The 121,896-nt window shown below is 38.0% G+C and overlaps 3 protein-coding genes across 16 annotated transcripts; all 3 read left to right on the forward strand.

Annotated features, from left to right (window-relative positions):
- The first annotated feature begins 8,238 nt into the window (after positions 1–8,238).
- Positions 8,239–64,082, forward strand: vps13c (vacuolar protein sorting 13 homolog C). 12 transcript variants are annotated; one of them, XM_056744165.1, is made up of 86 exons: positions 8,239–8,446; positions 9,620–9,663; positions 10,065–10,107; positions 11,030–11,125; positions 12,975–13,076; positions 13,216–13,278; positions 13,559–13,627; positions 13,790–13,899; positions 15,975–16,034; positions 16,125–16,184; positions 16,279–16,359; positions 19,932–19,989; positions 20,437–20,564; positions 20,702–20,808; positions 20,891–21,062; positions 21,868–21,930; positions 22,008–22,143; positions 22,244–22,338; positions 22,479–22,621; positions 23,963–24,155; positions 24,397–24,511; positions 24,619–24,755; positions 24,836–24,968; positions 25,140–25,257; positions 25,356–25,491; positions 26,251–26,332; positions 26,424–26,524; positions 26,728–26,881; positions 27,361–27,440; positions 27,581–27,640; positions 28,180–28,330; positions 28,421–28,537; positions 30,515–30,618; positions 30,702–30,869; positions 31,172–31,207; positions 34,804–35,108; positions 35,204–35,351; positions 35,535–35,643; positions 35,714–35,850; positions 35,933–36,089; positions 36,180–36,259; positions 38,187–38,246; positions 38,366–38,546; positions 38,740–38,859; positions 38,939–39,042; positions 39,955–40,122; positions 40,212–40,516; positions 41,561–41,708; positions 41,906–42,041; positions 42,144–42,271; positions 42,525–42,685; positions 43,141–43,394; positions 43,530–43,753; positions 43,866–43,958; positions 44,521–44,886; positions 44,956–45,045; positions 45,184–45,339; positions 45,694–45,952; positions 46,856–47,016; positions 47,112–47,233; positions 47,427–47,724; positions 47,819–48,208; positions 48,472–48,576; positions 48,656–48,817; positions 48,903–49,028; positions 49,147–49,280; positions 49,966–50,092; positions 50,173–50,408; positions 50,521–50,665; positions 50,928–51,068; positions 51,166–51,247; positions 51,354–51,423; positions 51,570–51,681; positions 51,819–51,932; positions 53,549–53,682; positions 53,770–53,851; positions 53,969–54,082; positions 54,403–54,478; positions 54,553–54,716; positions 54,875–54,920; positions 55,524–55,647; positions 61,506–61,620; positions 62,729–62,820; positions 62,942–63,065; positions 63,186–63,269; positions 63,424–64,082. In XM_056744165.1, the coding sequence occupies exons 1-86, from the start codon at positions 8,347–8,349 to the stop codon at positions 63,520–63,522; spliced, it is 11,283 nt and encodes a 3,760-aa protein (XP_056600143.1). In that variant the 5' UTR covers positions 8,239–8,346; the 3' UTR covers positions 63,523–64,082. The 12 variants fall into 12 exon arrangements, with proteins under 12 accessions (XP_056600143.1, XP_056600153.1, XP_056600170.1 ...); XM_056744175.1 differs by having other exon boundaries at positions 43,536–43,753; XM_056744192.1 differs by having other exon boundaries at positions 38,366–38,519.
- Positions 64,083–67,299: 3,217 nt separating this feature from the next.
- Positions 67,300–113,152, forward strand: rorab (RAR-related orphan receptor A, paralog b). Of its 2 annotated transcripts, XM_056744270.1 has the most exons (11): positions 67,300–67,591; positions 91,484–91,513; positions 102,907–102,992; positions 103,157–103,298; positions 104,803–105,219; positions 106,279–106,400; positions 106,986–107,118; positions 107,233–107,340; positions 107,434–107,544; positions 110,159–110,271; positions 110,361–113,152. In XM_056744270.1, exons 1-11 carry the CDS (start codon positions 67,438–67,440, stop codon positions 110,523–110,525), a joined length of 1,581 nt encoding a protein of 526 aa, XP_056600248.1. In that variant the 5' UTR covers positions 67,300–67,437; the 3' UTR covers positions 110,526–113,152. The 2 variants fall into 2 exon arrangements, with proteins under 2 accessions (XP_056600248.1, XP_056600257.1); XM_056744279.1 differs by lacking the exons at positions 67,300–67,591; positions 91,484–91,513 and adding an exon at positions 98,469–98,661.
- Positions 113,153–114,824: 1,672 nt separating this feature from the next.
- On the forward strand, positions 114,825–120,542 carry anxa2b (annexin A2b). 2 transcript variants are annotated; one of them, XM_056749474.1, is made up of 14 exons: positions 114,825–115,009; positions 115,516–115,615; positions 116,096–116,190; positions 116,316–116,409; positions 117,889–117,983; positions 118,300–118,413; positions 118,623–118,713; positions 118,812–118,891; positions 119,039–119,098; positions 119,240–119,333; positions 119,408–119,503; positions 119,760–119,818; positions 119,976–120,098; positions 120,231–120,542. In XM_056749474.1, exons 3-14 carry the CDS (start codon positions 116,140–116,142, stop codon positions 120,288–120,290), a joined length of 1,017 nt encoding a protein of 338 aa, XP_056605452.1. In that variant the 5' UTR covers positions 114,825–115,009; positions 115,516–115,615; positions 116,096–116,139; the 3' UTR covers positions 120,291–120,542. The 2 variants fall into 2 exon arrangements, with proteins under 2 accessions (XP_056605452.1, XP_056605451.1); XM_056749473.1 differs by lacking the exons at positions 114,825–115,009; positions 115,516–115,615 and adding an exon at positions 115,887–116,003.
- The last annotated feature ends 1,354 nt before the right edge of the window (positions 120,543–121,896 follow it).

Below are 121,896 nucleotides of genomic sequence, written 5' to 3' on the forward strand. Positions count from 1 at the left end.
AGTCCTATGTTAGTAGGACTGAATGCCACTTTCTCTGATTTAAATAATTTACCTAAACTAACCTAAAACAGATACTATTTGTTTGTAAAACTTTGTCAGGGCATTTTAACAACCCTTACAACCCTCTCTCTGCACATTTGCACAGCTGGATTGTTAATTAATGAAACAAATTGGAGATAAAACTGGTGGAAACCAGATGTCAGTATGTAAACTCATATTGTTAAGCAACAGTATGAACACTACATATTTATTAGACTTTATATGTTGACTTTACTTTCTCTATGTAGCCATATAACAAACAAAATACAAATTTGAGATTCAGGGTGCTCAGTTGATCGCTGGTCCCAGCTAAGTGGTCAGCTGAAGCATACAATTTTAATTCTTTGGGTCATAACCATCCTGACAATGGTCTGAGTGAGGGCCACACTAAGGGGTTCTCATTGCAGAGACATCTGCAAAAACATCTGCATATGGCCTACATAACCCCTGTCCGCCACTAATCGCACCGTCTTGGTACAGAAAAGGAAAAAAATTATATAGGGTTTCTTTGCCACAATCCAAGTGTTCTGTATTGTTCCATATACACTTTACCTTCCTTAAGCACTGACAGAACAGATTCATACACAGAGCCAGGCCAGTTGACATCCACGCTTGTGATCATACATTTTTACAAATCATTTGTATTATTAAATGTACAGTTGGTCATTATCAACATTACTATTCTTTACATTTTAAAATCAAAGCTGATGACACTGAAAAGACAGCTCACATGCACAATAGACCTAGTGTCACAGTTTTCCTTAGTTTTGATTGTTCTGTTTTGGTTTTGTCTTCTGTGACTGATTTCTTTATTAGTTAATAAGTCCCTCAACTTAATTCTATTTTAACTGATTATGTTCCTCTATGTATTTAAGCCTGTCTGTTCGTTTAGTTCATAGTCCGGTATTGTTCTTACATGTTTATGGATGTTTGTATATGTCTGCTCCTGGTTAATCCTTGTTCAATAATTTATTAAGTATCTTTGGAAATCTACTTCGTCATGCACTTGGATTATACAGCTTCCGTGACAATAAGAGACTTTCTTTTCACAAAACCAGAGCTGATTGCAGCATACATGCAGAATATTGCTCTTATGACTTTATGACCCTAATGCTTCCAAAGGATAACAGCGGAAAAAAAAAATATTATTGATCATTTTAATGTGTACTGTATTGTATGATACATTATTTAGTGAAACCTTCTTTTCTCTAAGTGAAACTTTCTTTTTTCTAAGTGAAATCTACCTTTTAGAGCAAAATGAATATAAAGGTTTATAATAGCAGCGTTAAAAGGGAGTCAATTTAATGTCACCTGTCAATTTATTTCTAATGTATTTTTTTAAACAAAAAATAGAACAATGTCCAGGAGACACAATGAAACTGTGAATGTAGCCTCACAAGACACCTTGATATATGACAGCATGCAAGACTGTACCAAGTAGCCTACTGCACACAAGTTTATTATGTTCTTTGTAGTAATACGTTTTTAGTATTAAAACCATGGGCACAACAACCTGGCCATATCTTGCGCATAGTAATCACAGTAACTATTATAATAACCATATTTTAACCACTTATAGATTGTAGATTCTGAATTTCTAAAAAGCCTTTTGTGTGTGTATTTTCTTAGAAATTATAAAATTCTGACTTGAGAGTACTGACAGGTGCTGAGATAAGTGGACATGGTTCAGAATACCTGACTTCAAGGTTGGAGTTGAAATGATGACCTGAAATGGGCTGTATACAGCAAAAACTCTGAGTCAGTATCTTAGCTCTAAAGTAACCACTGTGATTTGATTTTGAAACTCGTAAAGAACACTGAGTTTGAAAGATCTACGTCTATAATAGGATGTTTTCTTAATATGGCCCTTGTGGAGTATCTTGGTTGAACCCTACATAGTTGTAAATTAAACTCCACCTTTGAAAGTTTACATTGTTTTAAAAAAAGAAAATTAATTACAATGGTCTGTATCATAAATTTGAAGAACCACTATCTGTACACTTTCTATGAATTTTTTTTTGTGTTTTTAATGTTCGAAAACTGAAGTGTGGTAAATGGGGTTACAGTCAGAATGTTTACTAAAGTGCAAAATGGGCTTTTTATCTTAATAAACATAACTTTCACTAATAAATAACTACACAATAAAAGGAGAAATAAACAGGAGGACTTTTAATAATGGAAGCATGTGGTCTATCAGAGGCAGGCAACACCGCAGTTTTGCAGAAATGGTTTAACCCAATTCTTAGGCAGCCAATGATATTGACCTGTTTAAACTGGAAACTGGCGTCTGAATCACGCGTTATTTACGTGTATTTTACGTGAACACGCAATTACACATCAAATTTTCACACGTAAACAACACGTTAAATACACGTTGAGTACGTGTGAACTACACGTTGTTGACGTGTACTTAACCTATTAAAATTCACGTATATTTGACCCACTTGGCTTTCCATAGATTAAAGGGATATTCCGACCAAAAAGTGTGTCTTCATTTACTCACGCTAAAGTTGTTACAAATCCAATCGCGTATCAATTTCTTTTGATGTCAAGATATTTGGAAAAATGTTAGCAACTGATATTTCTGGAACATCGTAGATTTGTTTTGTTTTGTTAAACACAAAATGAGATATTTAAAAACAATGTAGGAAAGCAAACTGTTCCAGAGCACATAGTAATACATATAAGTATTAAGTATTACTATGACAAAGTATATCTGTGTCATTGTAAAAGTGGTAAAATGTGTTCCTTTTTTAAAAATAAAATTTTGCTTGAACGAATGAATGAGGCATTTATATATCGCTTTACAATCATATGAAGGGGATCTCTCCTAACCCACAACCAGTGTGCACCACTTGGATGATGCGACTGCAGCCACAACACAACGGCGCCAGTGCGCTCACCACAAACTAGCGGAGAGGTGAGATAAGCCAATTCAGAGGGTGGGGAATATTAGAAGGCCATGATTGGAGGGAATCTTGCCAGGACACCGGGCTTACATGGGATTTTTAATGACCACAGGGAGGCAGGACCTCGGTTTAACGTCTCATCCGCTTTTTTTGAGTATAGTGTCCCCATCACAAGATTGAGGCATTTCCTACACAGACTATAGGTTGAGCGCCCCCTGCTGGCCTCATTAACACCTCTTCCAGCAGCTACCTATCTTTCCATCCAGGTAATGACCAGGCTCAGCCCTCCTTAGCTTCTGTCGGCAACCGGTCTTGGGCTACAGGGTGCTGGCTAATTTGTTTTTTAGTTTTGCGGATTTGCAAAGACACAGTGTGTGAACCAAACAGGATGTAAGTTGTTGCTTAACAATGCTATAAAACTTGTTGATTGTCATCATGGCCTGAGAGTATCTGACCTGTTTGAGAACAGCAACTGGTCATAAAAATGCATGTTTGCTTAACGCTGCCAAAATCATACCTTTTATATTTCATAGAGGGTAGTTGTTTCCAGTATCCTTATGCCAAATTGTATTTTTAAATAACAATTTATTTCATTGTATTTTAAAAAATATTGGCGTTTTTTGCATATTGGACCAAATTACGGGTCCAAATGGTGGACATGAAAGGACAACAGCTCACCCTCTGGTCAGCAAGGCCTACATAAAATCCCAGCAAACACAGAACATTCCCCTAACGTTCTAAGAACGTTGCAGGCTGTTTTTTTTAATAACCAGAAAATAACGTCCCTTATGGTAATTTTGGGGTTATTGTTTTCCAACCAGAAAATAACCAGAAAGTAACGTTCCCTGTTTGTTAATTATTGGTTATTTTTGTGCAACCAGAAAATAACGTTCCCGGATGGTTATTACTAGCCCTATTATGGTAAAAATAGTCAAAACTGGTAAATGTCCGTGACATGAGCAATACGGAAATTATAAGATCACATTAACACATGTTATACTGACCAAATTAAATTAATAAATGTGCCCTTTAATGGCTAAAAATAATAAACTAGTTAAACTGAATGAAAATACAATCATTTATAAGCCTACCCATGTGTATTTCTTTAGTGTTGATGTCTGTTACTGTAGTTTTAGCGCTCGAGCACGTACATTCTCTGCTCTGCCGCGCACTCCATTCATTTAAAAATGAACGGTCATTTCGTTTTAGTCACGAATTTCGAATATTCGATTAGTTTTTTAACTATAGAATTTCGAATATTCGATTAGTTTTTTAATTATAGAATTTCGAATAGTGTGTGCGATCTTAAAAAATTCGCCGTGTTTTCACGCGTAACGTGTTCATGTAACCAAAGGGTGGCGCTGCCATTAACGACGCACCTTAAACCTAAAGGCTGTCAATCAAGGGACAGTAGAGGAAAACATTTTCCCACAAGAATTGTTAATTAAGTTACGCACACTGTACTCCCGCGTGGCTTAACGGATACGATAAATTGAGACGGCGTCAACAACTAGTTCTGTGTGGGGGTCTTTAATAAAATGAATGAGAATAAAGTGCAGTGCAAACTCTGCAATGCAAATCTGTCTTATCATGGATCAACAACTACGATGCATAATCATTTGGGAAAGCACCCAGCAGGTCCATCCACAGGTCAGCAATCAGTTTACTATTCCGTCTAGAAAAACGATCACTGCCAGACTGGAGAAACGTATGGCAATAGAAACCGAAGCCGTTTGAGCTATTAATTCATGAATGCCGTCATTCGGTTAATATGTTTTAACGCGTTTTAAGTCTGGTCTAAAATCTTTATGGCTTTATTTTATTTTCCTGATCAATCACACTGTTTTTGAGTTGGTATAAATGTGCATGCTTATATTTTACAAGGAAATGTTCTAGCATTATGAGCGGTTGATGCTGATCGACGTATGTTAATAAGTGCGGTCATTCGGTTGTTCATATATCAATATTTCAGCGCATTATCTTAATGTTTAGCTTGATGTAAGATTGCCTATTCCAAATACAGCAGTGTGTCGTCACGGATTTAAAGCGTAAATATTCTCTCTCTCTCTCCGTTTATATGTGCAGGCTAATACTGTAAATGCGGTCACGTGGGGGAGGGATGCGAATTTCGAATAATTTTCGAATAGTTCTCATCGATCTTCGAATATTATTTTTGCTTTAAATGACCATCCCTAATTAGTTTAGCGGTTTATTCATTTAATTATTGTAGTTAAAAACGTACAGATTTGATGATTTTCGATTGATTTGACACATCTTAATCAACAGATCATGACGTAAGGACTGAAACTCAGGGCTTTTCATTGTCTAAAGACGGATCCGCGCTATAACGTTACTTCTGTGGTGAGACAAGAATATTGTAAGCCTGAAGATTATTGAATATTTATTCTTCTGTCAATAAACATCTGCTTTAATTATTGTGTTGAAGTCATTGGTTATTTTATTTCAATATTTATAATGTCTGATGTTGAGTTAACGTTAGGCCTACACACAGTGTGGTTTATTAGAAATGATATATGTTAGCCTACTGTGCTGTGAGGCCAAACGGACTCGAGAAAAATATTTAGGCTAACGTTCTGGGAACGTTCCCCTAACCTTAGTTTTCTGGTTCCCACAAAGTTTTTTTAAAGGTTTGTTTTTGCTTCTCTTTACGGAAATAAAACGTTAGTTTCATGGGTTCTATAACGTTAAGGCAACGTTCTCCAAACGTTCTAGAAAACTTTTTTTTACTGGAGAACCAAAAACGAACCTTAGAAAATAACGTTCTGGGAACCAAAATCTGACGTTAAAGGAACGTTCTGGGAACCACACATTTTTAGCTGGGATGTTACTGCACTGAAGTTATTTTCAGACAGCCTAAACTTGTTTACAAATGCAAATAGCATCCGTTTCTTGTTCACTGTCTAAAATAATTGTTGTTCTATGTAAACTCCATTTAACCCAGAAACTGTGTTAACATCAAACGGACTTGAACATGTTTAAATGAATGCAAATGAGCTGTTTAAAAAGCAGTGACTTGGGGCTACACTGCACGCCACTGATGCACTTAATAATAATTAAACATATTAAAATAAAATGAATGAAAACACAAAAAAACGTACTAATTAATGAACTTACTAAATAAATAGATAAAAATTAAATGTGTGTACCTGAAGTTCCTTTCTGATTTTTACGATTTACTGTATAGACTTCTTTCGCTTTTGGTAGCGTTTGAACTATCTGACGAAAATAAACGAGGAGCACTTGCAGGATTCTGCCTGTAGATGGGGTGGTTGCATTGATTTATCACATCAGTCTTTACAACCTCGTCTGTCAATGACAAAACAACCACACTAACATTTATGTGTTACAATCAGCCTGTGCCTATATTTTATATTTGGTCACAGACGTTCTGCGTATGTGTGCATGTATAAATTAGTTTGAAAGTGACAGCTATGCAATATGTGGTCCTCCCAAGATTTCAACCTAATCTAATAAGAAACAGGAACTGTTGCTTCTAGAATTTAAATGAACTGTTTTAATTGTGAATATAATTGTTATAACTGCAATTAAATTTAACTGAATTGAAGTAAACGTCTAATTTTTATGTTCTAATGACTTTGTTTTAATGTTCCTTCTATTGTCCATGCTGAGAGGATTTTGATGAATGTCCCAGTGACAATGTTGATACTGGACATCGATACTTATATTTTAGGATTAGGACACCATGTTTTGACATAAAACATCAGCGTAAAAACACGTAACATCTGTTTATGGAAACATCATTTATGATCGCCTTTCAACCAGATTCCACTTGGAATAAACTATTAAAATGTTTTACAGGAAATTCACAGATGTAACCATACAATACTGATAGAACAGATAGAATATGATGAATGAATGGGGAATGTCATCACAGCCCTTTTTTTATATTAATCTTTGGTTATTACATACGGTAATACTGATATTCGATTGCATTCCGATTCAGGTAAAATATCAGTTCTGGTATTACTAGATTTCAATGCTGCCTTTGACTAGGTAGATCACACCACATTCCTACATAGTCTGGAAAACTGTGTGGGGCTTCCTGGGTTGGTACTTTAATGGTTTGGGTCACATCTTAAAGGGAGAGGTCACTGTGTGAACATAGGCAACCATACATCTGATTGGACTCCCATGACTTGTGGTTCTTAATTCTTGCTCCGCTCATCATTTATGACACAATAGGCCTGTATTGTGTCAAAACACAAAGTAAGGAAAAAAATCTGGTGTCGTTTTACAGTCTGACCTTAGTTTTAGCAATCATGTCAGAGCAATAAGCAAATCACCTTACTACCATTTTAGCAACATAGCCAGAATCAGATGTTTTGTCTCAAACCAAGATTTAGAGTAACTCATGCTTTCATCACCAGCAGGGTGGATTAATGTCATTTATTCCTTACAGGCCTTCCCAAAAAGACCATCAGACAGCTGCAGCTCATACAGGACGCTACTCCAAGGACTCTGACCAGAACCAAAAAATATGAGCCTATCACTCCAATCCTCAGGTCCTTACACTGGTTCCCTGTTACTTTAGAATCAACTTCAAAGTATTATCATTGTCATCACTCGGTCTTGGACCTAAATACATTTCTGATATGCTTATTGAATATAAACCAAACAGACTTCTCAGATCAGGATCAAGTCAGTTAGAGATAACAAGGGTTCACTCAAAACAGGGCGAGTCAGCAACACACTTGCTGAAAAAACACACTTGTTTAGCTGTGCATTTACAACCTGAGCACTGTGCTGGTTTACAACAACTACACTTCTATTTCTTGTTCTTTTGTTTTTATTATTTTTATATATGCACTCACATTTTTATCAGTTTTATTGCTGTTTTATTGTTTCTTGAAATCCAAAGTTGTATTTGTGATCTTAAATCATTTGCATTTTAAAGATACGTCTTATTTCTCTTTGTCAATCATTTTATGTACAGCACGTTTAATTGTCCTTGTGTATGAAATGTGCCATATAAATAAACTTGCCCTGCCTTGTCTAATAGTAAGCATAGCGTACTGTAAATTATAAAACACAACAATCCAAAGTATATAGTGCAATTTTAAAAAGGTACTATCGTGCAAATAACAAACAAACCTCTTTTCTCAACGTCTCTCATTTGATAACCATAAACTGAGCATCAGACACTAAACTTTAGTTTTACAATCCATGTTCTAGTGTCAACTAGCTAGCCTGTTTGTAATAGCACGATCGGGGGAGACTTCTTATTCGGACAGTGTGAGTTGATCACCGATTGAGTCGATATCGCTGTCATCCAGGGAGGGAAGTGACCTTATCAAATGCGTTTTGTGGCATTTTAGCGCGTTTCCTGTGGCAGGAACGCTGCTCTTTTTGAGTCATCATGGTGTTCGAATCTTTAGTCAGCGATCTTTTGAACAAATTTATTGGAGACTATGTGGAAAACCTGGACAAGTCGCAGCTGAAAATTGGCATATGGGGAGGTAAGCGCACTACAGCCTGTCAACATCAGCGCAAAGAAACGCTCGTTTCTCCTCTGGCTCATGTGAGAACGATCGGTTTGTTTTAACGATATGCAGCGCAGTCTGGGTGAAAATTTACAGCAGTGTCCAATAATGTCAATGGTTTCTGTTCTGTTAGATTGGTAATCTGTCTGTAAATTGCATATCCCCCCCCCACCCACACCACCATAAGTGTCATGTGGTTCCGAAGCAATGAAAACAATCATTATGCAGCGTGTTATTAATAAATCAGGTCTCCTCCCTTTCTGTGAAACATCTAAACATTTCCGCACATTATTTTGTTGCCCACTGTAAAGTGTATTTTTAACTAGATAAATTACAATCTTTAACTAGAGTTTTAGATGATACATGCTTACGTTACAGTCATTTTTCCAAATGCTACTGTTTGTACTTGTCCTAACGTACGTTGAAAGCTCAAGTTATAGACAGTGCATGTACCACACCTTTATATACAATAATGTGTTTAAATTGTGTTCATTTGCGTAAGACTTCATGTTGATTTTAAGTTATAGGGGGATTTATAGTGCCACATTGTGGTAAGAATAGAGAACAGATTCAATGTGTTTTTGTCTTAATATGACGATGAATAATGCATTATATGCGTAGACTACTATAACCTTTTGCGAAAGTGGTTCATCTTACTGTAGGTATAGCTTTACATCTGAGTTATGTCCCACACAATACTAATTGCCACTAGAAACTACATTCAAGGGTTAATAGTTTAGTTTACAGAACCTGTTAGAGTTGTTTGTATTTCATAACCTGTTCATAACTTGTTACAGTTGTTTGCTTTATATTACCATAAAAATGTAAAGCACATTAAGGTGTTTATGTTTTTCCCATTTGGTCTTTTCATGTTTTGCTTGGAAGGCGGTCATACTGTATAAGTATTGCCATGCTGCTGTGTCATTATAGTCACATTACTGGATTTGTTAAGGCAATAACAATCCCAGCTAGATTCTTTGAGATAAATTCCAGGCATAGTTTGATGCCACGTGCATTAGAATGAAGTAATTTGTAAATGTGTTTTGTTTATTAAATATGTTATAATTATCTTGTTTCTGCAATTTGTTCTTTGTCGTCATCAACAACAGTCAAGATAAGAAATAAACTTTATTTTTATCTTCTTTTTAGGAAATGTTGTTTTAGAAAATCTTCGGGTGAAAGAGAATGCTTTGGTAAGTGTGCTTGACAATGCCAAACCATGCTAACCATTCACCAAAATTAGTAAATTACGCTATATTATTATTATTTTATTTGATATATTTTAGTTATGTTACTGTTCATTTCATTTTGAGAAAACACATAAGCAAGCCATATTTATCATGACATGAATGTGTTTGTTGTAACACTTTGGTTAGTCTGTGGCTTCTGCTAAATCACAGGATGTGACAAAGCTTTTCCCTGACTTTTTGATCACTGGTACAGAACAAAATAATAATTTAACAATTTCTAATGTGCATTATCACAAAACGCATTGGACACATTAAAGATTAGAGTAATAGTAATAATAATAATTCTGTGTTATACAGGATAAAAGATCCGAAATTCACATTTACACCCATTTTTTGTGCTTTAGAGTGAATTTGATGTCCCCTTTAAAGTGAAGGCTGGTCAGATTGGTGAGTATCCAACAATATTTATTTATTGTAGTTGAGCTATTAGTATATTCCCCAAGTATCTGTAGGCTTTGGCCTTGTTAACCTGTAACCACTGAGACTGTACTGTTGTCAAAACCAAGTCTGTATGTGATGAATTGCACTGCCCATATTGTTTTGCTCATGCTTGATTATGGTGATTGAAGTATTTTTATTAATGTCAGACTAATTGTACCTTTTATTAAGATATTCTTGAAGCATTAAGATGTTCTGTTTTCGTGTATTAAATAGTGCACAACAAGGATATTTCAAACTGAGGTTCACTCTCTGCTTTTACAGTTCCTTTAACAGAATTGAAAGTTTCACATTCATTCATACATGACTAAACACTTTGGTACGTTTCCTGGACGTAAAAAAAACTGAATGGGCCTAGTGTGAAAAATTTGCAAAATGACACTGTAGTGAAGATTTAAAGACCTAAGAAATTCATTTCGGTATTGTATAAAGAAACGTCACAGCACTGTTGTCTTGGTAACAAGCAAAAGATTGTTAAAGAGGTCATCAGTTTGTAGTCACATGATGTGCTCAGATGACTTTGAACAGCGTGCCAAGATGACAGGTTGTTAAAAGTTATGAAGAATAACAAGAATGACATGATCGTCTAGGTAATATAATTCCTATAATTAGCAAACGTTTTCTTTCTTGTCAAACATTGTACACAATAGACATATTTGATGTTTTCTCCAAAAGAAAAAGTTGCTGACTCTACCCCCTGTGGCTACTAAGCAAAAAGCAATGCTTGTATTGTCTTTAAATAATGTTCTTTCTCACATTTTATCTGTGAGACACATGATACTTAGATTATCAGAATCCATTCTTTTAGTTAAATCACACAGTATCAGGTTTCGTTAAACTAGTTAAACTGAATTGAAAATTCCTGTTATAGGTAAACTGACTCTGAAGATCCCTTGGAAAAACCTTTACAATGAGGCAGTGGTGGCTACGTTAGATGGTTTATACCTTCTTGTGGTTCCCGGTGCAAGTGAGTGTGAATTTCACCGCCTTCAATTTTTCTTGTTATTCATTGTAGAATGTTCACAAAATAAAACCTATTGCACCATGTGCAACAATAGGAACAGGTAAGCACAAGGGTGGTACACAGACGCAGGTAACAACTTAATGCAAGGCACGCTCTAAACAATGACCGAGCGCAGGACAATGAAACATGAGGATTATTTAAAGGGGAGCAAATCAAGAGGGAACAGGTGTGTGGCATTAACTAATTAACAATCAGACTAAAGAAAGGGCTGGAACAGAGATGGGACCAGAGAGAGAGTATGGCGGTCCATAAGATCTAAAATTGTCTCTCTCCACATAAAAAAAGGGATTCTGCCATGATACTGCCACAAGAACAAGAAAGACATGACTTGATGAGGCAGAATCACGACAGCTGTAAGTTCATATACTGTAAATTAAATGCTCCCATACTTTCTTATCGCTGTTCCACATTTAAGATCGAAATGGGTAATCATAACATTTAAATTTTACATTCTTTATTTGAGAGGATTTGATACCTCGTGGACAGTTTCCCAATCAGGTGCATTAAACTTGAATTCTTGTTAACAATTTTAAGTGTGATTTTGTTATGTTGGACAGAACTGTCCTATTTCTGGGCTCTGGTTTATCCTATTATCCTTGGAATGAAGACAGTCAACCTCCACATGCCTTATAACTTTTAATTACCTTTTCTAAATTATACTCAAGCTTTTAAATTTTCCTGTGAAAACATACATATCAGCTACATGCTCTAAACCAGCGGTTCTCAACCCTGGTCCTCGCCAACTCGAATTTGTGCAACACTACTGCCTGCAGCGTCTTCACACAGAAAAAACCTATTACGGAAGATTGAAGGGTTATTTAACCGTAATCTTGAGATTTGCGCAACATTATGCCCATTTCGAACTGGAATTATGGCAGAATATCTAGTGATGTTTACTTCGCAGGGTTCTTACGGGCGTATTGAACAAACCTCTGAAGCGGTAGGAGAAGCATACAAAATATGCAGAGCGGGGGGACGCGAGGACCAGGATTGAGAACCGCTGCTCTTAACAATCTAAAAGAGTTGAATGGCTTCAGAACAAGATAGCATGAATGTATTCAGTCTTTAATGGAAAAAAACGCCTCAGGAACGCCACAGAGCATTTTATTCTTCATAGAATAAACAACAACAGGAAAAAGAAATGGAAATTTCTTATCTTCCATTTTTTGTTAAGATGATTCCTCATAGGAATTATATAAAATAAACAGTGTCAGCACATACTAAAGCCAGAATTAGAGTTTTTCTTTCATAATGGTTTGCTTGAACCAGTGTTTTGTGTAAGAGCCTTAGGTGTTCCAGGTGGTTACTAGATTGGAGGAGGAAGCTGTTATGAAAAACTCAAGTCAACTTGACTTAACAGCATTAGAGTGCAGCAGTTTATAAGAGACTTGCCATCGGAGGAGTGCACAGGGAGAGACTTTTAATTACTGTTATTACAAAACATAACTGATGTAAAAACTTAGAATTTTTTTCATTCTTACAGTACATGTGTTTGTTCGAAGACTTGCCAGGTAGCTAGTCTTGTATAGCAAGATTGACTTTTGGCTTTGTTTGTTCCACATTTCAGACATTCTTTTTACCGCAAACTGCCACTTTCTTCCATCTAAATGCCTTGAATCAAACAAAACTCTGAAAATCATTCAAATGTGTACACAGTAAGCATTGGTGTTGGTGCCATTTTTAAGTCCAGTATGGATCACACTATCAGTGGGTGGTCTGTTGGGGTTTAATGCAAGATGGTGTAAATGACATGAATAACTTCTTGGTGGCTATGTTTGTTGTGTGTTTGAAGCGCTTAAGTATGATCCGGTTAAAGAAGAGCGATACCAGCAGGAGGCCAAGCAGAAGGAGCTGCAGCGCATTGAGGAAACTCTACAGCTGGTCGCACGCAGAGGTGAATTACCTGTCTTTACCTAGCATTGGCAATGTCCTCTTTTTAAGGTCTCTACCTTCTATCCGCACACCAAACCATCTATAGCTCTTTCTGTAACAATTGTGTGTGTTTGCTTTGTGCTGCATATGATGGACGGCAGGCTCTCACGCTGGAGAGTTTGTATTTAATCTGGAGAGTTATGTGTATAAGAATCCATCACAGGGTACGTACAGAACCCACTGCAGTGGAAGAGCAATCAAATGTCCATCTTCTGTTTCAAGAAGCATGCATTTATTGAGAGTTTGTATTGAGGGCTCATGTAAAGAACTTGTTTTTCTTGGTGTGCTTCTGTGCATTTTTGTACCAGCGTTTGCATGCGTGTGCATTTATATGAAAAATTCTCATGTCCTGTCTCAGTCACGTGTGAATCTTTATTGATGTTTCCTTTATTTCTTTTCTACCTGACCAACTGTTCTCTTTCTCCCAATGCTGCGGTTTGTAAGAAAAGGGACGTAAGCTTAAAAAGCATAAAAAATCCTTTAGGAGATCTAAAAAGCATGAACATAAAACAGGTGGGTGGCTGCGACTGACTGTGATCGACTCAGTGGAGCCCCAAACATTAGCAAATATTGTTTGAAACTCTATTTTGTTTGTTGAGATCATGTGCTTAAAGAGGTTTTGTTGATTTGGTGGAGGAGGCAATTACAGTACCTGTTTGTTTTTATTTATTTCAGAGAAGCGACAGGAAGAAAAGAAAGACACGTTCCCTGAGAAACTGGCGACACAAGTTATCAAAAATCTCCAAGTAAAAATCACCAGCATTCACATCAGATATGAGGATGATGTGAGTATTGACTGTAAAATGCATGTGCACATTCACACCTGATGTCATGAGGGTTGTTGACATCTGGTAACATTCTTTCTGTATCCTGAGGCCCATCTCTTAAATTTTGGTACAAGTCTTGTGAATTTAAACGATGGCCTTTGCAGGGCCGGATTATCCAATGGCCGTTATGGGCCCAGGGGCCCATGCATGCCTGGGGTCCAAGCAAGGGGAAGAAAATTTTACACAACAGTGTTTCTGCTAAATTCATTCTGCCGTGCGCTTCTCAGAACTGACAATAGAAACTGAAAATGTCAATGAGAACAGCTTTATTGCTGTAACCTAAATAATCTATGAGTTATAATACCCGCACGATTGTCTGAGATATCAGGTGAGAGTTTTTTTACATGTATTTGGTGGTGTTACATTCTGTCCGTGCCAATTATGAATTTATATATCGATATTATGATGATCAGGTGCCATACATTGCAACATGTACATACACACAAATATTACGAAGTCGTAATAAATAGGGTAAAAATGTATAGGCTCTGTCACTTGTAATATTCGTTAATGCCGTTTAACACATTACTCGCTTACATAAGACCATTAGTCATGAGGTTCTTGTTGCACAAATAAAGTTTAACAAATGGACAAATTACTCTGAAAGGAGCCAGTCTGTGCTGTTTTTGAGGCTTTGATTTTGTTTCTTGGGTGTTTAACAATGGATGTTCATGTTTCTATAAAAAAAACGCTTTGTTTCACATATCTCTAGTCTATTGATCATCGATGTCCCTCTTTTAACAAAACGACTGGATTTCTTCCGGTCTATATATAGTGCCTCCTTCCAAAACGCTCTGATTGGTAAAGCTGACCCGGTCTGACATGATTAGTTCCCCGGTTAGAGTGTGTGAAGATGTCCCACCCATACCATATCAGCTAGCTTCCACTTCTCAGGGTGTTTTGATTGGTCGGTGCCCCTCTCAGAGCACGTGTATTCACAATTTTTGGATTTGAGCAATAATAAGTAACAATGGCGTCAACTTCGACTTATCATTTAAAATCATGCGGATCCATCAAAGTGTAACTGAGATCTTCTAGTGCATGTGCAAACGTCAATCGTTGTTAGAGATCAAAATTTTTCCCCTACTATGGCAAGGGAAATGACACCGGACTGAATGGCGTCAGATCGGTTATATTAATTAGCACTAATAACAGAAGCGTTAGTTTTGCCTTTTATATTGGACCCGAGTTGGATAATAAAACAAGCAGATTGACCAGGAGACATTTGCAAGCAGGATATCAAAGGACATTTCATAAAAGTGTTTCTGAGGTAAGCCCACACACATACAATATCAGTGTATTACACAGAACAGCTTTCACAGCCGATGTTAAAGTCATGGAAGCTGTCATTTGACCGTTGGTTATCCGAATGTGTGTAGCTGAATTCTTATTACTAGCTGTAGGACTGTGATGAAAGTGAAAGTAATTTAGCGCGCAGCTCAGTTAAATGTTTTAACTGCCCTTTTATTCTTATGTTATTAGAAAATACTTTAGAATTGCACTTAAGAAAAATTTTAAGAGATTCCTATAATTTATCTTAAGAAAGTTATTATATATTTTCTCAAGAACAGTTTTGTGAATCTGCCATGTTTGTGTGTGAATTATGGAAGAATCTGATAGAACTGAATTGGTAGAGGTGAGGTAGTGTGTGCTTGCATATGCCAGTGAGTTGCAGTGTGTTGTAAAATGTCTTAATGTTGTTGTTGCTGGTCCAGGAAAGCATTGTTGTAAAATGAACACACAACAAAATTCCACAAATGTAAAAAAGTATTATACAATAAAATAATAATATCAATTAATATTAACATAATAAAATATAATTTGTTATATTATTAGACTCTAGCCAAATACAAACCGGAAGTTAACTGCGGGTCAAATGGTCTATAGGTTAATTCAAATCTTTATTGTGCGCACGTGTCTACAAGACACTTGTGCCCAGGGGCCTCTGAATTCTTAATCCCGGCCTGGCCCTGGGTTTTATAAATGCTGTGTGTGTTTTTAAACATGTGACGTGTGTTATTTGTGTGCCTTAGGTGTCGGACCCTCAGAGACCTCTCTCTATGGGCATGACTCTTTCAGAAATCAGTTTACAGGTAATCACTCCAAATAAGAATATAAGCCTTAGTAATAATAAAGTAATAATTTGTTGCAGTCCAATTATCACCATTTTCTTTGTCTTATAGACAACAGATGAGAACTGGAAGACATGTATTCTCAATGAAGCAGCTAAAATCATCTACAAGGTCTACTCTTTACACTTCTCTAATTTGTCTTTACGCTTTGTTTGATTTTAGTTTTAGATTAGGTTTCTAATGTCTTTGTGTGTGTGGATTAAAGCTGGGCCGCCTGGAGTGTTTTTGTGCTTATTGGAACGTCAACAGCCCAATCTTCTACAGAGGCTCCTGGGAGGAAATAGTGGTAATGTACACTTAGTATTTTTTGCTTATCTGTGGACCTGTCTGTGAAAACCAGCCTAAAGTCTCGTAATCTAATTATGAGATAACAAGCGTCAAAATTTGATTTCAACCATTAGTATCTTTCAATCGTTTACTTTGCCTCAATAATAAAGATATCAAGCTTATATTTTCACAAAATTTTACATTACAGAATGTAAGGATAGTTTATGTAGAAAGCTTAAAAAATGTTTTAACTGTGTTTTCACAAGCTGGCAGAGTATTTTTAACCAAAAAACCTGTTATGGACACACAGGAAACATGAGTTGCATTTGTGCATCCTGTCTAAGCCTCTCTAGGGCTTTTCACACTTGAAATCGATAAACCTGAGTTATTCTTAACCCCAAGTAAACAGTATCCTGGGTTACCTGTTTCACGTTTCACCCTGCTTATAATTTACCAGGGGTTAAGAGATAACCACCTGGGTATTCATAACCTGATGTTTCACACTGTACATCACTACACCCTGGGTTAACATTCTTATTTGCATGTGTGCGGTGTCAACAGTCATAATTGGATGAATACTGCAGCATCAAAATGAATTTGTGGTCCCTTTAAATAACCGAATACCTCGTTGTTCCGCATCATGGGAAAAATGACACCTCGCAAATCCTTTTTGGCTGTTTAAAGCCTCCCAAGACGTTACTTACTCAAATAAATAAAAAAACTCAAACGATTGTTTACACAGCGCACAGAGTTTCTGTGACCACGTTTACACGGACGTCAGTATTCAAATTATTTGCCCTAAACTTAGTAAGCTAATATTACGATTAAGGTGTTTACATGTGTTGCTTTAACAATATACCTTTCATGTTCTCGTTTTACATGTTACACTACATAGTTCAATTAATGGCATAGGTCATTACGTTTTCTCCATAATTTCATGTATCAACAAGCAATTTGTCTTCGCTATGGTACCACATATACAGATTTTGGTGTTTCATTTATTTTCTAGAATTGTTGGCATCTTTCTTGTTTCCCGTTCAGACTAAAAATTTGCTTTCTTGCTTGAAGCCATGTTGTTTGCCGTAAAACGAAACGGCTGTCCACTGCCGTGCGTGTGTGTGACGGGTCGCAACGCGAAAGTCCCTTTGCGCCAGTAATACTGCGATTAAGGTGTTTACATGTCTATACCACACTTCGATAATGCGACTAAAATAGGAGTACTCCACCCATCTAAATCCACTGCACGTTCTGTGCATCTTGCCATTTCAAGGTGTTATATTTAACAAACTCCTCCTAGAGCCTTAATAAGGTGAACATCATATTTGGTAAGTCTCATGTGAAAAAATTGTGATGCTAAATGGTCTAGACCTTGACCTTAAATGTTCATATGCCAGTTTCACACATACATTTTTGTGTCTACGCATGCCTAGTGAATGAGACCATTGTCCACTCTGCTCCAAACGTAACCCGTTTAATTAGTGTCATGCCCCGAAAGATGCGTTAAATTTGTCAATATTAACCTACTATATTGCAACACGAACAGGCAGCAGGAAATCTGCTAAATATTGGACGGTTTTTCAATAATGTAACTCCCTGTATGCACGTTGCCGACCGTTAGCTTTTCCTGAGGCCGACGGGTGGTGGTGGCACAGGGTGGCGGTGCCACTTGCGCGAGGGCCCGCACATTGCTGCTTGCAGCTTTAATTTGATTTGTGTTCACTACGATATTGAGTTTAGACTGATTAAGCTTATCAAAAAGCTCTGTTTACATGGTCCATTCTCAATCAGAGTATTGTCTTAATCCTCTTAATATTCAGAATATTGTTGAATATTGCGGGGTTAACCCTGCAAAAGCGGTGCTAACCCTGCTTCAGAACAGGGTTTTGTAAAACCGGGTAAAATGCGAGAATAACCCCACTTTAAAGTTACATGTGTGAAACATTTGTTTACTCGGCGTTAAAAGCGTGGTTTAGAATGAAGATTACCTGGGATTAAGCGCAGTGTGAAAAAGTGTAAGGCAGAGCGTACGAAGTTCTTATAGTTGCACACAGACAGCTATTTCAACATATTCTTGGTTCACCAAAAGTGTCATTTGATAAGAGTCATTTGCTGGGTGCATATAATAATGATAAGAAACAATACTACATCCTGTTATACACAGAAATTATCTAGTAAAGCTCAAAGGTTAATTCATAATAAAAGATCAAAATCATCAGATATTTTATGGTTTGAGCGCTATATATGATTAAAAGAAACGGAGAAGAAACGCATACAATGTAGTTCACCTTTTATCTTCTGTAATAAATTGTATGATCTCAGTAGCTACAAGAAGGAAATTTCAGTATGTGTGGGGTTCACTATCTGAAGGTTTGTTTTTCTAAGCAGTGAAGCAGGCATCAGGGTGCAACAGTGTCTAATCGCTTTCTTCATCTCTTATCAAGGCTTGTGAGATTAAAAGTGATAGCGGTTGAGTTTGTTCTTAGTTCTCTTAGTCTCTTCCTCACACCGAAGCGAATGTCTTATCCCACTCACAGTGGTTTTCATAATCAACACAACAGAACAAACTGTCTCATCCAGATAACCCAGTTGCAGACTCACAGTTACAGTCGTATCAGGAGGTTAACACATACATCCACCTGTCCTGGCTGATATTCAGTGACAAACTTGTATACAACATCTGCTTCATTACTGTCAATGAAAAACTAATTATGGGAATTTTACATCTGCATTCTATGGATCTGTGTTCTATATTTCAAAGTAAAGTTTACGTAACATCACTCAGATAATCCTTTCTATAAATTGCCATGAGCTCATTCAGCTCTAGCAACCTATTCATGTATGTGCAAACTTCTTTATGAATATGTTATAATAGATGTTTTCCATGCATGAGACTAAATCTGCATCACTGAATAAGTATAAAACAAAGTATACAACTTGAGGATTGTTATTTAGAAAAAACTCAGGTGTTGTGCGCAAACTGGTGTCTCTCATCACTTATGCTTGTGTTTTCTGATGCAGTGTGTGTTTAAGGGTGTGTCGTGTATTAACTGTGGGGGGATGTTATGCTTAGTGTGGTCAAGTGGATTTACTTCTATTCATAAGAAGTCTTAGAACGTCCTGGTCTAATGTAACTTTTCTCTGAAGCACAGAGAAATAGTATTAACGGTTCTTTGTCATAAGATCATAAATGATTTGATATAATGTCCTGATACATACAGTATATTGTTTCATTCTGTATCTGTACAATGTGCAAAACGGTTTTTAGTTTTTTATTATATTTAAGGAGTAGTTAACCCAAAATGGAAAATTATATCATCAGTTACTCACTCTCAAGTTGTTCCAAACCTTAATAAATGTATTTGATCTGCTTGATGTAAAATGAGATGTATGGAAGAAATGCTCTTATTAAAATAACCCGTATAATACATTTAAACAGGTTTGAAACAACTTGAGGGTGAGTAACTGATGACAGATTTTCCATTTTGGGGGCGAACTATCCCTTTAGAGTTAGGATTTTAAGTTTTGTAAAACAAATATAAGACCATATTTTTTCATGACATTACATTGAATAATGTGTTTTTGTTTACTTAGAGCAAGCTTAAAGCAGGAATCAGCACAAGAAATGAGGAACTGCAAGGCTATCAGTACAGTATGTGTTTTCTATATTTCTTTTCTCAGTAATGAGCAGTAGTCTAGTTCTAGTTTTTGGTTAAGTAAAATTTTGGTTGTCATCCCCACTTTTACTGTTAATTGTTAATTCATGCAAGAGCTGATTTTGTTTTTGTTCACTTCATCTTCTAGTGTTTATGGTTTGTTTGTGGAGACATTAATAAAGGAGGTGTGGAGGTTAATAAAACCATGCACAAAAAACACACCCCTCTGAGTACACAAACTTCTCTTAATCATAATGTGCACTATTTTTACATAATTGCGATCATGTACCATAGCTAAGCCGCAACCATATGAATGAAATATATACTGTCAGTATACTATCACAATTGAAATGTACTGTACATGAAATACCTTGTGTACACATGGTGTAAGAACATTGTGAGGTAGTGTTATCAACCAATCATAATTCTGTCTCCTTCTTCAGTTTTCAAACCCATTTTTGCCTCTGCAAAGATGTGCATAAACCCAAATGCTGAAGTTGAGCTTAAATCACCTAAAGCAAACCTGCACCTGGAGGTTCAAAACATTGCTATTGAGATGACCAAACCTCAGGTATGAATTCATTGGCAGAACCTAGATAATAGATAGATAATACAATAGAGTAAAATGTAAAAAACTAAAACTAAAATCAGAGTGCTGTCTCGGGTAAGCAACATCTCCATAATGTTGTTTTTGGGTGATGTTTCTAGTACCTGTCTATGGTGGATCTTCTGGAGTCCATAGACTGTATGGTGAAGAACAGCCCTTACAGAAAGTTCAGGCCTGACGTTCCAGTCCACACAAACGCAAAGCAGTGGTAAGAACAGGTGATGACTAACTTGAATAAGGATGAAAGATTTTAAATGATCTGATTAATTTGGGCTCTTTGTGACTAACAGGTGGAGATATGGCATCAGCAGTATTCTGGAGTTGCATATACGACGCTTTAATAAGATGTGGAGCTGGAGCAACATAAAGAAGCACAGGGACACGCTTAAGGTTTACAAAGCTGCATACAAATGCAAACTCACACAAGGAAAGGTCAGAGAGGACACAGAGAAAGAGATCCAGGTAATACTATCCAGAAAATAATAGATAACATCAAAGGGATAGTTCACCTAAAAATGGAAATGCTGTCATTATTTAAGTAGCCTCAAATTGTTTCAAATCTGTGTAAATTGTAGTGTTGCAAGTAAAGGGATAGTTCACCCCAAAATTTTAATTAATCATTTACTCACTTTCAGATAGTTCCACACCTGTATAAATGTCTTTGTTCTGATAAACACAAAGAAAGATATTTGGAAGAATGTCAGTAACCAAACAGATCTAATCCCCTATTAACTCCCATAGTATTTATTTTCCTGACTATGGTTGGAAATGAGATAAATTAGACATTCTTCCAAATATTTTCCTTTGTGTTAAGCAGAACAAAGACATTTATACAGGCTTGGAACAGCCTAAGGGTGAGTAAGAGATTGACTGAGTTTTAATTTTAGGTGAACTGTCCCTTTAACACAAAAGAAGATATTTGGAAGATGGTTTGTCACCGAACAGTGCTGGGGTACTACTATGGTAGTCAATGGTGCCCCAGAACTGTTTGGTTGCCCAAATTCCTTGAAATCTCTTCTTTTGTGTTTAACAGAACTTTGAAAAGTGTACCTATTTGAAACAAAATTGTGGGTAAGTACATGACGACAGAATTTTCGTTTTTGGGTGAACTATCCCTTTAACCTGCAAAATTCCAGAGACAACCTTACAATGCACTTTTTTCAGGATATAATATCATTTCAAATGAAATTTGTAATAAGTTCAATTCAAATAATACATGTGTATTAGTACATATTTATTATATTGTCTGTCTTATTCCACATCTCAGGATCTAGAGAAAGTTCTGGATGTGTTCAACATTGTATTGGGCAGACAGCAGGCTCAGATGGAGGTATGAAAGCTTAATGCTACTGATGTTTTATGAATTGTAATGCAGTTTAGTAACCCTAGAGCACTCTCTCTTATCAGGTGGTTTGGTCAGGGCACAAGGTTGTGTCTAAAAAGGCTGCCACTCAGAAACAGAGCAGCGGAGGAGGCTTTTTCAGTGGCCTTTTTAGCAGGAAAGAAACAAAGAAAGAGGATGAAGAGGATAAAGAACCAGAAAGTGAGGGTTTTATCTCCAGTATATTTCCATATCTGCCTTTGACCAAACACAGATTTGCATTTGCAATAGATAAGCATTTTTATACTATGTGTGTTAACAGGTATAGATTCCCTCATGACCTCTGAAGAGAAAACCAAACTCTACACAGCGATTGGCTACAGTGGGAGCTCACATAACCTTGCCTTACCAAAGCATGTGAGTGGAAATTCACCCACAACAATGTTGACACTATGCTTTGTTGTTCATCTTAATTTTGACTAACGATGAGCATCATACATATATTCCCATCAGCCTAGGCAAATGCAAAAATATGTTTTTTATCCTCATTTGTGTAGTATGTAGCTGTAATCGTCACCTTTAAGCTTTTGAGCACCTCAGTAACGTTCAGGGAGGAGCCCGGCATTCCAGAGATCCTCAAAGTACAAATGATCGACCTCAGTACGACCATCTCACAGAGACCAGGAGCGCAAGCCATCAAGTATGTCTCATACTATACATATCCATAAAAAAACATTAGTATGCACTTGTTAAAGAAAAGGACAAATTGCTTAATACATTTCTTTATTCTGTTGTACACAAAAGAAGATATGTGTAGAATGTGGGAACGCAAACAGTTCTGCTGCACTTTTGACACCATTTTAACTTTTCCTACTATGGCAGTCAATGGTGGCCAAGAACGTTTTTGTTTCTCTTTCTCATTTTTCATCAGAATAACGAAATGTATTCAAGTTTGGTACAACTTTGGTACAACAAGAATGAGTAAATGATGACAGAATTCTGTCCACTATGAATATTTATGATTTTTGCATTAAAACATCCAAGAAATACTAGCTAACTGGTATATATTTTGTTCACTTGTGTACTTACAGTATCCCAAATGTTTAAACCAAAAAAATTGGTAGTTTTATTCAGGAACGTAATGCTTCTTCACTTCTTGGTGTTATAAGTTGCCCATGCATGCATTAGACACGTAAAATTGCAAAATTTAAAGTGTTGGAACAAAAGATGCATTCTATCTAAAAGCGAATGCTCACCCAGACCTGCCTGAAATGCCTCATGCAACCACACCCCAACAGATCCACGTCAGTTGGTGGTATGATTTGACTTAGTCTGCCCAAATGTATACGTAAGTAAGTACTGTCAGTATAATTGCTTTGGAACCTAATGTCCATCCACACTGAAGGAGGCAAAGCTGCAAGTTGTAAGTACCTGTATTTTTAAGTAAGACCCCAGGGTCCTATGGCAGCTTAAAACTAGATAAAATGTCACTGTGACACATTTGCCCGTTGCCCGACTATTAGAAAGCAATGTGGCTTGTAAACATGCGATGAGATTGTCCTGTGTGATGTTAATTTGAAAAAGCGATGCGTTTGTCTTGAGTATCTTCACTTCAGAAAATTGTGAGTATGGTTTATAAACATGCGAGCGGTTCACAGGCTCACAGCGCTGGCTCAGTTTTCTGCTGAAAAGGGGGCGGAGACTAGCAGCTGACTTGCACTTCAAGAGACACACACCAAAACAGCGCGTTTCTCTTCACATGCAAAATTGGGCATGTAGCGCATGGTGTTTTAAAGGATCTGTTGTGTTTTTTGAGCTGCAACTTCACATATTCATTATGTGGACCCTATGATTTATATTACACTTGTGCAAAACTAGAAAAAAATCACCCCATTAAATCGTGTATACACATTGCATTACATCTAAAACAAACGATATTATTCATTTTTGCAGTGTCATATGACTCAAACAGTGTATCTACAGTAAGTTGCGTGAAGTTGTTGTTTGTGTGTTAAAGTGAAAGTATTTGTGTTTTGTGTAGAGTGGAAACTAAGCTGGAGCACTGGTATGTGACTGGCCTGCAGCAGCAGGGGCAAGTGCCGTCTCTCATAGCATCACTGGGAGACTCAGATTCCTCTCTGCTCAGTGTCCTGTTTGAGCTCAACCCTGAAAACAGCACCGCTGACCAGCTCCTAAGAGTTCACTCACAGCCTGTGGAGATCATCTATGACGCTGTGAGCTGAGTGTTACTGTACTGTCATTATCATAACAGATTTCACACATCTTCACCATAAAATGGGTGTCAGACAAGTGAGGGGGTGGTGGGGTTTGCCAAACAACTTTCAGCCTCTTTTACAACACATTCCAAATGAACATTATGTCATGTATATACTTGTGCAAAAAGGTCAGTTATTATAAAGTAGAATGTCCAAAATGACAATATTTAATGGTAATAATGGTTTGTTTGTTTTATAGGTGACTGTCATCAGCATCACAGAATTCTTTAGGACAGGTAAAGGGGTCGACCTTGAGGTCATCACCTCAGCAACACTCAGCAAACTTGAGGAGATAAAGGAAAAGACTGCCAGTGGTAACTCTCTTCTCATTACCCATCATTCCCTACAGATATGATCACAATATTATCCCGCAAAAACGAGCTGTCAGAAATACTTTACCTTTCTCTTTTTCTGATCTCAGGTTTGTCTCACATCATTGAGACACGTAAGGTGCTGGACTTGAGGATTGATCTTAAACCCTCATACCTGCTCCTGCCCAAATCTGGCTTCTATGACAGCAATTCAGACCTTATGATCATTGATTTTGGTTACCTGCAGGTGAGGGAGGGAACTAAAAATGTACACATAACGTCATCTGATTGCATAATTGTATACAGTATGGTTATGTTTGTGTGTAGTTAAACAGCATAGATCAAGGCAGTCATCAGCAGGTATCAGCCAGTTTCTCATCTCTGGAGGAAATCATGGATCGAGCATATGAAAGATATTCATTAGAGCTTCGCAGTGTTCAGATACTCTACAGCAAATCAGGTGAACGCAGTACATCAGCAAAAAACTGAACCACTTGCACAAATTTAGTTTTTACCTTATGTTTTCATAAGAATCACAGCAATAGGGCAAGCATACATAAAATACACAAAACTCGAACAAAATAAGTAAAATGATGTTATGGTAAAATGTAATGATTTGTATATGTTAAAGGAGAGAAATGGAAGAATGCTCGTCTTCAGGGTTCCTCCCATCAGCACATCCTGCAGCCAATGGACTTCACTCTTCAGCTCGCCAAATGTATGGTGGACAAAGATTCCCGTATGCCCAGGTCAGTTCTCTCTCTCTCTCTCTCTCTCTCTCTCTCACACCTGCTCTCTACTCTTAATTCTTATACTGTATATACACCCAAATCTGTTTTTGTTACAGGTTCAAAGTATCTGGAGAGTTGCCGTTGCTTCATGTGAAGATCTCTGATCATAAGATCCAGGGTGTTCTGGGGCTTGTGGATAGTATTCCTCTCCCACAGACTTCCTCGAGTCCACCCACCACACCTACAGAAAAGGTCAGAGAAACACTTGAGTTAGAAACAAACAGCCGTACATTTATTCTGTATTGACATGCATCATCTTGCGCATTTAAATATATGGTCATATATGGTAATTTCCTCATAGAAAGCAACAGACATTTGATGCATGATATTGCAGTTGTTTGTTGAAAGCCATGAAAATGTAACGTCTCTGAAACGAAGCTGAACATGCAGCGTTTTAAGAATCATGTGCTAAGTGTGAAACAAAGAGCGTCCTGCTTTTATATTTAGCTTCTGCGAGTGTCACAAGGCAGTCTCAGTCTTGACACGTTACACAACTCAGGAAAGTCACTATCCACAATCAGCTACAGTGTCTCTCCAACCAATGAACTCTGTGATGTATCCTTTCTCTGGATTTGCTGCCTCAAAAGACAAGTACAAAAGCCCTTAGCAGTGTACTTCGAAAAATGATTAATGTTACTGATATTTGATCAATTTATACACAATTGAATATATATCATATCTACAACTACCTGTATATGTTGGAAAAATATGAGAAAGCTGTGGTACAAGTGATATTTGGAAAGCGTTTTCAAGGATACCTACCTCTTATGCATATTTTAGCCATGAACAACATCATTCACAAAGTGTGTCACCTTTTATAGCCATCTGTAGCACTTGCTAGCATTATGCGCATATACAGACAGTAAACTAAATAAGGAAATTTTGTTTTGGTCAGCTTTTTTTACAATTTGCTATTTTTTGGATAATAGTTATGATGATATTCTTCTGAAGGTTTTCGGGATGCCCCTGTCTGATGCCAGACCAAATATGTTGGGTTTAGACCCTGCAGTTCTGTCCTATGCTGTTGTGTCAGGTAAGAATCCATCTATCCTTGCTGACTAACTTCACAATGGATATGTGCATTGTTTACAATATTGTTTCTGATTGTGTATGTATGTGTTTAGACTCTGATGGTGACACTAGTGAGAGGTCTGTGGATGAAGACACTCTCAGATCAACTCTGGAGGAGCTCACGGAAGTGCAGTTTCAGTTTGAAGTCAAAGCGGTACATGCTGCTTCATCATTGCAACATTCTCTCTCTATCGCATTATCATCTGGCTTCTCGTTTCCTGAATGATGTCATTATAATATCAATTGTCATTCTATGAATTAATTCCCATTGTTTCGCGAATGATTCCCTTCTGTGTATGTGCAGCTCAGTGTGTGTTTTGGTGTGATGTATGTTTACGTGTGTTTTGGTGTGTGTAGGTGTTGTTGGAGCTAACAAGGCATGCCGCTCAGGAAGATGTCGTGTTGGCGTTGAACGTGTCTCAACTGGGTGCCGAGGGCAAGATACGAACTTTTGATCTGACAGTCACATCTTACCTCCGCAAGATCAGCCTTGACTACTGCGAGATTAGAGGTTTGCGCACGCACACACACACAAAAGTCTGAATTATTTAAGAGGTTGATGCAACTTCATTGAAACATCATAACACTGTTTAAGAGCGCTTTCCACCATAGCGCCGAACCGTTCTAAGCACAGTTTGAAACGGTTACAGTTGTGTTTCCAAGTAAGCCTTGTTCGATATGACACGATTACAAACTGTTCTCGGCTCATAATTTTCCGGGTTAGACAACCGTGCCGATTCGTGCTAAAGAATTCGTGCAGAGGTGTTATAGCTCAGTCTCTGGTGTTACCAGGGCAGCGCGTGACGCATTTGTTTACATTCTAAAAATTTCCGTCAACAGCCCTGCGGTGGAAAATGAAACCATTTACGGTCTGGCATGGATCGGCACAGAGTGGAAGGATTAGGCAATGAGAACAATATGGCGCGAGGGTGGAAAAGCACTGTTTTTTGCTGTTAAACGTTCTAATTCTTGCCTGTGTGTATGTTTTAGATGCACAAAATGAACCCCTCCATCTAATTACCTCTTCAGACAAGCATGGCTCCGATCTATTGAAAGTGGAGTTCATTAAGGTGAGCATAAACATCCCTGTGATCAAACCCTCTATGAAAGACTCTTGAATGTTTATTGTGCACCGAGTGGTTAAATTTGTGTGGCTGTTTGTACATGCTAATGAGTGATTGTGAATGATTGTCTCTTCTGTGACCCTTAGGCTGATGTGAATGGACCCAGCTTTAACTCCTCATTCAATAACACAGAACAAACACTGAAGGTATCTTTATGTTTATAGGAAAAATCTCATGACGCATCCTTTTTGTTTTTTAGAACAAATCATGATTTTCCAAAAACGTTCATACTAAAAAATTATTAAAATATATGAAACATATTGTTGCCATATTGTAAGGTTATTTCTGTAAATTTTTGTCAAAATTTAGTTATTCACAATAACTTATTTATATTATGTTTTTTTACGTTGTCTATATTTTGAAAAAAAAAGATTATTGCTAAACAAAAATCGCTTAAAAATTAAGTATGAGAAAGCTATTTGAGACCAGTTTCATTTTAAATATAATTTATACTGTAACAAACTGCTCAAATGTGTTTCCAAAAAACCTTTCCAGTGTTTTGAATTGATTACAATTTAATTGTAAAATTTGAAAGAATGTACTTATACTAAAATGTTTTTTTCAGAAATGTTATTTTATTGCATAGTTAAAACGAAACATTTTGTATATACATAATGAAATCAATGTCTTGTGTTTTATTGGTTTATTTTGTTGATTGACTGTATTGGTCTGGTTCATTTCACAGGTGGAGTTTTCTTCTTTGGATTTCCTGTTGCACACTAAAGCTTTGCTTTCCACCATCAACTACATGAACTCAGCCTTACCACAGGAGATCACAGCCTCTAAAGAGAGAGAAACCAAGAGACAGACTGAGAGAGTAGTAGCAGGGAAAACGGGTAAACTCATACATGTATACTATACAGATTTCATATTTTCACACTTTGTTGAGTACTGTTTTCATATGAATGTCTGTATGATTGTTTTAGTGTCTAAGGGTTCAAAGGACTCTGGTGTTGTGAACTTCAAGCTGTCTGCCATGCTTGGTTCGTTCAGAGTGTCTGTCTGCGATGAAAGAAGCAACATCGCTGACATCCGAGTCCAAGGTAGAAAAATCTAAAGAATATCACCATTTTAATTCTATGTCTGAAATATTGTAAGAAAACGTCTCGGTTATGAATGTAACTTTGCAACCTGATGGAGGGAATGAGACCTTGCGTTGAGAGACGGACTGGGGTTTGATCATGAGAACCTATCTTCTCCAAGAGGAATTTTAAACGGCAATAAGGTTTGCGAATGGCATGCACATGCATTACCCTACGGTTGAAATAGGGAGACTAGTTTCGCACTTACTCACCTGAAGAGGGGAGAATGCGCTGTAGCAGGCATACGCCCACCCAGTCGCGGGTTTGACCTGCTGGTAGCATGTAAGACATGGGCCGACACTGGTTCCACGCGGAGATTGTAAAACCACACGAAGAGACTGGGCGTAGCCCAACCCGTAGCACAACCCATAGCAATACAAATGTCTGCCAGAGAGGTGCCCTGGGCTCTTACCGACGAGGAGGTAAGACCCAGAGTGGTGTGGGCTCCCACTCAAAGCGGGCACGGGCGATCTTGGGACCGATATGCCAAAGTTGAAGCATCTACAATCCAGTGCAACAGTATCTGTTTGGAGACAGCCCTCCCCTTGTGCTGCCTCCCAAAACTGACAAAAGCTGCTCAGAGCTCCTAATGCTCTGCGTGCGGACCAAGTAGAGGCGCAGGGCGCATACTGGACATAATACGGTAGAGGTTGGGTCTTCCTCCCCAGTGGGGATCGCCTGCATGTTCTCCACCTGGTCCCGAAAGGAAGTGGTGGGAACCTTAGACACGTAGCCTAGCCGGGGTCTCAGGGTGACGTGAGAATCAGCCGGCCTGAACTGTAGGCACTAGTGGGGGGCCCGAAAGGGGCCATACAAAGTCACTGCAGGACCACATTAAGGTCACGGAGAGTGATCAAGGTGGATTTATCCTCCTCGCACTCCTAAGGAACCTGGTGACCAGGTCGTGTTTACCCAGAGACTGACTCTCTATGAGATCATGATGAGCGGCAATCGCGGCTACATAATCTTTCAACGTGGACGGGGAGAGATTGCTCTCAAGTCTCTATTGCAGGAAGGACAACACAGACCAGATCAGGCTCTCTGTGGGTCTTCACCTCGGGAAGAACACCAGGATGAGAAGAAGCGCCATTTCAAGGCGTATAAACAGGTCCACCTGTGCTTGGCCGAACCGCTCCCATATGAGCCGGACTGCGCTGGGATGAAGTCACTAGTCTCTGCTGAGCGTCCCCTGACCAGAGATCGCATCGGCTGTCTGGTTCAGGTTTCCCGGGATGAAGGTGGCTTGCAGGGACTTCATCACCTGCTGACTTCAGAGGAGGAGGCGACTGGCGAGTTGTGACATCTGCCGAAAGAGTATGCTGCCTTGATGATTGATGTACAGCAGTCATGCTGTCCAACCGTACCAGCATGTGTTCGTTATGTATGAGGGGTTGAAACCTCCTCAGTGCCAAAAAGACAGCCAGCATCTCTAGAAAGTTGATTTGCCATCACCCGTGCAAGGAGGAGTCTTTCATGACTATGACGCACCTCAAGACCTGTCTGAGTGGAATCCCTGCTCGCGGGAAGGTCAAGTCTGACCAGGGGATCCAAGGAACGCGACTCTGAAGCCAGTGCTGAAGCAGTCTTATGTGCATCAACCCGAGCGGGATATCCCTGGGGAGGACGCCATATGCCCCAGGTGCCTCTGAAAAAGTTTCAGGGGGATCACTGGTGTCTGTCTGAACGATAGTTGGCCAGGTCGCAGTGGGCAATGACTCTCCTTGTGACACATGCTTCACCACGTCACCAAACAGCCCAGCTTGCAAGATTTCAATACAGGGCAATTTGTCAAGGTTTATTATATGAAATATGAATCCAAAATATACAGACTTAAATTAAATACAATTAAATTAATTTAGAAAAAATGTTACAATATGAATTTTCATGCATCTTGAGAACATTTCTGCCAGTTAACATGTATTCACATGTATCCATCAGGCATTGATGCATCTGTGGTGGTCCAGGTCAAAGAAACAGAGGTCTTTGCCCGCCTGCGGGATATTGTTGTTCTAGATGTGGATCCAAAGACCATCCATAAAAAGGTGAGAGATCATTCATTAACATACGCATTTTGCATTGTATGATAATATTAGACACAATAAGCACTGTATGTATTTCCATTCAGGCAGTGTCAATAGTTGGAGAAGAGGTGTTTAGCTTTAAGATGACTCTTTACCCCGGGGCAACTGAAGGTGACGGCTACTCAGACACCTCTAAAGTGGACGGGAAAGTCATCCTGAGGCTGGGCTGCATTCAGATCGTCTACCTGCACAAGTTCCTCATGTCTTTACTGGTGAGAACTCAATATACAATATAAAGCACGTCTTACACCGCGTCTACATTATGGGTTCTAATATATTTTATAGTCTTTTGTCACATCGCATCACGCCGCGTCCAGTGTAGAGGCTGTGTTACATGTTCCCATTTGTACCCTCAAATGTGTATTACTCAGTCTAAAGCTGTTCTTTTGCCGAAATGTATTTGTCAGTTTTTCTGTCAGACATTTGTTTTTTTTCTGTGTTCTTCCCTTAGTTGTCTTTTGTTCCCAAACCTCCCTTTCCTCTTAGTTTTTTTAACTGTGTCTTCCTTTTCCAGGACTCTTTTAGCTATCACTATCACTCTGCTGATGAGGTACAGTCTTGGGCATGCTGCATTAAATTATTTTGCTTTGTAGCTTAACTTGCAATGCACTGTTGCATATTCTCACACACTGAGAAACATCTAAACACTGAACTAAACTTTATTATACTTGTGGATTTTTAAGTATGAAGAAGACATGATACAAAAAGCAATGTTTTTAAGTATAAAAGTATATAAGTATATTATTTCATATTTCATGAATAATAAAGAATAATGGTTATATTCTGGAAATTACTTTTTTAGGGCTGTCAATGTTAATGCATTAACGCATGCATTTTTTTTTTTATTAACACGTTAAAATACTTAACGCAATTAATAATTTATTTTTTAATCTAGCATTACATTATATAATCAAGCACTTATTCATGCATTGACGCGTTCGGTGTAGATAAACAGCTTCTAGGTGTGGGACGCAGCACAGCGCGACAGCGGTCCAGTCTGTTGTATACAGTCCCTGCGTCAGTGAAACTGTCAGATAGTGCACCAGTATTAAGTTCACTTTCGTGCTTGAATGAACAAAATAGATAATGCCAGAAAGCCCGTTTTGTCTATCATTTTCGTAAGCACAGACTTCAACATGTTAAATAAAATCCTAAATGAGAGTTGTGAAAATGGGAAAGGGCGTCAGATCTGCGTAGAGCATTCCTAAACCTGCCGATGTCACTCCTGTCATTAATGTTAATCATAGAACAAAAGAAAAGAGGATGTCATTGTGTTTTGTAGCTTTATTTCTGTATATAATTTAGAATTTAGCATTAAAGACTGTAAAATGTTTGAGAACTTAATTCAATTGCTATATATTTCCTACTTGTTAGTCATGATAGCTCTCAATAATACACTACTACATTGTTGAATGGCTATAATTAATGTTAAAATAAAGGAAAAATAATCAATTTAATGGAGACATTATTTGCAGTACTAATATCAGAACTTTGCTTTCAGTTTTAATTAATCATTAATTAATCGTAATAATAATAAGAAAAATAATTATTAATCAGATTAATGTTTTTGATCGATTGACAGCACTACTATTTTCCTACTACTATCATTTTTTATGTGTAGCTGTACAGAAGCAGTCTTAAAGTTTCCAGTTACTACTAGTGTAATTTATATTTTAACATTTTAACTTGTACAGGAGGACAAATATATAATAATCTTTTTCTTTTTAAATGTTTAACCTGGTTTCTTATTCTCCCGTACAAAAAAGTGTACATTAAATGACATTTTTTTATTTATTTTGTATGTATTCATTTTCATATTTACAGTAGTGTATCTGAGCTGTTGCTTAGTCGGCTCTAATACATTCTCAGGATTCTGGCTCAGATTAAAAATGAGTTTTTGTCTTTGTTTTGAGATGGAGTATATTGATCAGATGTTACTTCTAATGTATATTAGTAGTCACATTTTATCCTGTTATGTTCCTGTGAGATATGGTTAAAAAACTTCAGCATGCACTGCTGATTGTCAAGAATGCAGTAAAGCGTAGCATATTTGAATTACTTGATCCTGAATGTGGGAATTCAGTTGCATGTGTGTGCTTGTGTTCTCATCTATACTAAACCTGAAATTACAAAATCTGAGATGAAATTTCGCACAATATGAATGCTTTGACTTTATTGGTTCTACTTGTCATTCCCCACATGCTTAATAGAAGAAATAGATGCACACCTCCCATACTTTGACACTATATTCATCACCTGTCCTACTCACCAAAATACACCTCAAGCAATGCTTTTCAACCCCTGTCTGAATTTTCAACCTTTTGTTGTAAATTTGGCTTTCGGGCAAAGTTCAAGTACATCCGTGCATGAAATGGATCCCAAGCTATTACAATAAAACCTTTTCTCACTCTAACTAACAATCATTTACGTTCGTAAACCCGGTTCTCCGAAACATTGAGTGGAGAGATCCACCTACAGTGAGAGAAATAATTATTTGATCCCCTGCTGATTTTGTAAGTTTGCCTGCTACAGAGAAATGAAGGGTCTATAATTTTTAGGCAATTTTTTAGGTTTATTTTTTAGGATGTGTGTTCCTCCATCTTTTGGACAGGGGCTCTGGGGCAGGAAGAGACTCTGATGAGCTTGTGGCTCGTGAACAAGGACTCTGTGCTTGCGTTTTGAGTCGGTAGGGGTAGGGTTGGGGGGTTTCCCGGTCGCAGTGGAAGACATTCTTCCCCAGGTTTTAGCAGAGGGTGGAATAATCTGCCGTGGAGGTGATTTGTTGCAGGGCCTCACCTTGCTCTGATGTGGGTTTAGCCCCGTGAAGGGTGGGTTAGGCAAAAATACTACTGTATAGGCACTCAAGATTAATATTTTTTCAGATTGAAAGAAACTGCCTGTGATGCACGATCTTTAAGTGCACTGACAGCCACGGCCAAAGACTTATAAGCGGAAGCAGAAAAACTGTAATTTTTGCCGGGCCAAGACCGGCTTCGGGGGAGCAAGCAGCCCGTTCTGGGCGGGGGTAAGATGCCTGTTGATCGATGGCTCGATAGCGGGGGGATAACCCATGCCAGGGAGCTGCTATGTCTTTCACCTCAAGACTATGCTTGAGATTGAGCAGGTTGCTTCACGCTGGCAAGACAGGCAAGAATTGATTCCTCGGGCCAGGAAGGGGGTCCCATCACTTTCACAATAGTACACTACCCTCTTGTTGGTGGTGCACTGCTTAGCCGGCCGCTCGTTCGCACATATCAGGAGGATGGAATAGGGTAAGGCCGCTGGGGGTTAACCTGGGGAACACCAGAGAGCAGGATGGCCTCCTCGTCGCTGAGACCCCAAAAAGCCCTGTCTCGTCCTCATCGCTGGGACCGGTTCGTCGACAAATGGGTGGTTGCTCGCTAAGATATCCTAAGATATAAGGTCAGCCCAATTAAGTGATGTCACTGCGTCTCCCATCCGAGTCAGAAAGGCAGAGCTCAACACACTGGGTCACGACAACTTTTTTGGCAGCAGAAGGCGATGCCAGCAATGCTCCGGGTTCCCCAAAGCCTCTTTTGCATGCTTGAGGCCAAAACAGACCACGCAGAACTTATGAGAATCCTTAGCAGTGATAAGAGTCCCGCACCCAGCCTGGCAGGCCATGAAAAGCGGTTCCCTTGAGTAGCTGCAGATTTAGAGAGCAACATATCGGCAAAAACTTGTTAAAATACTTGGCGGGAAGCCATGGAAAAGGAAAAGGGAAGCAGGTGGGAAAATGCACAAGCATGGGCGGCTCAGGATGAAAAAAACAGCTATCTTGGCTGAATAGACGACTATCACGTCTAGCGGTGGCTAATCAGACATGTATCCTCCTGAAGACAAACAGTGAGCAGTGAACGAAGTGAAGCAGAGATCGCGAGAGGTGAATGTCAACTGGAGAACAGAAGCGCGGGCAGACCTTATATGCTCTCAGGTAGGGGGGTGGGGCCTTACTCTGCATTGGCTGTATGCTTCTGTCTGTCTAGCCAGACTTAGTGCAATTGGATGCTTCTGCAGAGGTTAGGTACGGATGCCCTTCACATAGGTGGATCTCGAACACTAGATGATGAAAGAGAACTGTCGCATCACACAGAGCTGTATCTAACTGTTGGTTGCCTTCCATAGATGTTTGTAGACAACTTCCAGACAGCTAAAGAGGCTCTGACTGCCGCCACGGCTCAGGCCGCTGAGAAAGCAGCTTCCAGTGTGAGAGATTTTGCTCAGAAGAGTTTCAGACTCAGCATGGACATCAAACTGAAGGCCCCCCTTATCATCATCCCCCAGTCTTCAACATCCCATAATGCATTTGTGGTTGACTTGGGTCTGATTACTGTGGGAAACAGATTCTCGCTGGAAGCAGCTGAGGGCTTCCCATTGCCTGCTGTTCTGGAGACCATGAATGTAAAACTCACACAACTCAAACTATCTAGGTAAGAAAAACTGTTCAACCATTGCTTAAGATGAAGTAAATAATTTTTAGCGCTAAACATCCTATGAAGTAACTTTAATTGTATTTTTTTTTCAGGACCATTCTGAAGCATGATGATGCTTTTCCAGATATTGAGATTCTGGAGCCTATAAATCTAGAGCTGCTTGTCAAGCGTAATTTGGCTGCCACATGGTTCAACAAGATTCCAGGAATGGAGGTCAAAGGAGTACTTAAGTCAATGAATGTAAGTTTTGTTCTAAAATGGTGGATGTGTTGGATTTTCAAACAACAATAGAAAAATAAACTCCTGAGATAGGCGCAGGCTCCCCGTGACCCGAGGTAGTTCGGATAAGCGGTAGAAAATGGAATGGAATGGAATAGAAAAATAAATGCCTTAAGATAAATTTAAGGACTTTTCCCACTTTAGATGGCTCTTGGTCAGGAGGATTTTGGGGTTCTCACGAGAATCCTTGCAGAGAACATTGGTGAAGGAAGCAAAGCTGCTGCAGTGGAGGGAACCAAATCTTCTATTAGAGGTATAAGAAGATTTATTGTTCCTCAATCTTTGTCCTTCCATCTTCTAGAGCTCCAGTTAACCCTTATTAGCTTTCACAGATGAAGCTGTTACAGATGAAGGACTGATAGATGCACTTTCTGTGAAGATGGGAAGTCAAACAGCTATCACTAATGGCACCTTTAGTGAGAATGTTGTCAATGTGCTGCTCAATTTTGAAATCAAGGAGGTAACTTGGGTTCCAGCAGTCAGTACATTTTTAAACCGCTCTAAAGTGTGGAGTTGACCGAGAGATGTCTTTTTGCTTGCAGGTTATGCTGAAATTAAAGAAGTCCACAAATAAGGAGGAGTGTCCCTTTTTGATTCTACATCTAGCTCAGCTTGGAATCGACACCAAAGTTAGAAAATATGACATGGAGGCCACAACATACATTAAAACCATCTCTATGAAGTGCCTGGAGTTCTCTGGTTTGTATTTTTCAATATTCAAATTTATTATTTTCCATTGTGTAACCAAAAACTACGATATGAAGATGATTTTTACTTCTGTTTTTGCAGATTCAAATGCGGAACCACTCTGTATAATCAATTCCTCAGCAGAATCAGGAACCGATCTTCTCGAAGTCAAGTATTTTAAGGTAATTCCTTAAAGTCCCAGTGAAATTCAAATATACAATGCCTTTTTTGTCATTAAAAATCGCAGTGTTTGTTGTAAATACCTTCTAAATTTGGGTCATTCTGTTTTTATAAGTAATGTTCTCTCAAAATCTTCAGTTAAAGCTGCCATAACACACGCAGTTTCTGCCAATCTCATATTAATCTTGAGTACCTATAGAGTAGTATCGCATACTTTGTATCTTCGAAGAGTATTTGGTTTATCACATTTATAAAAGATACAGCTGTACAATTATTTCCGTAAAACACGATGTCCTGGGGGTGTGCGGTGGGAGGAACTAAATCACGAGCACACAAAAGCCTGCCCTACATCATCGAATTATCCCTTGATAACTATTGATTCACTATAAAATTGTGTTGTTTAGATTATGTAAGTACTCGAGATAAGACTTAGGTGCACTTAACGCAAGTTCATGTCCCACATTTTTTAGCGCTCCATCTATAAATTTCAAACGTTCTGCAAATCCAGCATTATATCCTCCGTATATATAACATCCATCACTGAAATGCCATGAACAAACAGACACCTAAACTTCACTATTGCAAGATAAACGAGCTGCAGCTGTAGGCCCCCACAGGGCAGGCAATCTTGACAGTAAGTGGGTCCCGCTCGTCGGTTGGCGCATGGACGGGCTCTTTCTTTCGCCTTGCCATGCTATTCCAGGAGAATTGGGCAATAAAAGGAATTTATAAAAAACATTCCGAAACCGCTTGGACTGCTGGGGGAGAGTATCAAGAACAGAAATGCTACGACATATATCCAACTAATGTTTTGAAAAGTTAGGAAATGCCTAAGGACATGTTTTTGTCACTGTTCCTCAAGCCTCCTCAGGTATTTTCATGATAATAAAGTATAATTATAATGAGCATGTTTGATGGGTGTTGCTTTTTTTAAATGCCCGTTATAAGCGACTCAAATTCGCACTGCATATAGATCGAGTAGCATTTCCTACTGAAAAGCTAAGCGTCATAAAAAAAATCCATACTTTGCATTATCGCAGCCAGCTCGATTTCAGCAGGATTTTGGTAACCGCGATTAACCGTGCACAGGTCTAGTCGGTACACACAGCCCGCCCATCCCCTGCCTGTGGAAGAGTGTGAATTGGACGTTTCTGCATCGTCGATTTCTTCAGTTTAGTCAACAAATTCATTTGTATTGCGCTGCCCATGGGGAGGCTTATACACCAACATTATTAACAACACTGGTAACGGACAATTCCCCTTATCAACCACATGAGGGAGCCATCAGCAAAAGTTCTATAGTGTTGCTTTAAGCTCTCACATTTAAATCGTTATTTTATATCAGCACAACAACTCACTGTTTTATCAACGCATCGGGGCAGTTGTATAGCGCCAGTAGCCATTAAGCTCTTGAATGTTCATGAAGTGGCTGCTCTTTCAGTGAATGAGTGCTGTGTCTCTGTAATGGAGTGGCTGAGTGGATTAGGCATGAGTGGACTGATAAAAACGTAGAGATGTAAATGCGGACTAAGAAGCAGTATACTGGAGTCGGTATCAGCAGCAACAACATAAGCAAATGTTAGACCTCCGCAAAGAATCAATAACTTTTGAGTAGTTTGAAATAAATTGAATACATTAATATTAATATACAATCAAATATTAATATAAACTAAATATAAAATAAATGGGTATTATAACCAAACACAGACCGGAGGTTAACTTCAGGTAAGCACGTGCATCCGATGAAATGGACTATAATGCTCTGAATAAACGTACATAACCTTATATAAACTTGTATAAAATGTTTCCAGTAATGGTATATGTAGATCCTTTATATATTTGTAGTCATAGAAACACATTCTATTCTTCATTACTGAAGATAAGTGAGAAATAAATAGGTGTTGACCTGTTTGGTTCTTGTCTTTGCAGGCTGATCGAAATGGGCCCAGCTTTGCTAGCATCTACAATAATACTGAACAGACGTTCAATGTAAGCATCTGAAAATAATTGTATAAGTTTTTTACCATTTTGGAAATTGCAACGTTCATTTGGAAGAGGTTTAAAAGACATTTGTATGTATGTGTGTCCGTGTCTTTTTGTGCCCTCAGGTAATGTTCTCCTCGCTAGACTTGATGTTGCACACTGAAGCTCTTCTCTCTACTATGGACTTCCTGTCTGCTGCCTTGTCCAGCAGCAGTGTCCCCTCAACAGAGCGAGAGAACAAAAAGACTGAAGATAGCAGAACAACCTCAGCCAAATCCAGTAAACACACACAACAACATACACTGGGTAAATTCCAATCAAATCTGCTTTACACACTTTGAAGGGCAGAGCACTAAAAGTGAGAATTCGTCCCTAAGTGCACTTCAGAGACAAATGCTGTTTGGAATTCGCCCACTGTTCTAAAACTGACAATGATTAAATTGTCTTTTCACATGTGCTGTATTAAAGATGAAGTAATGTAGGAATGTTTGTGTCTCAGCTGCACTGAGCTCTCCCTCAGATGGTGACGTCATTGACCTGAAGGTGAACATGCAGCTGGGTGCATTTAATGTGTTGGTGTGTGACCAGAAGAGCAACATGGCAGACATCAAGATTCAGGGTGAGAATCCTTTCCATCACAAATATGACCATGGTAAATAATAACTCAACTGGTGCTGTCTGTTTTCATTAATTTGTAGGTTTGGACGGTTTTCTCCAAATGCAAGGAACTCAGACACACATGTCTACTCGTCTGCGGGACTTCATCGTCATCAATGTGGATTCTAAAACAATTCACAAGAAGGCAAGTTGACTTTGTCATTACATAAACATTTACTATTTAAGCATAATATGCATTTTAATATTTGGGCAGTTTACAAAAAAACGGCAACAGCAAACGTCACACCACAGCTAACCCTTACAAACTGTAAGAAATATATTATTTTATATTATATTTATTATTATAAAATATTAACATAAAATGGTATTGAGATGAAGTGTGATTTATCTTCATTGTTCGCTTTTTTCGTTCTGCTGCTACACCATATAGGACACATTTACGGTTTATTAGTCAACAACCCATTTGCTGTTCATTTTTTGACATGTATTGTGAAAAAAATGTGCAATACAAATTAAACAATTTGATCTGATAGCTAAAATTATGTCTGCTATACATTATTCTCAGCCTCAGACATCACACCCAAAATCCGTTGGCTTAACGTCTGATGCATATGGCACACTTTTCTGGAAACATTTCCGCACGTTCGTAGTTGTCATCCGGGAGACATGCGTGTCGCGTTCCTTAACGGTCCGCCTGGAAACAACAAAGCCTTCTGATCTAAGAAGTAAGATGTCGTGTTTACAACGATTGCTATAAGAATTCATCATGATCGACTAAACGCTCATTTCTTAAAAGTATGCGAAGTTCTTGGCATATACTTATAATCACTGTTGTTTCTTTTAACTTTTGACACATTCGTGAATGTACATCGGTCTGTTACTGCCGGGACATTTCCACGTCTCTAAACATGACGCGGCACAAAACGAAACGTGATTGGTTACTTTACCTGTCAGTCATATGGCCTCTTGGGCAGGCCTTTCCAAAGAAAGCGGCGATAAGTTCCAGACCTTCAGTATGAAGGTCTGGCTACACGAGACTAGCTATACATAGACTTTTCCTCCCATTTATTCTCACATTCATTCATTTGTTCTCTAGGCAATCTCTATCGTAGGCGATGAGGTGTTCAGCTTTAGCATGAGTCTCACACCTAAAGCCACTGAGGGGGCCGGATACGCAGACACGTCAAAAGTCGACGGCAAAGTGAAACTCAACGTGGGCTGTATTCAAGTGGTCTACCTACATAAATTTGTCATGTCATTGCTTGTGAGTTAGAGCAATGCACACTCTCTCTCACACACACACACACGGACTTGCTGATTTTAGAACCCTAAACAATTTTATTCCCTGCACAGAATTTTAGTAACAACTTCCAGACAGCTAAAGAGGCTCTCAGTGCTGCCACGGCTCAGGCTGCTGAGAAAGCAGCTTCCAGTGTAAGAGATTTCGCTCAGAAGAGTTTCAGACTCGCCATGGACATCAGACTGAAGGCCCCTCTTATCATCATCCCCCAGTCCTCCACATCCCATAATGCTGTGGAGGCGGACCTGGGGCTCATTACTGTGGGAAACCGCTTCTCTCTGCTCCCAGTGGAAGGTCGTCCACTGCCTGCTGTCATTGATAATATGGATATAGAGCTCACTCAGCTAAAACTGTCCAGGTACTGCCTCATAAAAAAGAGAAAGAACAAAAAAATGTTTAAGAGCCTGAGTTGAAATTCAAACGTGTTTATGTCCTTTCCAGGTCTGAAAGTGCTGAAAAGTGCCTTTAAGCATTTCTCATGCTATGGTGGCCGATTCGGCAGTATTTAACACTGTCATTTATAAGCATGAAAGCATTATGCTAAAATTCAAAAACAATGCCTTTGTAGAAGTTTGCAGTCAGCCAAGTTAAATATATTCCTCATGCTAAAGTGTTGAAGGATTTTAGCATCCACGTGTCTTTAAAGCAACCTGTGTATGTGTACCATTTGATACATGGCTGAAAATTCTGACTTGAGAGTACAGACATATATTTGTGTTGTATCTGTAAGCTTTTAATGATGTGCCATGACTTGCAGTCTGTACTCTTGAATCAGAATTTTGCTCATTGCGCTGTAAACACACACACATGCACGTTCTGTACATTATACTATATGTTACATTGTGGGCACTCTCCGCAGACATAATGATTTTTATACTGTACAAACTGTATATTTCATCCCCTAAACCTCACACTTAAACATAACCCATCACTATATTTTAAAAGCTTTTTAAGAAGAAAAATAATTGCTTGTATTATTATCATCTTTGTGGGGTAATTTTTGTGCCTATACTGTAGGGTTTACCAGGACCACACACACACTCGTGTTGCTTTTTCATTAAATATGTTAACTGAGCAGAGTAAAAAGCCAATAGAGTATTTAAGTAAAAAACTACTTCATCTGCTGTTTTAGGTTGCTTTTACTCCTTAAAGCCTTCAGAGTCCAGTAACAGGGGTGATAAAGAAAGCCAAGTGTTTCCTTCAAAATGAATAAACCACTAAATGGAACATCTACATAATTCAAAACAAAATATCTTTTCATTTCTTTGTGTACTTTAAAATGTTTAAATGAGAGGAAAAATATTGGAGTTCACATTTTCAAAAGGCCAGATTCTAGTCATCCATAATAACTCTGCATGCCTCATCTGTTTCCCTTTACACAACCTTTCTTCAATACCCTCAGAATTTCCATGGAGCAGGACTCAAATCAGCCTAGTTCCAAACTGTTGGAGCCAGTAAACCTGGTTCTCTCTGTCAAACGTAATCTGGCAGCATCGTGGTACCAGAAGATGGCTGCCATAGAGGTGGATGGAGATCTGAAGCCCATGAAGGTCTGTACATGTAGTGTCGGCAACTATTCTTCGCTTTTGATCGATATCTAATCTTTCTGTCTGTCTCTGTAGTGATTCGTTCAGTTTTGGCTGATCTGTATTCCGAGGTCTGGTTATAATCAGACCTTGAGTGATTGTGAGAAACTCCAGTTTTCTCTCTCAGCATGGAAACTGAACTGTGTCTGTCTGTTTTCCAGGTGGCCTTGAGTCAAGATGACCTGACTGTGCTGCTGCGGATTCTGATGGAGAACATTGGAGAAGCGAGTGGCGTTCAGCCTGATGCACAGGCCCTCAAACAAGAGAGCGATCTGATCAGACTTCGCACCCAGACTGGTGAGAGAATACACAGATAAATGGTCTGTTTAATGCTGCGGTTGTTCTTCTTGTGTTAACCTGAGAGGAAGCTAATGAGATGTCTGGATTTGTTTTGCACAGGGTCTGAAATTGTTGTAGAGAAGCTGGTAGAAAGTAAATCGAAGGAAACAGAGCTCCTGGAAAGTGTCAAATTCAGCTTTAATGTAGAATCACTTGGTCTTACTCTCTATAATAATGACCCTAAACAGGTGAGAACAGATATAAACTTAAACAACTATTGACTGAAAATCTCCACGGATAAAGCTAAAAAATTACACCATTGGAACGGGTTTGATGACTGTAACAACAAAGCTCACTTGATATCCCATAGCTTCCTAACGCTTATGAAGCTTTACATAAAAATATAGCTAGAAATCAAATCTGCATACGGGAATGGAATAACATGATTAAGCCATTTGGAGTTTTTCTTAAAATCTCGCTAAATGTCTTTCTTTTTTTTAGCCCTCTGCACATGAGGAGCAGTTGTGTTTAGGAGAATTCATGCTCTGCAAAATGAAGACTTCTGGTCAAATGTTTAGTAATGGCAATTTGGAGGTTTGTACCATCCTCACCACGTGCACGCTGGATGACAGGAGGAGCGGTATTAAGAGAGTCACATCCAGGTTATCCACTCTCACAAATCCTACAGAAACATCTATTCAAGTGATGGTTCCCCCATGAATTATAATTCTGTCATCATTTACTGTCATCAATCCTGTATGTCTTTCTTTCTTCCGCAGAACACTGAAGAAGATATTTTGTAGAAAGTTGGTAACTGAACATCGCATACACCCATGCACTTCTATTGTATGGAGACAAAACCAATGCAGATGAATGGGTACCGCCACTGTTCGCTTACCAGCATTTTTTTAAATAGCTTCTTTTGTGTTCTTCAGAAGAAAGAAAGTCATGCAGGTTTGAAATTACAAGAAAGTGAGTAAATGATGACAGAATTTTTTTTGGGACAACCCACTTTAACACATCATGTCCTATGAAAAGTTAATGCTACCCAACAGCTACTTCAGCTACGAATCGTGCGTTTGTATACAGTTCGCTTTGTAATAATGTTGCATTGCAGGATGCTGGGAAGACGTGATGAGGAGACTTCTGAGCCGATGATAGAGGTGAAATATTCTCAGAGTGAGGAAGAGCGCTCAGTGGTCGCTGTACTACAGAAGCTTTATCTGCGTGCTAGCGTGGAGTTCCTTATGGCCGTTGGTGACTTTTTCGTACAAGCCCTGCCCACAAGCCCACCTACACAGCGAGACAATACCAGTCAGCTGATGCTCAAACACGTCTCAGAGCCCAAAATTCAGAGTGAAACTAGAGCAGGTGTGAACAGTACTGCTGGAACCACATTTTGCTTGATCGGTCACTATATTTTTGAGCTCATTTATATATTGTAAATTAACATTTTCATTTCTTTCAAAGTTGATTGCCAAAGGTTAATATTTTTGTTTCCACCAGACTCAGCGCAGAAAACCAGGTTGCGGGCCGTTGTGTTGGACCCAGAGGTAGTGTTTGTGGCTAACCTGATGAAGGCAAATGCTCCTTCTCTGGTTGCATCATTCCAGTGTGACTTCAGTCTGGTGTCTGAGGAGATCGGTCAGACTATGAAGGCCAGTGTTAGAAGCCTCAAAGTTCTTGCCTGCCCGTTCATCAGAGAAGATGGTGACAAAGCCGTGACCACTGTATGTTTATTGTTTTTAATGAACGTTTATATTAAATATTTGTAAATATATTTCATGTTATAGATAGTTGCCTAATAAATGCTTTGGAAATGATACATTTGTTGTACTGTAGGTGCTGAGGCCATGTTCTGTTGAACTTGAGACCAAAATGCCAACAAATGCCCCATTAACTGGTTCAGTAACTGTAGAGGAGGTCATAGTAAAAGTAAGTGTTGTCTTTTTGTCCTTAACAAATGCATATTATGTGACTGCATGCTCAGGCCAACTGAAACATACAGACGAACAACTAAAGGAACATATTACTTTATCAATTTCAGCTTTTTTTTTGTTTCACGCAATCTAGATATTGATTTCTAACTATGTTTATTAAAGACAATAAATTATGTTTATACTCCAAAACGTAAAGTGTTGGCTGTGTTATTTTGACCATGTAAAGACATTATTTACTTATTATAAGACTGATCAAAATCATATAAAATATTTTTTTAATATTATTAATAGGGGTGTAATGTAACACATCGTACAATTCAATATGATGCTGGGCTCAACATTGTGATTATATCACAATATTTTGAACAAAATGTAAAAAATGAAACCGAACTGAACATTAAAGAGCTTTTTAACAAATTTATATTAAAATACTTCCATAAATATTGTATGCCTTCATTGCTGTAATCGGTATCATCTATGTCTTATCTATGTCTGCCAAAATTTATGGATGTGGGATTGAATTTGCGTTGAACTAACATGGTTTTTTTATATCTCAGATCTCTCCTATCATTCTTAACACTGTCATTACCATCATGGCGGCCATGACAACCAAACCGGTGGAAGAGGCATCACAGCAGACCTCCGAAGACCTAAACAGCCTTTGGTCTGTGATGAATGTTGCTAACGCTAACTACTGGTTCCTGGGTGTGGACACAGCATCTGAGGTCACTGAGAGCTTCAAAGATGTGGACAGCAGCAGGGAAGGGGAAAGTTTTGGGGTGAATGTTAAATTGGTTCAGGTGACGCTGGAGTCTGGTTTGGGACATCAGACCGTTCCTCTGCTGCTTGCAGAATCGTCATTCACCGGCAACGCACGCAACTGGTCATCAATGCTCAGAGTCTCTGCAGATATGACACTGGAGGTGTGTGTGGTCATACTGACGTTTTTTTTGTATTTGGACATGTAATATATGATGTGTGTTTTGTTTTAGGTGAATTCTTTTAATGAGACTCATGCAGTATGGGAGCCATTGCTTGAGAGAGTAGACAATGGGAAACGGAGGTGGAACCTCAAATTAGAGGTAGAAAATATATTTTTCAGTCTTTCTCTCCCTGTCGTTCTTTTTTGTTGTGAAATACTCTAAAGGTGAAAATACGAACTCATGCTGCTATCCTGTGAAATATATAGCAGATTGTTGAGTTGGTGTATGTGTGTGTAGATGAAGAATAACCCTGTTCAAGATAAAAGTCCTGTTCCTGGGGATGATTTTATTATGCTGCCAGATCCTCGCACAGCCATCACCATATGTTCCAAAGACACCATGAACGTCACAGTGTCCAAGTGCTGTCTCAATGTCTTCAACAACCTGGCGAAGGTAAACATTCATTTCAGAGAACAGCATTCACAAATGATAAGAAGACAAATGAAATTATGAAATCTAGTTCACCCCGAAAAAATCTGTTCTCATTTACTCACCCTCTTGTCTTTTCAAACCGGTATGAGTTATTTCTTCTGCAGAACACAAAAGATGATATTTTGAAGAACCAAACAATGGTGGAACACATTCACTTCTATTGTATGGACACAAAACCAAGTCAATGGGTACCGCCATCGTTTGGTTCCCAAGTCCTTCAAAATATCCCTTTAAGTGTTGTGGATATAATTTTCTGTTAAATGTTTAATAAATGAAACGAAATATAAACATTTTTTTTTCTTCTCGACTTGTCAGGCGTTCTCAGAGAGCACAGCCTCTACGTTCGACCACTCTCTGAAGGAGAAATCCTCCTTTACCATCCGCAACGCATTAGGCATTCCACTCATCGTTCAGCACAGTTCCAACCTGCGTTTGGTCGGCTCATCATCATCGGATAAATTCCATGAATTAGCTGTGGATAAGAGTATGGATTTAGAACATTCCACCTTTGAACGTTCATCACGACTTTCTGCCCTACAAAGGCAGGAAAGCTGCCTGTTCAATCTCAGCATAGGTCAGTAACAACATACACCCAATAAACCGAAGATTCAAAACCTAGTGAGATGCCTAGACTGTTAAATCACATCCGGCAATGCTCACTAGGTTTGAAATGCATAAATATACTGCTTTTATTTAAGTTGCCTATTCAAACACAGTAGAGTCCATCATATTATCTAAGCTGCGGTACTTTGAGTGATTTTTTTTTTTTAGATAATTTCTTATTAAAACTGTGCGTCATTGCACAGCTATAGACTATAAATATGATGGAAATAATAATAATAGAGATATAGTGTGAGAAAATGAAATAATACCCCAGCCTTAAAGGGGTTATTCGCCGGAAATATGTGTTTTTCTGTGTCTTTGGTGTGTTATAAGCTGCCCATGCATGTATTAGACAAGTTCAAGTGCAAAAAAGTAAGTGTCGGAACAAAAGATGCATTTTATCTAGAAGCGAATGCTCACCCAGACCTGCCTGAAACACCTTGTGTAACCACTCCCCGGCGAATCTACGTCAGTTCGTAACACGATTTGACTAAGCCCGCCCAAATGTATACGCAAGTAAGGTGGGAGTACCTGTACAGTACAATTGCTTTTAAACCGGATGTTCCAAATATGGTAAGAGGCGTTACATTTCCGTGCAGTATTCGACCAATCACTACGCACTAGTGAACTGGCCAATCATAGCACACCTCGCTTTTCAAAGCGATGAGCTTTGTAAAATATAGCCTGTTTCAGAGAGGCGGAGCAAAGAGGAGATACAAACATGCACGGTATGTGGAAAATACAGCATTTTTAACCTTAAATCGTGTATACACATTGCATTACATCTAAAGCAAACAATAATATTCGTTTTAGCCGCGTCAAATGACCCCTTTAATATTTCCCACAGTTAGTAGTGTAAATGTCTCCTGCACAGTTCCCACAGGTTACAGCGAGATTTCCAACATTCCTCTGGGTAAACCCGGCCGCAGACTCTATAACATTAGAAGACCCATGCAAGAAGAAGCCGTGTCCGTGCTGCTTCAGATCACTGCCAGTGAGGGCAACAAAGTCATCACAGTACGCTCTTCCCTGCAGGTGCATCATTCTCATCCATCTCGCCACATGTCAGAATAAACATATGATCGTTCATCAGCAAACATTAAAACATGACGACTGCTTTATGTTTTCAGGTAAAGAACCATTTCCTGGTACCGTTTGCCCTTCTGAAGTATTCTTCGGAGCTTGGAGTGCTGGTGAACGTAGGCGTCGCTGAGCCTGAGAAGGAGTGTCATGTTCCTCTGGAAGCTTACAGGTATGAAGCAGAAATGGAAACCTGGGCGTCTATCCGTCATTCTTTTCTTTTATCACCCTATTGTTTAGAATAGACTCCTAAATCAGTAATAGCTATCCTGTTTGTTTGACAGCCAAGTCCAAATGAAACTTGCATATTACACATTTCGTTGTTCATGGTTTGTAAATAATGTTTTTTCTGTATGTTCTTTTAGGAGTCAGTTGTTTTTGCTGCCTCTCGGTCCTTTAGAAGATCAATATCAAGCGTCAACCACTTGTATCTCATGGAAGGAGCAAGTGCATGTCAGCTCGGAGGTTCACGCAGTGTTACAGTGTCCCGCCAGAGATAGCAGCTTCCTGCCGTTGGTGGTGAACACCCTGGCTGTGCCCGATGACCTGAGTCACATCGCCAGCCACGGGGAGGGAGACTGGGACCCTGCTTATGTCATCCACCTGCACCCAGCAGTGACCATCAAAAACCTGCTGCCTTACTCGATACGCTACCTGCTGGAGGTATGAGATGTTATGGAAATATTGCACAAAGTAACCTAGTTAGATGGGTAAAACCACGAATTTGAGACCACAAACCATATGACTTTTCTCTCAGGGTTCTCCTGATTTCTACGAGCTTCAGGAAGGCAGTACGGCAGATTTGCTTAACTCGCACATTAGAGGTGAAATAATGGAGCTCGCGTTGATAAAATACCAAGGGCGCAGTTGGAGCGGCCGGATGAAGATCAGCAGCGACATGCCAGAGTTCTTTTCTGTCTGCCTGACCTGCGAAACCTCTGAGGTGCTGACTGTGGACTTGTGCGTGCATGTGTCCCGTGCGAGTGCCAAATTGGTCCTGTCCATCTACTGTCCATACTGGATCATCAATAAGACGTCCCGTGTGCTTCAGTATCGCGCAGAGGACACGTGCGTAAAACACCCGTCTGACTTTAGAGACGTCATTCTGTTCTCCTTCAAAAAGAAGAATTTCTTCACCAAGAATAAGGTTGGATTGCTCTCTGGTGTTCAATGGAATACATGTTTTATACTAGTTGTTTGTGTCAACCATTTAAAGTGTCATGAATAACTCAGTTGTTAAAAATGTGTATACACATTGTTTGTGTTCAACTGAAGAACGAAATGTATTCAGGTTTGGAACAACTAGCGAGTGAGTGAACAATTCATGACAAAATTACATTTTTTGGGTGAACAGTGTATGTCACAGTGAATTACAGTTAACAGCTTAACAAACTTTCATTTTTATCCCAGATGCAGCTCTGTGTGTCCACCAGCTCCTGGTCGGACGGGTTCTCGCTGGACACTGTTGGCAGTTATGGGTGCGTGCGCTGTCCAGACAAATGCGGGGACTACCTGGTAAACGCTTTGAAGATTTTTACTGCCGTGAGTCTCTGTGTGTGTGTGGATGCCGTCTGAAACCCATTTGATATTCAAGGTGGGGGTCAGCATCAAGATGAGCAGCTTTAATCTGACACGGATTGTTACCATGAGTCCCTTCTACACGCTGGTCAACAAGTCCTCCTTTGAGCTGGAGGTTGGAGAACTGCAGAACAGCGTTGACTTCAGCAAGAAGTGGCATTACATCCCGTCCACCGAGGTCAGATCTTAAGTTCTCTGAACAATATCGTCTCAAAGGTGACTCGTATGTGAGTGTTAACTGTACAGTTGTGTGTGTACGGCAGTGTTTGCCTTTGTGGCCTGAGTCCAGCACAGGGAAGCTGTGTGTGCGAGTTGTGGGATCTGAATCTACCTCCAAATCGTTCTTCTTCAACAAGCAGGATAATGGAACACTGCTGCGTATGGATCAGGTGGGCATTTCTGCTGGAGTAGAAGTATGGCAGGTTTTCAAATAAAAGGGTCAGGTGATGTGTAATGTTAGCTGTAATGCTGATGCTGTTAAAGCAGAAACGTGTTTTTTGCTTACAGTATGGTGGTGTAATAGTGGATGTGAATATCTCCGACCACTCCACTGTCATCAGCTTCACTGATTACTATGATGGAGCCGCACCAGCTCTGCTAGTGAACCACACGCCCAACGCTACTGTCAACTTCAGCCAGAGGTCAGCACTACCTCCAGTTAATAGAGAACTTCTTATGAAATCGCAATAGCCTGAAATTAGTTAAAAATGTAAAATTGTCTATGTTAAACGCGTCATCTTTCACATCTCAAAATATTTCTTTCCACCTGCACTTAAATTTCACACTTTAAGTTCATAAAGTTTCATTTGAACATGTTTCAAGTCTTATTTGATTCTGGTTTAATCCTGAGTGATAAAAAAGTGATACTTCATCCAAAAATAATGTCATCATCTAATCATCCTCTTGTTGTTTCAAATCTTTCTTCTGCAGAACACGAAAGACGATATTTTGAGGAAAGTTTGTAACCGAACAGCAGTGTCACCCATTCACTTCTAATGTATGGGCACAAAACCTGAATTGTAAATGGGTACAGTCGCTGTTCGGTTAACAACATCATAACAAAATATGTTATTTTGTGTTCTCCGGAAGAAAGAAGGTCATAGAGGTTTGAAAAAACAAGAAGGTAAGTAAATGATGACGGAATTAAAAAATTTGGATGTACTGTCACTTTACTTGTAAGTTGCACTTTATATACTTGAGCACTACTTGAATGTCCGTCCCCAAAAATTACTAGTGTTGTATTTCGAAACTCTAATCTCTTTTCTTCTGCATTCTGATATCAATGTATGGGACTAAGTGTGTGTTTATGTCTGTGTGTTAATTCAGAGGCTGTGAGAAGTCTTGGGCACTTAAACCCGGTGAGGCTCAGCGGTTTGCATGGGATGATCCATCAGGTGTGAGAAAGCTTTGCTGGAACTGTCATGACCACTCTGGAGAACTGGACCTTGTGAAGGTTAGAGAGGCATTCTGGGTAATTCAATTTACTGGGGTTCTTAGGTGACTGTGATGTCATTCCTGCACTGTTTTCTTTAGGATGAATGTGGTCAGTTTGCCTACAACAGCTTAGTTGAGATACATTGGGTGTCTTTCCTGGACGGCCGACAGCGAGTGCTCATCTTCACTGAAGATGTAGGCATAGTGACGAAAGCGCGGCAGGCGGAGGAGCTGGAGCAGTTCCAGCAGGAAGTCAACATCTCATTACAGAACTTAGGCCTGTCACTCATCAACAATGACATCGGGCAGGAGATAGCATACGTTGGCATCACCAGGTACAGTAGATTTACATTAGTAGTAGTACATTTTTAATACATTAATTTATGGTAAAGTGGGTCAGAAATGTTGCAAAATTGACTTAGGATGATGATTGTAATTCTCTTTTAGCTCCGGTGTGGTCTGGGAGATGAGGCCAAAGAACCGTTGGAAATCATTCAACCACAAAAACATTGGACTGCTGGAGAAGGCTTACCAGAGTCACATCAACAGCAAGAAGGAAGCAGGCTGGATTAAATTGGAAACTGGCCTAGAGGTGATTAATGTCGCTGTTAACTCGCTTGACTGGCTCGCTTTGTTGTTTCATTTTTTGTTATAACAAGATGTTGACACGGTATGTGTTGAAGAGCTCGACTTTACAATGAACATGATTTTCTTTCTGATATAACCTGAAGATTTAAACCTGAAGCATTTTATTGGACAGATTGATTTAGTGCATTATGAATCAATCATTTGATTTTAAGGACTTCATTACATAAGTTCAAACAAATGTTCCCCGTTTTGTTTTATTAAAACAGGTTAACTTTGAAAGGGTGCCCATGTTGATGAGACAACCCTTTTCCTGCACCATAAGGAGAAACTTCCTACCCGGCATTCACGTTGAGTTAAAACAGTCGCCACATCAAAGGAGTTTACGTGCACAGCTGTACTGGCTTCAGGTGACGCACACAAACACTGATCTTATACTTTTTTTATTTCATTTTCGGCAGTAGTTGGGTTATTTTGTGTTAAATTATTGTACAACTTTTGTTTCAGGTGGATAATCAGCTGGCTGGAGCATTATTTCCCACTGTGTTTCATCCTGTTCCTCTTCCAAAATCTATTGTTCAAGACACCGGTATAAACATTACACCAGCAACACTGCATCTAAGCTAAAATATTTGTAATGTTTTTGTGGACATGAACACTAGGTGGATAAAAAATCTGACATTTTTTATGTTTAGAGCCAAAGCCATTTATCGACGTGAGCATCATCACAAGGTTTAATGAGCACAGCCAAGTCCTGCAGTTTAAGTAAGTTGCGCTCACATGCTGGTCACATGATCTTCTTTAGGTTTCAGTTTAACATGAAGTGATCCATAGATTTACACCAACCACACCACATTTTTAAATAAGATCAGTGTCCTGTGTAAAATCACAACCGCTGATCTACTGTATAGGTACTTCATGGCATTAGTGCAGGAGATGGCGGTGAAGATCGATCAGGGTTTCTTGGGGGCGATCGTCGCCCAGTTCACACCCACCACTGACTCCCAGGACAACAAAGAGAAGGTGACTTACTGATACTAACGTAATAAAGCTAAACATTTATAGAATAATCAGACCTGACTTCAATTTTTCTGCTTTCTTGTGGCTTTATGCAATGTTTATCGACACATTTGGATTGTGTGTGTTTTTCTGTGCATCAGAATAAACTGATAGAGAAGGATCTGGACGCGTTACAGGCTCAGCTGATGGAGAGCTCAATGACAGACACCTCGGGCTTGAACTTCTTCGAGCATTTCCACATCTCGCCCATTAAAGTAATAAATCAGCACCACTGCTTTTTATAAATCACAACACATGTCCTCTTCAGGATCACTTGGCACAGAAATCTGCTCCCTTGTGTCAGTCTTCCACATGCTAACACATGCTTGGACGAATATAAACAAATGTTTGTAGTGTTATGCTGTACCGTTTAGTATTTCTGAACCACTAGCAGAACCAAACAGAAATGCTATAATAATTAATACATTTTTGGCCATTGTTGAAAATAGTCTCACCCCAAACACATTGGGCCAATGTTATGTCATTAAGTTAAATACTAGTTGGTGCCACAGAAATTGCACATCATTTTCACCTTCACAAGTGTTTATGGTGTATTGCATTAGGAATGTGTATTTCTTAAATAGTTATTTAATATGTAGTGTCACACACTTATTAGGAGCACTGTGAATTAATGTACTTACTAACTACTTTTACATTCATCATATAACCCTTTATACAGTATTTATAATGTCATCACAAAAAGAAGGTAATGTAGGTGTAATTAACTGTATTTTTTCTTTTAATAATTCTTTAATACATTTTTAAAACAAAGATGAATGCAGTTAAATCACATTTTAACCGAATTATTTGATACATTTTTAAAGAATTGTTCTCCTAAAAAAGAAAATCTTTCATCATTTCTCACCCTGAGATTGTTCCAAACCTGTATACATTTCTTTGTTCTGCTGAACATGAAAGTTATTTGGAATAAGTAACCAAACGGATCTCAGACCCCATTTACTGCCATAGTTGGGAAAATTCATTCTATTGGAGTCAATGGGGGATGAGGTCTGCTTGGTTACTGATGTTCTTCCAAATATCTTCTTTTGTGTTCAGCAGAACAAAGAAACTTGTACATTTGGAACAATCTGAGGGTGAGGAAATGATGACATAATATTTATTTTTGGGTTAACTGTCCCTTTAAGATAATAGTATTTTCCTGAATGTTGATATTGTCTTGTAAAAAAGTATAGTAATACTATTCATAATTTTTTATGTGCTTACTATTACGTACAGTGTTAATACATAATAGTATGCAAGTCTGTTACAGTGCAAAAACTGAATCTTTTTGAAGGACAGCACAGTCTATAACATGATATTGCTTGATAAAGCATGAATATGTGTTAAAGGTCTCATGAACTATGCTTGTTTATTGTTTTATACTGTTATATGAGATCTACTTATGACGTTCGCCTGGTTTTTACATCCAAAAACATCAAAATCAATAAGTAATAGGCTATTTTCCATCCAAATTTTGAGGCCAGCTCTGCAAACGCTCGGTTTTAATGGGCATTCAAGACACTTGGGCATTCTGGGCATGGTGTCAATAACAGATGTAATCTCAGTAACAAGGGCGTTTTCAGTTCTGATACTTACATGATGTTCGCGTGAATACGATTCGCTCTTATAAAACCAAAGCTCGGGTTAAAATTGTGATTTTAATTCATGCCTCCTTTAAAAGAATGTACAATTACAAGGATGTACAGTATACTGTGTGAAAGACAGGATTAAATGACTGTTAAATCTATGAAAGCTTGCTTGACAATTAACAAGACATGTAACTCTTTAATATCATGTCTGAGTCAAAAAAAACATTTGTGTGTCTACATAGCTGCACCTGAGTCTGTCTCTGGGCTCAAGTGGAGATGAGTCTGAACAGGGCGATATGGTCGCCATCCAATCCGTCAACCTCCTTCTCAAAAGCATTGGGGCCACGCTCACCGATGTGGATGATTTGATCTTCAAGTGAGATTTTCTCACACTCTCTAATGCTGTTAGCAAGTAAAATCCACATGGGTTTCAATTCACACCTTTCTTTTGCTCTTCATCCAGATTGGCTTATTTTGAGGTGAAATATCAGTTTTACCGGCGAGAGAAACTGATGTGGGCGGTGATCAGACACTACACTGAACAAGTGGGTGATCCAAATACACCTTTACACCTCTGAATACATATCTCCTGTATTATGCATATTCATAGTTAATGTCAATGTAAGAAATAATGAAGTTCAGAATGTCTTTTCCCCTCGTAGTTCCTGACACAGATGTATGTGCTGGTTTTGGGTTTGGATGTTCTTGGAAATCCTTTCGGACTGATTCGCGGCCTGTCAGAAGGAGTAGAGGCTTTCTTTTATGAGCCCTTCCAGGTCAGACACATGTTGAGCATTTATGTATCCATTGTGACTTTTTAAGTGAATATTAATGTAAGTCTTTGTTTGTGATTGTAGACGTACTGTGTGAGCTTAGATTTCAGAACAGGACTGTAACACGTCTGGCCTGAAACAAAACATTTGTCTGTGCTGCTGTCAGACAATATCTAAACTTCTGTTCTAAACTATACCAAAACAGACTAGATCAAAGCTTATCATTCTTATGTACACTTTTGGACGTTTATCAATTTGTATTCAGTGTGTTCTGCTCAATTTCAAAATCAACAAAATCACATTTGTGCCATTTTTGTACGCAGGGGGCTGTTCAGGGACCTGAAGAATTTGCAGAAGGTTTTGTTATTGGTGTCCGTAGTTTACTAGGACACACAGTTGGTAAGTCCACCAGCTTTTCTCAACATACATACAATATATTTACCGAAAAATCTTTACTGAGTTTCACATCCTAGGGGGCGCAGCTGGGATGGTGTCTCGTATAACAGGCTCTGTAGGCAAAGGCTTGGCTGCCATTACTATGGACAAAGAATATCAGCAGAAGAGGAGGGAGGAGATGAACAGACCCACTAAAGATTTCGGGGAGAGTCTTGCAAAAGGAGGAATTGGCTTCTTCAAGGTATTGAGCACAAGTTCCAACATACTGTAACTACTCAAAATTTTGAACATTCTGAATTTTAAATAAAACTGATGACATGCTTAATCATTCTATTGTCAGTATTATACATACGCATGTTACATGATGTCTGAAGATGTCTTCATTAAATCTGTTGTTAGGGAGTGGTTGGTGGCGTAACAGGAATTGTGACCAAACCTGTGGAAGGTACAGTGGTTTCAATAATGTTAAACTCATGGGTTTTTTATGCAATAATGGGAATAAGATATGTAATATTTTAACTATTCATTATTGATGCATTGTAAATATACAATAATGAATTTTGATGATTAAATGTTGTGCTGTCGTAATTGACGAGCAATATTGAATATTTGTTTTTGGTTGAATATTTGCAAAACCCAGTGATAAACATAAAGGTTAATAATAATAATGATTTATGGTGCAAGGTTTCAGAAGGACAGCAACGATATGAGTGATTATACCATACCGGTCAAAAGTTATAATTGGTTGACCGATATCCTGATCTTAAAAACCTTTTTATCTGAAGGCTTCTGCTTAAATGTCAGAAATGAGTTTTGTAGACAACAATATATTTGTGCCATGCCATACAATCTGCATATAAATGTTAGAATCCTTCAGTGCCAACACAATTGTGCCAACATAATTTATTTAATTACAAAACTAAAATGTTCTTTTATATAATTTTTTTGAAATGGATGACTTGAAACTGGACATTTAAATAGGATCAATTAGTGAATTTTTTGAATGATAGTGTATATTACATATAAAAATAGTGTGCCATTGGTTTAGGGGCAAAGAAAGAGGGGGCTGCAGGCTTCTTCAAGGGCATTGGGAAAGGCCTAGTTGGAGTGGTAGCCAGACCTACAGGTGGCATTGTAGATATGGCAAGCAGCACTTTTCAAGGCATTCAGAGGTAAGATTCACACACACATACACAAACATTGTATGTATTGTATCTGTTTGCATGTTCTCAAACACACACATTCAGTGAAGAGAATTGGCTGTTCACCACTATAATTATATAACTGTAATATTTGTTAATATTTGATTAGAATTTTTCTAATCAAAGAAATGTGGCTGTTTTTCAGAGGTGTCTCTAACTGTGTCAGTGTCAGATTCTGTGTGTTTTTCGTTGTTGTTCTTGGTGTACTGTTGCTTTTGTTTTCCTGTGTGTCAACTAATTTTGTTACTCTTTCTTTCATGTTTTTCATAAGTTAATACCTGGATGTGTTTGTGCTTTTAGTTCAGTGAGTATTTGTATTGATGCGAGTGTGTATGAGTACAGATATATGAAGGTCTGAATGGCTGAAGAGGGAGTTTTTGTGTGTCTGTATGAATAGTCCAAGGTCAAGTCTGTGTAATCCAGAGAGAGAATAGTATTAGTGAATGATGAATGATCCCTCTGCATTTACCTAGTCAGGTTTGCTTGGGATTGTCTGTTTCCTTGCTCCTGAACAATATTAAAGTAGTGGCATGAATAATTTTTAATTTACAGGGTGTGATTGATTGAAAGGTAAGCATTGCATCGTGGGAAGCAAAGGGTGTGAGCTGTGGTGCAAACAACAGTGCAAGAATCCTGATATACCCTGATTAATCTACATCTCCCTATTTTACCATCATCATGACATTGCTTCTGATTTGTACACCCCTTTTCACTGGTGCATTTTGGGGCCGATGGAAAGTCTAATGAGCAGAGCAGCACAGAAACGTGTGTGAGTGCAATGGAAATGTACAAAGCGATGTATACGAATGCTCACACATGTAAAGCTACAATCTGTCATTTTTTTGGTTCTTAACAAACAGAATCAGTTATTTAGCAAGTACATAAAAATTAGGGATGTGCACGAATGTTTGAATATTCGATCCGGAATAATTATTAGAAAATTTGAAATGTTATTCATATTTTTCACAAGAGCATAAAATTGCATCACCACAGGGTTAGTATTGTCTTGACTTATTTAACACTTCTTCACTTCATCTATAATGACTTCATAACCTATAACCCTAACCTAACCATACAGAAAATATCAAAGATCATTTCTAAGCGTTTCCTAAATCTTTGTCAAGTCAGATCGCAAGCTAGTTTAAATATTTTAAGTTCACACACTGTGGACTAACGGATCGCTGTTAAGCTTGTCTCACATATTAAAATGTTTTAAAAACATGAGCCACAGAATTTGTTAATATTACTTGTATACAGGGGTGTGAAAAAGTATTTTGGCCCACACTTTGCAGAATTGTTTTATTTCAGCCACATTGGATGGTCCTCGAGCATGAACAGCCTTTTTAAGGGAAGCCACAGCATTTCAATTGGATTAAAATCTGGACTTTGACTAGGCCACTCCAAAACCTTTATTTAGTTTTTTAGCCATTGATTGGTGGAATTGCTGGTGTGTTTTGGATCATTGTCCTGCTGCATAACCCAAGTGCGTTAAAGCTTGAGGTCACAAAACGATGACCAGACATTCTCTTTTAGGATTTTCTTGTAGAGTGCATAACTCATGGTTCCATCAATTATGGCCATTCGTCCAAGTCCTGAAGCTGCGAAGCAGCCCCAGACCACCACACTTTCTCCACCATGTTTGACAGTTGGTATGATGTTCTTTTATGAATACTGTGTTAGTTTTAAGCCTGATGTAACCGGACGAACACCTTCTAAAAAGTTCAACCTTTGTCTCATCAGTCAAATCTGCCCAAATGTTTTGGGGATCATCAAGATGTTTTATAGCAAATGTGAGACGAGCCTTTGTGTTATTTTTGGTCAGCAGTGGTTTTTGCTTTGGAACTGTCACATGGATGCCATTTTTGCACAGTCCTGCAGTTCTTTAGATGTTGTTCTGGGATCTTTTATGACCTCCTGGACCAGTCGTCGTTGTGCTCTTGGAGTAATTTTGGTAGGCCAGACACTCCTGGGACAGTTTACCAGTGTTCCATACTTTCTCCATTTGTGGATAATGGCTCTCACTGTGTTATGCTGGAGTCCCAAAGCCATAAAAATGGCTTTGTAACCCTTTCTAGACTGATTCATTTCAATTACTTTGTTTATCATCTGTTCTTGAATTTCTTTAGATCGTGGCATGATGTGTTGCTATTTGAGATCTTTTAGACTACTTCAGTTTGTCAGACAGGTTCTACTGGAGGGGTGATTTCTTTATTAAACAGGTCTGGCAGTAAGTAGGCTTGAGTGTGGCTAGTGAAATTTAACTTCAATTCATCACATTTAATTCATGATTTACCAAGGGGGGAAATTACTTTTACACATAGGGTCAGAAATGTTTGGATTGTTTTTTTCCTTAATAAACAAAACCATCATTTGAAACTGGATTTTGTATTTACTCTTGTATTTTTTGAGTAATTGAACATTTTGTTTGATAATCTGAATCATTTAAGCATGACAAATATGCAACAAAAAAAATCTAGAAGGGGGCAAATGCTTTTTCACACTTTTTTTTCACAATTTATTTATTGCCATAACTTGTTCGGAGCGGTTGTTTGTTCGTAAGAAATATGTTTGGCTAACTAATGCTGATTTCAACAAATTGAAACATTAAAATGTAAATTTCACTGCAACTAATGTTAATAGGTTTGGCCTTAGCATAAGACTGGTACCATTTTCCATACCTAAAGGCTGTATTTTCCTCCTAAGAACTTTAAAAAGGGTCATGTCGCCTGTAAATAAATTTGCACGGATGTTTTATCTTTAACGTGCTGTATTTCCTTAGTTTGGCTACCATAATTGATAGTTTTTATTGATGCAAATGGAATGCAAAGCTAAACAAGACAGACACTGACCATGAAAGGACAAAGAAAACAATATTTACATGCGTTGGTGATCAGCAGGATTAGTCATTCTTCCTCAGATGACAGTCACGTAATAAACATGACAACAAGCACTACAAGGGCTCCGTCTTTGTTTTAAGGATCAATTAGAGAGTAAGTAACATATGATTTTTATGGTCCTACTTTGGGATCAACAAGTTTATGTAACTAGAAGGTGTAAAAACATTATTTTGTCGTAATAATGGGAAGTTATTCTTACCTTACTTCTTGACTGACTCTCAGATGATTCGTTCCGCGATTCATCCGTCTAATCCCTTCCTACCCACTAGTCCAATCATGTGATTGGTCAGATGGTGTAGTCTGTTGTGATTGGTCAAACGCATTCAGGATGTGCCGCAAACGCAACGCCTACCATTATTACTGGATTACGATTTACAGGTGGTTGGATATTATATACAGTGTATAGATAGAGATGGCGGGGATTTTACCTTACCAGTTTTAGCCCGAGTCTTACGAAGTAACAACCTAAGACGATAGTAAATGATAGATAGAACGGTGGATAAAACCCTGAAAAATGATATATGAGCCCACCAAATCACAGAGATGCTGATTAGAAACAGGCTTAAGATCACAGACAACCTCTGCAAGTAATTCAAATGACTAGAGGTCCCCAGGTAATACTAATCTTGTGCGAATAGTGCTTAGGGAACATCATGCGATCTCTAAAAAAACAAAAATGTTTAACTCTCATAAGATTGCTGCACCGTTCCTATCGGATCCAATATTGAAGGCACAGCACTGCTTTTTCATTTTAAACTCTCCAAAAATTTTGTGTCGACCTGTGCCTTGTTCACGAAGGAATCCTCGGAGAAAGAAACGAACAAACGCTCCATGTTTTTCCCACACGAGCTGGAATGTTTTTGAAAATAAACTTTAACTACGCATTCCTATCATAGGAATCCGATATGCAGCATCTGTATTCTTCCACAACCAGGGTTGGCACAATATTTAGCTATCTTTAACGGCATGTTTGTTAATTGCTTGCTCGCTTTATCTGGTGGTCGGGGCTATAGAAGCAGTCGTTGATATTTTTCTGTGGAGGCAGTGTTCAAACTATCAATGTCGTCATAGATAGGTGTATTCCAGAACCTGGCATTCGCTGGGCCTGATGTCAATAACAGATGTAATCTCAGTAACAAGCGCTTTTTCATGTCTGACATGTTACATGATGTTCGCGTAAATACAATTCCCTCTTATATAACAAAAGTTAAAATTGTTAATTTTGTGGGTTAAAATTGTGCTTGTTTTTCTTATCAAGATATTTGTAAAAAAATATATACAAGATAACCAAATTTCACAGACTGTCCATATATGTTGCATTGTTTCGTTTTCTAGGTTTGGTTTTTGTATGATTTTTGCAGGTTTAAATTTCACATTTTATGTATTTTTTCTGCTAATCTTTTCAATATAAAAACAAATTATATACAGGATATATTATGGGAATAATATATACAGGATATATATTAGTGCGTTATGAATATTGAATGATATTAATAAGCTTGATGTGAAATTGTCACTGAATAAAAATGTATCAAATGACGTCTTTATTAACATAATTTAAATTAACACCACCTTACCCCGATTCACACAGTACCAGTGATTTATTATTTACTGTTTCAGGTACGATTTCACAGGTAGAATCAGTTCGATGTCTTTTCACATCAACACATGTAACGATGCGTATGTAAAGTAAAAATTACGGATTGCAGCTTTAAGAGAAATCAGTTTTTAACAGATATTTAAAAACAAGTAAAGGTTTGAAATGTCTTTACTTCATAACCTTATCTGTTTAGTATAGTATCTGTTATGTATTGAAATTTCATTTAGAATTTCTTTGTGAAGAGTGAGGACATTTCCAGGGGCAGCACTAGGGTTGAGCTAAGGGGGCTGACGCCCGAATGTTTTTATTAACATGTCCTGTGTAAGAATCACTTTAGGAGCCATTCACATTTTGCGTCTTTTGCTTGCACAAGTTCATTATTTTAAATGTAGACTCTCAAACAGAGAGCAACACACAGTCAGTAAAAAATATTTGAACTTTTCAGAATGCCTAACCTCCGAATATTCCACTCACCCTAGAACCACCCCTGGACGTTTCTGTAATACAGTTTCTGATAAACAAAAAGCTTCAACAGAACAATTTTAATAGAGACTTTTGTCATTCTTTCTCCGACTGCTCTGCTTGTTAGACAAATACCACTGCACGAGCTCACTGCACTGCTGTTACACTGAACGTTCTAGTAAAGCACTGCAAAGTTGCCTGGTTTAACCAAGGCGCTCTTCAGCCAATGGCAAAACAAGCATTATGATGTCAATGGCATTCAATAACCAGGCTAACCAGTCTCATTGTCTACCCACGCCATTAATTCAGCTTTTTCAAGATGAGTTGCTCATCAGTCGTTTTCACAGTGTTTCTGTCCTTGGCTCTTTCATGCCAAATCCTTCACGGCGAGCTGGAACAGTGAGGCTCCAACACTCCTCTAAGCCCCCCAACCCCTCGTCCCTCACTGAATACTGTGATTCACATATGCTTAATCATCCATCCATTCAATACACACTTCATCTTATACACATGACCTGATGAACTCTGTAGAGTCTATTTCAACTAATCACGTTGCCTTTTCATGCTCGCACTGTAGAGGTAACCAAAGGTGAGAGAGGGCTTAAGGAATCAAATCACTGCATGCATTGGCACAAAGAAACTTTGTAAGCTGTAGATGTTTGCTGGTAAATAACTATTGGGATGCATTAAGTTCAAGGTGGTTCAGACATGTTTAGTCAAACTTTTATTGAGTATTTTCTTTACACTATTAGTTCATAAGGATGACTTGCATATTGCCCACATGTTTTACATACAGTTGTGTATATAACCGGAGATCGCAGCAGTCTTTGTGAGGGTGATCTAATGCGTTGCTGACTGTTGATTTACAGGGTGGCAGAATCAACCGAGGAGGTGACTAAGTTACGGCCAGTACGTTTAATACAAGAGGACGGCATCATACGGCCATACAACAACCATGAGTCAGAGGGTTATGACCTCTTTCAGGTGAGGTCATTGGACTACTAGATGGATTACAGTTGATAGTAAAATAATAACTACTAACTATCTAACAACAATCAAATAACTTCATTAATGTATACAAATAGTTGAAATTGCTTGATTATACCTAAATGTGACCTCGTCCTCAAAAGCTGTATTACTTCAACCCTGCTGTAAAATCAATCTTGTTTCTAATCCTAACTTGTTGTTTTACTCCTAAAACACTCATTTATTTTATTTAACATATCCTCTTTTTCTCTCTTGTCTGTGCTTTCCAAATGCAGCCTAAGGAAGAATAAATGTGGGTGGGATGGGAATATTATCTTACAGATTCATGTTATTAAAAACAACTGAGAACGCAATGATTTTGTAGCCTTCAAATGATCCAAATCCAGTCCAGCCTGATCTACCTACAACAGAATGTAACATTGTTTTGTTTAAGAAATGATACAATATCCGAAGTCTGCATCTGAAGCTGTCTGTCTTGTGCATCTTATGCTGCTTTCCAGTTTGATTTCCTTTTGTCTTTTTCCAAAATTATACCTCTTTAGTTAATTTATTTGTATTTACCTTATCTTCTCCGGTATATTATTTAACATTTTAAAACACTTGCTATTTAGCAAACAATAAAAGTGTTTCTTTAGTAATAGATAGCATTCGCATTTGGTAGAATTAGAATGTTGATCTGGCAAAGTTTGTCTATTTTTATACACTTCCTTTTAATTTCTTCAAATTCATGGTTGTAAATGCATTTATATTCATCTCAAGTGTAACAATATTATAATCTATATAAATCATCATTTTACAGTGCATGTTGAAATCATTGTTTGATGTATTTTCCTATATACTTTATACTCTGTGTCTTATATAACCAATTATTGTTCTTTAATACTTTGTTTTACGTTGTGATTGCATTCATTAAAAAGCTTGCTTGGGTTCATTGATTGGTCGCAAATAACTGTGATCTGAAATAAATAAATTCCCTTTCACATGATTGTTTTTTTGATTGCATGCTAATAGTTTATTTGAGAATAATTTCCTGAAAGAATATAAGAATGCAGTCATGGCAGTGAGTGTCTGTCTGCTGGTTGGATTGAGCATGTATATTTTTCAGAGGTCTGAGATTAAAAGACTGGATGGAGAGATCTTCAGAGAACACTATGAGTATCCAGCACACAGAAAAACAAACATCATTATCACCAATAGGTACACCTGATGTGTTTAAGAGATAACTGTAGTGCATTTTCAAAACCTTTTTCATTCATTTCTTTCAATTGCTCATATTTCAGTGCGTCTCGCTGTCTGTGTTGGTTTATTTATCATACAGGAGGGTGATGTGTGTGAAGGAAATCGATTTGATTGGACACTTCAATAAAGAATGGGAATGTCAGTTTGAGAATTTCCAAAGGTCTCCATGTGCCGAAGGAGGAGACTTGAAGATTTATTACCGGGTACATAAATAGTGTGTTTAGCATTAGTGTGTACATTATTACATTGATTTTACAGGCTTTGTAATGACAATGTAACAAATTAATCTTTAATGCTTAACACTACTCTGGGTGTTGGTGCAGGAGCAGAACAAACTGAACATCATTAAGAAGGATGGACAAGAGCTAGTTAGAGTGATACACCTCAAACATGCACCCATGGCCCAGGTAACCTTATTATAGAAAACTGAAATGTAGATTAAACCTGTACTGTAAAAATGGTACAGTAGACCTATGATGCTTTAACAGTAAAATTTACATGCGTAAACATACATGACATGAACAAAAACAAGTTTTGATCATTTTGCTTCACATTTTACAGAAACTACTAGAGGGAATAGAGAGCGCACAGTTTGCACGCCAGCAATACAAGATGGCGCGACAGAAATCACAACGCTTCATAAAAATGAGCAACAACTAAATTTGTCACAAAGGAAACTCACTGCTGCATTACATATGTATATGTTTTGTTTGAGATATATATTTTGGAAAATGTATTCTTTAAATTCACTGATATTTTTGATGTATCAAAGAAATTTGTCACTAGGTTTGTTGATGTGTCACATGACTTTTGAATGTATAACAGGGTTTAGACTATTTGACTTTAGTTGTTTGTTTTTGTTGAATGACAAAATAGATTATTTTGTTAAGGGGATTATTTACAAAAGATTTATAGCAATGGAATACCTGTGCAGTTTAGTTTAAATTGTTGTTTAGCCCTCAGTTGATGCAAACTAAAGTTGAATGCCCCAAATCTGAACTGACTTACCTCAAGCACTTTCATTGCATGAAAAAGAGCTCAGTTAGTAAAAAAGAAGAAAAAATTACATTAGGGTGAATAAATAATGCGAATACTTGTAATTTTATGACGTGTAATGGAGAAATCTTGTCAATTTTCTCTTTTCAATATCATCTTGCAATACACACTAAATCTTGTATGTGTTGCATACAATAACACAATAAATATAATATTACATACAATCATATGCTCTTTAATAAACTTAACAGTTGGAATGTTTTACACTGCTACACAAATAAGTGGTCCTCCTTTTCTTTGAAGTCCCTTGCTCTGCAATTAACAATGCATTGGAGAGAAATGGCATATCATGACAATGTAGTGAAAGTACTGTGTTTGTGTCACTGCTGTACTAAAATGTTTTAAAATAGCAGGACACACCTGCTGTTTGAGGTGTGTAGTCTGTAATAAGAGCCTAACTCTGCCTTTGTGGTTACATTTTTGGCAGTAACCAAGACAGAAATGAAGGGTGTGTGCACGTGGGTGTCTATGGCAAAAGTTATTCCAGTGCAGCAATGACACTGTATTTCACTCTTTTTCCAGAATGATGTACAGTAATGTAGTGTCAAACCACCTGATAAAAGATCCTCTTCATGCTGCTAAGTAACTGCAGATGGCCCTTGGCCCGGTGTGGGCAGGAAAGGAGAGGTTGGTTATCCAGTGCCCTTAACTGTGGGTCTTTCCATGTCCTCCCATAATACTTCCTATCCCTCAGTAGACCAGACATACACCCACAGACCAATGTGTAGACAGCAGCCACACAGCTGAAGACACAAAACAATACAATGATGTCACTGCTTCAAACAGAATGTACTTCACAACACAGCTTGTGTTTTTAAATGCCTCTGTTTCTGCACGCAAAGACAGTACATGCTTTTTGGTACTTAATTGTGTATGAAGCAGTCACAGAAATGTCATAATTTAAATGAGAAATTATGCAACTGTTATAGGGTCAGTTTTAGTGGACTGCAATGAAAGCTTTTAAATTGTAGTGCATTTTATGACAATACTTCTACCACGCATGTACCTCATGCAGTGGTGCAGACTGCGATTAGCGGAAGTACGTCAGCAACATATTCACTTGTCACATGCCAAGCATGCTGTTTATAATGGAAAGCCAAATGGGACAAAATGTGTGAAACTAACACGTTAACACATCTTATGCATTAACACGTACTGTATACGTTAAGATGTGTCCCAGGGCATGTTCCGACCTGTTCACATGGGAAAGTGATGTCAATGCATACCCTCTATTGCAATTAAAATGTATTAAAATATATTTCCTCTAAAATGTATTCTGAACAATGTATTTTGAGAGCATAAGTAGTCTACAACTATATAGAATGATTACAACAATATCAAAAATCAAGTATTGTTTACATGGACCCATAAAAAAGCTGAAAGACATGGCCATAGGTTTATTTTAATTTTCTCCAAACATTTTCATATACACCAAGTTTGTTTAGAGCAATTAAAAACCCTGTCAAACCTTATGCATCAAAATTTGTGAGTGAGCCCCTTTGATAACAATTTTATGCTGCCTTCACATGCTCTTCACATGCTCACCTCAACCTGGAAATAATTTATGGAATGGTTCTCTTTTAATGTTAGACAATACTTGTAATGTTTTAATGTTACTAAATCATTAGTAACATTAATATTTTAAATGAACCAGTCTTTGCTGTTTTTGAGGCTTTCATTATGTTTTCAGGGTGTTTAACAATGGATGTTCATGTTTCTAATATATATTTTTTTCAGATATTTATATATATATATATATATATATTGTACAATCTCTGATAACCAAACACTACTCCAATGGCTCTTCCTCTTCTATAAGGTAGGCCTCACCCATATTTTTCGTATTCCTTTGGGCAGAGGTTATTAAAAGCACTCGGAATAGTGACATCATGTACCCGCGAAGTAGAGGGCATTAGTCCGATTCCAGCCTTTCTCTGTAGATTTTGTTGAAGACAATATCTCGCTTGGCACTGAACTTTGAGCTTTATCATTTTGCAGGTATTATTTATGCCCTAACAGCAACATTATACTCTAACTAAAGGTTGAAAAACGCGTAAACGCATAAATTGCGTGTTAACAAATTAGTGCGATTCACATTTCACGCCTAAAAATGCGCAGAAAAACCAAACCGCGCTGCTTTCTCTCTTCAATGAACGACGTCTTGTGGTTGCATCCCATAAAGGTAAAAAATCTCTCTCGCGCACCTTCTCCGGATCTGTTCCACCTATGTGGAATGATCTGCCCACTGCTACAAGATCTGCAGATTCTGTAGCCATCTTTAAGAAACGCCTGAAAACACATCTCTTCCGCCAACATCTGACTGATCTGTTCTGACTCTTTTCTTCTCTACTCTTAAAAAAAAAAAAGTATGAATGAATGGTTCCGTATACTGTGTTAGGCTATATGAGACTAGTCTTGTTTTTGATTGCACTTATGCTTTTGTTGTACTTATGCTGTCCTAATTGCTTCCATTATCTACCCCACTTGTAAGTCGCTTTGGATAAAAGCGTCTGCTAAATGACTAAATGTAAAATGTAAATGTAAATGATCCAGTTCACGGCACTCCGAAAAATGTAAATATTTCCATCTAGTTGCGGCGCCTACATTTAAAATAAATTATTGTATGCGCAAAAGACGCGAAATTTGGAATCTGGCCTAATTCATCTGTACGTGTTAGTTTTACAAGTTTTGTCCTTTACAAGTTTTGTCCCTGTTAGCCTTCCATAGTTCATGTGTGTGCGTGTGTGCGCATGTGTGTGTGTACCTGGTAAACCCTACGGTATGGGGACAAAATGTAGTTGACATTTTTTGGTCCCGATGAGGAAACAAGTTTATAAATCATACAGAATTAACTTTTTTTTAATCTAAAAGAGCAGAAAGTTTTGTCTGATTGTTAGGTTTAGGGAATATGATATACAGTTTGTACAGTATAAAAACCATAGCGTCTATGGAATGTCCTCATAAAACATGGAAACTCAACATGTGTGTGTGAGAGAGAGAAATTCTGAGGGAAGATCATTTCATTCAAGTGTTCAATGCCCTGTTGTTCATGCGTTTGGCAAACTCTTTAACAAATCCAAGCTTTCAAATTGCTAAATTATACTAAATTATAACATAATAATGAATAAGCCATTTTTCCTTGTCGTGACAGGCGATTTTAATTGTTAACCAAATTGTGGTCAAACACTGACGTTCTGCGCGTTTCCAGCAGCATGGCAATTCAAATGTGTTGGTTATCTGCAAACGATTGTAAATATTGTTATAACCGCTTTTAGAGATGAACTCACTAACTTGATGAAATGTGGAACGGTCGTTGTAATGTCTCTGTGGTGTGACCGTGAGTTGCGCTCAACAGCGCTGTCTGTGGACAGATGGGCCACACCCGCTCCCATGAACACTAACAATTTCTGTCACACGCTCAAGTGCGACCCGCACCAATAGACGATGTGAACGGATTCGGAGTTGATCTACAAATCGATCCTATTCATTTGTAACAGTAAGTATTAGCTGCAGAGAAATATGGAGTCTCCGCCGGAGCCCGTCACGGTGCCTGACAAGAGAGCTTCTGCAGCGGGCGCTTCGCCGGAGGACTGCCCGGTGAAACTGGAAGGCAAGGCTGAAAAGGACAAACCAGCACCAGTTAGACGACAGAGTTGTTCAAGTACCAACAAGGGTAAGCTTTAAGAAAACGCAAAATGTCTTATACATTACAATGCGGGTTAATCGAGTTAATAAATAAAAATGAATTTGTAGGGGAGGGTCATTTTGAACTTCAGTCTCGCGTGTCTCTGATAACATTACGCGCTTCGCCGTTCCTGAATATGTAGTTGATTTAACATGTGAAAATAATGTTGTTTTACAAAGATGTAGGCCTGGTCACGGATAAGAGCATGTACATTCTTTCTGAACAGTAACCAATGTGGTCTTGGACATTTGTGGGCGAGTCCATGTTTCCTGGCCATTGGCTAACGTTACCTGTCATTTGTGATCTAGTCAGATGCTGTTATTGAAGCAGTGTTGCCATTTTCACGGCTGTCACTACTTTATCTACTCGTGTTTTTATCATACGTCTAGACGACAGACAGCACCGTGTCCAAAATGGCCAACAGCGTAAAATAGAGAGGTCTAAAATGCAGTGTTCACATTCAATACATTTTAGACTAGTACGTTAAGCACAGACGGGACTATTTGCTTGGCAACGTTATGTTAGTGAATTCATTGTGTGCAAGAAGCCTTTTATATTCCCCGGGACAGCCACACCCCTTTTCTGTCTTTGATTTGGCAATATTAAGTCATGTTGGTTAATGTGTCATTCGGTAGACTATTATAGCAGACGGAGTTTAATCCATGCAGATTTCAGGTCCGCTTGCCTATTGCAGTAATGCCTTTGGATCTGTCTCATAAGCTTTGAATGTAGACGGCATGTTTTGACATTATATTCTGCTTAAAATGCTGTCTAGATAGGCAGCACACTTGGGTTTGGGTACCGCCTGTGTCTCTGGCAGGCGTTGCGTTCTGCTTGCGTATGTGTGTGGCGCTGTTATGTAAGAGCTCACACATACAGGAGATGATATGAAGGGAGTTTTACGCATTTCATGCAAATTCAGGCCTGAAAGCACTGTAGTGCGTTATTTCCCCGTGTGTTGACACGGTTTGGCGCTGTTTTTTCTCGCGGATATGTTGTCCGGTTACGTAAGCAAAGAGCGGAGGCAGGTATTCGGTCGCTTGAAGAGTTTCAGTGGTGCTCGAGAATAGGGTCTGACACTCCTAACCCGCTAACCTATATTCTCTATTGTTTCAGCAGTGTTTAACATCGTTTCTCCTGAGACTTGGCAACTGATTCGCCTGGTGTTAAAAGTATATTTGCATGCAGTACGTTAAGCGTTTCTGTGTGTGTCTGCTAGACAGCAATGTTTTAATATATGGTTGTCTGTTTATACAGGAAATCACAGTCAAACAACTTAATTAAATAAGCATTTGTGCACTTATTTATTTGCGGTATACATTAGTACCCTCCATAGTCTCCATGGAATATGGTTCACTGACTGGCAATGATCCATCATTGTGGTTTGGTTAATCATATTTTCTTTAAAAATGTGGAATTTCTATACCTGTCTTACATGTTGCACGCAATCCTGTAACAAATTTCAAATAGTTGCATAGCGAGACAGGTTAATTATGATTTATTTGACGCAAATTATTATCTGCATTTGTAAAGCCTAACATTTAAATGTTTAACAAAAAGTATGTGATATATATTTGATGTGTGAAGTATTTGGAGTTCTTTCAAAAACATTTTTAGGGCAGATCACCAATGTTTCAGATCAACCATGTTCAGCCTTTTCCCTGTTCCGAATCTGATATGAGATAATAGCTTTGTAATGGATTTAAACACGTTGAAATGTGTGTAAATAAAACCAAATGCTACAGTACACTGAGAAACCTAAAGTACTCCGGTTGTTGTTACGCAGCTTGATTTTTCTACAGTATAGCCTACATAGGAATACTTTGCTGTAATTAGGTTCACAAGGTCACAGCCTGAGTGTTGTTTCAGAAATTAATTGTAGAAACAGAAGAAAAGGACCCGTCAGTGTAGTTAGAAAAGCATAGCTGGAAAAACTTAAGTATACTATATATCCAATTAGCCCCAAATACTTAAAACAAACTAGGGCTGTCACGATAAACCGACGACAAATATCACGTGATTTGTTCACATTTTTTTAATGAAATACGGGAAAATGCTGCTGCATCCGAAAGCCAGAGGGCGCTCTCATGCGGAAACACCAAATATGCACTGCAGAAGAAGACCATAACTCGTTGTAGAATCTAGAAAATGCCTACGGACCTCTTTTTATCCCTGTTACTCAAGCCTCATCAGGTATTTTTATGATAAAAAAGTATAGCCATGCATTAATTGCCATGCAGCCCTAAAACAAACACATACAGTAGGGCTGTGCGATATTGAGGGGAAAATGCGATATGTGAAAACATGCTTAATAATGCGATACAATATTTTTTCCTAATATCAATTTAAATTGTATTAAAATATATATAAAAAATATATAACCACCATATGTTTCACATTATTTTGGGAAAAAGAAAACATCACTACAACTTCTGAAAGATTGCTGAAAAATATTGCCATATCTTTGCGGTGCTTCTTCGTTTTGGCACTAAATCGTCAGCAGCAGCTGCGGATGTCTCGGGATTACTCATCTTTGCTCGCTATGAAAGCTTTGCGACGCGGATTGTCAATTGATTTGCGTCAGAGTACATGCACGCTAGCATTCGCACGCACGTATATCCCAACTAACATCCGCTTGCCAGATAGATACTACTATCCGCATCGACCTAAAACTTTGACAATACATCACTTTTTGAAGAATTAATTAGCTCATTTATTGCAAACTGTTGCGATATGCATATTGCAATATTCCCTTTTGCGATATTTGCAATATTTCCATATATTACACAGTCCTAACATACAGTAAGAATTGTTGTACATTACTTTGTGAATGGCAGGTAATTTAGAATGTGTAAAATTTTGATTCCATATCAGGGCCCGATCATATGCCATAAGGTTAGTTCCCCAAAAATATTTCCTCATCATAATTGACTCATGATGCTCCCAACCCATGTGGCAAATGCAAAATAATAGTTATTGGCAGCCTTATTGAACATTCACTCAACATCTTTTTGTCCACACACTGAAAGTAAATGGTGGCTGACATTATGCCTGACACAGAGTCAGCGCCAGACCACGACTAACAGGAGGGCAAGTGGCTCCCAGTTGGGGGGAATACAATCAGCATCACAATCAAAACTGCCACATCTGTGCAGGATGCTATTTTCCGTACAAGTGAACAAGAATAACACAAAATAAACCACACACAGTTACAAAAAAAAACAACAGGTTGACTATTTTCACCAATGCTATGATATAATGCTCATTCGTGCCAAGGCGTGCTAAAAGTAAATGAAACACGTAACGTTAGCTTTTAAAAAAGCTGAAGGCGCCGCATACAAACATTAAACCTCCTTAAAACAGTGTCCTTCCATTCGGTTATGAGTTTTCCTTTTCCAAAGCTAAACCAACTCAGCCTTCCGTTTGTGAAGCATTGAGCATCTGTAACTTTGCTAATTGCTAGCGGCTTCCCTCCACACGCATAGAAACATTAATACACTGCGTAATGACGCATCATCACAACAACAGGACTAGATTAATATTTTTTTACAAAGTAAACACAAAGGCTACCATTTTCATTTCCACTTTGTTTAAATTCTTTAAATATTACAACTTATATTAATTATTTTCAGTATGTATTACATGAATTTAAAACTGTGTCATGTCTGGGGGGAACAACAACCCTGTGCGGGGGCATGGCCCCCCTTGGCACTGGCCATGGCCTGACATTTCGTTGGTGTTCCACGGAAGAAAAATGTGGTTTTGGAACAACATGCAGTGTTTCCCCAAGGTTTTACGGCTTTGAGGGGGGTCTCTTTATTTTTTTGCGGTGGAGGTCCAGACAATACTTTTTTAAATAAATAATGTTAAATCAATCAATCTAATGTTTTGTCAACTTTATCTTCTGATGCCACAGTCTATATGAATCATAGAAGGTCTGGTTACTGAGAATATGTGTTGTGGGCTCTGGCGCTGAAGTGAAGTCCTAGTGGTATATTTTAAAATTAAAAAAACTACTGACAACAAAATGTAACTACTGAAGTGAATATATCATGAGCAGAAGTACTTATAAAGTTACTAACAGCCTTTCCAGAATAACTGATTCTAAATATTCTTACCAATTAAAACATGAAAACATGCTCTTAACATGCTGATTTTTCATGCAATTAATAACATAAATGCTATATGTGTAGATACAAGACTTTATGGTTTTTGATCTGTCACAAACCTACTGACTGACAGCTAAAAATACTTTAATACTGCTGCATTGTTGTTTACTTAAGCGTTAAAGAAAAAGTGTCAATTTATTTACCTGCTCTTGCTGCCTGAAAGTATTTATATGCGACGTGTCTTTGGCGGGAGAAGCAGCGCTCACAGAGCGGAAAGGGTTAAATGAAGCACGTTTGGCGCTAAATAAAGATATTCGAAGATAAAGCGTTAAAATATAATCAACATAATTGTCCATGAGTGCGCCTGATGTTTACATCTCAGTTATGTAGACGCACTGCTCAATTTAAACCACAGAACTTTTTAATGGTTCATTATGTCTTGCGGTCCGGATGAAACGAAAGATAAACTTGGTGAAAACCTGTCATCCGGTGGTAACTGGACTGGTAGGTAACATTTTCACCACCTGGAGCGTTTAAAAACGCTATTTTTTATATGTCGTGGTTGACACGACATATTTTCCCACACAATCGGATCGGAACTCGACACAGACAGCAGAGGAGAATTGTAAAGGCATGACCAAGTAGTAACAGAGATTACATGCCGCCAATAAGATAAATAACATGATGCTATTTAGTTGGTTTAATACGAGAAAAAGGTATAGACATGTTATATAGGAAAGATAACCTTAAATAACTTTTCTTGTGATCTGATGCTAAATAAAAATAATAATTAACTTGACCTTCAAGGGGGGCAGGAAGGGCTGTTGGAGGGCAGGATGCCCCTCCAAATCTAATGGTAGGGTAAACACTGACAGAAGAATAAGTAAATTCTGATATAATTTTTGGTGAACCATCCCTTTAGGGAGTCTTATAGCTGAGACTTCAGCAGGCTTTCTAAAAGCTCCATGTTTTACACAATGCAGGGAGCATACAAACCCTAGCTGATGTTACATAACACTGCATTTCCTCAAATTCTTCACTCCAGTGGAGGTGGGGGGCCTAGGGGTAGACTACACGTCCGTCACACACACTAGCACTCAGCGGAAATTGTGCAAGGCCATCTCTGAACATCATATGTCCTCTTTATGCTGTTGTGCACTTGGGCGAATAAATTGAGGCTGAGCTAGTACTCAAATATAATGTTCAAACAGACAAAATAAAATATAACTGTTAAATGTGAATGATTTGTAAGCCATTAATTGTATTCCTATTGGCTGATTAACAGAGATGTCAAGTATTCATAATTTTTTTTAATTACGTATACATTGTTGTTAATATCAGTGTTTCATTTCAGAATCATTAAAGTTTATTATGAGCTAAAGGATTCCTGTAGCTTAACTGGTGAAGCATGACGCTAGTAATACCAAGTTTGTAGATTCAGTTTCCAGAGAACACATTTATATGGCTGCATTATAATGGCTGTGAGGCACCTTGCTCTCAAGGTATTGTTAATATATGTTCAACATAAAAAGGGATGAAGAGAGTAAATGAGGAAAGTAACTCAGTGGTAAGAGCAATGCGTTAAAAACGCAAGGTTGTGGGTTCGATCCCAGGGGATTGCACACACCTATGTATAAACGTTTAGGATATTGCAATGTAAGTCGCTTTGGATAAAAGCATCTGCCAAATGCATAAATGTAAATGTTATGTTTTGGATTGTGTCTGTGCCCAGAGAAACATGCACGAAACAGGCCATAGAGCCTTTAACACAAGGAAGGGGAATAAGAGAAGTTTTCAAGTACAAGCAACTGGTGTTTTAAAGTTGGCTATGACACAGTCTTGTCTGAAATTGTGGAAACACAGAAACATTTACACACATTTTCACACAGACAGAGAAAAACGCCCTATGTTGTTTTCTTTGTATTGCAATGGAGTGTTATTGCGGCGTTGACAGGCGTAATTGGCTACAGGTGCACCCCATCACACGCTGCCAGGCAGACTCCTTTCCTCAGCCTCAAACGGCCAGAGCATATAGGGTTCGGTGAGATGAGTTGTCTCCCTCAAACTCAGAATATATAGGATGCAGGATTCATACTGGGTTTAGAAGTGTTTTCGCACCAGGTGTCACCGTAACCTGAGCATTGCTGTCGATTCGGACGGTTCAAAAGTGTAGATCATTGAAACAATGGTGTTGTTGAGGGGCTGGCAATACGAAAGCAAGCTCCTGAATAGATATGAATCTTTACCTGTTCCTTTTAGCTTGAAACTAAATGCATTGTCCATCTGGTGGAATATTTGATTACGTGATATGCTTGAATATTGAGAATCTCCTTTTACTCTTATTTGCCAAAGTAGGTAGTTTCAGGAAATCGTTCATTTGTCACGTAAAGGCTTGTTTCTTATAAAAAGGAAGTTGTAGTACGTTTAAACGTAAAATATGAAAAGTGACTCTAACTTCTTTTAGAGTCACTTTTAAAGTGACTCTAAAAGAGGCGTTGCAAAGGCGTTGTCCATCCCTAAGCCGACGATCACCCATTTAAAATCAGTTAGACAGAGAAACTTGTTAGAATGACATTCACTTTGTGTTTTACCTTCTTGCTTAGTGAGATTCCAGAAGAAAGCTTTTCAGAGCCAGGGGGAGTTGTTCATAGCGAGTTCATCTGAATACATTACACTGTACTCAGTGTTCTCCCCGCTGGGCTGTAACCCTGGAATGAGTCCCTCTCCACAGCCTCCTGTTTCCCCCACAGCATGCGGCGAAGAACTGTTTACATTCAGATCAACTCCACACACAGGTTTCTCATGAACATGAAAATTGACCTTCCAAGAAAAGACATTTGTGCTCCGTGTTTTTTGCTAAGAAGTGTGCTGCACAGTCCCAGTCCAAACAAAAAGAATCTCTTTTCGTCGTTCGTGTGTGTCATGCCAAGCATTCAGGACAAAACATCCTTCTTGTGCAGCTGGAGTAATACACACACACACTTATTCTGGGATGGATGGCTGCACACTTTAGTGGAAAGTTAGACGTTTGTTGAGTGATGTCTGCAGCTGGCAGACAAGCTTACATTTTAAACAGCACATTGTTAATTCAGCACGGATAAGTGAGCGAATTAAACATTCAGGAAGAGTCCAGTTTTCCTTTAATGTTGTCCGTGCAGGCACACACACTGATATTAAACTGAGATTAGCGCTGTCCTTAACTTCATTTCATGGCACTGTTAATGAAGTTGAATTTGACTATGTGCTCATAAAATATTCCACACTTCTGTATTATTGGCTGCGTTGGAAAACATCAAGGCACGTACAAATCCAGTGTTTGCCTCTCTTCCTGTCTCCTCAGAGACCCTCATCTGATCAAATGTTGAAGGCAGCATAGATGTATTTTTCATTCCCTTGGATATCCCAAAATCCTGCGCGTGTGCATATGCAGGTAAAGAAATTGGACGATTAAAATTCCGTCCAAGAAAGTGGTTAGAGCAGGGTTTCTGTATGGTTTCTCAACTATAGTCATTGCATTTTTATGTAGATTTAATTATTCCTTTAAGCACTATATTTAAGCAAATATTTCTAAAATCCAATTTTTTATTGCGATTCCTATGCGAATCTTTTCCCTAGAGGTGCTTTCTTGCCTGCAAAGTCTTCGCCTTATAGGTCAGCGAGACAACAGGTCAGCTTGCTATGCATCCATTGTCTCACTCATGATTTGTTGGAAAGACTTAGATTTCTAATATGGCTTAAGTGGAGTCTTGGATAGAGGTGTTGTGGTTGCTACAAATTAACGTGTTAATGTCTTCAAATCTTTGAACCTCCACAAGAGCTGTATTTAAATGTATGAGAGATGAGCTATGGTTGAAAAAATCATAGTTAATAAATCTATACTTTGTACTGCCAATTTATTCAAGGAAAATATGTCAAACACTGCAAAAACTGCAGTTCAAAGTTTTAACCCATAATGGGCCGCCCATCTGCGTTCATGCACCATCCGCATGACGCAATTTTCACCATTAGAAGAGTCTGCATGCAGCCCATTTTTTGAGACCACGTGGAAGTGCATATATATGAGAAAAAAGTGCACTAGCCCACTATGGGTCAAAACATACAGAAAGTGTGCCGTTGTCGAAGAAGAAGAAGAATGATACAAAACCAACACGCTGAAAAACCAAGAACAGTAAGCCATACTGTTTGGTTGTTGTTCTTGTTGTCTTGCTCGTATTGTTTGCAATAGAGAATAACTTCCCTCAAACATACATTTTTAGTGGGTCTGTGTATGACGCAACTCAGCGCTTGCGCATGTGTTGAATCGGATGTCCACACTTAATCCATGATGAGTATGCTCAAGAATTTGTGCGGACACATTTGTTCATGACACGGACATGGACACAGAAAGTCAAGTACACCCGCGGCTTTAACCGTCACTGTCACGTATACAGGACACATTTGTTTGCTTCAATATTTTGCATGTAATTTCTAATTGAATCATGACCAATTTTATCAGTATAAAGTTCTTATCCTCTAAAATACACACCTGTCTAGTTTATTATAATTGTGAAGAAACAGTAATTGATCTAAAATAATGTCTCAATTATTTTTGGTTCTTATTATTTTTGCCAAGTATCATTAAAGAAAAAGGCAACATTAGGGCTGCATTCAGAAGCATGAATTTATTAAAATCATTTAAGTTTGGAATGTGAATGTAACGAGCAATGAGGGAAGAGAGCCGTGAGGGAACAACGCGAGGCCGGTGACGCGAGTGACATTGAGTGTCAACTGCACGTTGCACCGGGTCTCTCATCTCTCACAGTCAACGCGGGCAACGCACAGCTAACACTCATCATTCGCGTCAACAGCACCGCGTCGTTCCATCACGGCTCTTGTCCTGCCTTGCTCGTTACAGTGAATATTATATACATGTATATTCTCCATACATTTTGTGACAGGTTAAATAGTAGTATTGACACATGACAATATTACAAAGAACGTTGAAATCAATTTGCAGAAAATTCTGCAGAACTTGTAAGAGTAGTATGGCAGAATACTATTCTGGATGATAAATATTGTTTTGGTACCCACTGTTAAAACAATAAGCACTTCCCAGGCGCACTTTCTTTTCTTCTCATTTCACACATATAATTAAGTCTTAAAGATGTTTGTTTCACATTTAGTTCAGTTCTAATTGTTCTGTTGGTTGTATTTGGTTCTAACGTTTGTGTAGTTGAATAAAACTGAAATAGAAAGTGCTTCTGTTGTTTACGTGTTGCAAAAGGATCTATACGCTTTTGCACTGTTTCTTTATAATAAACAATTAAACATTTTATGTTACAAAATAAATTTCTTTGCTTTAAGAATAGGACAGTTGGCTATTATGTGTGGCCTCTGGCAGGCAGAGGTAAACATCTAATTATTAAACTACAGGACTGAGTCTAGACTATTTGTCTTTAGTAACAGTTTAACCACTGGTTAGGTGGGAATTTAAATATCTGACATTAAAATATCAAACCACCGTTCAATAATCTTTACTTAAAATGTACAACTTTCATTACACATGATGGTGTTCCCTGATAAGATGCAACAACCTCACCTGACATTTATGCCTAATGCTTTTGCCCTGAGAACACAGTTTAGACTTATGGATCAACCTTCGTAATATAGTTCAACACAACAGCTATTATTATAAAAACACTTCTACTTTATAAGGCACCTTTTATAGGTGTATTTTTTATATTTAGAGAATGGCATATAGAGCCACTGGTAGAGAAAACAAGTCAGAAACTCTAAAGACATCCTGTCCATGTCTTGCACACAATATAGATCCATTTGATGAAAAGTTATGTCAGGAGAACAACAGACCTCAATACAAAAGCACACAGTACATGTGTTTGGAGTGTTGGTAAAGACTAAAGGAGAGGTTAAGGCGTGCCGTTGGCCGCCTCCAAACAGGGCAAACCTGTTGTCTGAACCAGTGCATCGCTTTAAACTGTTTGTTGTGTGTATGCAACCCCACACCGTCCTGTCTCATCATGACTTTACATATGGAAATGCTCTCATTCATTTTTGTTAATGAAAATAGAACTCAAACAGTGAGATCAGATTGTTGTTTCTCTGCATGACTGCATTAGTGTGCTGAATAAGTGTAAAGTCTTTGATGAATTCGAGAGAGAGAGCAGCGCTATAGGAAGCAGGGAGAAATGACTGTGGCCCAGGGAAATCTACATCCAAAAAAAGACTTATGTGGAATTTAAAAACGGAGATGACGTCAATAAAGCTGTTCCATTTTTCCATTCAACTCAGACTGTGTCCTTTTAAACACAGCAGCCTGTAGGACTGAATCCAAACCTAGCAACTACAAGTCTCTGTTTAAATGTGGTTATAAACACATATGCATCCACCTTCGCTGACTAGTTTGTCAGATAAACATCTGTCAAGTGAGATGCTTATTCATTATGTTGGCACTGTGAGGTGTCTAGTTGAGTTGGGATGTTATGGCCGGCTATGTGTTGGTGTGTTATTTGGTCACTCCATTAGCTGCTCTCAGTCACACCATTTGCCTCTCAATGGGTGAACCGATACACTTATTTTCCTGCTTTTTTTTCTTTTTAGAGCCACTGCTGGGTGCTTATAATAATATAATAACTGATCAGAGCAGTTTTGTGTTTTAAAGCAACACTCAGCATGCCGGAGCCAGCCTTCTGGACGGGGTTGGTTCATTTTCTCAAAAAGTAGACCCTTTTTGTCGTTTCCCCCACATTTATTATTTAATTTTGAGGCTCAAAAACTTGTATGCTCTAACTCTCAGAGGACCACTACGAATCCAACTGCTCATTACAAATAGTTAGAAGAACTCCTCGTTCTTTATTAAGTGTCCATTTGGTAAGTTTTACTTTGAGGTGTTAATTAAAACATTGCTAACAAACATGCACTAACAAAGTTAACCTGGGCAGTTTTAACACATGACTCCAGCAGTGTTTCCCACAGGATTTTGACAGACATGTGGTGCTGGTGACGTCACGAGCTATTTAGCATATTTGTGTCACGTTTGCATCGTGTTAGTGTTGGCACTTGATATCTGTTTATCTTCTACTCTCTGATCTGTCACATTATATTGTATTTTACAACTGAATGCAACCAGCAGTCACTTTAACTGCTGCTTAAATCCTGATTCATAAATGTGACAACATCGGACAAAATCATTATACACTTCATCTACATTATAGAGCGGCTATGTGCTGTTTGACCTTTCTCGACAATCTGTTGCTGTATTATGAAAACTTCTTCGATTTTAAATGGAAGTCATCGTTAAATACAGTACATCAAGCTAACTACACATGCAGAAGAGAGGCAGAATGCTCGCACACATATGGAGCTCACCGGATGAGAGTGGATGCGATCACGGAAAAAGAGGACGTGCACGCACGCGACCACGCGCCACTCACACCAAACAAGTCAGGAAAGACAGAAGATGCGCAAGTGATGTTTGTCCACTAGTTAATCTATTACAGATACAGTCATTATCACGATGGATACAAAATTACAAAATGTAATAACAAGTACACTTGGGTGGCCATTAATATACCTAGGCGGACTGTCTAAGTAGATGCATTGAATGGGAAATGCTGTCCAGTATAACCTGAGGTAATCCCTTTCTTGGCCGTAGCCAGGGTTTGAAAATTAGTGAAGTCTGTGGTGTCAATAATTATACCTAATATTACCAATATATGCTATAAATCATTCAACTTTAATAAATATAATGAATAATGAAGTTAACAAAAGGATACACTTATTATTATCTTATAAACAGGGCTTGATGCTGTGGCTAGTGGTTTTCCAAAATGACTAATTGCTCCGAGCGGTTCTTGAACCAGCATCTGTCCGGTACGGGAGACGAGTGCTCTAACGAGGAGGATAAGCATCTGTCGATAGGGTCAGGGAGTCAGGTTAACTTGCACACCTCTCTCTCACTGGTCTCTGTTACACTAGCCACCCTGCATTTTCAGTGTCAACAATTTTGTTTTTTGGAAAATTATTTTATATGACTAAAGTTGACAATGGCATGCTGTGATATAATGTTCCCGTACGTTGTTGAAAAATAAATGCCTGTACGATATGATATGTGAAGTGAAATTTTTGAGTTTTGCACTAATTTTTTGTGTGCTTACGACGCCCATGATCCTATTTATTGTCAGTTATTTAAAAGGACTCTTTTTTTGTGTGTGTGAAAAATTAAATAATTTAAATTCTTGAACTTTGACAGTGAGTGGTGGGTCATTTGTACAACCGGATCCCCCCTGGCTACGGGCCTGCTATATAGTTTTGTAAACTAATGTCTCTAAAATAATTTCATTTGGTAAATTAACTCTTAACTGGACGAATTCTATTCACGCTGCTACTTACAACCACACTCTGTAAGTTCTGTGTTCGAGTGGGTACTCACAGCCCCAGCCATCCCCTGCCTGCGGAAGAGTTTCCAAACAACGTTTCTGCATTCGTTCCATCGTTTCTGTTCCATCAGCTTTGTCAACAAATTCACGTGTGTTGTGCTGCCCATGGGGAAGCTTATACAGCGACAGTATTTACGACACTAGTAATAGACAATTGCGCTTATCAACCAGATGAGGGAACCTGTGAGCAAATGTTGTCTTTCTTCTGCAGAACACAAAAGAAGATATTTTGAAGAACTGGGGTAACCACTAACCACACAACCTTGGCTTCTATTGACTTCCATTGGATGGACACAAAACCACAAATACATTTCTCAAAATATCAACATGAGGGTGAATAAATGATGACAGGTAGACCATCCCTTTAAGGAACAGTGTCTGACATTAAAAACATCAGGTCCTTAAATTTGTTGTGACAGTCTCCTTTTTCAATTTTTTTGTGAGAGTGGACAGCACCGTTACACAATCACAGTGCTAAAATATTTAGTTTGATGATTATTAGGTACACATCGAGATTTCGTCTGAGATTTATAGAGCATGTGCACTGAGAGGAGATACTAGTCAGATTGTTGTTAGTGGAAACCTCGCGGTGGCTGAAATTAGTAATTTGACAGATGCAGCATTCGGATGGGAGGGAGCAGTGAGTAGAGCCGTGAGCTTATGTAAAATGATGCTAATCCTTAGTGATTGGGATTATATAAAGTCTATATTCAGAGTGTATTTTATTCTCTGCCTCTCTCTCTCTCTTTCTCTCAGGATTTTTTCTCTCCGCCTCTCCTTCTGCGCATTCATCTTTTGTACTCGTATATGAAAACATTATCGCCAGGAGACATCCTCTTTTTAACATGCTTCTCCCGTTATGTTTTATGCATTTTTCTCATGATGTTGAACAAGATACATATTTTATAGATACAATTTAAAATTTATTGTAAATGTAAATTGTGTGAAGCCTAAAGATGCACTAGAAACTTCTCCTGTGTGCCACATGAGGGCAGTAAACTTAAAAAAAAACCTCAAAAACCTCACGTCCTCTTCTTCCTCGCAGTAAAATGAGATCAATTCTGTTAGTGGTGTTGTGATAACATGTCATGGGATATTCATGCAGCATGCGTAAGCGTCCATACTTTCATTTTCCCACTATGCGTTTGTATGTTACCAGACGGTTTAATAAACATTGACAAAACAGCAGTCGCCTCTATTCATGCTATAAATAATTTAATACTGTTTAACTGAGGAAGATAATACACCTTTATGTTTTGCAATATCCTGCTGTTGCGCAAGAACCTCTAAATTCACATATTCCAAAATCCCTGGAAACCAGATTTTAATAATCCCTTTGGAGGTTTAAACCCTGTTATCCTGCTGCTAATACACACACTCTGTGATCTCTTTATGTGATCTCCCGCTCTCTCTCCCTTTGGTGCACAACCATCATTTTCCTATCACGCAGTAGGGGCCAATAGCCCCTTCAGTAGGCCCGGTAGGGACACGTCAACATGCTTTTCGCTTTCAGAGATTAACATGTAGTGATTGGTGGTTAACGGTGATGTAGAGTGGTAAACCGGGCCGGTTTTGACCGCTTTTCATTCTTAGTTTCCTTGCCCTTTTCTGCCCCTCCTTGAATGTGTTTGTTGTTCTTTGTAGCCCAGGACTGCTCTACTAACCCAATTTGGCATAATCTCTGTGCTGTAATACACAGTGGGAGTGTTTGGGTAAATGCTGTCTGGATCTCTGTGGGTGTGTGTCTGTGTTTGCGCATGCTCGTATGTTTGTGTGTGCTTGTTACGTAAATGTGATCATCTTCTCTTCTAAGCTTGTCAGCCATTGCCAGAAATAGACTGATGGAAAAATACCAAAGAAAGAGTGTGAAGAAGGTGAAAGAGAGAAAGAAGGAATCGGAGAGGCGATTAGATATGATGTGAAACACTAACTGCCATCACACTGATTGATGTTCAGCAGGGCTCAACGCTAAGTATTCTTTCTACTGGCCCGGTCGGGCAAGTGATTCAAATTTTTACTGGCCTTGCCAAAATTTTCACTTGCCCCACCAGTAGTAAATTAATTTTATTGTCCAGTTAATTTTCTTTTTTTTTTGTTTTAATTACAGGATGTAATCTTAATAAATAACATTACTAATATACTATAAAACTATTAGCCCAACACACAGAAAATTCAAATATTGAAGACAACTAACCAGGAAGTGATAAAATAAGAACAAGTAATCAAAGTATTTAGTAGCAAATATACAAGTACAAATGAAGAGTTTGGTTCCAAAACGAGATAACACTATTATAAATATTTTCAAAAATCATGTTTTTATTATGTTATTGTGTTTTTATTGTGTTTTATTGTGTTAATTAGCTGTATTTATTTGTATAGCTTAAATCAAACAAACTGCAGTTTAATATTAATTGGAATACACAATAAAATAAAAATAAAAAAATTAAATAATTCTTCAAGAGATTGCATGCGTTTTATTTCTAAACAGTTTACGTTCATTGAAGACATAATGGATAACTTTAGCAAGGATACCTGCTAATATGGGCAATTTCAAAACAGTTTGTTTAAGAGTAAAAAGACGCGAATGAGAACTCAATTCAGTATTTTGCACATTGTCTGAGTTCTGGCTTTCCGGCCACGTGCATATTTCAAACACCCCTTGAGAACAGAATCAGTATCTCTTTTGGGTCTTTCTGAGAATATTTAAATAGGTAAGGCATAAACATTTAGACATTTTTAACCTTCGTTACTATACAGCTCGGGTCCGAAGGTCTCTGATGCTGGCCCCGGCCATCGGGCAGTCCTTATTGTCGAGCCCTGTTCACTGTTATTCATTTCTTCTGGTCTAAGCTCAACTGCTACAAGCTTTATCTCAATGCTGATGCTTTAACCAGATGCAATGCTTTAGCTCAATGCTGATGCTTGAACTCGAAGCCGGTGCTTTATTTCAAAGTCAATGCTTTATCTCAACGTCCATGCCTTTACTCAACACTAATGCTGTAACTCAATGGAGATGCTTTGACTCAACGCTGATGCTTCGACTCAACGCAGATGCTTTAACTCAATGCTGATGCTTTAACTCAACGCAGATGCTTTAACTCAATGCTGATGCTTTAACTCAATGCTGATTCTTTAACTCAATGCTGAAGCTTTAACTCAATGCTGATGCTTTAACTCAATGCTGATGCTTTAACTCAATGCTGATGCTTTAACTCAATGCTGATTCTTTAACTCAATGCTGAAGCTTTAACTCAATGCTGATGCTTTAACTCAATGCTGATGCTTTAACTCAATGCTGATGCTTTAACTCAATGCTGATGCTTTAACTCAATGCTGATGCTTTAACTCAATGCTGATGCTTGAACTCAAAGCCGGTGCTTTATCTCAAAGTCAGTGCTTTATCTCAACGTCGTTGCCTTTACTCAACACTAATGCTGTAACTCAATGCAGATGCTTTGACTCAACGCTGATGCTTCGACTCAACGCAGATGCTTTAACTCAACGCGGATGCTTTAACTCAATGCTGATGCTTTAACTCAATGCTGATGCTTTAACTCAATGCTGATGCTTTAACTCAATGCTGATGCTTTAACTCAATGCTGATGCTTTAACTCAATGCTGATGCTTGAACTCAAAGCCGGTGCTTTATCTCAAAGTCAGTGCTTTATCTCAACGTCGATGCCTTTACTCAACACTAATGCTGTAACTCAATGCAGATGCTTCGACTCAACGCTGATGCTTCGACTCAACGCAGATGCTTTAACTCAATGCTGATGCTTTAACTCAGTGCTGATGCTTTAACTCAATGCTGATGCTTTAACTCAATGCTGATGCTTTAACTCAATGCCGATGCTTTAACTCAGTGCTGATGCTTTAACTCAATGCCGATGCTTTAACTCAATGCTGATGCTTTAACTCAATGCTGATGCTTTAACTCAATACTGATGCTTTAACTCAATGCCGATGCTTTAACTCAACGCTGATGCTTTAACTCAACGCTGATGCTTTAACTCAATACCAATAATTTAGCTCAACGCCGATGCTTAAACTCAATGCGATGCTTTTGCTCAACTCTGATGCTTTAGCTCAATACCAATGCTTTAGCTCAACATCAAAGTTGTTGAGCTAAAGTAGGATAATACATAATAATGTATTATCCTACTTAATGATGTGTTTGTTATGACATACCTCCTGTAATTTTAAATCAATTGGACTATTACACACTTAGATATGGGTGTTTATATGTTCACACTGTCTGGTGCCTGTTACACCTTCTAGAAAGGCCAGAAACCTGGTAATCGATGATCGGCTAAACTTCACGGATAACGTTGCCAGCACCACCCTGTCCTGTAGAGTCATCCTCTACAACATTAGGATAATTAGACCTTTCCTGTCCTAGCATGCTACACAAGTACTTATCAGGCTCTTTTCCTGTCCAGACTGGACTATTGCAATGCGTTTCTGGCTGGACTCCCAGTTTGCACAACCGAACTTCTACAGATAATCCAGAAACCAGAATGCAGCGTGAGTGGTTATCAATGAGCACACGTCACTCCTCTCCACATTAGGTTACATTTGCTCCCTAGTCGTTTGCATCAATTCAAAGCTCTTCTCTTGGCCTACAAGACCACCACTGGTTCGGCAGTGGCACCCCCATTTCTTCACTCGCTTATACAGATTTATGTACCCGCCAGATCCCTGCCGTCTGCAAACGAACAACGTCTTGTGGTGCCATCCCAAAATGGGAAGAAATCAATGCGCTGGGCTATGTGAGATGCACTTATGCATTTTGTTGTCTTTGTGTTGTTCCAATTGCTTCTATTGTTTACCTCATTTTTAAGTCGCTTTGGATAAAAGCATCTGTTAAGTTACTAAATGTAATACTAAATGTATTGTCAATATTTTTTGTAAACTATGTAAAAACTCAATACATGTCCTAGAGTATTTATTTTGTAAAATCTTGTCCTTTAAGTTTAATGTAAAATGTATTAATTAAAAATTGTAATAAATGTTTGCTCCTGTTAAGCTCCTTTTAAGCTCTGTATGTTCTCCATTTAAGCTCATCCCCATTGTAAGTCTATGTAAACAGTAAACATACTTCACAGATGGTTTTCACTTTAAGTTAAAATTTATAAAATGATTAATAAATTATTTATACATCAAGATGACGAAATCGAGATGGAAATAGTTTTTGCCCAGTGATGAAAGAGGCATGCTATCAGAGCCATCAGAAACCACATCTCATATATCTCAGGTCTGTCCAAAAAATATAAATAAGCTCTCATAAGATACAAATAAGTTCACATTCATTTAATGAGAGGCTACATAATTGTGGTCCGGACTGTGAGTCATGTTTTGTGTTTTACTGTTCTTTACATCTTAATGTAAAAAAAAACACCCAGTAAAAATAAAACATTAATATTAAAATAAAATGTATTTTAGCGGTCTGTTTTTTTTTATTGACTCTTTGCCTTAAAATAGAACATATTTCAATTATTCTTTAAAAAGTTTATATAAAAAAAAAATCGTATTAAAAACATGATGTGAGCGTAATGGGAACAGGGGTGTGCTTAAAGGGTACATAAATGAACCCAATAAGCACAGCCAAACTTTTAAAATTTAATGATGTATATTTTAATTCAAATGCTTTTTGTCTTTTTTATTGTATGAGAGATTCATATTTTATTTGAATATAACTTTTTGCATTAAATTCAAAATCTTGTGCACTAAACACTTCTTAATGTAGATTTTGGTGAGCTTAATAGGTTTTGTTTTGTTTTGTTGATTAATTCTTTGGGCTTTTTTCAGTGGCAAGAGCAATATTAACTGCAGCAATATTAATATTAACTGAAGGCTGTTTACAGTTACCAAGCATTATTCCAGTTTTGCAGATTAATATAGAATCCGGTGAATGGTGCATTTACTAAACAGCTTCAAAAGTTGCTCATCCAATCAAAATTGTAGTGTTTTATGTTTTTTGCCCCATTTGTGATTGACATTGATAAATTCATGGGCTTATCGGTATGTATATGTCTGTGTGTTTGCGCTCAAGGGAGTGTGTACAGCCCAGACTAGAGCTCTGTATGTGTAATGTGGAAAGCCTGTCAGAGATATCAGTGTGATCTAAAACTGGAGTGAATACCAGTCATCATTGTAACTGACAGCAGAGTTAAGAGTTTAAAATAAGACATGACAGACTCAAGTGTGAGAAAGAAAGTGAGAGAGAGTGAGAGAGAGAGAGTGAGAGAGAGAGGGAGAAAGGAGATTTACCACTGCATTTCTGTCGACTGTTCCATCTCATAATCTAAATGTGTCGGTAATGTCCTCTGAACATTTGACACCCGTTTGGCCCCTGTGACCCCAGTGTTGGATTGAATGAGGTGCCTCTTTTGTTCTGACAAGAAGAAACTGAAAGAATTAGATCATTGTTTTCCCAAAAGAGCAGAATATGTACTAGCATGAGAATGTTAGTATAATATGGCTATTATTATATTAATGTGGAATGCTTTGGTGCAAATGATATTTCAATAGTTAACCCTAACCATAATGTCCCACTTTTTTATTATGTCGTATATATTTGAATTTATTTGTGTTTGTAAAATAGATGCTTATTCCGGGTTGCTTGTCACTACTGATTTTTCAAAAATTTAGAATTTGTCTTTTTAAATTTATTCACTTCAAATGTTTGAAGTGCGGATATTCCATGTAGATTTTTGCCATGCAGCGATGTCTTCTTTTTAGCACTATAGAGTTGAATGAGCAACATAAGCTTGTGGGAGTTGTTTTGTTTGTTTGTCTCTGTGTGGAGCATCTTTTTGATGGTGGTTTTGTTTTTTTGATGTGACTTATGAAGTATTTATAGCCCTACGAAAAGTGTGTCCCACACATTTACTGCTGCTTCCTAAATTACAAAAGCTGTCAGAATATAAATCTTAAATCTTTCTTGATCTTAAAGCATTTGATAGAGTCATTGATTCTTATACTTGCTGAGAAAACTTTCCCAGCCTGTGGCACAATAGCCTAGTATTTTAAGCCTGACCAATGAATAAAATATTGAATTGTCCAGTGTTTCCAGAATAAAAATCTCAAATATTTAAGTTAACGTTTTCTTTGTATTTTATATAGTCACCTCACCTGAATGAAGATATCTGTTTCAAAGTATAGTCCAACTCTTGAGTGTGAGTCATAAGCTCTTAAATCGGTTTATAGAGTCACTGTGTCAAACTCTCATTAGTTTTCTGACACCAACTGACTCTGACAATCGATTACCTCTGATAGCAGAGGCCTGAAAGCCTCTCAGTGTGTAAGAGGGATCTCAAGCAGCCTCACATGAACCCATTCAACTCTTCAGAACTCAGACTATAACAATCACATGAGCTGAAGTCGTGGTTTGCTTAACATCAGAGAGTAAAGTATCAGGCCTTTAAGTTAAGAGTTAAAAATGTGAAGAACCGTCTGTCTTTTTCACTCTGACAGGAAAACTAACGTATAAGAATCAATAGCACATACAGTGGCAAGAAAAGTATGTGAACCCTTTGGAATTTCATGGTTTTCTGAATAAATTTATCATAAAATCTGATCTGATCTTCATCTAAGTCAAGGGTATTGACAAATATAATGTGTCTAAAAATAATAACACAACATTTTTTTTTAGAATTGTTGATTTACATAAAGCTGGCAAGGGTTACAAAGTTATTTCAAAGACTTTAGAAATTAACCAGTTAGGCAAACAATCTACAAATGGAGAAACTTTGGGACTGTTGCTACTCTACCAAGAAGTGGGCGCTCAGTCAAAATGACACCAAGAGCACAACGAAGATTTGGATTGGCCAAGTCAGAGCCCATACCTCAACCCAATAGAGATGGTATGGATTGACTTGAAGAGGGACATACACATGAAACGTCCAAAGAATATGACAAGAGCTAAAGCAGTTCTGCCAGGAAGAATGGGCTTAAATTCCTCAACGATGTGGAGGTCTGATCTACAGCTACAGGAAGCGCCTGGTTGAGGTTATTGCTGCCAATGAGGGTCTACCAGTTATTAATTCTAAGGGTTCACAAATTGTATTATTAGATCATTAGATCACATCACATTTTATGACAAATTTATTCCGAAAAAAATCAAATACCAAAAGATCAACATACTTTTCTTGTCACTGTATTAAACGTATTGCTATGGATAGAATTGATAAATATATTATTAAATGACTGCGGGATCCCCTTGAGAATGTAAACAAGCTTTATTGGATGCACAATTAGATAATGCCTTAACCTTTGGTTTAACTAGTATGGTGTGATTCACCATGTGAGCAATTTTACGTTCATCCCTAGGGCAGTTTCTGTGCCATCCCACGATGACTAATCCCTGAAACAGACAGAAAGCACACATGTTCTCCTCTAAAAGCCAGCCTAAAAAATTTAATAATCCAGTATGCCCCCGCGTCCCGCCAACTGACACACATTTTAAAATCCATTGAGCTTTGTCCTCTCAGTCTGAGGTCAATGCTACAAAATTCAATCAAAATCTGTTTAATGTCCCGGTATTTAGAAAATGTGTGGCTGCACGATATTTGAGAAAAATATGGTATACAATAACTTTATAATGCAATATGGAATACGAAGATGCTTAAGGTTTTGATTATATTAAAATATATACTTAAATTATAATCAAATATATTAAAAGAACAGTAAAATTATATAAATAACATGCCCATGTTTCATTATTTCAGGAGAAAGAGACCGTCAGTCTTTGTCTCGCCAGCTATCTGCGTCAACCTAAAACCTTATACTTTTTTTCAATTTACTTATGCAAACTATTGCAGCATGCATACTGTAATATATGTACTGTATATGTATATAGATAGAATGTACTTTTTTCAGGGAACAAACCCATATGTCGGACCTTTGCCTTCCGTAATGTTTCAGCATTATTACAGTCTAATCTGCTCAACCCTCCAGCCTCTCTGTTCTCAGGAGCTAAACTCAGCAGCATGGAAGGAGAATTACAGGGAAATTTCAATGTGAACAGACAGAAACAAAGACACTCAGGGGGAGGCTGCTCAGAACTGAGGCTGAGGAGTTAAACCAATTAGAAATGGGTGGAAAGAACAACGGCCGGAGATTTGCTGTCATTTTGCCGATGAGCATCATCAGATCAGAAGCTTCTTCTCACTTAGCCTTGCAGAGATGAGGAGACAAAGAGGAGAGGCTTTCTTCACGCCTCTCCTGTTTCATTTCATAAATAGATGGATAAATAAAGGTTCGCAGTCAGCTACTCTCTTTTCATCATTCTTGTTTCAGCTGCAGAGGAATAATAAATGTGCCTCTTCAAAAGCAGCAAGCCAGAACGTTTGTTCTGGTCCAGCTGAAAATGAAAGAGAGCTAAGAAAAGAGAAATATCTTCTCATCAGTTTAATGAATATACTGGTTGAAGCATCAAGAGGCTATATGCTCTTGCTCAAGTACCCTCAGTCAATTTACACATACTATGCGTACACAGAGATTGTATCTTTTTCACATGCATGGCAAAATAAATCCATACACAACCTTTATTTAAGTTGGAATGTCTGAAGTTTATTAAACACATATTATAACAAAAAGTTAAATTAGTTATAGCTTGTTACTCCTTTGATTGTTGGCTTAGGTTGGATTTGTTTTTTTTAATGGGGAGACTTATTGACAAACAGATGGAAATTAATTTGTCACAGATTGCTTGTTAATGCTACGTTGATTGGCACCAGTTGTATCTTGTTTCGACGGTATCGTAAAACATTATAGATTGTATTTCTCTCAGATGGACACTTTGCATTACAATAACTGCCTTGGCCGTTGTACAATATCCCTGATTAAAGGGAGTGGATGGATTAATGGTGATTGGCTGCACTGAATGTAAAGTCATATTATGGTTTGGGATTACGGAGTGACCTAAAATCTTTCACTTGACTGTATACATTATGTTGTAAATTTGCGCCATTTCATTATTAGTGGTTAAGCAATAAATCAGTCTGGCAGATTCATCAGGTGATGCGTGACATTACTACAACAAGTCGGCTGTCACTTTTAGGATTATTGCTGGGGTTAGACAAGGCTGTATACTAGGTTTGCTGGATTATGATAAAAAAAAATAATCACAGATATTATGGCCAATGTTAATATCACAGTTACAGTGCTCCCGGAAAGTATTCACAGCGCTTCACTATTTCCACATTTTGTAATGTTACAGCCTTATTCAAAAATGGATTTAATTCATCATTTGAAAGAAGTTACATGTGCTTTTTTCGTTTTTTATTTATAATACATTTGCAAAGATTTCAAACAAACTTCCTTCACGTTGTCATTATGGGGTATTGTTTGTAGAATTTTGGGGAAAATAATGAATTGAATCCATTTTGGAATAAGGCTGTAACATAACAAATGTGGAAAAAGTGAAGCGCTGTGAATACTTTTCGGATGCAGTGTATATAAAACAGTTAAGCACTGACTTTTAATTGACATTATTTAATGATAAATAAATAACTCACTAATAAAATAACAACGGATTCAGCTAAATAAGGAAAAACTTAAAATGTAGATAAAATAAGGAATCAATATATATATATATATATATATATATATATATATATATATATATATATATATATATATATATAAATAACACAATAATAAAAAAATAATGACAGTAAAATAAATTATGAACAATGCTGATCATCGCTATTGAAAACTCACAAACACACATTCAACATTTCGATAAACTACATTAAACTGGTCTGTCGAAACATGCCATAATCCTGAACCATTGTAAAGGAAATAGAAAACACAATAATCGTTTTACCTTGATTATTGTTTTCATGCACAGCCCTATGAACGTGACCCACGTGGGCCCTGATGTTTTATTATTTTGGATTGAAAAACTTTTGGTTTTGGTTTCTTTATTAAAATATATTTCTTATTAAATCTGTTAAAGAGCAAAACACAATATTTTTTTAGTTGAAAGCAGAAAACGACACACAAGGTCACTTGTTCTTAACAATTTTCAAAGTTTTTAAGGTTCTAATTAACACTTGAAACAGTCAAAAGTTAAAGTTAATACATAAAAATTGTGTAATAATTTATTCATCCTTGAGTAAATGTTTTAGATCTACAGTATATGATTTTTTTTCATTGGAACAAAAATATGTCTGGTAGGATGTTGGTAATTACAATTGATTCACTGGTGACTATAAAAAAAACACTTAAACTTTGGTCCTGACCAAAATGCGATTTTTATTTTCCATGTTTGTGATTTTGCAGTATAACCCAAGCCACATGCTCTGTTTAATGTTTTATTTCTTTTTCAGATGTATCCCCAGCAAAGAAAGCACACACATGTAAGTATGTCTTATTGTCAAAACACATTCCGTGGCCACAGATGTTTAAGGGCATCAGCATGTGTAAAAATGAAGATGCTATAAAATGGCTAAAGACACTGAAGTTCTAAAGAGGATGCTGACACTCATGTTGATACTCTTATCAGCCTCAAGTCTTTTTTTCACTTTACAGAGGAAAGTGACAAGATGCATGCTTTTATGTTCAAGAAAGCACACACAGATCAGATGACAATAATTACATTGGTATAAATAGTGCTGTGTTCCACCGATTCCCATCGCTTCTTCAATGCGGTTTGATTTTCTGATAATTCACGATTCCTATAAATCGTAAAGGTGTTAAAGTAACTGTAAGATGCTTAGGAGATATGCAATGCTGTTTCTTCATATACCACTTTATACAATTGTGTTTTTGTGGTTGAACTGATCTTTCTCACCTCCTCTCACACAGCACACACTAACTCACACACACCAAACATTAGAAGAAAAATTTGGGTCAAGGTGAGAGGCGCTTCTTGAAAATATCTGCATACCAGTGGGATGCTTCTGTGGTTTACCAGCAGACTCTTCCTGTTTGTGCACTGAATGATATGAAATCCCCTTTACTAGCTGAGATGTCCCTTGTGTGCTTGAAGAAGAAGAATGTTAAAGGGGGCATTCTTTTGCTGTTTTAGACGCTTTGATTATGGTTTTTGACAACAGATGTTCATGTTTCTAATGAAAAAAAACACTTTATATTTCGCACATTTCAAGTCTATTGTTCACCGCTGTCCCTCTTCTCACAAAACGCCTAGATTTCTTCCGTTATATATTAAGTAAAGTAGAGGGCTGTAGTCTGATTCCAGACGTTCTTTGTAGTCCTCAAAAAGCGAATTCTGTTAAAGACTGATTTTGTAGGTATTATTTATACTCTAACAGCAACATTACACATTACCTAAAGGTTGAAAAAAGGAATTGCAGGGAATGGCCACTTTAAAAAATATGTGGCTGCCCGTCAGTTTTATATTGCATTCAGGCTCTGTTTGGCCCTTCTGAAATAAAATAAAATTTCCGTTCATGCATTCCGTTGTGTGATAGAGTCACTGTGGGTGTCTGCACATCATGTGTCTTTGTACATGCGCGTGTGAGTTTTTGGTGTTTGCGTTGGAGACGGCAGGCAAACAAGCAGCAGCTGTGTGCATGTATTAGCATGTCTTGCTAAGTTCAACCCAACCCAGTGGAGGCTTGAGCTCAGGACTACACCAGGATATATTTCTCCATGAGAATCTCACAGACACTAGAACCCCGTCCTCACGCTGCTGTCATGCCTGTGAAACATGAGACGTGCAGATACAGCTCCAGCATCTCTATTTCAGCAATTCAGTTGGATAACATGTGTGATGTTTCTAGAAGCAGTGGGCTTTAGACGCTAGCATTTAGACTATTTATAATAACACAGCAAGGGCTCGTAAATTGAATGCAGATTTTTTACGTAGAAGTTTAGTGAGAATTTTAAAGACACTTTTGCATGCTACTTGCTTGGCTTTTCCTGGGAGATGGTTTTAGGACAGGGTATTGGAGAAGTGTATGTTGTGCTGGGTTCTGGCCAGGTCATTAGCATTCAGATGGCTCTGTTCCCCTCAGATTCACCCAGACCTGTAGAAGGCTACATGCACGCATGTATGTCCATACCGCAAGCCCAAATGGATAGAATTCCAAGTGCGCCAGTTATCCTGTAGGCAAACACGTACAATGTTAAATCACTGCTGTGTTCTTGATGGCCGTATGTATAGAGTTGTATAATGGAGACAGAACAATAATGATTCTGTTTTTTCAATAGCCAAAGCATATGCTAATATCTACAGGCTGTTGGTTAATTTCAATATACATAATTAATCAGTATGTTTATTTATTTGTGTATAATACTCTTTTATATGGTATATGGTATATGTAATAATATAGATATAGATGAATAAAATATGTATAAAATACAGTTTATATATGTTTGTAAGGCTGAGCAGTATGCTCTAAACAATAAAAGATTCGAACATACTCTTTATACAATGATATATAAAATACATAACCTGTCCAACACTGGGCAGATAGATTTGTTGATTATAATAAGTGCGATTTAGTCAAACTTGTCATGACGTGCCGCGCATGCCTGGTGTGAACATTGTGTAACTGCAGCTCTTAATGAAAAACGGTGTTGCAACGTGTAGTATTACAATAGAATTCAACTGACTGGATTCAGTTATGTGTGTACTGGCTATTTATAAACATTTGAACATTATAAAAAAATATTTGTAATGCACATTATGTAATGCTGTTTATGCACTTATGCTTCACTTTTGTTTGTTTTAAATAGTCCTGATTTTTGTTTGTGTCAGTCAAGCTTCTCATAAGTCCCTCTGATTCAAAATAGTATCATCTAAAAGTAGTCGATACTTGTGAGTTATCTAATATAAAATGATGTTGAATCTCAGCAAAAAAAACAAAAAACATATTGCGACATCAATATTATTACAGTCTTATAAATTAAAGATTTTGGTCATACCAACAGGAAATGTTTTTGATTAATAAATTCAAAACAAAACAAGATATTTTTATTATATCGTAGTTCAGAATTGAGTGACTCACCTCCATCACTATTATTGGTTAAAACTGCAATTTGCCATTTTTGTTCTCTATCCTTCACGACAGTATAACTTATAAGTGAATTTTATGTATTTGCTGAATAACTAGTTTTGATAAAAAATAACAAAAAAATACAGAGGGCAGCTGTTATTGTTGTATCATTGATTTAAACGTGTTTTTTACTTCTACGTCGGATTTCCTTGAGAGACAGGCATTGGCCACTAGGCGTTAGTGTCCATAGGCATGTTGCTTGTAACCAAGACAAGAGCTGAAGAAGAAGCGTTTTTGTATACGCAGTCTATAAAGCAATCAGCAGTGATAGCGGCAATTAAACAAGTTGTGAAATACAGAAAAACGTAATTTATTTAGATAATTCATTCAGAAATGTGTATGGGTAGACCCGACGCTATCGTGAAGTTTTCATAAGGTCCACGTCACGTTGACGAGTTGTAACATTTTTGGAAAGGTGCACGTCAGACTATGGCGTAGGGAATACTGGTCTGCGTAGGCCACGGTGTAGGTCTGACACACAACCATAAATTGCCCTTTAGGCTTATGGTCACCATATTTTGCATTAAAGGGATAGTTAAAAATGAAAATTCTGTCATCATTTACTGAAGAACAGGGCCGTGTACAGAACTTTGAGGGGCATGTGCTGAAACTGAAAAAGGCCACCCTCCCCTAGGGCTGGGCGATATGGCAAAAATGTAAACTCGATAGTTTATTTCCATATTGATCGATAACAATATTTATTTTTATATAAAATTAATAAAAAAATAGATTGTAATCCATAATAATCTATGTAAAGAAATCTATATAAAAACAGTGTTATTTAAAAACAGTGTATTATCAAAACAGTTTAACAAAAAATAACTTTAATCCAGTTAAAATTAAATAAATTGATTTTATCTAATTAGACATGTTATGTTGCACTTACAATAAAGAGGATATTAGGCCAAAACTACATGTACCAGTTCATTCAGTCTCATTTTGACTCAATTGACTTAAGTTTAGGGAGTGTTTATTCAGTATATTCAACCAATGAAAGGGCTTCGTTACTGCGTACTTTCGAACGCTATTGGCTCAGTACATGCGCACATACATAACACTGCGATAATATCTTGCTCGAATTGTGGGATTCTTTCAAAACGCCATCTCACATAAACTGTAGTACATTTATTTAATCATGCAAACATCTTACAAACAAGGTTCAATCTTTCCAGTAATCAATGTTCCAGCTCATGTTAGCAGATATGTCAACATTGGATATAGAAATGTTTGTCGCTTGTGATTGCGCCTCAAGTTTATTTGGTTTAACCGGCGAATGCGAAGGAAAATAAGACACTTGATAAACTGCGTGATGACAACTCGTGCTAAGATTCACTTTCGTTTCCGCTTCCAGCCATGTTTTCCTCCTCATGTCGAGTTATCTTTTCCAAGTGCAGTGTGAAATGGACTTTGTACTTTGACGCACATCCTAAAAGCAGCACGTTTATTTGTATACCGTAAGATGAATCCATATCGAGTCAAAATGCCAATAGCTCATCATCGTTATCGAAATAAATTCTATCGCGATCCGATATGATATCATTTATCGATATCATAGCCCTAACCTCCCCCCTTATTGGTCACATCTTAATGACAAAGTAAATCAAACTAAATCATGGTCTCAAAAGCTTAAACACTTTCAAACAGTCTCTACTGCTAAATTCTAAATCAAACACAGAAGAATACTCATTAAAGCTACAAAACACAATCATTTCTTCTTATCTTTTACACTTAGATTAACATAAGTGACAGGTGTCACAGCAGCGAGTTTAAAAATGCGGCTCCTTTAAGAGCTAACACTCTGCGCAAATCTGACGCATTCTCCATTTACTTTGTGCTTACTAAAAGTCTGAAAAAAGTTAAGGTATAATCTTGAGTGTTTTTGTTCATTCAAGCACGAAAGAGAGCGTATTACTGGTGCGCAGTCTGACATATTCTGACGGAGATTCAATGACGCAACCTTTAGCCTGTGCTAAAGGTACATTTAATTGCGTAAAAATATTTTAACGCATTATTCTATAAAAGTGATGTCATCTTCGAAAACCCACCACGTGGTGAAATTGTTTTCAGCCCTTTCCAAATCCAAGTTTTTACAGCTTGAACATGAAATAACCATGCAACCATACAATGCAATTGAAATTAAATTATGTTCAATAAGATGAACTTGTGTTTACTTCCGCATTAGCTAAGGGATGATTTGCGTTTAGGTGGTACTTGAGACTGGAAGAGCTCCTACAGTACATCTACATTTAGTCATTTAGCAGACGCTTTTATCCAAAGCGACTTACAAAGAGTGAGGGAGCAACAAGCGATATGTCATACAGGAGCCATAATACATTAGATCTCAATACAAAGTTACTGGTTTCAACTAAAGCTAGACCAGAACCTTTTGAGAGAAAGTTTTTTTTTTAAACCAATTCCGCATTGCACAAGGTGCAAACAACCTTAGTCTTGTCGATGTTTCTATTGGGAAGCTTCTTAAAAATTAATATTCCCTGAAGCAAACCCGGCGGATTCATAGCTGCATCCATGTTAGCACGTCACGTTTGATGCGGTAATTTCACAGTAACGTTATGTTGTGTTCAGACCAAACGCGAATGGCGTGTCAAGCGCGAGTGATTTATATGTTAATGCAAAGAGCCAATACACCTACTTGCTGCGCGAATCGCGCGAATGAAGCCCTGGTTATGAGATGATTAGGCGGCTTCTGCTTCCGCGAATGACACGAATCACGCGAGTTGAAAAATCTCGTTCTCGCCCCGTACAGTGCAGTTAAGCTGGTATACATCCGCGCTAAAATATCAAGGTGAAAGTCATCATAGCTTGCGTAGTATAGACCCAGCTCCCAACCCAACTTTGAGAATAGATTAACGGCGACATTTTTTTTATCGCGCGATAAGAGTCTCACTGCGTTAACGGCGTTAACGGCCCACCACTATGAAGAACGTTAGTAATCGATTCACCCATTCACTTACCACCATTGTCCAGTTACCAACATTCTTCAAAATATTTTCTTTTGTGTTCTGCAGAAGATAGAAAGTCATACAGAATTGAAATGATAAGAACGTGAGTAAATAATGACAGGATTTTTATGTTTGGGTAAACTTTCCTTTTAAACACACATGCACTAATAAGTTTCTTGCAGTCAAGCAGTACTACACAGTTTTTCTTATACACCATATGTATATGAGTTCATTTCTTACACTCAGAAATGTGTAATAGGAGTGAGAACCGAAGGCCGACTGTAGGCAACACATGCCCTGTGTCCCCGTGTCATGCAACACGCATGTTAAAGGGGTCATGTTACGCTAATACGTGTTTTTATGTGTCTTTGGTGTGTTATAAATTGCCCATGCATGTACTAAACACGTAAAATTGCAAAACTAAAGTGTCAGAACAAAATATGTATTTTATCTAGAAGCGAATGCTCACCCAGACCATCCTGAAGAGCCTTGTGTAACCACACCCCCACAAATCTACATCAATTTATAGGTATGATAAGACCACCTAAATGTACAATTGGTTTGGAACCTGATGTTCCAAATATGGTAAGAGGCGTTACATTTCCGTGCAGTATTCGTCCAATCACTAAGCACTATTGAACTGGCCAATCATAGCACACCTCGCTTTTCAGAGCGATGAGCTTTGTAAAAAATCTGTGCATTTCAGAGAGGCGGGGCAAAAATGAGATAAAAGCATAGAGGGTATGTGGAAAATACAGTGTTTTTAAACCTTAAAGGAACACTCCACTTTGTGTGCTTAGACCGCCGAAAAATGAAAGGCAGGCGCAGTGATATCACTCTCCTTGTGCAAGGAGTTGGTCACGTTGGATATGTTGACGAAAGTTAGCCTAGTTCCACATGCGCTGCGTAATATCACTGCGCCTGCTGCGGCCATGTTACGGCAGCAAACTTCCTTGGTTGGAGAGTTGGAGAATGAGACTATTTCCAAAAAAAGCGGAGTGTTCTTTTAAATTATGTATACACATTGCATTACATCTAAAACAAACGATAATATTCGTTTTAGCCGCGTCAAATGACCCCTTTATAGAAGGAAGAAGAAACAAAACACACTTTCAGTCTGCTCTCACGCTGTTAACATAACGTGCAGGCTTTACATGTTCCCCTCCTGTAACTACCTGTATATATTACAAGAAAATCATGTTGCAATGCAAAGCAAGGTGAACCAGCCCTTTAAAACGCACAGTCAACTGAAAACTCCCTCACTGATCCTCTATTGGATGCTTAGCTGTCACTCGGAGCTTGAGGGGGCGGGAAGAAAGTGGTTTAGCCCTTATGTCACGGTCACATGGATTCTCATGCGTTAGAGAGAAGAGGCAGAGACAGACATTTCAGCGCTCTAGTCAACAGCACAAGACAAACACACTCCACGCTGAATTGAAACCCGCACGTGGTCTAAAGACCAGTCAGTGTCCTCTACATGGCCACAGAGCATCAGGATGTACTTAATGATCACAGCCATGAAAGGTAGGAAATTGTTTGTGTGTGCAGGAGTGAGCATGTGAGTAATCTCAGTGCTGTTTTTCTAAGATGCTTTGCCATTGTTTTTCATGTTTTAAGCTGCTTCGCATGGTAAACATGTCTTTGTTTTGCTTTTGAATTGACTTGGGGGCTGTCTGAAGCCCTCTTTTGCATCTTCATTTACATGCTTTGTTTGAATTTTGAATCGCAAAGTAGATATTGGCTCTTTTGTGATTTATGGGAGTGCAGGAAATGCCATCAAAGATCATGTTTGTTCGTGTGTGAATGTAAGAGAAGATGTGAGACTGCAGTGGTCTTGAGTTAACAAGTCAGTTAGTGTATTGACCGAGAGTGAAGTGATGCGATAGGATAGCATTTTCTGACAGCTCGCACACGGGCGGCCATGTTGGCTGTTTGGCACGGCATGGGAATATTGCCATGATGATTGGGGAATGTTGTTCCACTGACCTATTTATGGCTGAGGCAGAAGTGGACTGCCATAGGAACGTCTGGCTGTTTATTTCACCAGCGGCCGTGTTTTACTTAATCCCCCCACCCCCACTCTGAATCACCATACATACAAACATACCAACACACACACACATACTGTATACACACATACAATTGAAATGCAAAGTCTTACTGGCACCTGTCATTATCTATTAGTGATAAGGTATAGGGGCTGTACTGTACAAGATATATTGTTTGAACACTTCTGATGTGTCTTCCTACACCGCTTTGAAATGGGAGTTTTGTTATCGGTGATCATTTTTGGTTGGGTGCGAGTTTTTAATTTTTATCTAATGACACATAATACGAGTACTGAGAGAACACAGGGTTGGTGGATAAGTAAATAATGACATGTCTATGTGCTTACTGAAAGATTTTGATCAATGGTGGCATAATGTGCACTTCAGTTTGAGACTACTGTGTGTCGACAGAATGTTTCTTTCTCTTTGTTATGATGAAGTGTTTATCTCAACTCTATGTGAGTCAGTGTTATCAACAGATTACAGCAGACCTCAAAAGCTGAGAGGGAGGGAGAGTGAACATGTGTGTGTGTATGTGTCTGCATGCTTTGACTTTATGTTTCCTACATAGACAGAAGATCAGCACTTTCACAACAGGAGAGAAACCAAACAAGTTAAACCACAATCTCTACAGGAGGAAGCGACACTTGCAAACACAAGTCCTGCGAGTGTGCATGTGAGAGTTGCTACCTGTGCATGTTTGTGGGTTGCAAACACACATAGTGGTTGCATTTTTGGTGCTTTGTCTGTAAAACAGACAAAAATATGACTATAAAGTTTTTTAATGGTCAATGTTAATACTGATGTCTAGAAAGGAAAGGGTTTGCTGTAGTGCAGATTGATGAGGTCACATAAGGTGTACAGACATGCACAACTGTGCAAACATGACTTGATTTGATCTTGATTCCTTCCTCATCACACAAATAAGATATTATTAAAAACCGTTGGCAGCCAAACAACACGGGAACCCACCTGACTTACATTTTATGGACACAAAACGACATTTCTCAAAATATCTTCTTTTGTGTTCATATAAAGGTTTTTAGATGACATGAGGGTGAATAAATGATGACAAACTTTTAAAAATTTTGGGTGAACTATACCTTTAAGGGCTATTTAAAACATTATGTGCCTCGTTTAAATAAGAACGAGTATGAGAAGAATGTACATATTTTTTGTTCATGCCAATATCTTTTGTAATACACTCCTTAAAGCGGGACTATCATGCTATGTCTTGCATTCTGACTTGTTTACACTGTTGAACGTGCTGACTTCTCATGCTTAACATGGTCAACTTGTTGGACGTATGACGTAGTATTTGAGTACTTGATACACTTCCTGGTTTGTTTCATATGCACCAGCTCATTTTAGCAGATCTGTTAATGTTGGATATAAAAATTTTGTGCTTGAGTTTCGAAGTAACTCTATTGCATATTTATCTATAAAACATCATTTGAGTGCAACACAATATTGTGATGAAAGGGTAGTTTACAAATATACTGTACTTGTGTCATATGGTGTGACAGCAAAATTAAGAAAACAAACAGTTAATAATATATTATTTAATATGATTATTATTTAAAGTTATAATAAAAAATGGCTTAAGTGAGATTTATCTTCATTGTTAGTTTTTCTTCAAAATTTTGCTGCATACCATAGGACACATTTACGGTATGTTTGTCAACTTGTGTTAAAAGTCCTAGCAATTTTAACGGCAGGTGAACAAATAACGTTATAACGCTACTGTTCACCCATGTAGGGAAAGTTAACAATGAAATGCAAAATGGACAAACCACCACCGGACTACATCAGTAAAAAATCCACCAAATTCTTGTTGTAGTTGTGTAGAATTTATATGTTGTAGCAACAGAGGAATATATATTTTTCTTATTTGTCTGAAACTATGGCATATGGCTCTTGTTAACATTTATCTTCTGCAGTTTGAAGCAAAAGTAAAAGATGCGCATTTGCTTGAGAGCTGAAGCCGCTGCTGCTTCACTTCAGCGGTTGCTCTGGGAGAATGTGCCTTTGATGTATTAATCCATAATTCAAACCAGATTAGCGTCTTGTGCTTCAGAGTAACTAATTACTGCCGATTGGTTTTACATATCTAATGAGAGAAAGTGAGGATGCTCTTAATGAATACGTCATGCAGAACCAAAGGGGATAAAGCCCTTTCTGTTACCATGAGTAAACAGTCGTTCTCAAACAGAGTCCGCTTCAGAATAAAAGGCGCAAGTCTGAACGCTGGTGATGGAGAGAGAGAAAAGAGAGCGTTCTGATGGTGATGTGTTTTACTTTTTCATCCTGTGCTGCATGCGCCTCAGGGCTGCCAGAAAGACTGCATCTCCTCTCTTAATGGATTTCTCCTCAGCTCTATTCCCCCAGCACTCCTCTCGACATCTTCGCGCACCGCACCATCTTTGCGCTCTCCTCCACAGCCAACCACAGCGAGCCGCTGAGGGGCTTACACACCGCTCCAGCGCACACACACATACAGCATCTTCAGCTAGGAGTGCGCTCTGACTTTGATATTTACCGAAATGCAGCGCAGCGCTGTCATGAGCAAGCTTGTGGCTTGAGGGAGAATGGCATTGTCATACTGTAGCTACCCAAATGAATGTTGGATGTTAGGAGAGCAGATTGTATTTGCAGATGATGCAAGTCTCGTGGGTGATTGCAGCAGTCATAGTCGTCTTTTTCTGCTCTAATAAATGGGCTGTTTTATGTGCTTTTGACTTGATTCAGTTTTTGTGTTTGCTGTTGTTGTTCTAGCTAAAGGGCGGTGTTAGATTCTGCGCTCAACAAACTCTGGCTTTGTTTTGGTGAACTTAAAGGTCAGAAACGGGGAAATTAGACTTGATCTAATTATAGGTTCTCTATCACAGGAAAGGGTTTGTGTTTAGAGGCTTTACCAAATGAGGTAAAACAGAAGTGCTCTATCCAGTGTGTCCTGTTGATTTGCAAATGAACAAAGTCTAAAACCTCAGATGCTGCATTTGGTCTCCACCCTTTTCTTAATGGACATAAATTAATTACATTTGTCTCTGCTCATTAAAGGAACAGTTCACCTAAAAATAAAAATTCTGTGGTCATTTACTGACCTTCATTTGTTCTGATGAACATAAAGAAAGATATTTGGAAGAATGATTGTAACTAAACAGTTCTTGGCCACCATTGATGATCATAGTATGGGAACAATTCTTTATAAAAGTCTGTTCTGTTGAACACAGAAGAAGACATTTTTGAAAATGTAGTAAAGCAAACAGTTCTTGGGAACTTTTGGCTGGCTACGATTGTAATTTTTCTTACAATGCCAGTCACTGGTGGCCAAACTATTTGGTTACAAACATTCTTCCAAATATCTTTTGCTGTGTTCATCAGAGCAAATAAACTTAAGCGTCAATGTGTAATTTAATGTCAAAATGTGGTTTGAATGCCATCAAGTTGTTGTTGTTGTTTTTTGTCCATTTACATCTTTATATGGATAGGACAGTGGAGAGTGAGAAAGGAAATTATGGGATGAGAGAGAGGGTATCGGAAGCCGGGAAAGGACCACGAGCAGGGATTCAAACTCGGGTTCCGGAAGTGCTGCTGCACAATATGTCAGCCCCCAGCCCACTCGACCACTTGGCGCCGACCATCTTGTTGTTTTTGAAGAGTTGTTCATTGTGTCCTTTGCTCAAACACTTTCTTTTCTGTTCTGTCTCTCTGCCTGCAGCTCAGATTGAGAGTATTCCCTGTAAAATCTGTGGAGATAAATCATCAGGGATTCATTATGGTGTCATCACCTGTGAGGGATGCAAGGTACGACAATGATGGGAATAACAGTTACGTCTCTTATCGATAGCTTCTGGTAGATATGTATAAATATTGGAATAACCATAATCAATCTAGACAATGTGATACCAACTGCAAAGGTGCATGCTAGAGGTGACTGGTCTCTCTCTCTCTGTCTCTCTCTCTCTAAGGGTTTCTTCAGGAGGAGTCAGCAGGGCACCGTGTCATATTCTTGTCCTCGGCAGAAGAGCTGTCTGATCGACCGCACCAGCAGAAACCGCTGCCAGCACTGCCGCCTGCAGAAATGCTTAGCAGTGGGCATGTCAAGAGATGGTAGGTTCTCAGCTAACGGTGTGTATGTGTCTGTTGGTCTACTGTAGGATGATGTAGAGAGATACAGTAGAGTTTCTATAGGAAATATCTTATTCACTTAAGAGAAACTGACCTGTGACTACAGATTTACCTTGACTTTAGTGATGGTTTTGTCTTCTGTAAAAGCTATAAATCCACCAATGAGATAAATCACAGTTACCATGGAAACTGGAATAGTGGTAATAAAGCTAAAGCGAATGTCATTATCAGTGATATGTCAAAATTGTCACAAAATTATGTTAAAAGAATCATCATAAAATATGAACGCTTTTGTGTATATTATATTTTATGATTGAGGATGTTTTTTATATTTAGTTTATTTATAGTTAACAGCTGCGTTGTGTCATTGCATTTTTTGTACATCATTCACAACGAGTAATTTATTTCTCCATAAGACACTAAAGACAGTCTGTTGTACCTTTAAGATTTAAAAAAATATTTTACTTGGTAAAAATGCAGTCTTTATTCCTTGGCATACAGTCAGGGCACAATACATTTTTTCCACGTTTTTTTAATTTCACTGATACACAACAGAATGGGCCTCATTCATGAAACACGTGCAGAACGATATTCCATGTAAATCATTCGTAAAGTCGTTTTGACGTAAATTTTCGGATTCATGATAATGTCAGTATTTTCAAAATGTTAGTTGGTACGAAAGAAATGTACACCTGCGCCACACCACGTGTAAATAGTGTGTAAAACCACACGTAAAGTTCTGTATACTTTGTATCATAATGATGCTTCACAAATTATTTTGCCCTGTCTTTAATCATTTTTTACTTTTTAACTTTGATTAAAACGCAGAGCTTGTCACTGTCCTTTTTAACACAGCCGTCCAATCACAAATCAGAGCAACCAACGCACTGGTCGCATATAGAAGAGCACCAGGTATTATTATTTTAGCTGGCTAAAAACGCTAAGGTGACATAATTTAATAGATTTTTTTGTAATCATATAGCCTATTAGAATTTATCAATAAAATGTGTTCAAACCAAATAATAAAGTCCAGAGGATTCCAGCATTTCTAGATAAGTAATTTGAGTAGCTATAATTCATAGGGTGGGATTTAAGCTAATTGTGAATGAGCGTGCATGCGCGCCTGTTTACAAGTGATTGAAATTCATTAACATACGGACATTTAACTACGAAATTTACTTTTACGAAGTATTTGTGAATCCGGAGGAAAGTTTTCAGGAAGGTCTGCTTTATGTGAAATTGACTCATATATTAGCGGATGTTTCACGAATGAGGCCCATTGAACGTATTACTGGAACAATCTTCCAGAGACAAGTGGGACCAAACCTACAACTTTCCAGTTATCAGCCTTAACAACCCCCCACCCCGCCATTAAATGCCCCCCATCACAAGTTATTTAGGTACTCATAGCATGTTATTAATGTAATTAATGATAAACACATTACTGTCGTTTTACTGCTGTGTGTTTGTGTATGTGCTCTCACAGCTGTGAAGTTTGGCCGCATGTCTAAGAAACAGAGGGACAGTCTGTTTGCCGAGGTTCAGAAACACCGTCAGCAGCAGCTACAGGAAAAAGCGGATGAAGATACAGAGGATGGAAGGAAACCTCAACCTCCTGGGGAGGCGGAACCACTCACACCCTCTTACGCCCTGTCCACCACTGGGGTCACAGAGCTCCCTGATGAGATCAGCGGATACGTCAATGGTCAGACCTCAGAGGGGGGAAACGCAGATACAGCGATTGGTGGATTTTACCTGGATATTCAGCCCTCTCCAGACCAGTCAGGATTAGACATGGATGGCATTAAACTAGAACCTGTGTGCGACCTCAGCTCAGACTCTGGTTTAGATCAATATTGTTGCTATAGTAATGGAGACTCTTCCCAGCCTGACAGTGATCTAGGTAACCGTTTTTAAGCACCAATCACTGTTGGAATCTTAACACCTGTGCATTTTCCACTCTGTTTTCAAGGTAAAATCTGTGGAAGTCAGGAAAATTGGTCAAATATTTGACACTAGGCTAAAGGTGCTAAACTCCTATTGGTTGACTCCATATGGACTTGCAAATGACTTACAATCCAAAACTTAAAAGCAAAATAAACTAATGGTTTCATTGCAAATACAATTATAAACCATCAGATGTTTCCCATTAAAACCGTTATAAAATTCCTGTAGTGTGTTTTGGGTCTTATTCCATTAGGGTTAATGGTGATACAGTGATTCCCATCCACCAGAAAACATCCCATGAATATAACCCAATGCATTACCAGTAGAATCCCAAAGAGACCATTATTGTTTCTATTAAAACCAGTACTCTTCCTATTATAACTATTAAATCCATTAGAATTTCTGTTAATAGTCTCCATTGTTTTTCCAGCAGGATAGCACATAATAAAATAAAACATAAAAAATAAATTGACTCGGAAATGAATAGTCACCAGTATTACTTTGAGTAAACCCATTTTCAGTTATTATTTTGGGTGATCACATTGCATTAAATGGTTATTTATAGAAATTTTGTATCACTGTTTAGCTATCAGTTGCATTTGCATCATTTTCACGCAATTACAAAAATAAAATATTATTGAATGAAACTACACACTGCCATCCTAAATAATTATAAAGGATGCTGCGTTACATGAATGATTGACAGCTGTAGGGTTTGAAACAGCAGGGGTCTGTGAACCCACCTCCACAGCCCATTTAACACGGCATTAGTGGCAAGCGGCTCATTAACACAGACGAGTGGAAGAGTAGCAGAAAACTCAAGAGTCTTCTTCCCTGAAAAGCTGTCTTATTAAGAAACGCTTTATTATTTCATTTTAGAAAATATGGTGCCACCATTTCCCTGATTTTTAGACAGACCGTTTTATGTGCCAAATGTGTGTTTCACAAACCCAGGGAAATTAAGTTTGTGTGTCAGGGCCAGCTGTCTGACTCTATTTGTGTGTTTCTAACACAGAACATCTGTCAGAGAACATCTGTAAGTCTCACCTGGAGACGTGCCAGTATCTCAGAGAAGAGCTACAGCCCAGCAACTGGCAGACAGTCCTACAGACAGACCTGGACACGTACCAGAAGAAGGTGCTTGCTTATGTTTGTTTGGCTCTTTTTAGACCTGGTGTTAACATTTGTTTCCAGTGATCTTATCGCGTGCGATCATCTGAGATGAACTGCTATCTCACGTCTAGAATTTGTCAAAGGGCATTATTCAGTAAACTCAAGCAGAATACTTTTCTGTTTATATTGTCTTTAACCCTTTCACACCTAGAGGTCGATACAGTGGACAGCTATTCAAAACAATTGTGTATACTGTACATGGGTTTTGATAGCATAGTTGCATATCGGACACTATTGGGAACACTGTTACTCAAGTAGATATCTAAAATATATTTTGATAAATATGTATCAATGAAAGACTAATCCTGACTGAGGACGCCATAATTCATGCTTAAAAATATTTTTCCAATAATTGTCCTATTGAAAGCAGATATTTATTATGGTCAAATGTATTCTCATTGTGTTTCTCCAATAATGTCTTGTGTCTGTAATGCTTGATTTTATGTTGTGTCTATATTTTGGTTTCACGAATGAACGCATGGATGAATTTAAGGATGGATGGACATGCATTGATCCCTGAGGAAAATAACCATGTGATGCCCTGTTTAGTCTCAGGAGGACATGTGGCAGCTGTGTGCGGTTAAAGTCACTGAGGCTGTGCAGTATGTGGTTGAGTTTGCCAAGCGCATTGATGGATTCATGGAGCTCTGTCAGAACGATCAGATCGTGCTGCTCAAAGCAGGTACGCCTCAGATAAGCCTCTGTACCCGTTCACCCGAACCAACAACAACGCATCTGTGTAGTGACAAACAGCGGCAGAGCTGCTAAATAATAAGCGTGTTTTTCTGTTCCCCAGGTTCTTTAGAAGTCGTGTTTGTGAGGATGTGTCGGGCGTATAACTCCCAGAACAACACAGTCTTTTTCGACAGCAAATACGCTGGGCCGGAGGTCTTCAAAGCTCTCGGTATGCTTTGAGAACTGCTATTTTTTAATAGAAGAAAATAGCAGAAGGTGGAAATGTGAAGTGTTAAATCATGTGTTGTGTGTGTCTTTTCAGGCTGTGATGATCTTATCAGCTCTGTGTTTGAGTTTGCTAAGAGTCTGAGCTCTCTGCAGCTCACCGAAGATGAGATCGGCCTCTTTTCAGCATATGTGCTGATGTCTGCAGGTGAGAGAGGACAAAAAAGTCTGTGTGCTTCAGTGATGAATCACAAGGTTGATGGATTTTTGCGTAAAACAATGATTCTTAGGTAAATTGTTGCATTGAATCGAACTTGTGTTGCATTTGTTTCACCAAATAGTAAGCAACAAAAAGTGAGTACACCGCTGGCAACAAAAGTGAGTTCACCCCTAAGTGAAAATGTCCAAATTTGGCCCAAAGTGTCAATATTAAGTGTGGCCACCATTATTTTCCAGCACTCCCGTAACCCTCTTGGGCATGGAGTTTACCAGAGCTTCACAGGTTCCCACTGGAGTCCTCTTCCACTCCTCCATGACTGGTGAAGACCTTGCACTCCTCCACCTTACGTTTTTGGATGCCCCACAGATGCTCAATCAGGTTTAGGTCTGGAGACATGCTTGGCCATTCCATCACCTTTACCCTCAGCTTCTTTTGGGGTCATTATCATGTAGGAATTCCGCCCTGCGCCCCTGTCTCCGAAGGGAGGGGAACATGCTCTGCTTCAGTATGTCACAGTACATGTTGGCATTCATGGTTCCCTCAATGTACTGTAGGTCATAGTGCCGGCACCACTCATGCAGCCCCAGACCATGACACTCCCACCACCATGCTTGACTGTAGGCAAGACATACTTTTCTTTGTACTCCTCACCTGGTTGCCGCCACACACGCTTGACACCATCTGAACCAAATAAGTTTATCTTGGTCTCATCAGACAGCAGGACATTTCTTGTGCATCATCTTTAGAAGAAGCTATCTTCTAGGATGACACTCATGCAGACCAATTTGATGCGGTGGGCGACGTATGGTCTGAGCACTGACAGGTTGACCCCCCCAACCTTTCAACCTTTGGAGCAATACTGGCAGCACTCATACGTCTATTTCTCAAAGACAACCTCTGGATATGACGCTGAGCATGTGCATTCAACTTCTTTGGTTGAATCATTCAACTTCAGGCCTGTTCTGAGTGGAACCTGTCCTGTTATACCGCTGTATGGTCTTGACCACCGTGCTATAGCTCAGTTTCAGGGTCTTTGCAATCTTCTTACAGCCTAGGCCCAGGCTATTCAATTGGCGGCCCGCGGGCCAAACCCAGGCATGTTTGTTGTATGAAGCGGAAAAAGGCACAGATTCTGGTAAATTGATTATTTCTTAACTAGAATGTAGCGCTGAGTTTCTAATTCAAATTGTGCATTTACTTTAGAAATATTCAGCTGGTGTTAAAATATGTAATCAGCAATTGTTTTACGTGTGCTCGTGGAGCTTTCAGAGAAGGCATTCACATGGAACTGTTTCATGTGAGAATTGAAAAAAGCAACTGTCAAAAACACCCTTTGCGGCGACACGTCAAAATTTACATTTACGCATTTGGCAGACGCTTTTATCCAAAGCGACTGACATTGCATTATCCTATACATTTTTTCTTACGTATGTGCAATCCACTGGGATCGACCCACAATCTTGTGTTGTTAACGCAATGCTCTTACCACTGAGCTAGAGGAAAGTATTTTAACATTTAGTCTTTAGTCACCAGCTCCCCATTCACACTTTAGACCAAGCTAATCTGCGTCTTTAGGAATAGATGCGTTTAACTTAATGCGATGCTGCGCAAATCAATCAGCATATGAGATTTAAGTAACTCGAGACCGATTCAAAGTGCATATTGCTTGGTACGCATTTGAATTGCTCTCGCGGTACTTTAATGCAACATTCCAAACAATCTGCGCAGCCCAACAGTAAGTTGAACGCTTCTGTTCCTGAAGTCACTGATTAGCCTCTTCAGGTGTTTTATCAGAGTTAGGGCTAAACTCTGCAGGAAAATGGATCTCGCGGGCCAGAGTTGAGAACCACAGCTCTAGACCTTGTAACACTAAAGAATCATATGACACCGGGGAGGGTAAATGGCTAATTTGGTCCAATTTAAACATTTGCACTTAGGGGTGTACTCACTTTTGTTCCCAGTGGTTTAAACATTAATGGCTGTGTGTTGAGTTATTTTGAAGATACAGCAAATTGACACTGTTATACAAGCTGTACACTTATTACTTTACATTGTAGCAAAGTTTCATTTCTTCAGTGCTGCCCCAGAAAAGATATAATAAAATATTTACATAAAATGTGAGGGTGTACTCACTTCTGTGAGATAATGTGTGTATGCTGTATAATAATCGGCTGTCAGCCAATTAATCATGATTAATCATATCCAGATTAATAAACGTTTATAAATCATTTCAATTATTGGTAAGTATAAATACATCTAAATATATAAAATATGAACAGTACACAGACATATATTATGTAAACACACACTTTTATTCGGATGCGATTAATCTGTTGACAGCCCTAAAATAAATATACATTTATATTTAAATATAATTTGTAAAATATATTAATTGAAATATATGTTATACATATGTGCTAAATATATACTTGTATGTTTGTGTATTTCTATATACATATACATGCCACACACGTATACATTATATAAACACACACTTTCTTATCGATAAATCACGATTAAACGATTTGACAGTCCTTGTAGACTTTAAATCTACATGCTCTGAATATGTGTAAATATTCTGTATGTTTGTGTGTGTTTGTAGATCGCTCCTGGCTGCAGGAAAAGACTAGGGTGGAGAAACTCCAGCAGAAGATCAAGCTCGCCATGCAGAACTTACTGCAGAAGAACCAGAGGGATGAAGGAATACTCACGAAGGTACAGCTTCCTTCTTCATTACACACGTCTGCACAGTTCTGTTTTTTACTTTTATCTGACCACTCTGACCAATTTTCGTTCCCCTTTAGCTGGTCTGCAAAGTTTCCATCATCCGGATGCTGTGCCATCGACACATGGAGAAACTGAGTGCGATAAGAGCTCTGTACCCAGAAATGGTCCACACGCGCTTCCCTCCGCTCTATAAAGAGCTGTTCGGCTCGGACTTTGAGCAGGTTTTGTCTCAGGAGGCCTGATCGAGAGAGAGAGAGAGAGAGAGAGAGAGAGAGAGAGAAAAAGAGAGAGAGAGAGACTCATATTGATGCTGCACGAACTTTGAGAGAGACTGAGAGAGAAAAGATAATACTAACATTCTGACAAGAACTCTAAGCTCACTTCAGCCTCTGATCATGTACACTGCATTCTCACAAAGCACTTCTTAGAGTCCAGCCGCACTTTGAACTCGTCCCTCTGGCCGTGCGCCCGACAGCTTGGTGATCTGAAGAAGGGAGGCAGAAACTGTCCTCGGGGTGCCGGCCCATATTTTGTAATGTTTCAGAGTGATCCTTCATGCCATCGCTTTATCTTTTAGTGTCCTGTTCTGACGCCATGAGACACTCCCACTGTATCTGACTACCCCAGCGGTGCCCTCTACTGGTTATAGAGGCTAAATCACAGATTTCTGGGGCAGACATAGACAAGAAATGAACGTCAGTCTCTGAAGTCACTGTCTTTCTCCACCGGTGGCACAATGTACACCCCATGTTGGTGCTAACATCACAGCACTGCCCTTTACTGACCTCTTCCACTATACGGATATTCAGCAGGGACATTGTTGGCATAACCACTGCCGAGGCCCCCGGAGAAGGCCGAGGACACACGAAACAGGACTGACATGGGACTTAAATCTTGAGACCTGAATTACTATTTTAGTCGAACGTTGACTGTTGTGTTTCATCATCAAGTGGCACATTCTGAGGCAGTGAGTTCAGTTACACGCGTATATATACACTTGCTATATGGTTAGATAAATCATGCAATGTATGATGTGTAGAACCTAAGGAAAGGTAGCACTTCGTGTTTTTCCCAGCAATAAACCATTTAAAATCCAATCGTAAAAAAATACTGAAGGAACATGGTGTTGTTTAAGATCGGTGAGATCTGAAATGTTTTTCCGTGTTTTGTTGAATTTCTGTCGTTTGATGCCAGCTCTCTTTGTCTAGACGGTGAAGTGACACCCTGTTGTGCCATAGTGATTCTGTAATTAGATTTCCATCTAAGTGAGTTGAGTGGAGAGACGATGGACATGGGTTTACATTCCAGCGGAGGTGGTTAGAGATGTATTTTTTGCACTCGGTACTGCAGCTTATCAGGGAAGAGGAGAGAGAAACGGTTGTCACTCTTCTTACCTTTGTGCACAAGCTTGTTTCTAAAAAATAGATGTCGGATCTTTGTGTCAACACTTTTGTGCCCCCGACCAACACACACACACAAACCAAATTTGATGCATTGAGCACGCAGCCATCATAACAAGGAAAGCAATAACCTTAGTAAAGATGTTCCTAACATTTGTGTTTAATGTTTTTGTAAGGGCTGGCACTGCTTTACGTGTAGTATTGTTATAGTGTCTGTTTCGTGAAAGACAATCCATCAAATATCTGACCTCAGTAAAGGGTATATTGGAACTGCTCAGGGAAACTATTGTTTTATAGTTAAGGAGGAGAATGAACGCGTCCGAACCTGCAAGAAGGCAGTTGTGACATTTGCAAAATAATGACGGTAATATAAAAGACAGTGAAAATGTTCAGTCCTCTTTTAGAATCAGGGTTAGCTGTGTGAATGAAGAATTATCCAAAAAATACTGAGCAGAAAGCAATAATAATGGCATAATCATGTTCGAGAACGAAATTTGCATGCAGATGCTTTTAAGCTTTTTCTTGGGTTTTAAATTTGCTTGGTTTGGCTCTCCATGTCTCGTATTTCCTTCCTATTTCTTCAGAGAACTTATTTGGCCTTTGTAATCTCCGTTAATATCTTTTCAACAAACATAAAATCCACTGTTTGTGTTGGTAACTTTTCGGTGACCCATGAATGGACTTTTATTGCACTCACATGGTTAGCAATTTCTTTTAGGCTGGTCAGTTGCATTGATTTCCGACATCATTAAGGTTCAGTGTGAATAATTAACTGTTTATTATTATGACATGTGTAACGTTTGGTGTTATGTGTGTTTTAGTCCAGAGGCCTGGAATGTTTCTTTCATTGCCAATTTTCCTTTCAATGTCCATCACTAAGGCAGTATTGTATTTTTCTCTTGCTTTGGTTTGGGGGCATGAGCACTTAATTTTTATGTACATGTTAAAAAAAGACTATCACAGTAACACAGTCCCTTTTATTGTTGTCATTTTCACTGACAAATGACCAAATGTTTTTGTGTAATATACACACCACGATATGCTAAATTGTAATTAATGCTAGTCATTATAATGGATCACAGTTTGTACTCGAGAAACTGACTCTTTGTTTCTGTACATTTTACCCATCCTTGATTTTTAAAAGATTAACAAATGCTCCTAAATTGTTTTAATTTAAACCTCCAATGTCCTAATCTAGCCTCCAGTAGATCTCAAGAAATAGCCTGTTTCTTCCAATTTGTTTGTTTATTTGTTTGTTTTGAGGTATTTTGCCTTTGTTTTGTATATACACCTGTACAAAAATGCAAAAGTATTGTTTCCCTTGAAATACAGTTTTCATCTAATGTTGTGATTTTGTATTTAGAGGTTTAACCCACTGAATTACTTTTATTAAAGGCGCATGTCACACATTGACACATGGTGTGTTGAACGTGCTGATGACAATAAAAATTCCACGGCTTGTGATGGAAGTCCTAGTCTTTCTCTTCCTCGATTCAGTAAAACATTGGGACACTCATTGATCTGAGTGAAGGATGTTAATACAAGAATATAAAAAAATGTATTACCCGAGAAATAAACTTTTTTATAATTTGATTAATTTCTAAGGCCATTGTGGTCAGTGTGTTATTGAAAGATAAAATAACTGAATTGACAATACAATGAATTGCGGCTCAAGATGTTTTGTGTTTGCTTGTGTTCTCGACTAAAGAGAGCTGATGTTTCTTTACTTAATCTTTTATTTACACAGGGAGTAACATGTTTTGTTCTTTTCAACAAAGCTAGAACAATATTGCCATTGTATGATACAGAACCAATCTTTATGAGTTGATACACAAAGCTTAAAATATGTGTATGTACACCTTCAACACTTTTAAGTATAGCTTAAGGCTCTAGTTTTATATAATTTTTAAGCTGATTTACAGTTAATTAAAATGTTCCATTGGTTCAGACTGATTCTAAAAATGTCAGACAACAGTTGATAGATGGGTGGTAGTTTAGTTCAGATTAAACAAATATGGAAATGGAATTTGCTCTCAGTGGCAGATGGTCTGACGCTTCTGTGTGTACGTTTATGAGCTCGGCATATTTAGGACTGTTGCAATAGATTGTAAAAAACTGTTGCGGGCCAACTGCAGCATATAAAGGAATAGGGGTTATATTCTTGGGCTGGCAGGAAATAAAGCACACACAGACTACAATTAATATTTGTTAGCCCTTTTTTGGTTTAAAAACTCATTATCCTGCTTACAATCCAAGCACAACGGTATGCCAAAGACATCAATTATCATATCGCTTTTGTTCAGTGTGCTATACTATAAAACCCAACCCACACTTTTATTACTTCAGTACTTCAGGACACACAATGAAACTGAGAGCTGAGGAATCCTTTTGCTTTTCCACCTTTAGCAAACTTCCTGTTAGTCCCCAAACCACCCTTACTTTCATATTATCACACACAGAATTAAAGAAAGTTACAGTTCACTTTTATTTATATCATCTTTAAAAATGTATTGTTCTGTAAATGCAAAAAGTTCCTCTCAAATCGGAAGACAAAACATCTCACTTCTTCCCCTAACACAATATTTTTTATGGTAACACCCCAGTATAAGGATCAGTTCTCACTATTAACTAGTTGTTATTAACATCCCTATTATTGGCCGTTTATTAGTACTTATAAAGCACATATTCTGCATGAACTTATTCTACATCCCTACCCAATACCTAAACCTAAAAACTACCTTACTAACTATTAAAAAGCAACAAGTTGAGAGATTATTGGGGGAAATATCGTAGTTAATGGTTTGTTAATAGCGAGAATTGCCCCCTATACTGACGTGTTACCATTTTAAAATGGATGTGTTCATTTTACCACAGTGTTTTGAGTCATTTATTTAAAACACTATCTGTTACTTTCAACCCACATCATGTTGTGTGGAAAGTATCCCAAACATGTTGTACCATGAAATAACACAGAGATGTGTTCAGTTAAGGACAAAATATGTTATTTTTTAACACAACTGTTTTATTTTTCATTTGTTACAGTCAGGAAGGCAAAACTTTCTCTTATTTTAAGTCTTGTGGTTCAGCCTCTCCCTTTCAAACAACAAACCAAGCCTATTAACATCTGACTCTCTGGAACATATGAACTGCATGGTGCATCGTCATTGCTGTTAAGTTGTTACTGGACATGTCTGGAGAATATTGAGAAAATAAGGATTTAAGGAATGTTAAATCAGTTAAACCAGTCTCCTGAGTTTATGTATAGCTCAATGGATAATAGAGCATGGCAACACCAAGGTCGAGGGCTTCATTTCTGTGGAATGCAGGTACTGATTAAATGTATTGACTGAATTGAAGTCACATTGTCTGCCACATACATCTACTGTATTCTGTTTGGAAAAAACTCTGACCTAGTCAACAGTCGATCCTGGTTTACTGTTAATGTGATATTAGATATAGAAGCCAACTTGATAACTATGGTTTAGTTTAAAAAACGACATGCGCATAGCCTATCTAAACAACAAGAAGGGATTTACCTTTTCTTTCATTATGTGTTACAATTGTAAATCGATAATGGACTAATATGGTACATGTGTTCAGAGTGAGAAGCTTTACAAATCATTCTGTTTCTGTATTACATTTCAATTAATACATTTTTTATGGCATGAGTGGCCATGCTACTTTTGAAAATAAGTTTCATAAACAATAATCTATAGTAACTATGACATGTTGGCAGAAAGTGTGGTTGGCATGGTAAAATTAGGTAAACAATACTAGGCTAGTTAATGAGTAACTGATAACTGAAAGGTGTGTTTTTGTGGGGGGTTCATAGGAGGAGGCAGTGAGTCATTATCAGAAGGCATTTAAGAGGTGAATCCCATCCCAAGAGACACAGAGAGAAGTGTTTTATCACTTCACATCAACCGTCTCAGGTAAGATTCCTACCTGTTGTTCTCAGCCATTATTGCTTTATTGTGATTCTCATTTAATTATACAAACCTAATATCATGAAAATATTGTTTGCATCTACTTCTATTATGTGCAAAATAACTAAAGTATTTTGTGTGTGTGTGTGTGCGTGTGTACGATGGTCAGAGGTCATCCCTGGCCTGTGGAATGTGGGCTGGGTGTGGATCAGGGTGTGTTTAAACAAAGTTTGAGCAAACTCTCTGCTTTTCTTTTAATAAGCAAACTCATCTCATGTTTATACTAAGAGAGAAATAATTACTTTTTAGCACTGCCTGAGGAAGTTTTTACAGCGGTTAACTTCCATAAATGTGTGTGAAGGCACCAGACTGTTAATGCCTTTATTGGAGACAGGTGCCTTACGTATTTATGACAACCATCACAAAGACCTTTGAAACCAAGGGCTGTATTATTCGAGAACTTAAAAACTTGTTTTTCATCTACAGGACAATTTCCACACAAGTCCAGTTTTTCAGTAGTCAGCAGGAAAATGGCTCTAGTGTCAGAATTTTTGAGTCAACTCACGTTAAGTTATGGAGGGGTAAGTTGATAAATGACACACTTACATTTATTTAATGCTTTATTGTCATTAAATGTTTGTTTTCTTTTTTATCTTGTATTTTATAATGCATTTTCTTTGTTTTTTTATATTGTTTGTATTTACAGGAGAAAGAACCTAAATGTCCAACAGTGCTACCAGTTAGCGATTTTAATCCAGGCATGGATGCAGCCAGAATAGAGACAGCCATTAAAACTAAAGGTAAGGGATGATGCCATGAACACTTCTGTCTCTTTATAAAGCTTGTACACTATACAGTCTGTACTACGTGCCTGAACAGGATGTGTGGTTATTTAATATTTAAGACATGGGTACATTTGTACTAACGTACAATGGGTGGAGAACACTTTGTCTGTAGAAATAAGATAATGAGTACTTAATGGTAAGTGTAACATATGAGTCAGTCTTCTACTGTATGAAGCAGGAACTCCGTTTCAGTTTTTTGCATCAATAAAGATAAAATATGGCATGTTTGATCTAAACGTCTATGATGTAATAGTGTTATCTCGCAGTGGTATGGTATGTAGAAAATGTTATGCTATTTTGCATCTGTCATGCATGCCAGGGGCGTTGCTGGACCTACAGCTCTACTGGGGCACAGGACCCCATTACTTTTTCTATACATTATTTACCCAAAAACCTGCTGTGTGCAAGAAGTATGCAACACAATGCAATATACAAACTTCCCCTGCTTAAACCACTATTCCTACAGTGCAACAATACAGGGGAAGGTTAACATTTAGACTATCTATTTAAAAATATTTAAGTATCTTAAACATACTTAACGTTAACTTTATTAACATGTTAGAATGCACTGGATCAAATAAAAGCGGCATTTTTCCGGCATATCAGCATTCATTTTCAGAATGATAACACTGACTGATTATATATTTTCAAGAATTTATAATTACAATATTTCAAGAAACCAGTCGTTTTATGGCTCCAACTAAGATAAGAACATGTTTTGCAGAGATTTTTTCTTGCACATCTTTATTATACTCTGATTAGAATGAATAGTTACATCTCTTCAAGAATTTACAATTACGTTTTATGGCTCCAACTAGCAGCATATAAAGAACATATTTTATCTAAAAAAAAGATTTTCTGGTTTCACACCTTAGTCTAAACAAAGTTATTCCATTTTTATATATGTACTGCATTAACCTGTACTCCTTATAGTACACCTGTACACATAGTTATCTCAGCCATAGGTACTGGCAACTTTTTATGTAATGTCCTTAACTAGAGCTAGTAAATAAAAATATAATTAAAGTACAGAACACAAATGTCTTTCTAAGCAACAATGCAATTTTATTATTTGGTTACTATGTTGCATACACGTAGATCCATTTTTTGCAGCTATTATCAGTGTTAATAATTACACTAACAAATAATCAAAATTGTTCTAACATAAAACTTGAAATTTATACCGGGGCACAGCAGATTTTATTCTGGGGCACGTGCCCTAGTAAAAAGTCTAAAGCGACGCCCCTAATGCATGCAACAGCTGAGTGTGTGAGATGGAATGAAAGAAATCTATTCCAACAGTGTTTTATTTGTTAATAGTTGTATGCTTAGAAATCAGAAAGTGTCTTATTGATGCAATGCAGTATATGTTTTAGTCCATCTCCTTTTCTCATTCATTCATTTCTTTGTTCGTTCATTTGTTTGTTTTCTCAGGAGTGGATGAGCAGACAATCATTGACATTCTAACAAGACGTAGTTTCTCACAAAGGGCTGATATTGCATTTGAGTTTGAGAAAAGGGCAAAGAAGGTAGACATCATCATTCTATAATAAAACATGCCTCTCTTCATAAAGACTCTTATTTAAAGTGATATAATATAATAAAGTGATGCCATAGAAGAACCATTTTTGGGTGCCCAAATAACATTTAGTCAAATGTTCTTAAAATAACAATTTGTTTCTTGCCCTTTTATAATTCCTATAGAGTTCCCTTTTATGGTTTCATACATCCCGACAAATAAACATATTTTTTTTACTTGTACTGTATGTTGTTTTTTTCAGTTTGTTGTTCAATTTTTCTGCTTATCAATGTCCCAAACGACTTGATTCTGCTTGTGTGTTGTAGGATATGGTAAGTGCCCTGAAGGGGGCGCTTTCTGGCGCTTTGGAGAGTTTGGTTCTGGGCTTGATGAAGAGCACAGTACAGTTTGATGCCTCTGAACTCAAAGCTTCAATGAAGGTATGTTTCAATTAAACTGCAGTAATGTATCAGACATATGCAGACTTACTTCTATCCTTATTTGAAAAATAAAAAATGTATGAAAAGTGTATTCATCTATAGTAAAGATGTGAAATATTATACTGTCTACTGCCTTACAGTGGTGAAGGAGTTAAAATGTACTTTAACACAATCTCTATAGCTTTATGACAGTTTGGGGTATTTTTCAGGGTCTGGGCACTGATGAAGAGACTCTCATTGAGATTTTGTGTTCTCGCAATAATGAGGAGCTCATGGAAATCAAGAGGGTTTATAAAGAAAGTGAGAGGAAATACACCCTTCAAACCATGTATATACACATATAAATATAGATATATTCATATTTTTACATGCACATCCATTTCCATCTCTTCGTGCAGTGTTTAAGAAGGATTTGGAAAAGGATGTAGCTGGAGACACATCTGGAGATGTGGCTAAACTGCTGTTGGCGCTTGTACAGGTAAAAACTAAAACTTTTCTGTTCTATAATTGTAATAGTTGCTATATAATTATTGCATATGCAAACAATGCAACATTACTTCTTTACATATTTTAACATTATTACAGATTCATAGAATCATAGATTATATATTAATTCTGTTTACAGTGCAAAAGAGATGTGCCGAGTAATGTGGTGGACTATGAGAAGATTGACAATGATGCAAGAGTGAGTGAACCACTGCTAAGGCCATTCATATGAATTACTGATGAAGAACAAGTATTTATAAAATATATTCAAATATTGGTATTCTTGGTACCAGTGTCACACGTAACATTTGATAATGCTGTGCATTATGATAATGATCAGGCTCTTTATGATGCTGGAGTCAAGAGAAAAGGAACCGAAGTGACCACCTGGATATCCATTTTCTCTGAGAGGAGTATCCCACATCTGCAAAAAGGTTACACAGAAACAAAATGAACTCAGTTATTAATATAATAAATGGACCACCTAATCAAAATACATTTTTCTCAGTGTTTGAAAGGTACAAGAGATACACTCCATATGACATGAAGGAGAGCATTCGGAAGGAGGTGAAGGGGGATCTGGAGAGATCGTTCCTCACACTAGGTACCTGTCAGTCATCTGTCACACATTAGACTGTCATCTGGCTGTCAGAGCACTAGCACTTAAAGATATGGCACATTTGATTATAGTTATATGCCTGCTGACCCACTTTGTCATTCATGTTTTATTAAACTTAAACGCAAGCTGTTGGACATTTTTGCGGGAGTACTATGGAAATAAATTTAGACTGAATAGATCATGTGTCTGTAAAAGGAAAACATGTTACCTTTTCCTAAGATCTACCTCTGTCTTTCTGCAGTTGAGTGTTCGGAAAACAAACATCTGTATTTTGCCAGCAGACTCAATGATGCCATGAAGGTTAGTATGTCTATTCTGCTTGACACCTATAGATACATTTTAACACACGCCATATGATGTTTTTAGGTTTTTTATAGTTTAATATAACAGACTGATCACATCTTAAACTCACATAATGATTTTTTGTGCCTAATTGTTTTGTGTCAAATGTTTGCAGGGTAAAAGCGTGAAAGAGAAAGTAGTGACCCGCATCATGGTCTCTCGCTGTGAGGTTGATCTCATGAAAGTCCGTGCAGAGTTCAGGAGGAATTATGGCAAATCTCTGCACCAGACCATTTCAGTACGTATCCAGTTCTCTACATCCCTCTCTTCTTTCTGTAATATTTATCAAATTCTTTTTCATTTTCCATGTTCTTTGTTAACATGCATTCACAAAGCATTCTTTTGTTCTACATGATCTTGTTTTCCTCAGGAACAAACTAAAGGTGATTACCAGAGAGCTCTTCTGAATATCTGTGCAGGAGATGATTAACACACTCTATCTCAAGCTGCAGTTGTCCTCATTTTCAAGCAGTCAATCCCCTCCGAAATGCTGAAGTTAGCCCAAAAAATGCAGTATTATTATGCTTTTGTCTCTTCTTCTTCCAGTATAATATACATCTTTATCACTACACACAATATTTTACTCAGACATAGGCAGAATGAAGAAGTAATAATAAAAATAAAGATGTTTTAAATGTTCTTTATCAATAAAAACGTACATGTGTGACGTAGACACACTGAAGTTGCTTTGAAAATCAGTGTCTGTTTGTCTAAGACTCCACTAGAGGTCGCAACTGCACAAATGTTCCACAAATGCAAAGTTACGACGCGAACTTAAAAGGTTTGTAACCATATTTACTTTGGACCTTGTTTATACCAATATAAAAATACACAATTAATTGTGAATTCGACATTATTTGTGCAATCTTCTAACATTTCATCATTATTTTTTATTTTTAAACAAAGAGAAATGACAGCACGATTCCAAATATTTTTCAAACTTAATATTTTTTGAATGGTGTAACATAATCAACAACAACTAAACGGGATGGGATTTTGTAAAAAAAAAATAACAACAACGTGGTTTCCACTAGAGGGCAGTATTGTATTTGAAAACAGTAAATTGTCTGTTAGTTACAGCTCAGTTTGCCTTCGCAGGTTGTCAAACTTGTCTACAATCTCTCGATTAAACCATCAATTTTAATATTTAGGGTATATGAGAGTTACGTTATTTTTTTGGCTCCATTAGCACTACTGGTTTACTACATTAACAAAGCGTGGCTTGTGATGTGAATCTTGAAGCTATCTTGGATTAACTGAAATATATTTGCTTCCTTCTTTTTATTCAATTTAAACAGCCAATATAAATAAATATATGACATTAGAAGTGTGACATTCACAGATTAAATACATAACCACGAGTCCACGACAGAGGCGCATAGGCTTCTCCTACTGAACTATGCCCACAGTTTACAATACTGGGCACTGATGTGTGATATTTAGACACCACTATTCAATTAGTTGAATTAGTAATTCAAAAACTTTTTTCTAATAATGTTACCACTTTATGATCAACAATTATAATTCATATTTAAATATCAAGTTGAGGAAGAGAACCAAGGGGAGAGATACAAGGGAAATAGGAATTCTGAAATAAAAGGTATTTAAACAAGATTTGGCATCTTAATGCATTTTCATTTAAGTAGCATGTAGGCCATTGCTGCACACACTATATTGACATTGTGACCCTCAGTTACTGTAATAGAGACCTCCAGGTCGACTACAGAACTATGATAATAGAGAGCAGGCAATGCTGTGTGTTTTCTTAAGATAGATGGTAGTAAATCATCGGAGGTGACGGTTTTTAATCTTCCAGATTAATGTCAGTCCTCAGAAGCAGGGGTGGAAGAGTGATCGGCGTGTGTCACACACGTCACGTTGTCATCGCTGCTCTTCTCTGTTCTTCTTGTCGTGTTTCACACCAGCTACTGTAGGAATACTGGGTTGAACCTTGAAAGCTTATTCACCAAATGAAAATATTGTCATAACTTACTCACCGTCATGTTGTTTCTTGTGATTTTCTTTTATCTGTAAAA

Source organism: Triplophysa dalaica, chromosome 1 (genome assembly GCF_015846415.1).
Source record: "Triplophysa dalaica isolate WHDGS20190420 chromosome 1, ASM1584641v1, whole genome shotgun sequence".
Classification (NCBI taxonomy): domain Eukaryota; kingdom Metazoa; phylum Chordata; class Actinopteri; order Cypriniformes; family Nemacheilidae; genus Triplophysa; species Triplophysa dalaica.

Excerpts from the sequence above, each read along its gene's own strand:
- vps13c (XM_056744165.1), top strand. The coding sequence starts at position 8,347 with ATGGTGTTCGAATCTTTAGTCAGCGATCTTTTGAACAAATTTATTGGA. Across the intron at positions 24,156-24,396 it reads TGGAGATCATCTATGACGCT|GTGACTGTCATCAGCATCAC; the intron begins GTGAGCTGAGTG and ends TTTGTTTTATAG. Across the intron at positions 48,209-48,471 it reads ATTTCTTCACCAAGAATAAG|ATGCAGCTCTGTGTGTCCAC; the intron begins GTTGGATTGCTC and ends TTTTTATCCCAG.
- rorab (XM_056744270.1), top strand. The coding sequence starts at position 67,438 with ATGGAGTCTCCGCCGGAGCCCGTCACGGTGCCTGACAAGAGAGCTTCT. Across the intron at positions 107,119-107,232 it reads GATCGTGCTGCTCAAAGCAG|GTTCTTTAGAAGTCGTGTTT; the intron begins GTACGCCTCAGA and ends TCTGTTCCCCAG. Across the intron at positions 107,545-110,158 it reads ATATGTGCTGATGTCTGCAG|ATCGCTCCTGGCTGCAGGAA; the intron begins GTGAGAGAGGAC and ends GTGTGTTTGTAG.
- anxa2b (XM_056749473.1), top strand. Across the intron at positions 116,410-117,888 it reads GACAGCCATTAAAACTAAAG|GAGTGGATGAGCAGACAATC; the intron begins GTAAGGGATGAT and ends TTGTTTTCTCAG. Across the intron at positions 119,334-119,407 it reads TATCCCACATCTGCAAAAAG|TGTTTGAAAGGTACAAGAGA; the intron begins GTTACACAGAAA and ends CATTTTTCTCAG.